At 42.7% G+C, this 143,846-nt stretch overlaps 3 protein-coding genes and 1 pseudogene across 45 annotated transcripts; 3 read left to right on the top strand and 1 right to left on the bottom strand.

The window, feature by feature from the left end:
* Nucleotides 1-7,099: 7,099 nt before the first annotated feature.
* Nucleotides 7,100-7,208, top strand: LOC131518550 (U2 spliceosomal RNA; annotated as a pseudogene).
* Nucleotides 7,209-58,508: 51,300 nt separating this feature from the next.
* CPSF2 (cleavage and polyadenylation specific factor 2) lies at nucleotides 58,509-91,554 on the bottom strand. 3 transcript variants are annotated; one of them, XM_058740059.1, is made up of 16 exons: nucleotides 91,392-91,554; nucleotides 87,624-87,685; nucleotides 83,471-83,650; nucleotides 82,094-82,253; nucleotides 81,909-82,014; nucleotides 80,478-80,607; nucleotides 78,631-78,746; nucleotides 76,519-76,706; nucleotides 75,559-75,849; nucleotides 69,816-69,916; nucleotides 68,159-68,359; nucleotides 65,855-66,007; nucleotides 64,229-64,454; nucleotides 62,789-63,088; nucleotides 61,233-61,367; nucleotides 58,509-60,840 (listed from the first exon to the last, which is right to left on the bottom strand). In XM_058740059.1, exons 3-16 carry the CDS (start codon nucleotides 83,617-83,619, stop codon nucleotides 60,748-60,750), a joined length of 2,349 nt encoding a protein of 782 aa, XP_058596042.1. In that variant the 5' UTR covers nucleotides 83,620-83,650; nucleotides 87,624-87,685; nucleotides 91,392-91,554; the 3' UTR covers nucleotides 58,509-60,747. The 3 variants fall into 3 exon arrangements, with proteins under 3 accessions (XP_058596042.1, XP_058596043.1, XP_058596044.1); XM_058740060.1 differs by lacking the exon at nucleotides 91,392-91,554 and having other exon boundaries at nucleotides 87,620-87,667; XM_058740061.1 differs by lacking the exons at nucleotides 87,624-87,685; nucleotides 91,392-91,554 and adding an exon at nucleotides 84,321-84,341.
* A 153-nt stretch (nucleotides 91,555-91,707) lies between these two features.
* NDUFB1 (NADH:ubiquinone oxidoreductase subunit B1) lies at nucleotides 91,708-98,081 on the top strand. 3 transcript variants are annotated; one of them, XM_058740102.1, is made up of 3 exons: nucleotides 91,708-91,879; nucleotides 96,890-97,034; nucleotides 97,974-98,081. In XM_058740102.1, exons 1-3 carry the CDS (start codon nucleotides 91,723-91,725, stop codon nucleotides 98,008-98,010), a joined length of 339 nt encoding a protein of 112 aa, XP_058596085.1. In that variant the 5' UTR covers nucleotides 91,708-91,722; the 3' UTR covers nucleotides 98,011-98,081. The 3 variants fall into 3 exon arrangements, with proteins under 3 accessions (XP_058596085.1, XP_058596084.1, XP_058596086.1); XM_058740101.1 differs by having other exon boundaries at nucleotides 91,807-91,960; XM_058740103.1 differs by lacking the exon at nucleotides 91,708-91,879 and adding an exon at nucleotides 94,428-94,477.
* Nucleotides 98,082-104,305: 6,224 nt separating this feature from the next.
* On the top strand, nucleotides 104,306-143,098 carry ATXN3 (ataxin 3). 39 transcript variants are annotated; one of them, XM_058740075.1, is made up of 13 exons: nucleotides 104,326-104,387; nucleotides 109,710-109,802; nucleotides 111,306-111,470; nucleotides 111,700-111,744; nucleotides 112,327-112,455; nucleotides 113,435-113,520; nucleotides 113,994-114,060; nucleotides 118,948-119,035; nucleotides 124,894-125,026; nucleotides 125,653-125,819; nucleotides 127,379-127,475; nucleotides 133,770-133,858; nucleotides 138,779-143,098. In XM_058740075.1, the coding sequence occupies exons 3-13, from the start codon at nucleotides 111,417-111,419 to the stop codon at nucleotides 138,874-138,876; spliced, it is 1,053 nt and encodes a 350-aa protein (XP_058596058.1). In that variant the 5' UTR covers nucleotides 104,326-104,387; nucleotides 109,710-109,802; nucleotides 111,306-111,416; the 3' UTR covers nucleotides 138,877-143,098. The 39 variants fall into 39 exon arrangements, 36 of the variants coding, with proteins under 36 accessions (XP_058596050.1, XP_058596049.1, XP_058596048.1 ...); XM_058740074.1 differs by lacking the exon at nucleotides 104,326-104,387 and adding an exon at nucleotides 104,996-105,235; XR_009264733.1 differs by lacking the exons at nucleotides 109,710-109,802; nucleotides 138,779-143,098 and adding an exon at nucleotides 130,982-131,072 and having other exon boundaries at nucleotides 104,306-104,387; nucleotides 127,383-127,475; nucleotides 133,770-133,852.
* The last annotated feature ends 748 nt before the right edge of the window (nucleotides 143,099-143,846 follow it).

Here is a 143,846-nt window from a genome sequence, read left to right as displayed (position 1 = left end):
AAACCAGTTTTTTTGAAGATACAGGAAGTTTTGCTCTAAAACGTTTCAATATTTTGAGAGGCCTTTGCATTTGCAAATCTCTATAATTCCCAGAGTGCTTTTGGACCCAGTGGGTCACCCGGACTCCCAGTGATCAGCGGGCCTACCCCAGCGAACTCCATCTTGTTCTGTGTCCTTCTCCTAGACCACGCCTCCTCCCTTTGAGTAACCTCCCGCTAACCCGTTCAAACTTCCTGATCAAAACACGCCCAGCGACCTGCGTAACAGGACTCCGGACCCTTCCCCAGCCAATCGGCCGAGGCCACGACCCTTCCCCAGCCAATCGGCTGAGGCCACAGCCATTACCTCACCAACTGTCCCTAGACCCCTATAAAACCTTTGTGCTTTTGAAACTCGCTCTCTCTCCCTGGTATCTCACCGCTGCGTCAGTGCAGGTAGGGGATTGAGCTCGGGCTAGCTCGAATAAAGGCTCTTTTGCTTTTGCATTGGACTCGGCTCCCTGGCGGTATTTGGGGATCACGAATTCTGGGCATAACAAGGACAGTATTATTTTTCCCGGATTACAGATGAGCAGATTTTGAGTTCAAAAGAATGAACGCGACAGGAAATGATTTGCCCCGCTTCCTTCCAGTTAGAAGGAACTGGGACACAGCTATACTTGTCTTTATATCTCCATGAAATGGGGCAGGGACTGCGATGTGATGTTGACACCTTCCACTGTTTGGGCTACAGCTAAAATTTAAAAGGCAAAAGAGCGACTAAAGCTTTCACGCTTCGGTTTGCCCAAGGATCACCTGAGGAAATTGCAGGGTAAGTCTGGGCCGGATCAACGAAAATGCAAGTTCAATTGCTTGAGCATCCTTGCCACTCCAAGTGTGGGCCTGAGCCCAGCAACATCAGCATCACCTGGGAGCTTGTTAGAAATGCAAATTCTCAAGTCCCTTCCCAGATCTTCTGTATAAAAATCTGTATTTGAACAACCCCCCCCCCCCCCACCCCGCAAGCGCTTTTTAGGCACATTCAAGTTTATTTAGCCCTGCCCTGGGTGTTTCAGATGCAGATCTTCCAGAGCTTACTTTCCTGAATATACTGGGGGGGGGGGGGGGGGGGGATGCTCTAATCATTGGGTTCATTTCCTCGGTTCCATGAAAACGGTAAGTCGAGCAACTGAAATAGCCGACCCATTGACTGAAAATGTTTTAACTGGTGTGACCGCAGCACGCAGGCTCTCGATGGCGGAAGGGAAATCTTTCTTTAGGACAAACATGTGTGAAGGTACTTGCAAACATTCTCTTTCACCTGCTCGGCGACGCTGCACAGTGAGACGCATTGTCGCCGTTTTGTGGATGGGAAACCCGCATTTCAGGGAATAGGAGTGACTTGACTACCATTACACTGCAGGGGGCAGAATCAGATTGAAACCCAAGGCCAGCTGACGCACTGTGGTAGGGCCCTTCTGGTATCCCGGGCTCAGTTACTCTGCGGCCGTGGGTTCAAAGTCTGCTCCCCAGACCTGCAGCATCCGCATCACCCGGAAACTTATTAGAAGTGCAAATTCTCGGGCCCCACCCCAGACCTAGTGAATCAGAAAGTCTGAGAACGGAGCCCAGCTGGCAGTGTTTCAAGCTTTCCGGGTGATTCTAATGCGTGCGCAAGCTTGGGAACCTCTGTGCTACAGATCGAAAGCTGATGAGGAGCAGGGGAGGAGGGGGTGGTGGCCACCAGCTATGACTAGAAGCCCATGACACTCAAAAATATTCCAGCCTTCCTTCCATGCGACCTGAAACTCCAGCACAGATGTCCCTCCCTTAACATGATGCTCTAGGACCTTGATTCTCAAAGGGCAGGAACTAAGAACAGCATCCACATCACCTGGGAGCTCGTTAGAAATACAGAATTCAAGGCCACACATCAGAGTCTACTAAAGACCTCCTACATCAGCACCTGCACGTTGAGAAGATTGAGATGTATGTTAAAGCCTGAGAAGTACTATCGTATAGTGAGGGCTAGGTGGAGAATTCCTGAGTATACATTCCCACCTCACCACTTTCTTAGGCCTCCCAGCCCGTGTCGTGAGTTCCCAACTCAACAGCTAAAACCTTCGGAGCCTCTGGGCTATGTGCCAGAGTTCCCAACGGGAAGCCGATATAGGTGTCTCAGCCAGCCTCTAACTCATGTTGGGATCCTGTCCTTCACCTTGAGAGACATTCTTGGACTGTGACATTACTCTGAGAGTGTTCTATGAGCAGACAAAGCCAAGAAAGAGCAACGAAAGATTATGTAGCATGAAACAGAGAGACTGGATGGGGTGGGCGGGGGCTAGGTGAGGACAGGAAGAGGGGGCTGGAATCTGAGAAAACAGAACAAAGGGTGAGGGGCAGAAAGGAGGATGTCAGTGACTCAGAAGCTTAAGTCTGCACACACCTTCTATGTTGGGCATATTGGGCAAATTCTACGGTGTCCAGCCCGTTCCTACCATTTGATCAGGGTTCTGCCTCAGCTTCCCATTTGGCCTTCCAGCCCCCGGCCCAAAGCCCGTCCTTAAGCCTGACGACTAGCCTGCGCCCCACCCCACCAATGGCCATCCATAACTGCTCTTAGCTTCCTCCTCTTCCCATTGGCCCTTGTTCACTAGATCCTGTTTGCCTTACAGCCAAGACCGTCTGAAGTATGACTAGATCTCACAGAAATAAGAGGCCTGGAGAGGGATCTAGCAGTTAATCTGGTGGACAGGGAGGGAAAGGTTGACAAGGATATCAGAAGTAGCTGAGAAAAACCTTCCAAACCAGGGATCACAGACAAGAAAATGGAAGAAGAGAAGTTCAACACTGGGGGTAAAGCCATATGTACCTTGAGGAAAGTCTAATATGTACATGTCTGGGACTTTGAAATCATCAGCACACTTTTTGGTGACAGCCAATGGATATCCAGGAAGCCTTTGGTTATATTTTAGTAGGCTTTGGTAAGCCTTCTATTTTCAACATCAGGAAATTGTGTCCTTCCGGGAAGAGATTACTTAGACATCATGTTGAAGCCTAGAAGAGTCCAGAAAAATTTTAGCGTGACCCAAGCTATCGTGGGACCCACCTGTACCCACCCTGGCTCTTCTCTCTGGGTTCTTCTCCATCTGCTTACTTTCTGAATCCAAGTGGATTAGTCAGATCAGGCTGCCATAATGCCAGGATACCACAGACTGGGTGGCTTAAATAGCAGAAATTTGTTAAGTCACAGTCCTAGAGGCTGAAAGTCCAAGATCAAGGTACTGGCGGGGTTGGTTTCTGGTGAGTTCTTGCTTCCTGGCAGCCACCTTCTTGCTGTGTCTTTATGTAGCCTTTCCTCTGTGTGTGCACCGAGAGAAAAATAGAGCTCTGGTGTTTCTTCCTATTACTGAGGACATCAGTCTTACTGAATTAGGGCCCACCCATATCACCTTCCTTTACCTTGATTACCTCCATAAAGGCCCTGTCTCCAAACACAGTCACACTGGAAGTTAGGGCCTCATCCTATGGAGCTGGGGAAGGGAGACACAATTCAGTCCATACACTAGGGTTAAGAAGCTAGGCTCCGATCACTCCATAAGATGCAGCGAATAAGGCACGGCTATTGGGGGGTTGGCCCCTTAAGGCTACAGCCCCAAATAGCAAAAAATGAGGGTCCTTGCCTCTGGACCTCAGTAAGAAAGGAAGTGAGACAAAGCCCTGTTGTAATAGTAGGACCCTAAATACTGATTCTGACTCTGTGACCCATTTTTTCCATATATAAGAGGTATCAACTCAGAAACAGAAGCCAAAGCTTATTTTTGTTAATTTTTTTTTAATGTTTATTTTTGAGGGAGATAGAGCATGAGCGGGGGGGGTGGGGCAGAGAGAGAGGGAGACACAGGATCTGAAGCAGGCTCCAGCCTCCGGGCTGTCAGCACAGAGCCCAATGCGGGGTTTGAACTCACGAACGGGTGAGATCATGACCTGAGCCAAAGTCAGACACTCAACTGACTACCACTCAGGCGCCCCCCAAAACAACCCAATTTTAAAAAGAGCAAAGGACTTAAACAGATCTTTCTCCAAAGAAGGCATACAGGTGGCCAATAAATACATGAAAAGATGCTCAATATCATTAATCATTAGGAAAATGCAAATCAAAACCACAATGAGATACCACATCATGCCCATTAGGGGGGCTATTATCAAAAAACAGAAGGGGCACCTGGGTGGCTCAGTCGGTTAAGCGGCCGACTTCGGCTCAGGTCACGATCTCACGGTTTGTGAGTCTGAGCCAAGTTTGAGCCCCGCACTGGGTTCTCTGCTGTCAGCACAGAGCCTGCTTTGGATCCTCTGTCCCCTTCTCTCACTGCCCCTCTCCCACTTGTGCCCTTATGCTCTCTCTCTCTCTCTCTCTCTCTCTCAAAAATTAAAATAAACCTTTAAAATATATAAAATACTTTTTTAAAAAATCCGGGTTCTGGGGTGCCTGGGCGGTTCAGTCAGTTAAACGTCCGGCTTCGGCTCAGGTCACGATCTCACAGTTCATGGGTTTGAGCCCTGATTCAGTCTCTGTGCTGACAGCTCGGAGCCTGGAGCCTGCTTCAGACTCTGTGTCTCCCTCTCTCTGCCCCTCCTCTGCTCATGGTCTGTCTGTCTCTCTCTCTCTCAAAAACAAATAAACATTAAAAATAAATACAAAAAAATAAATAAAAAATCAGGGTTCTTCCATTTTTGGATGAGCCCTGCTGATTGCATTTTTGAGCTGGGCAAGGCCATTGATGCATAGATTCAGGAAAACCCAACTTGGAACCCATCTGGTCAATATATGAAGCAAAATCACGGGAATTACTCAGGCTGAAAATTGGTTTGGGTTTTTTGTGCTTGTCTAAAAAAAAAAAAAAAAAAAAAATCCTTCAGCCACCATGCAGATGAGTGTAGTATCTTAAAACACTCTGCCCTGTGAAAACACACCAAATATCATCTTTTGCTTTCCTGATCTTTGGGCATTCTAATTTCAGATGTCTGCCCTTCAAATGTGATGAGTGGCTATCAGTTTAAATATCAGACTCTTGATTCAGGATATCCTTAAAGGACCGGAGGGCTCTATAGGAATTCAAAAAAGAATGGTTTCAAACCTGGGTGCCCACCTCTGCTGGTGGTAATTTCATGGAAATCCCTCCCAGAATGCATCTGAGGCGGGTTGGGTGTGATGTCTGCGGGTTTCGGGTCCCCCGTGCACCCCCCCCCACACACACACACAACCTGCCGTTTCCTTCAAAGCCCAGGGCAAAGGCTGGGGCCGATCTCCAAAAGCCTATGTGCCGCCCAAGGGTGAGGATACCTGTCTTGTTTGTTCACCACAGTATTCCCAGCTTGGGAGCAAAACAGAAGCTCAGTAAATATCTACTGAGTTGAATTGAATGTCATCGTGGGTGGTAGAGAATAGAGCATAGAGATCAAAATGTTAATTCCAAATAAGCCAATGTAAACACAAATCTTTGTCTTCCCAGCTAAGTAAACAAAGAAGAAACACTCAGAGTTTGTTCCTTGCGCTAATTAATACCCAAATTTTAAACTCTAAAATCAACGTATTATTTTTATGACCTAGGATCTATTAATCCTGAAAAACAAAGGAAGTTATAATGAGTTGGTGATTCATTTTTCTCATTTGGGCTTACGCCTTTCAGCCAGTTTCCTCTTTCTAATAAATGACAAATTCGGAACAGGGGATCTCTGTGCAGTCCAAACAGACCCGCCAACCCCGCGTGAGACAGTAAAACCTGGCTGCGGGTTTGCCCACTGGCCCACTTCATCCCTAAATATGGAAAGCCCTAGGTCTCACGCTAGGTGTATCTCTGAGCAAGCTCCTTTGTCAATCAACGCGGGTAAAATCCTTGCATTTTGTATCACATCTTGTACTTTTCAAAGCATTTTGATATGAATCCGTAACATTTTATTCTCACAACCACCTAGTGAAATCAAAAGGATCTTCAGATGACAAAGAAGACAGAGGCTTGGAAAGGTCATGTGATCTGCTCACTTGAATTAAGAGCATGGTTTGGATTCTCATTCCTTCCCTACTTCTCTGAATTAATCATTTCTTATTTTAATGCACATTTGTAAGCTTAAAACTTAGCAGCACCCTGCCAGGTTTTTCAATAATTTGCCCACCGTGCCCTGGGCACACAACAGCCAGTGCAGATGTCCCGGATGCCTGCCAGCTGCGATTACTTTTCCTCTGGGGTCAGAGCCTTTTTCTTTTCTTTTCTGTTTTTAGTATTTATTTTTGAGAGAGACAGAGCATGAGCAGGAGGGGCAGAGAGAGAGGGAGACACAGAATCCGAGGCAGGCTCCAGGCTCTGAGCTGTCAGCACAGAACTCGATGAGGGGCTCGAACTCACGAGCCGTGAGATCATGACCCGAGCCGAAGCCAGCCGTTTAACCGACTGAGCCACCCGGGAGCCCCTGAACCTTTTTCTGAGTGAGCAAGCTTCAGAGACTCTACATCGTCCACCTCTTTGGTTGTGAAGTGCAGAATCCATTTCGGGAACTGGGAGACTTATGTCAGAATTCACAGAAAGGGGAACTCAGAACACGACAACGAGCTGGACCTCAAGAACACCAGGAATTGATGGGTGCTACTGGGTCCAAAGTGGCCCAGGGTCTGCAGCAGCAGAAGGCTGTAGACCTTCGACCCGGTCTAGAACTTTCCTACTAAGGAGACTCAGCCAGGGAGACATCTCGGGTGTTGCTTCCTGTCTTGCCCTCACCTGTGTAATGCTTCAGTGCTGCTCAGAGTGTGTGGAGCTAATGAAGTCAACACATTAAATGAAATTCCAAGAGCGTCAAAACGTCCTCCTGAAAATTCTTGAAACCTCCCAGAGAGTATGGTTTATGCGTGATGCACAAAGCCCCATTTAGTAATATGTGTTATATGCAGAATGTATGGGGTAAGCCTTGCTGAAATTTTATTTTTCTCTGGCATTGTCCTTTAAGCCTTCCCAGTAGAGGGCATCCTTTTCCTGTCCCTTGATGGACACTTGATTTTTTTTTTTTTTCATTAAGGTAAAATTCACATTACCTAAAATTACTCAATAACCATTTAAAATGTACAATTCATCACTTCTCGGTCTTTTGGCTAAGATCAAGTGTAGTATCTGTTCTTAGAAATTAACACCTCAGGCAACAACAGATGTTGGCGAGGATGCGGAGAAAGAGGAACCCTTTCGTGCCGCTCGTAGGAATGCAAGCTGGTGCAGCCACTCTGGAAACCAGGATGGAGGTTCCTTAAAAAACTAAAAATAGAACTACCCTACGACCCAGCAATTGCACTACTAGGCATTTATCCATGGGATACGGGTGTGCTGTTTTGAAGGGACACACGCACCCCCATGTTTATAGCAGCCCTATCGACAATAGCCAAAGTATGAAAAGAGCCCAAATGTCCATTGACGGATGAATGGATAAAGAAAATGTGGTGTCTGGGGCGCCTGGGTGGCGCAGTCGGTTAAGCGTCCGACTTCAGCCAGGTCACGATCTCGCGCGGTCCGTGAGTTCGAGCCCCGCGTCAGGCTCTGGGCTGATGGCTCGGAGCCTGGAGCCTGTTTCCGATTCTGTGTCTCCCTCTCTCTCTGCCCCTCCCCCGTTCATGCTCTGTCTCTCTCTGTCCCAAAAATAAAAAAAAAAAAAAAAAAACATTAAAAAAAAAAAAAAATTTTTAAGAAAATGTGGTGTGTGTGTGTATATATATATATATACATACATACACAGTGGAGTGTTACTCAGCAATCAAAAAGAATGAAATATGCCCCATCGCAACAACGTGGATGGAACTAGAGGGTATCATGCTAAGTGAGATAAGTCAGAGAAAGACAAATATACAACTTCACTCATATGTGGAATTTAAGATACAAAACATAAAGGAAGGGAAGCAAAATAATATAAAAACAGGGAGGGAGACAAACCACAAAAGACTCTTAAATACAGAGAACAAACTGAGGGTTGCTGGAGGGGTTCTGGTTGGGGGGGATGGGCTAAACGGGCAAGGAGCATTACAGAAGACGCTTGGTGGGATGAGTGCTGGGTGTTATACCTAGGGGATGAGTCACTGGAATCTACTCCTGAAATCATTATTGCACAATATGCTAACAAACTTGGATGTAAATTAAAAAATAATAAAGCATCTGGAATAATGTCAAGAGTATAGGAGATAGTCAGATACATAAATAAATAAATAAATAAATAAATAATAAAGTGTACAATTCAGTGTCATTCAGTACTTTCACACTGTTGTGCCACCAACCCCTCTTATCTAGTCCTAAGGCATTTTCATGCTCCCCCAAAAGGAAACCCCATACCCATCAGCAGTCACTCCCCATTCTGCCCCCCTCATCCCAGTCCCTGGCAACCACTTTATGTCCCTGTAGGTTTCCCTATTCGGAGTGTTTCATTTAAATGGAATCCTGCAAGGGGACCCTGGGTGGCTCAGTCAGTCAGTTAAGCATCCGACTCTTGATTTCGGCTAGGGTCACGATTCCAGGGTTGTGGGATCGAGCCCCACGTCAGGCTCTGCACTGGCATCGTGGTGCCTTCTTGGGATTCTCTCTCACTCCCTCTGTGCCCCTCTGCTTGCTTGCTTTCTCTCTCAAAATGTTCAAGTGGAATCTTACAAAATGTGATCTTTGTGTCTGGCTTCTTTCGCTTAGGATAATATTTTCAAGGTTCATCAGCCCCTCAAGTTTTGCTTATTCTTTGGTATCAAAAAGTCCTACAGTGATATTGAGACATGGTCTCAATTCAGAAATTCAACTCTCCCAATCAACACTTAAGTCTTCTTAAGGTAAGACTTCTGTGCCACCTCCTGCCACTGTCCCTCCTGCTCCAGGGCCACCACCTCTCTAGGGGAAGCAGGCTGTGGTGCACCTTCTCTCCCTCCCTCCTCCTGCCCCGTTCGCTAACTCCAGCTCCTGGTGTCTGGACTCTGTGGGTTGGAGAACGTGGAGGGAGAGCAGGGACAGGGCTACTTGACGGGCACTGCACCCAACCAGCCTTGAGCGCTCTGAGTCTGACTCGCCTTTCGTGAATGGCATTCCTCTGGGTCCTTCAGAACCCCTGCTGGAGCTCTGCAATTGCAGACATCTTGATGTGGGCAATACATTCTATTCTTTTCCTGTGTTCCACTCACTCCACACCGTCCCCGTGGTGTCCCTGGCCTTTTCAAACAGTCCTCTGAGCAGGACTGAAAACTCTCAGACTGGTCTCTCGCCCATGAGGTTAGGAGATAATAAAAATAATTGAAATTACATAGAAATCTACAAATTGGTTTGATGACATTCATGGGCCTATAAAACTATAGAACTATAAACCAGTTCTATTCAAAAGCATATTTAAAAATAAAATTCTCAAGATAAAAATAATAGATCTGCAATTGCATATGTCTGAGCAAAATTTTATTCAGTTTTTTCAAGTTTATTTATTTGGGGCACCTGGGTGGCCCAGTCACTTAAGCGGCCGACTTCAGCTCAGGTCACGATCTCATGGTTCATGGGCTCGAGCCCCACGTCGGGTTCTGTGCTGACAGCTCGGAGCCTGGAGCCTGCTTCCGATTCTGGGTCTCCCTGTCTCTCTCCCCCTGCCCCGCTTGTGCTCTGTCTCTCTTAAAAATAAACATTGAAAAAAATAAAAATAATAAAAATAAATTTATGTATTTGGAGAGAAAGAGACAGAGAGAGAGAGCAGAAGTGGAGGAGGGGCAGAGAAAGAGGGAGAGAGAGAGAGAATCCCAACCAGGCCCTGCACTGTCAGTGTGGAGCCCAGTGTGGGGTTCGAACTCACAAACTGTGAGATCATGACCTGAGCTGAAACCAAGAGTCAGATGCTTAACTGACTGAGCCACCTGAGTGGGGCACCTGAATAAAATTTTCAAAGTACTTATACTAATTATGTGAGCATTTAAAAACCATTAGAAAAGTAGTTATTTTGGGTACACAATCAAGTACTTGAATCCATTTTGTAGCTATATCTAATAGCGTATCACAAATATTCTTCTAAAGAATATATTTTATTTTTTCAATTTGGGCTCATTTTCATAACATAGCCTGAAATTGTCTCCAAAGTTGCATTTGCTTGTTAATAAATTTGAAATTTCTGATACTTCAAAAGACTCCTCTATAGACCATGATATTTTTAATTGAGAATATATTCTTTGCAGGTGCTGAGTTGCCTGGTGAGCCCAAAAGAAATTATGCTAGATGAAGATAGCCTCATTTCTAACGTATTTCATATCAAATATATAATATTTCAGCCCAAATATTTTCACAGGCACTGTCTTTTTGCCACCTTTCAGATTACTTTGGTGAGTACTTAGACAAGATTTAAAAAGGCAGGAAATAAGAGATCTCTGTTTATGACTCTTTTGAATGTTTCGCCAAGCTTAGATTGTAGGTCCTTCCTTATTCCATTGTGGTACGGAATATATATTTATACAATTAAAAAGAGAAGCTAGGGGCACCTGGGGGCTCAGTCGGTTGAGCATCCAGCTCTTGATTTCAGCTCAGGTCATGATCTCCCGGTTCTCTTTATGATCTCACGGTTGGTGGGATCGAGCCCCGCATTGGGCTCTGTGCTGACAGCATGGAGCTTGCTTGGGATTCTCTCTGCCTGTCTCTCTGCCCCTCCCCACCCCCAAAATAAATAAACTTTACAACAAATAAAAATTAAAAGAGAAGCTCCATCCAAAGGATTGGGCCTCAAGCTGAGCTTCCCCCAGCCCCAGGTGGAGGTTATGCGATGGGTGCTCCCATCCTTGAGTTTTTCTGGCTCCTTCCTTCCTTTCTCAGGGCTAAGTTTCCACGCCTTCCCATCTGCAAGCTTGGTTTTCAATCACCACAGTTTTCTAGAAAATTTTAAAAGCTGAAGTTCATTGTAGTGTCTCATGCCTTGAGTATTTTGGTTAATATTTCCAACTTGTTGAATCTACTCCTGAAATCATTGTTGTACTATCTGCTAACTAATTTGGATGTAAATTTTTTTTTAAATTAAAAGAAAAGAAGAAACATCCCAAACTAGCACATAGAAGAGGTGGGCGAGGAAGAGAAAGTTGCCTGTAATACAACAGACCTTATAAATAATAGGTGAAAAGCTAATGTATTCAAGTATATAGTTCACTAAAATCTTAAGTAAAAATTAAAAAATATATATCTCCAACTCATTTTTGGCAAAAATATAGAGGACTCCCTCAAAAAAAGGAAGAAAAAAACCCAACTTGGTGCCATCATATGACTCAGGCTGATGTACACAGTAGTTCTGCAAAAGTCCAAGCATTTTCACATCTGATGATTCACCACAATGGAAGCATGAACTATTATGCCAAAGTGTTTTTCCTTCCTTCCTTCCTTCCTTCCTTCCTTCCTTCCTTCCTTCCTTCCTTCCTTCCTTCCTTCCTTTTCCTTCCTTCCTTCCTCCCTCCCTTTCTTTCTTTCTTTTTTTCTTTATTTCCTGTTTTTTGTTTGCTTGTTTTCTTAGAGAGAGAGTGTGTGAGCAGGAGAGAGAGAGAGGGAGAATCTTAAGCAGGGTCCACACTCATCACGTAGCCTGACACGGAGCTCGATCCCATAACCCTGGGATCGTGACCTAAGCCAAAACCCAGGGACAGACACTCAACAAACTGAGTCACCCAGGTGTCCCTGTGCCAAGCTATTTTTTAATACTACATGAGCTTTATACAGTTACTCTGAGGTTGCATGCAAATATTTACAATTTTTAACAGCCGCAGTTTCTATTTCAGCTGGTAGAATATCACAGCTGGTCTAAATGAATTGGGAAGTACATGTGCATAACAAGCAATTCTCAGGTCACTGCTATTTGAAAGTTTAGTAAAAACATCATTTTGTTCATGAAGCTGTGTTTCACCAAAATATATTTGTATTGAGACCACAAAAATAATTTCATCCTCAATGCCAGATATTTTAACGAAATTTCCAGTAGCGTTTACACTCATTTTGGATGTTTCACCTTTGGCAGGATTCTGTGAGTTGGTTGAAAGAAATCAAATCTCCATCGGATCCACTTAAAACATCGGATGACACTGATACCAAGTTGGCATCATATAACTGTTTGCAAAGTCATTCTTCTGCCAGTGGAGCCCACACATTAACAGTTATCACTTCTCTTTGTACATGTACAAGAAAATGTGGCATCCAAAGTGAACAAAATTAATTGTTTATTGCGGTAAAATATACATAACATAAAAATTACCATTTTGACCACTTTTAAGGGTATAGTTCAGTACATTCACATTGTTTGCAGCTCTCCAGAACTTTTTCATCATCCCAGACTGACTCCCATCTCTCTCCCTCCAGCCTCTGGTAATGCCCAGTCTACTTTCCTTCTCTATGAATTCAACTATTCTAGGCACTGCATATAAATAGAACCAGGCAATAGTTGTCTTTCTATGTCTGGCTAATTTCACTCAGCATGATGTCCACAAGGTTCATCCGTGTGGTAGCCTTTTATTAGAATTTCACTCTTCTTTAAGCTGAATGATTCTATTGTATGTATAGATCCCATTTTGCTTATCCAGCCATCCATTGATAGACGTTGGGTTGTTGCAACCTTTGGGTATTGTGAATGACATGACCATGACTGTGAATGTCCAAATATCCGTTCAAGACCCTGATTTCTACTCTTTTGGGTTGATACCTAGAAGTGCAATTGCCGGATCATATGGTAATTCTGTTTAACTTTCTTGAGGAATCGCCATAATGTTTTGCAGAGAGGCTGTATGACTTTATATTCCCATCAACAATCCACAAGGGCTCCAATTTCTCCAAACCCAATTTCAAATATTTTCTGTTTTGATAATAGCCATTCTAGTGGGTATAGACTGATAACTCACTGTGGTTTTGATTTGCATTTCCCTAATGATCAGTGCCATTACATATCTTTCATGTGCCTTTTGGCCATTTGTAGATCTTTGAAGAAACGTCTGTTCAAGGACTTTACTCAAAAAATGAGCAAGATTAATTTTAAAGGACAATCATTTAATATGAACAAGAAGCCGTGGTTCACAGAGCGGTGTGTAAACGTACTTTTCTGTAGCTGCTCATGTAAATCACCCTCTTTGGGCATCATCTCCTAAAAGTCATAATCACTACCTTTTGCAGTGGACGTTGATGCTTCTTCGGCAGATTTGTGCCTTCTGGTCTTCATGTGGGCGATCACTGCAGCCCGTGGTGTTCTTGGTAAACAACAGTTTGTGCTAGGTAAATGTTCATCATCATCTGTCTTGAGAAACGTAAATGTGCTGCTTCAGTTTCCATGAAATATGCACACAGATTTTGGAGCTCATTACGGCTGGACGGGTAGAGTTACACTATGTGGTCACAGCCACAGCCACTGTGGCAGGAGACTCTGACTTTTCCCAATATGCTCCAGGGTAGGGCTGCTCAGCTTCTATTTCCCACACCTATTTTCCTCTACTTCATACACCTGACCTGCAACTTCCCATATTTCCAGTCGATACCATCAACTGGCAGCCTGATGGCTCCGGGCATATGGCGGGGCGCAGCAGAGACCGTGGGCACAGTCCATTGGCACACCTGGCCGGCACGCCAAACAGCCACATCAAATCCCTTCTCCTAGCCCCAGACGAGACTGGCAGTGGTTGGCTTTCCCCCAGTCACTTTATGTTGTCATTTTTCACTTTATTTCTCTCCAGGGCCCTGCATACTTGTCCTTGAAAGAAAGGTATGAGTTATGTGGTGCGAGAGGAAAAGGGGGATGTCGCCAGGAAACTTCTGGGCCAAAGCACATGTGTCACACGCTACCAGATGGGGCCGTGGTGGAAGCTGGAAGTGCCAGGTGGAGGTCCACCGAACCCGCGGTCTGTTTGAGTGGAACTATCAATAGAATATACTGTGTTTACAAATGACATGCCGAACAGGACGAGACCCCTGATCTAAACTGACAACACGTCTAAAGACAACAGATCAAAACTGGAACTGTCCCCAGCAAACGAGGGCCGCTGATCGTTCATCAGTGACCCACAAGGGGTCCGTGGGAAAAGCCACACACCCCTGCTCAGACAAGCTGGGTTCCCCGTGCAGCAGCCACCCACCTGTGCTCCTCCACCAAGGGAGCTCCCAAGTCTATTGCCTTAAAGATGGGGCAGGCAGGAATAAAATGCCAATCCACGTGCTCCCCAGCCACTTGGCCACAGAAAATAAACGAGAGGGAACTCGCTCTTTTGAGATACACTGCACTTCACTGTCGGGTGATACGAGACCAGTCCAGGCTCTACTAAGAGGGCAAGCTGGGCAAGAGTTCAACTCCCTGGGTCACAGCCCACCCCCCACCCCTCCACTTGGCAGCTGTGTGACCCTCGCTAAGTCACTTAACTGCTCTGGTTCCTCGCCTAAAAAGGATGATAAGAATACTTGCCTTCTAGTATCCAGGGTTGCCAAAACAAATTTTTAGTTACAGTGTGCCCCAAATTTAACCAGACATCCTGGATTTTACTGCTCAATCTGGCAACTCTATTGGTGTTACAGTTAGCACAGTGCCTGGCATATCGTAGGTTATGTAAAGTTAGCTTTGTTGTTGGTGCTCCTGGGCTTTGGCTATGAGGAACAGGAACCTTACCGCACAGGCAAAGGGGACCGTGGTGGTGGGACAGAGCTGTTCCCTCTCTTTTACAGGTGCCTTGTGACTCCTACTCCCTGTCTCTCAGCGGCCACATGGACCCTCACAGTCAGACTCTCTCGGACCCATCTTTCCGTTGGATTGGCTTCACGCTAATGTCTGACCTGATACATCCTCCAGCCTCAAACCTACATGACCTAGTAGATCCAATTCTGTCTTTATTTGGGTTGTCGCAGGAGCAGACCCTGAAAAAAAGAATTCCAGGAAAGTAGCTTATTCAGGGGGTGTCCCACAAACGCAGGCAGCAGGTGGGGGGAGGTAGTGAGACAGAGAAGAAAGAAGTCAATAAAGAAAGAAGTCACGGGGCGCCTGGGTGGCTCAGTTGGTTAAGCACCTGACTCTTGGTTTCCACTCAGGTCATGATCTCATGAGCCCCACGTCAGGCTGTGTGCTGACAGTGCAGAGTCTGCTTGGAATTCTCTCTGTCTTAAAATAAGTAAGTAAGCTTGAAACAAAGAAAGAAAGAAATCACTATGGAGCAAGTTACCACCATGGGTAACTGAACCTCAACCTTTCTGGGAAAACCTAGAAAACAGACTTATCCCAACTGAGGGCCGGGCAAGCCTAGCATTTATCCCCTGACTCCATTCATCACGTTCAGGGCTGCTTCCGGGGGCATTAACTCTCTGGCATTTCGGGCTTGCCTTGTGCACAGGCTGAGCATGCTCCCACTGCCAGACAAAAGTTCTCAGATGCAGAGCAGAGGCGTGCACAAGAAGCCACCTTGGGCGTGTGGAGATGGGGGTGGAGGGGCTATGTGAGGGACACGGGCAGCATCTCCTGCAAGCACCCACCCCAGCTGAGGAATCTGTGTCCCTCAGTTCAGATTCTCAAGGGAGAGCGCCTGACTGGTTGCTATCCAGCCAATGGGCTGGTTGGTGTGGGTCAGGTGACGACCCTGACCCGGTCATCCAGCGCCCGGTGGTCAGAGCCCCGGAAAGCATCATGACCTGCTTGGTCAGCAGAGGTATGGGCTGGGTAGCTGTTCCAGAAATGGGCCGGGGGTGAGGAAAGCTCTCCATGCACAGCCCCCTCGCTCTGATAGTCATGTCTGTGTTTACGAATAAAGGTAAACCTGTCTCTTGAACCTGCTCCCTCTGGGTCAGGAGCCTCTCGGGCCAGGCCCAGTCCATCTACAAAGCTCCTTCCCCACCTCTGGGTTGCACTCAGCAGCTTCCTGTCTTCTCCTTTCTAGGCTAAATCAACATCCTCACTTTCTTTCTTTTTTTTTTTTTTAATGTTTATTTATTTTTGAGAGAGAGAGAGAGAGAGAGAGCACAAGTGGGGGGAGGAGCAGAGAGAGAGGAAGACACAGAATCCAAAGCAGCTCCAGGCTCCAAGATGTCAGCACAGCTGACACAGGGCTCGAACCCATGAGCTGTGAGACCATGACCCACGCTGAAGGTCACCCAACTGAGCCACCCAGGCGCCCCAGCATCCTCACTTTCTTCAGCTCTTCTTTGTAGCATGCTCGGGTCAGAAGAACCATCAGTCCAGAAAAGCAGCTGTGGGTGAGGAAGGCAGAGGAGGGAAGCTCGCCCCTCAGGTTCTGACTTGGGCTGTGAGTGTGCGGGATGGCCGGGCAAGGCCAGCTGGAAGGGAGCCGTGGGGCAGAACGCCTGGCCTTGGTCTGAGCCGTCTGCTTCCAAACGTCTCAGCAGCCAGATGGTGTTTCACTCTGCTGTCTCCAGGAGGAGTTGCTTGGCAGAGCAGTGAGGAACCTGCTCTCGGCCACCCACGCCAAGCCAGATGTCCAGGAAAATGAAGTAAACCATCCTCCTGGTGGCCGGGCGGGCTGTGCCATTGCCAACAGGAAGCCAGGAGGGCAAAGGAACTGTCTTTGTGAAGAGAACGTCCCCCCGAGATAGGCCCATAACTAGGCCATTCCTCTCAACAGGGACCTCTTCATCAGAGAGAGAAAGTCTTCCTGAAGGACGCTAACTAGTATTGGGCAAATAACCAGATAGGAAAAACAAATGAGAACCAGGCCAAAAGGAACACACACACCCAGCCTTGGCTAGTGAACTTTCTCTGACATGAGTTCTGTCTCTGGGTTCAGTAGATCCAATCCGCCCCGGCCCTTCTTAGAACTGAGTCCCGCCAACGACTCAATGCCACTCAGAGGCTTTCTTTGGTCATTACTGGCTTCCGTCATCAACGGAGTTGGCTTTTCCTTTGGTTAAGGTTACCAGTTCTATTCATTTCCTGGGACTGCTGAAACAAAGGACCAGAAGCTGAGTGGCCTAGAGCAGTGGGAATTTATTCCCTCCCAGGTCTGGAGTCCGGAAATCCAAAATCAAGATGTCGGCAAGGTCGCGCTCCCTCCAGCAGCTCTAAAGAAGCATGGCTCTTCCCTCTTCCAGCTTCAGGGGGATATTGGCCTTCCCTGGCCTCACTGGCCATGGTCATGCCCCTCTGATCTCTGCCTCCATTGTCACATGGTCTTCTCTCATCTCTTCTGGGGACACTTGCCATCAGATTTAGGGCTCGACTTCTTAGTGCAGGATAAGGTCATCTCAGGACCCTTAACTAAATCTATAAAGGCGTTTTCCCCAAGTAATGTCACGTTCACAGGCTCCCAGGATTTGTATAAACACATGTCTTTTTGGAGGCCAACATTCAGCCCACCACACCACCTAATTTGAAAGTCCCGGAAATCGGGGTGCCTGGATGGCTCAGTCGATTAAGCACTCAACTGCAGCTGAGGTCATGATCTCAGTGTTCATGGGTTCAAGTCCTGCATCAGGCTCAGTGCTGACAGCTCAGAGCCTGGAACCTGCTTCAGATTCCATGTCTCCCTCTTTCTCTACCCCTCCTTCACTCACTCTCTGTCTCTCTTTCTCTCAAAAACAAATAAACATGAAAAAATAAAATACAAAATAAAATAAAAGTCCCAGAAATCTTGTTTGTGAAGTATGTATTGAATGCCGACCCTACGCCAGGCTCGTGAGGGCTGGGTCTGCTTCGCAACAACCCCCACCTGAGGCCTAGTGGAGGTTCAGGAAAGTACTCCAGTACAACACCCGGCCAATCTGCAGTTCTTGTCCCCAACAAGCCAGGGAGGGCCAGGGCTTGCCAGGAAAAGACCCCCAAGCAGAAAGCCAGTGCAATGCAGCCTGCCCAGCAGGGTAGGCCAGAAACACCCACTCAGGAATTGAACTGAGAAGGTGAGGGCATTCGTTTGCTGGGGCTGCCATAACAACCACAGATGGATGACTTCAAACAAGGAAGGTGCACTCCCTCACAGTTCTGGGGAGCCAGAGTCTGAAATCAGGGGGTCTGTAGGCCACGTCCTCTCTGAGGCTCTGGGTAGACTCCTTCCTGCCTCTTCCCGGTCTCTGGTGGTGGCCCTCCTTCCTTCCTTTCCTCCTTCCTTTTTTCCTTTCCTCCATCCTACCCTCCTTCCTTCCTTTCTTCCCGCATTCCCTTCTTCCTTCCTTCCTTTTCTCTCCCTTCTTCGTTCCTTCCTTTCTTCCTCCCTTCCTTCCTTCCTTCCCTCCTTCCTTTCCTTCCTTCCTTCCTTCCTCCCATCCTACTCTCCTTCCTTCCTTCCTTCCTTCCTTCCTTCCTTCCTTCCCTCCTTCCTTTTTTCCTTTCCTCCATCCTACCCTCCTTCCTTCCTTTCTTCCCGCATTCCCTTCTTCCTTCCTTCCTTTTCTCTCCCTTCTTCCTTCCTTCCTTTCTTCCTCCCTTCCTTCCTTCCTTCCCTCCTTCCTTTCCTTCCTTCCTTCCTTCCTCCCATCCTACTCTCCTTCCTTCCTTCCTTCCTTCCTTCCTTCCTTCCTTCCTTCCCTCCTTCCTTTCCTTCCTTCCTTCCTTCCTCCCATCCTACTCTCCTTCCTTCCTTCCTTCCTTCCTTCCTTCCTTCCTTCCTTCCTACATCAAATACCTACCACATGTATACAGTGGGTCAGGCACTGCCTAGACCTGCAGCACAGTCTGTCCTCAGTCCCTGCCTTTATTTTCTCTCCTTACCTGCCCCTGCTGCCCAAACCCTCTGGCCTCCCTTCACGCTGTGCTGCCATCCCAGAGTGCCAGCCTTCCAGACCCCAGCGGGAGCTCTGCCTATAATGTGCTGCTTCCCAGGGCTGGACTGACAGAGAAAGCGAGCGAACCCCTTCTGTGGGGCATGATCACAGGCGAGCCTCTCCTGACTGCCTCCCGCTGCTGTTTGAGGCTGAGCTGTTGGAAGCCAAAGTTTCTGGGTTGGCTCATTTTTAAACAATGATACGGTTTACACATTCAGCACTTCTGCACAGAGCCCTTGGCAACCGCTCAGGCTGGCTTCCTTCCAGCTCTCTGATAAATCAGCTTCTGAGTCAACCTCTTTTACTTCAGGATGAGCTTAGCAGAATCTCACCTTCAAAACTCGCTTAATCAGAATGTGACAAGACCATGTCTGCGGAGGTGCAAGGGAGTTTCTCTGCATTTATCTCTCAGGCATCATGTGTATGGAGTTGACCAAAGATTCTCTTGCAACTTTTTCTTGGGGTTCTGGAAATGTAGCTAAACACATGCCAAAAAAAAAAAAAAAAAAAAAACTATGCCTGCAAAATAAACTTGTCTTAGCAGACGCGTCATTTCTGCCATTTTGTAAACATCAGAGGGCTGTCGATGGAGATCAGGGTCTGTATTTGCTGAAGCCCTGAAGGCAGCAAATGTTCCCAAAGGGGGTTGAAGTGATGGGTTCAGGGACTTACCTGAAACTTCACTGAAGTGAGTTGGAAATTTGGTGGGTCAGTACAGCTCAGGTGTCAAATATGGCCGGTGGTGGGTATTTTTGGTGCCTTCCGCAGGTGGGATAGAGCACCCAAATTATGACTTCCTCACTCTTCCATGGTTCCAAGAAACAGAGGGAAGAAGGATAACTGTATTCCGAGGGGTTCCATTGGGTCTACTGCCAAAAGACATTGCTTCAGTTGGCACGTGGAGATTTTGTGTTCTCTTTGGTTGAGGTAAGAAGACAAGAGGAAAGGAGTGACCGGAAGGAACTGAAAGAAGGAAAACATGAGGGCCCCCAGGGTGGAAGTGGAGAGCCCTCACCCGCCCTGTCCCTAAAACCCGGGGGGTATGGTGCGCTGCTCACTGTCCTCATGGTACAGAGAGCATGAGACACCCCAGTGCTGCTGATGTACCCCATAGGACCTTGGAGAGCACAAAAGAGAGCCCAGGGGCACTTCTGGAACACAACCCCCAATGTTGGATGCAAGGCAACTATTTTGATCTTTTAGACAGAATTCTCCCCCAATGCCTCCCCAACTCTAAAGACCACAGCAACTTTGCAGAAGGACCCTTGACCGACTGAGGTTTGCCTTGTAGGGGTGCTCATTTCCTTAGGAAAGATGCAGACTCCAGGTTTGACATCATCCACGCCAGAGATTTCCTCAGCCAATCAGCACCGTGTGAGGCTCCCAGCCACCACCTTATACCATCCCCCGGCATGACCCCCACAGCAGCTCGGGGAGCCCCAGAGGTGGCTCCTGCACACTCAGGAGTGGTCCCTTTGGGGCCGCCTGCCTGCGAAGCCATTCATGCCCACACACTCAGAGAAGGTAAGGATGGGCCTGCCAGGCATGAGGCCCCACAGTGCCCCCTGGCTGTGAGTCACAGGAAGTGCGGTGTGCTGCCCCCTGGGACATCTTCACTGAGCAAAGTCCCCCTGAGATCCGCCAGCAGGGGGCTGCGTGCTGCCCCTCACCCTGCCTCACACTGGCATCCAAGTAGGGTGGCCTATTCCCTTCTGCTCTGCCGGTTCCTCCAACGGTTCTCAGCTGTGCGGGGCCAGGCCGAGGGGGAGCCAAGAGAGACTCCAACCCTGTATCCTTATCCCCCTCAGGGGCCCGTGCAGAACTCCTCCAGCCCCAAAGCCTCCCATTAGTCACACTGGGTCCTGCCCATTGGTTCATCACACTTGCTAGGGGTAGCTAAATCGCAGCCCCAGGCACAGATTTTCAGCTTCTGTTTGTCTCTTGGTTTCTTAAGCTGATGTTTTGACACAGGATTAGAAGTGCCTGCAAGGTGTGGGGAGCAGGGAGGGAAGCAAGGTGGCCCCAAGCTCTCAGGCTGTTTATTGCCTTGGCCTTGGCCCTGTCCACCCACCCTGGAACCCCCCTGTGTCCTACTCTTGACCTTCCTGGCTAAGGCCCTGTGGTTTGGGCCCTGGGTTCCTATCCTCTCTGCCTCTTGTACTTGGCACTTTCTTCTGGCCTTGACCTTGGCTTCCACTCAACAATTTTCTGGCTTACACCCCGCACCCCCTGGATATGCTGTCTTTAGCAGATGCTCCTCCAAGCTCAACATGGTCCTGACAGCCTCTTATTCCAGAAATGTCCCTCATCTCCGCCCTACACCCTGCTATGGATGATGCTCAGGCTGGGGACTGCAAGTAGGAACAGAAAGTGGTCTTCAGCTTAGCAACTTGGGCTCTAACAGAAGGGGAAACTGAGGCAGGTGTTATCTAAATCTTAGCCATACCTCCTGGGGTTGAAGAGTATGGGGGGAATATGAATGGATGTGTGGTGTCTCTGGATGTCATCTTAATGTGATCTAAAATGCCAACATTTCAAGAGAGATGTTCGTGGCTCAGTTTAATTGGATGAATGGACGAAGGAGGGGGTGGGGGCTGATTCTAGACCTGCCTACGGTGGTTAGGTCAGGGGAAGGAATAAATAGTGGAGTACCGGAAAAAAGCCCTCTGAGACTCAGCAAAACCCACAGCACCTGAAGGGTACAGGTGCAACCAATAGTCCAGGCTAAGAAAGGGCATAGGGATCATTGTGGTAGTAGTAAAGAATCCAGGTCATGGGGCGCCTGGATGGCTCAGTCGGTTGAGCGTCCGACTTCGGCTCAGGTCATGATCTCACGGTTTGTGAGTTCGAGCCCCACATCGGGCTCTGTGCTGATGGCTCAGAGCCTGGAGCCTGCTTCAGATTCTATGTCTCCCTCTCTCTCTGCTCCTCTGCCGCTCACACTCTCTCTCTCTCAAAAATAAATAAACATTAAAAAGAAAAAAAAAAGAATCCAGGTCACATCACAAGGAACAAAAGTCTAGAGATTATACCTAAGGATTGAGATTGAGTCTTTAAATGGTGAGTTTCATAGAGTTGGGACAGAATGCTTTAAGTTCTCCTGCTCAATGGTCAGCCCACATCAATGTTTTTGGAACAGGCTGCTGACAGAAATGTAATAGGGAGAGGTGTGACCCATGCCAGCTGCAGAGGGCATATCTGTGGTTGCCATTTGTGCTATTCCCCATCAGTGCTGATCCCGCTTTCCAGGCACTTGGTAGGCTCTCCCATCCCTACCTCCTCTGAAATTAGGAAAGTTAAAGGAGTTGCTCTGGCCAGTGAAACCCAAAAGGGCATGTGTCCTTCTGGGAGGAAGCTTTAAGAACCAGTGAGCTGTTCACCTTCTTCACTCCTACAGGGGTCTTGTAAGCACCTGTCAAGATGGTGCCTCCACCTGCCTGAGCCCCTGGGTGGACACACAAGCAGAACCCTCTGCTGACGCATCCTTGGGCATGTAGCATGGACAACAAATAAAGTCTACTTGTGGTAAGCCACTAAGTCTGGGGGGGTTGTTACTACCGCAGCTTAGCCATTGGACCCTCACTCTGTGCATGAGTCTCTGTGACCATAATCAAAGAGTTTTCCCTCATCAAGAACTCAGAGTTTCTGAGTCCTTTGTCAGCATTATGGGGTTCAAAGAAAACCACTAGGGGGACTTGGGTGATTCAGTCGGCTAGAGTGGCTGACTCTCGATTTCAGCTCAGGTCATGATCTCACGGCTCGTGAGTTTGAGTCCTTCGTTGGTTAGCGATGTGACCACAGAGCCCACTTTGGATCCTCTGTCTGTCTCACTGTGCCCCTCCCCCCACCTCTCAAAGATAGATAAATGTTAAAAAAAAATTTTACAAAGAAAAGAAAACCACCAAAAGGCAACACCCCCTGCTTGAGTTTTCTCATTTTGTTGAGAAATCATACAATCATCACCAACCTCATCAAGAGGGCAGTCAGCGGTGGCCACCTCATTACTCATGGCCCCAGAAGCAGAAATCAGCCTGGTCCAGGCAGAAGCAGGGGTGATAAAGAGCACTGGCTGTGTGACTGCTCCACAGGGATAAACATAGCCCAGTACACAAGCCCTTAAAGGGGAAAATGACACTGGGCTTGATTCTAACTGGTGTCACCCTCCCAGGAGACAGCTCATCCCAATGGATCTGTCAGGCTAGGAGGGAGCACTGAGGTTTACGGGGATCGAGCAGCAGACTGAGAGGCCACGTCCTAGTGACTCTGTTTCCTCATCTGTAAAATGGCACAATCCTGATCCACCAAGTGCCCCTCTGCACTAGACACTATGCCAGGCCCTGGGGATACAGAGATGAACATCTCCCAGGGTCTGTCCTCAAGGATCACACGGTCCAGCACAGGGCTACTCAACGCGCTGGGCTGTAAATTGTTTGTTACTGGTCTGAGGAAAACAAGAAGCTTGCACCAGAATGAAAACCAATTCCCATCACTAGGGACACCATCTAGATCAACTGACTTGTCGTATAGCAAGACTTTCTCAATGAAGAAAGTGACGAGTTGATTTACAAATTCTTTGCTGTGAATCGCAAGTTTGGGCCACATATCTATTGACCACGGGTGTGTCATTGATTTTTTTTTTTAATTTTTTTTTAACGTTTATTTATTTTTGAGACAGAGAGAGACAGAGCATGAACGGGGGAGGGTCACAGAGAGAGGGAGACACAGAATCTGAAACAGGCTCCAGGCTCTGAGCTGTCCGCACAGAGCCCGACGCGGGGCTCGAACTCACGGACCGCGAGATCGTGACCTGAGCCGAAGTCGGACGCTTAACCGACCAAGCCACCCAGGCGCCCCGGGTGTGTCATTGATTTAATGAATATCGTCAAAGAGTATTGTCTAGTATTTTTGAGACTTACTCTAAAGGGCTTAGAAGAAGTGAAATATTTTGGTGGCAGAGCAATGGCAGAAGCCGTGGGTGCCCCTTCTCTGCGTCCCGTTAGCACTCACCAGTCCGGGCACACGGACAGTTTCCTCCAGCCAGCACCTGCGATGTTGCACCTGAGGGCTGCCTTTGAGCACCAGCGTGAGCGCAAAGCAGAAGTGTGGAGAGCAGATGGCCCTGGGAGCTCCCCCTCAGTCCATGAGAAGGATGTGGAGGATAAATCGCCCAACTTTTGTCCCTCGGTGGGACAATTCTGAATGTATGTTCTCTGCTCTCTCTCAGAGGTCCCTGGCAAAACTACACCCCCCCCCCCCCGTGACCCACAGTGGTGACCTGCTCTCTAGGAAACCCTATCTTGGCCCCTTCCCCTCCTTCCTCTGCTTTCTGAGATCACCTCCCAATAAAACCATGTGGACTCACATTCTTGTCTCCGGACCTGCTTCTGGGGAGGCCCTATCTAAGACACTGCTATCTAATGACCCCAGGAATCAAATAGTGGAACTCGTGCTGGATAAGCACTTTGGGGGTGATCATAAAATGCCTTCTTAGAGCTGTGGCTACATTCGGGAATCTTTTCGTGCTTCCGGTTACCACCTTGCTGCTCAGATTGGCCCACGGGGCGGTAATGACTCCCAGTGTAAGGTTTTGTATTATATTCACTTGAGGGAAGCAAGGCAGTAGAATGGAAAGAGAACTCTGACCCCGGACTCCAGAACAGAACTCTTGATTTTTGCCCCAAACCTCTTTATCTCACGAGGCATCCCTGTCCGCCCAGCTGCCCAAGCCCTAACCCTGAGTCAACCCTGAATCTTCCTTTCTCTGTACCCTGCACATACAATCCATGGGTAAGTCCTACCACGTATGCCTTGGGAACCTGGTCATTCGACCCTCTCCAGGCCACCCCTTCATTCCAAGCCACCATTACCTCTCTCTAGGGCCACACCAACAGCTTCCCTACCGGCCCTTCTCCCTCCATCCTACTCCTTATGATCTGATTTCCACAAAACATCCAGAGAGACCTGAGAATGCTGTAAATCAGATCATGCCATCCCTTGCTTAAAACCTTTCAGTGACTCATCATCTCAATTGGAAAAATACCCAGACCCACTTAGCATGGCCTGCAAGGCCCTACGGGAGGCAGCTCCTGCCTTCCTCCAACCTGGCTTCCTCCCTTCCTCACTGAGCTCCAACCAACGGCCTCCGACCAGCTCCTCCGGTTTCCCCAGCTCTTTGCTGCCCCAGGGACTGTGCACTTTTTGCTCTGTCTGCCTGGAAGCCCCTTCCTTGGTCTGTCCTTTGCGTCTGTCAGGCTCAGTTCAAATATCACTCAACAAGGCCTTCCGCAGTCACTCTAACTAAAATGTTCCCTCCCCCCAGCACATGCACCAGAAACCCAATTGCTCACCACCACATCACCCTATTTATTACCTTTTTAGCAATTACTACTAATCTAAACTCACCTTGCTTGCTTGTTCGTTTTGTTCCTGCCGGCCTCCTCTCCTGGAATGGAACCTCCATGAAACCCCCAATTTCTGTCTCCTTTGCACCACATCCCCAGCCCTTGGAGAGTGCCTAACATATAGGTCGTGCTCAGTACATTTTTTTTAGGTCACAAAGGCTTAGAGCCCTGCCTCTGGCACTTAATAGGTGACCCTGTGTGCATAAGCCTCAGCTTCCTCAAATGTAAAATGGGGGTGATGTAGTAATTACCTTATAAAACTCCTAACACGGTCTCACACACAGGGGAAATCTGGCAAATGCTGGTTTATTTCCATGCTCATCATAATACTTTCAGCTGTATGGAGAAACACACCTGACTTCAACAAGAGGATGAAACAACAATGGCCTAGGGGCACCTGGGTGGCCCAGTCGGTCGAGCGTCCGACTTCGGCTCAGGTCATGATCTCACGGTTCGTGGGTTCGAGCCCCGCGTCGGGCTCTGTGCTGACGGCTCAGAGCCTGGAGCCTGCAGCCTGCTTCGGATTCTGTGTCTCCCTCTCTCTCTGCCCCTCCCCCCTCATGCTCTGTGTCTCAAAAATAAATAAAGGTTAAAAAAAATAAAACAACAACAACCATAAGGGCCTCATTATCTCACATAATTAGAACACCTGCATGAGGGATGGCCTCAGTGGTGCCATAAGGGACCCAGACTCTTCATCTTTCTGTGCAGCCTTCCTTGGCATAATAGCTTGGTCCCAGGCTAGACCATCCTGTGGTCACAAGACGGCTGCCACAGTCCCCACATCACATGTGACAACCCATGAAAACATCAGGCTGGAGAAGAAGAACATTTCCACCCAAGTGTCTCCTTTTACTGGGGAGGAAGAGGTTTCCCAGAAGACACCAGCAAACTCCTCTTCTCTTCGGTCCCATTGGCCAGGATTGGAACAAAGGAGGATGGGAGTCTCCTGTCTGGCCATCCCAGCCTCTTTGTGGCAGGACGGGAGGCAGAGATGGAGAACAGCTGGGGGGGGGGGGGGGTGCATCCAGAAGGTTCCCTGAATCTTTCCTCCCTTTCCTCCCTGCTTTTCTTGCGTTTCCTTTTCCCGATGTGCCCTCTCAGGCTTGGCTGGTTTTGAATTAGCGAGTCCACACAGCTCTCAGCTGTGTGCTTCCCTGTTTGAAAAGAAAGGCCTGCAGGTGTTGTTGCGTGGGTGCGTGGGTGTCTCGAGGCTGAGACCGAGGATGTGCTGAGGGTCAGTAAGAAGTGGGTAGAAAGAGATCCAGATATCGCCGCCGGGGGAAGAAGACAGGGCTGAGCAGCCTGGAGGAGTCAACAGAGGCTGAGCCCAGAGGCAAGTGAGAGCCTGGGAGGCCGTCAGCAAAACCTTTTCCGGGAACAGGGTAAGTGGAACAGAGGGAAAGAGAAGGCTTTTGTTTCCAAACCTCAAACCGACCTCTGCTTTCCTTCCTCAAGCCGCCCTGACTCTGCTCTCCTCTGTCCTGTTTCTTCAGGACACTGATGCCTCTCAAAGGTCCAGGCTCCTGGCGCTCCAGCCTCAGGGGCCCAGGGAGGGGCCGCCCCTCCTGCTCCTCCTCCTCTGGGACCCTGTCTGCTCCCAAGCCCGGAAAAGACATTCCTGACTACAGACACGGTGCCAAAGGGCTCAGACAGGATCTCAGGGCGGGCAGGGCTGAGAGGAACAGCTGAGCTGCGGGGAAGCCCAGAGATCTCCACCCTCATGATGGGAGAAGGTGTGTGCACAGCACGTGGCTGTGGGTCACCATTCGAACCCATTCCACACGGAGTGGTTCTGGATTCTGGGAGCAGCGTTTAGGCACCACCTCAAGACCTGCTGTGAAATTATTAAGAGATGGGCCCTGGTTAGTGAGGGTTGGAAACCCCCTTTCATATTTATTTTTTTTTTTAATTTTTTTTTTTCAACATTTTTTATTTATTTTTGGGACAGAGAGAGACAGAGCATGAGCGGGGGAGGGGCAGAGAGAGAGGGAGACACAGAATCGGAAACAGGCTCCAGGCTCCGAGCCATCAGCCCAGAGCCTGACGCGGGGCTCGGACTCACGGACCGCGAGATCGTGACCTGGCTGAAGTCGGACGCTTAACCGACTGCGCCACCCAGGCGCCCCAACCCCCTTTCATATTTACTAGCTCAAGTGGACATTTGTCGTTTCTTATGGCCTCGAGAATCCAAATCCCTTTATTTTATGGTGAATCCTCCACCTGGAAGTGAGGAACCTGCCTCCCACGGTAGAAGTGGAAAATGCCAGATGCTCCCATTCCCTAAAAGCCTTGCTGCCAAGGCACAGGACCCCACATATTCCATCAATTCAGTCCACAGATTAAGTCCCTCTTAGAAAATGGAAACCTGGGTGCTTTCTGTTTTCCTGACTGGACACTCAGCGAACACTGGCTAAGTCCGGTGTCCAGTACGACTCTGAACACTTTTAACGGCCACCTCGTTTCAAAAACCAGGTTCTCTGGTCCTCCCAGTGACATGTTTCCCCTCTAGATTTATTGAGCTATTTCCTTTTCAGCTTTATTGAGATCATGGACGTAGAACATTACGTAAAGGTAAGGTGTACAATGCGATGACCTGAAACTTGCCTAATTGTGAAATGTTTACCACAGTGAGGCCAGTTAACCACCATTCTCTGTTTCTGCGAGTTGGATGTTTTTAGATTCCACATATACATGAGGCCACACGATATTTGTCTTTTTCTGACTTATTTCACTTAGTGTGATGCTTTGAAGCTCTACCCACATTGTCACAAATAGCAGGACTTCCTTCTTTCTATGTGTGTGTAATATGCCATCGTGTGTATGTGTGTGATATATACATCACGTCTTCTTTATACATTCATCTGTGAACGGGCACTTGGATTGTTTCCACGTCTTTGCTGTTGTGAATAATGCCGCAGCGAACCCGGGAGTGCAGACACCCCTTTGAGATAATGTCGTCTTCTTCAGATATATATCTAGAAGTGAAATTGCTGGAGCGTATGGTAGTTTTATTTTTTAATTTATTTATTTTGAGAGAGTGCAAGCGGGGGAGGGGCAGAGAGAGAGAGAGAGAGAGGGAGACGGAATCCAAAGCAGGCTCCACGCTGCCCGCACAGAGCCCAATGAGGGGCTTGAACTCGTGAAACTGAGAGATCATGACCTGAGCCAAAATCAAGAGTCAGATGCTGACCTGACTGAGCCACCCAGGTGTCCCTATTTTTAAATTTTTAAGGAAACTCCGTCGTTTTTGTTGTGGCCCCACCAATTTACATTCCCACCAACTAACTGCACACAAGGGTTCCCTTTCCTCCACACCTTGGCCAGCACTTTTTATTTGTCTTTTTGATGCTAACCATCCTGACGCGTGTGAAGTGATATCTTCACAGATCGTGGCTTTGATCTGCATTTCCCCGCCGATGAAGAGTGATGCGGAAGACCTATTCATGTACCCCTTGGCCATTTGTATCAGGGTATATATTACATGCAGTGATACTTGCCCTTTTTAAGAGTGCGGTTCTGTAAATTTTGGCAAAATTATACAGTTGAATAACCATTCCTACAATCAAGATATGGAACATTTCCTTCACACCCAAAAGTTCCCCTGTGCCCCTTTGTGATCAGTTAATTTCCTCCTCCTACCTCCACACCCTGGCAAGAATTTCCTTCTCTTTGGCCTTTTCTAGAATGCCATATAAATGGAATCATGCAGTGTGCTGCCTTCTTTCTTAAGTTTCTTTATTTATTTTGGGAGCGTGCATGCATGAGCAAGGAAGGGGCAGAGGGAAAGGGGGACAGAGAATCCCAAGTAGGCTCCACACTCAGCATGGAGACTGAACGGGGCTGAATCCCATGAGGTCACAACCTGAGCTGATATCAAGAGTTGGCCGCTTAACCCATAAGCCACCCAGGCGCCCCAAAGCAGTATGCTGGCTTCTTTTACTCAACATGATGCTTTTGAGAGGCATCCACACTGCTGCATGTATAAATAGTTTGTTCCTTATTACTGTGGAGTCATATTCTACCTTTTGAATGCATCAGAATTTAACTCACCAGTTGATGGACATGTGGGTTGTTTTCTCTTTGAGATGATTATGAATGAAGCTCCTATAAACACTAACATTTGGGTTTTGGTGTGGACATATGTCTTCATTTGTTATGGATAAATACCAAGGAGTTGAATCACTGAGTCATATGGTAAATATATGTATCCATTTATCAGAGATCATCAAACCATTTTCCAAAGCAGCGGTACCAGTTGGCTTTTCCACCAACAACATATGAGAGTTCCAGTTGCTCCGTATCTTCATCAGCATTTGATATTGTCAGGTTTTTAAAACAGAAGCCATTTCAATACGTGTATGGTAGTATCTCATCATGGTTTTAATTTCCATCTGCCTAATTATAAATGCTTTTGAGCATCTTTTTTGTGTGATTCTTGACCATTCATACACCTTGTTCAGTGAAGTGTCTCCTCAAATATTTTGCTAATTTTTTATTGGGTTATTATTGAGCTTTGAGAATATGTTATGGCTACCAGTCCTTTATCAGGCTTCTGTTTTGCCAATATTTCTCCCAGTCTGTTGCTTACCTTTTTATTTTCCTAAGTGTCTTTCAAAGAGCAGAAGTTTTTAATTTTGATGAAGTTCATTTTATAGTTTTGGTTTTTTATGATTCATGTTTTTTTATGGCCAAACCCAAAGAATCAAAGTTTCTCCTGTTTTCTTCTAGAAGTATTATAATTTTAGCTTTGCCATTTAGGCCTAGACCCATTTCAAATTAATTTTTGTATATAGTGTGATTGAGAGGTTTGAGGTTTGGGTGTGTTTTTGCTTTTTTTTTTTTTTTTTGGTTCTTTGTTTTTTGCATGTAGATATCTAATAGCGCCATTCGTTGGAGGAAAGACTATCCTTTCTCCATTGGATTGCTGTGACACCCATGCGAAAAATCAGTTTCTGTATAGGTCTAGATCTGGGTTCTGGTTTCTGTTCTATTGATCTATGTGCTCATTCTTTCACCAATACCACACTGTATTTGATTGCTCTAGCTACAAAGTAAATCTTGAAAACCAATAGTATGAATCCTACAATATTGTTCTTCTTTATCAAAATTATTTTGGCTAATTGAGGTCCTTTGCTTTTCTATATAAATATATTTTTTTGTTGTTTTAATATTTATTTTTGAGAAAGAGGGAGGGAGGGGCAGACAGAGAAGGAGACACAGAATCTGAAGCAGACTCCAGGCTCTGAGCTGTCAGCACAGAGCCCAACGTGGGTGGGGTTCAAACTCATGAACTATGAGATTATGACCTGAGCCAAAGTTGGATTCTCAACTGACTGAGCCACCCAGGTGACCCCCCCCTTTTTTTATATTTAAAAAAAATTTTTAAGTGTATTTATTTTTGAGGGGGGCCTCCTATGTAAATATTAAAACCAGCTTTTAAAAGAAGCCTACTGGGATTTTGATTAGGATTATGTTGAATCTGGGGATCAATTAAGGGAGAATTGGCATCATGACAATATTGAGTGTTTTGTTTCGTGAACCCAGTATGCCATTTCTTTAACTCTTCTTCGATTTCTCTCAAAAATATTTTTGTAGTTTTTAGCTTACACATCTTGCACATTAATCATCCCAAAGAACTTCATGATTGTGGTGCTTCTGTGATTAGTACCTTTTTAAAAGTTTCCATTTCCATTTGTATATAGCCAGCATATAAAGACACAATTAAACGAACGAATTTTATTTAGTTCATTGACCCTGTAACCTCCATTTCTGCTAACGTCACTTGCTAGATAATGGCATCTTTGTAAATTCTTTGAACTTTTCTCTGTAGACAAGCATGTTGTCTACAATTTTATTTCTTCCTTATCGTTATGACTCTTAATGCTTTTTCTGGCTTTATTGCACTGACTAGAACATTGAGTAGGAGTGGTGAGAGCAGACATCCCTGCCTTTCTCCCAGTCTTTGGGGAAAGGTGTGGAGTGTGTCGCCATTAAATATGATGGTAGCTATAAGCTTTTGTGGCTGCTTTTTTGTTTTGGTGAGGAAGTTCCCATTTATCTCTAGTTCACAGAGTGGTGTTCTGTTTTTTTTGAATCATGAATAGACGCTCAATGACTTTTTATTTTTTTTTTATTTTTTTGGTTTTGTGGTTGGTTGTTTATTTTTGGGAGAGAGAGAGAGAAAGAGAGAGCACACAAGCAGGGGAGGGGCAGAGAGAGAGAGGGACAAAAGATCTGAAGCAGGCTCTGTGCTAACAGCAGAGAGCCCAAAATGGGGCTCGCACTCACAAACCACGAGATCATGACCCAAGCTGAAGTTGGACACTTAACTGACTGAGCCACCCAGGCATCCCAATGTCCAATGACCTTTTAATAAATTTATTTTCTGTTTAAGTCACCTAGAGTTGGTTTCTGTTGCAAATAGGAGCCCTGACTGATATGCTAGCCTTGCAACGTTAAGCAAGTTCCTTAACGTCACCTGAGCCAGGATCTAAATAGTAGCCTGGTGATGAAAAAATTTTTTTAATTGTGTCAAAATAGGAATTTATTAAAAATGTTCTGTGTTGTACAGGTAGAGTTACATAACAAAATATATCTCATTTGACCAAAGCTCCCTTGCCTCTTTTTTTTTATTGTTTTGTTTTTTATTTTTTTTTAATTTACATCCAAATTAGTTAGCATATAGTGCAACAATGATTTCAGGAGTAGATTCCTTAGTGCCCCTTCCCCATTTAGCTCATCCCCCCTCCCACAACCCCTCTAGTAACCCTCAATTTGTTTTCCATATTTATGAGTCTCTTCTGTTTTGTCCCCCTCCCTGTTTTTATATTATTTTTGTTTCCCTTACCTTATGTTCATCTGTTTTGTCTCTTAAAGTCCTCAGATGAGTGAAGTCATATGATATTTGTCTTTCCCTGACTAATTTCGCTCAGCATAATACCCTCCAGTTCCATCCATGTAGATGCAAATGGCAAGACTTCATTCTTTTTGATTGCCGAGTAATACTCCATTGTATGGATATACCACATCTTCTTTATCCATTCATCCATCGATGGACATTTGGGCTCTTTCCATACTTTGGCTATTGTCGATGGTGCTGCTATAAACATGGGGGTGCATGTGTCCCTTCGAAACAGCATACCGGTATCCCTTGGATAAATACCTCATAGTGCAATTGCTGGGTCATAGGGTAGTTCTATTTTTCATTTTGTGAGGAACCTCCATACTGTTTTCCAGAGTGGCTGCACCAGCTTGCATTCCCACCAACAATGCAAAAGAGATTGTCTTTCTCCACATCCTTGCCAACATCTGTTGTTGCCTGAGTTGTTAATGTTAGCCATTCTGACAGGGGTGAGGTGGTATCTCATTATGGTTTTGATTTGTATTTCCCTGAGGATAAGTGATTTTTAGCCTTTTTTTCATGTGTCAGTTGGCCATCTGGATGTCGTCTTTGGAGAAGTGTCTATTCATGTCCTTTGCCCATTTCTTCACTGGATTATTTGTTTTTTGGGTGTTGAGTTTGATAAGTTCTTTATAGATGTTGGATACTAACCCTTTATCTGATATGTCATTTGCAGATATCTTCTCCCATTCTGTCGGTTGCCTTTTAGTTTTTCTGATTGTTTCCTTCGTTGTGCAGAAGCTTTTTATTTTGATGAGGTCCCAGTAGTTCATTTTTGCTTTTGTTTCCCTTGCCTCCAGAGACGTGTTGAGTAAGAAGTTGCTGAGGCCAAGGTCAAAGAGGTTTTTGCCTGCCTTCTCCTCAAGGATTTTGATGGCTTCCTGTCTTACATTTAGGTTTTTCATCCATTTTGAGTTTATTTTTGTGTATGGGGTAAGAAAGTGGTCCAGGTTCATTCTTCTGCATGTCCAGTTTTCCCAGCACCACTTGCTGAAGAGACTGTCTTTATTCCACTGGATATTCTTTCCTGCTTTGTCAGAGATTAGTTGGCCATATGTTTGTGGGTCCATTTCTGGGTTCTCTATTCTGTTCCATTGATCTGAGTGTCTGTTCTTGTGCCATGGTGATGAAAATTTTTAAGCCCTTTTAATCCCCCCACCTTAAGAGAATTGCCACAATAGCCTTCAAAGCCACCCACTGTGTTGTAGATGAACCTTGAGTTTATTATTTTTCTCCCATCCCACCCTCAATACCTTGCTTATTATATGTAATTATATAAATAATAGATATTGTACAGAATTGGAACAATTCATTAAAATGTAAACAGAGTAAAGGTCACCCAGATGTCACTGTCCTGAGACAACTGCCGTTAACAATTCCCCTCCCACGTCACATCAGAACCTCCTCCCACATTCTCCTGGTTCACAGGATTGACTGGGCTCAGCTGGGTGGTTCTCACATGGGGTCTCTCCTGCATTTGCAACCATATATTGCCTAGATCTGTGGTCATCAGAATGCTCATCTGGGCCGGAAGTCCGAATTGGCTCTCTGTCCTGGCTAGAGGTTGCTTAGCTGGGGGTGTTGGTTGGAACACCTTGGGCTCCTCAAAGCAAGAAACCGAGGTTCTGAGAAGGAGCCAGCTAGGAGTAGAAGCTCCAAATGACTGAGCTTCAGAGGTCTCAGGAGCCACCCTGCCACATTCTGTTGGTGGGTCCAGCAAGTCCATAAGGCAAACCTGGATTTGGAGTGTGGGCCGTTACACTCCCCTTTCAGTGGGATAATTAGCAAAGGATTCGCGGCCATCTTTAACTTCCCACAATCATTATACGATAAATACGTGTTGAGCACCTGTTACATTCTAGGTGCTATTGTAAATGCCGGGGACACAGGGGCACCTGGGGGCTCAGTCGGTTAAGCTTCTGACTCTTGATTGCAGCTCACATGATCCCAGGGTCATGAGATCAAGCCTGCTGTCGGGCTCCAGGCTGACAGTGAAGAGCCTGCTTGGGATTCATTCATTCTCCCATTCTCTCTCTCTCTCTCTCTCTCTCTCTCTCTCCCCCTCCCTCACACTCTCTAAATAAATAAATAAACTTAAAAAAATTTAAAATAGGTGCTGGGGATACAGTGGTGACAAAACAAAGTTCCTGCTCATATGGAAATTATTTTTTTAAGTTTATTTTATTTTGAGAGAGAACACATGCACATGAGCGGGGGAGGGGGAGTGTTGTGCTGACAGCACAGAGCCTGGAGCCTGCTTTGGATTCTGTGTCTTTCTCTCTCTCTCTCTCTCTCTCTCTCTCTCTCTCTCTCTGCCCTTCCCCCATTCGTGCTCTGTCTCTCAAAAATAACACGAAAAAAAAGAACATGAGGGTGTTGAAGACGTCATATGGGTTCAAGTCCCTGCCCTGCCAACCCGCTCCCTGTGTGACCTTGGCCAGTAACTTCATTTCTCTGTGCCTCAGTTTTCCCATCTGTAAACTGAGGAACTGAGGCCAATAATAGAACCTACTTCCTAGTGCCGTGAGAACTAGCCCTCGTGAGCCTCTTGCTACAGTGCCCGGCACACAGTAGGTGCTTTATCCGTGTTTGTTGAACGAATGGATGTCTCCTCGAGCCCCTGCCGCAAGGAGTCAGCTCTTCTGCTGCAGGCGGTCCAGCCACCAGGTGCAGCCCTGGGGCACCCCCACCGCCCCAGGCTGGCCTGAACCAGTTTGCGTGGGAGCCAAGCTGAAGCGGTTCCACGGGCTGGTTCGCAAGCCAGGCTTCATGGTGGTGAAAAGCAGGCCCGTGCCGCCTGTCTTCTGGGGAAATAAATGGACCTTCCCCTCGGGGGCCACAGCGATGCCTGCTCGTTCAGGAGCTCGGCCCCATGAAGGCAGGCTCAGAAATAATTAACGTCTCACAGCCTGGGCCTGAGCTTCCCACAGTCAGAGCTTCATGGTGACGTGTCAGCACCCACCCCCCAGGGCCGTGCAGCTTGGGCCTTGCTGGCCCGTGAAACAGGACCACCAGCCCCCACCCTTCCAGGCGGTTTGTGCTGGTGACAGCCCCTGGCCACTGCACTGTTAAGCCAAGTGGCTTCCCTCCTGTGCCGTCCAGCCCCGGGGAAGTAGGCCAAGGCCGGCCTGGGAAGATTATTTGCAGGGAATTAGAGCAGGAGGGAGCAGGCTTCCGGCAGCCTTCCAACCAGTGGCTCATCTGTAATGGCCATCTGCAAAGGACGGGGGCCACCTTTAGCTGAGAGTGAGCACTGACTGTGGGAAGAGGCTGTGAGGGCAGCCACTGTCACAGCCTCCCCCTGTGCCTCCCCCAGGACGGCTGACCAGTTCTGGGAGTGAGGAGATCTGAGTACTCCTGTCATCGCTCCCCGTGTGGCCTGGGGGAGCCACCTCCCCTTTCTGGGCCTCCTTTCCCTCACCCGTGAGAAGAGCGTGCTGGACCCGCCTACCTCTCCTCCTTGGGACCTCACCATTCAAATGGCAGGGGGTGGGTGTGGGAGCAAAGACCCGTTTGGGATTCCTGCCGGGTTGGAAGGCAACAGCACGGAAAGAGACCAAACTGTCACCGGTGGGGTGACAGGATTCAATGTGGAAGGAAGGCACGAACGAAACGTAGACGTAGATGACCTACGTGACTGTTACAGGACAATAGTTTCCTCCCAGAGATGCAGAACGGGTGTAACTAAACTGACTTCTAAGCGTAAATTATATAATCCCATAAAACAGATAAAATCAGAATTAATTAGATGCTTTGAATAATATGTATAGCTAGCATTTACTGAACACTTATTCACCAGACATTGTTCTTTGTGTTTTACAATTATAAATTCACTGAATCCTCACAATGATACAAAGGCGGTAATGTCATAAGCCCCAATTTACAGATGGAGAAACTGAGGGGTGGAAAAGGTCCCAGGCTGACCTCGTAGTGGGGCTTCGGGGCCCACGGGCTAATATGCCCCACTAACGCCTCGGAGTAGCCAGAGTGGCTCTTAGGCCAGAGCAAGCCTTGGCCACGGCGTCACTGAGGCTGGAACGGCTGAGCTGGTGCCCGCCTCTGTCACCCCTTCAGGGGGAAGAGTCGTCCACACCGAGGAGGGCAGGAAGTCCGAGCTTCAGACTGCCTAGCCTGTCTAGTTAGAAACGAGGGTTCTCCGGTGTCCCGTGCCAGCCCTGCCTGACTGACAACTCAGCTGTTGGCTGCTGGAGCCTGGAACCCAGGCCACAGCGCTTCCTCCCCGGTACCCGTGGGGTCGGGCTGTGGGGGCTCCCCCAAGCCCTCTGTCCCCATGTCACACGCAGACCTGGTCCGACTCCAGGATCCTCACCCCACCTCCAACAGCACGTTTCCTCAAGACCCAGTAACCAGGGGCCGGTACCGGGCCGGCCGCGGGATGATCCCATTGGTGAGACGTCAACTCCTGCACGATGCAGGGGCCTCGAAGTTTGGGGGAGAGACTGTGGTGGGCGCAGGTACTTAGGTTGGTTCCACGACTCAAAACTGACTTCAGGGGTGCCCGGGTGGCTCGGTGGGCTGGGCGTCCAACTCTCGATCTCGGTTCAGGTCACGATCTCACAGTTCGAGGGATCGAGCCCCGCATCAGGCTCTGCACTGACAGTGCTTGGGATTCTCTCTCGCTCCCTCTCTCTCTCTGCCCCTCCCCTGCTTGCACACCCTCTCTCTCAAAATAAATACATAAGAAACTTTTAAAAAAACTGACTTCAAGGAGGTCATGGCCTTTACCTGATTACCAAGACAGAGAGGACTGAACAACAGATGAATCGTTTCTCTGCCTCACACATGTGATTGCCAGTCCACACAGTAGTCTAGAACCTAAACACACTACCATTTGCATCAACTCTAAGGCTCTCTATTCTGCTAAGAAAGTGGCGGGGGGTGGGGGGGGAGGGGCGGGGAATAGTACCCGTGGAACTTTGACATGCGAACCGTTTTAAGACTCATCCTGATTTAGGCACGTGTATCCCAATGTTTATAGCAGCGCTTTTGACAACAGCCAAATTATGGAAAGAGCCTAAATGCCCATCAACTGGTGAATGGATGAAGAAGATGTGATTTATATATAGAATGGAATACTACTTGGCAACGAGAAAGAATGAGATCATGCCATTTGCAACAATGTGGATGGAACTGGAAGGTATTATGTGAGTGAAATAAGCCAGTCAGAGAAAGACAGATACCATATGTGTTCACTCTTACGTGGATCCTGAGAAACTTAACAGAAGACCATGGGGGAGAGAAAGGGGGAAAAAATAGTTACAAACAGAGAGGGAGGGAGGCAAACCGTAAGAGACTCTTAAATATAGAGAACAAATTGAGGGTAGATGCGGGGGTCGGGGAGAGGGGAAAATGGGTGATGGGCATCACGGAAGGCACTTGTTGGGATGAGCCCTGGGTGTTGTATGGAAGCCAATTAGACAATATATTATATTAATAAAAAAGACTCATCCTGATTTGCATGTGGGCTTCTTGGAATGGATGAAACATATAACCCCATTTTACAGATTAGGAAATCATGACCTTGTTGTAGGTTATGCACTCAAGGTCACATGGAAAATGAGGACAAGGGATTTCAGACACATGTCCTGACAGCAAACCCTGCGTGTCTTCTACTCTGTGCCCCGCCTCCCTGGAAGGGTGTAAGGAGAGGAAGTGGAAGGGCCAGGCTTGCAGACGGAGCTGCACAGAGATCAAGACCAGTGGCAGTTAAGGGTGCAGCAGACATTTGCTGGCACCCCTTAGGAACCTCCCACCACAGTGACCTCAGATGGCCGACAGGAGGGGTGGTCACTGTGCGGCAGGCATGGTAAGGAAGGAATGCTCGAAAGGCAGGGCTGGAGGGCAGGAAGAGGAGGGTGGACAACCCCCTCATCTTAACCTTCGTACTTACCGGCTGAGCGGTCCCTGCCCTGAGCCCCATTAATGACTGAGGAAGCCACCTCTGGGGCAGATCGTCAAGGAGATGCTGAAAAACAACGCACCTGAAATATCGTGAGGCACTCTACGAATTCAGGTTTCTTAATATTACAGGTACAAACACACAAACCCGGGCTTCTGTGCAGGGGCCATCTAGGCACGCAATCACGTTCAAAAGAAACCCCAGAACCAACTGGAGAGCTGTTTAAATCTTTATTCTCTTGAAAAATCCCAAAAAGATTCACTGTCTCCCTTACTCGTCCTGAATGATGCAAGTTGTATCTATCACTCTTTTCCTTTTGTTTCCATGAATTCCCAAAACTTGAAAGAAAGGAAAGGGTGGGGCGCATGGATGGCTCAGTCAGTTGAGCGTCCGACTTCAGCTTCAGTCATGATCTCCCGTTCCTGGGTTTGAGCCCCGGGTCGGGCTCTGTGTTGACAGCTCAGAGCCTGGAGCCTGCTTTGGATTCAATATCTCCCTCTCGCTCTGTCTCTCGAATGAATGAATGAATGAATGAATGAATGAATGAAAGAAAAAGAAGAAGAAAGGGAAAGAAAACCTACCCAGCCCAATGGCTTTTCTCCTTTGTCTCAATTCCTCCCATTTCAGGATCCTACCTTTTTTTCTTGCATGCAGAATGCATGCATTCTCTGCCCTTGCAAATAACTGAGTCTTTGTTTTCTTTACCCTTGAAAAGTATGCAGTTCTATGGGGCTCCTGGGTGGCTCAGTCGGTTGAGCATCCAACTTCGGCTCAGGTCATGATCTTGCAGCTGTGTCCATGGGTTTGAGCCCCATGTCAGGCTCTGTGCTGACCGCTCAGAGCCTGGAGCCTGCTTCAGTTTCTGTGTCTCCCCCTCTCTCTGCCCCTCCCCTGCTCGCTCTCTCTCTCTCTCTCAAAAATAAACAGTAAAAAAATCTGCAGTTCTATCCCCATCAAAATTGGCACACAACTCCTAGGCCTGGAAGTCAAAGGATCCTTTCTTGTGGGGGAGTGGGGAGCATGTTAATACTTTTTGTTGTGGACATATAAATCATCATCCATGATCTCTTGACCTATCACATAATAACTGTGGGACTCGTGTTTGTAGAGTAAATATGATGGAAAGTATAAGTTCCTCTGGTGACTGAGGTATATTATATACATACAATCATATATGACGGGATTCCCTCCAAACTCTCCCTCACTTTTGTAACCAGGACTTTACAAAATGTAGCGTGTTATAGGAAAATGTATTCTAGCTGTTGTTATTCCGAATGCTAAAATACCGTTTTGAGAAGATACATTAGCCTGAAAAAATAATCAGTTGATGCTAATTTGGGATGCTTATAAAGATCACCTGACAGAAACAAAAGAGGAGTGAAAGAGATTTAAATTTTTTTAATGTTTATTTTTGAGAGAAAGAGACACAGCGTGCGCAGGGGACGGACAGAGAGAGGAGACACAGCATCGGACGCAGGCTCTAGGCTCTGAGCGGTCAGCACAGAGCCCGAGGTGGGCTCAAACCCACGAACCGTGAGATCGTGACCTGAGCCAAAATCAGACGCTTAACCAACTGAGCCACCCAGGTGCCCTGGAGCCAAAGACATTTAACACAGATTTAATAGCCTTTAAGGGGAAGGGTCTTACAATTGTGTGAGATGTTGCTTTAAAAAGAAAACAAAACACACAACTTTAAAGGCCACTGAGAAGTAATGCATGTCACTTAACAGGGCTGGGCACCTGCCCAGTCTCCACGAAGCTGTGGCAATTGGAACACTTGTCTCCACCCACCTTGGGCCTTCAGACCCACTTCAACATCACGCTGGGGAATGAGCTCAACCAGAGAGCCTCTGCTGAGGTACCGCAGCCCCTACACTCCGTCTCTGTCATGAGAACAACGGTCCCCCAAGATGTCCCTGTCCTGTTCCCCAGAGCCAGTGAACATGGGACCTTACGTGGCAAAAGGGATGTCACAGGGGTGATGGAGGATTCCGAGTAGGGGAGATGATCCTGGATCGTCCAGGTGGACCCAGGTCATCACAAGGGTCCTCATAAGAGGGAGGTCGGAGGTCAGGGGAGAGGTGACAACAGAAGCAGAGACCAGTGACGCAGCGTAGCCGGGGACCACGGGCCCGGGAAGGCAGCAGCCTCTGGAAGGAAAGCAGACTTGCCGACACTTGGATTTTAAGCCAGTGACAGCTTGTGGAGCCTCTGACCTCCAGAACTCTAACAAGCGTGTGTTCTTTTAAGCCCCAAAAGAGTAATGCAGCCAGTACTTACCATGTGGACGTCATGAATATGTATCCACAAGAGGAATTGCTCCCCGAGTCTCCAATGACCGTGTCATGCACAGTCTCAAAAGAGCCTGTGTCTCTTACCGGTGCCGGCTGAGGCAGTGAGCTGCCAGAAGATTCAGAGGAAAGAGAACAGAGACACCGATGTCAAGGGACTCCCAGCAGAACCTGAATAAAATGGCTCCATGAAACCTGAGTGGAAAAAGAGCAAATTTCTAAATCAGTATCACCTTTTTCATAATATGCTACTTTAGATATAGGTGTGAACATTTAAAAAATATTACAAACCGGGGCTCCTGGGTGGCTCAGTCGGTTAAGTGTCCAACTTCAGCTCAGATCATGATCTCACAGTTCGTGAGTTCGAGCCTCATGTCGGGCTCTGTGTTGACAGCTCAGAGCCTGGAGCCTGCTTCAGATTCTGTGACTCCCTCTCTCTCTGCCCTTCCCCAGGTTGCTCGCTCTCTCTCTCTCTCTCTCAAAAACAAATAAACATTAAAAAAATAAAAATAAAAAATACTACAAACCTTTGACTATTTCTCTACAAATTTATATATTCAAGTTGGCCAAAAACATTGGCTTTTGGCTGGTTAGTTGCTTGGTTTTGTTTGAGGGAGTATTTTCACTCCTTTCACTGGAAAAATGGGAAATTGCTTTCCATGTAGAGTTGCATATACGAACTGGGGCACCTACGGGCATAGCAGGAGCAGAATTGAAAGCCTAGAGTTTATGTGTTAGTGTGAAGGGAACTCAAACCTGTACCCGTCTGCCATTTCAGGACGATGAACCCATCAGGCTTCTAGTGTTAGAGGCCTTCCCCATACCCAGGCCAGCCTCTCTGCATGTTTGTTCTTTTCGTGACTTGGAAGGCAGTAGTCGGAACATTCGAGATGGACCAGGGTGAGGTAAGCCCCTTAACAGTGTCATGAGAAGCATGAGGTTGTGAATTCCTTCTCTAGATCTTTAGAAGATTGTGTTGATTTTAAGAGGTGGGAGGGGTGAAAGGGGCCAGTTCAACTAGCATTGTCCTTTTCCTTCGGAGATTGAACCTAGAGAGAAAATGTCCTAGCTTGACATAAAAGCCCAGCTTCCCCCAATGTCCTTCAGAGACGAAACCAGAAGAGCAGGGTGGGGCGGGGGACCAGGGAAGACAGGCCTAACCCAGGTCCCCATGTCCTGCATGGCCCCTGCCTTCACGGGAGTAACCAATGACGTTCTCTCTCTTGGGATTCAGCGTCCGAAGAATTTTCCAGATCAAGCGTCAGCAAACCCTAATCTAACTTAAAGCCTACCTCCATCCCATGATTCATTTTCTCTAACAGTCGGAAACCTTTAGGAACCCAAACTCCATTTGCTGTGCTCCCCACGGGGCCAGCTTAGTGTTTCTCTTATAGGAAAAGAAAAAAATTTTAAAGGAATTTCGTATTGTATTCTGAAAAACTAAAAAAGGAAAAAGGAAAACCTCTGATTTGGCAACATTTCTGGCAACAATTCCCCAGAGAGGGGCCCCTGGGTAGCTCAGTCAGTTGTGACCAACTTTGGCTCAGGTCATGAACTCACTGTTGGTGACTTTGAGCCCCATATCGGGCTCTCTGCTGTCAGCACGGAGCCTGCTTCGGATCCTCTTGTCTCCCTCTCTCTCTCCCTGCCCTCCCCCCACTGTGTTCTCTCTCTCTCTCTCTCTTTCTCTCTGTTTCTCTCAAAAATAAATAAGCATTTAAAAAAAGTCTTTAAAGAATTCCCCAGACAGTCTAGATTTGCCAGCACAGTTGACTAAGAATCATTTGGTTAAAAAAAAAAAAAAAATCCTTTGGTTGGTACAGGTGCGTGGCCTTTTGATTTTCAAGGGGCTTGTCCATCTGTCCTATTCGATCCCACCCAACAGCACGGCCAGGTAGGCCTGTGGAGCCATTGGCAGGCCTTCGAGTGGTGGCACTGATAACGGTCCACCTCCCGTTTGGCTCTAAATCATGCTGTCTGTCGCGAATGCCAGCTTGTCCTCACCTCACTGTGCCTCACAACGCTAGCTCCTCTCCCTCCCTCCCTGCAAAGCAGCACCTTTCATTTAGAAGAATGTTCTTGGGGACACCGTCAGTCAACGGTCGGCCTCCTCGTGTCTTTCCTTCAGATCTCCTGGGGCGGGGGGGGGTGGGGGCGAAGGAAAGCCGTCTGGGCCCCAGGCTCCGTTTCTCCTTCCAGGGTTGGCCCTGCCCTGGTCACCTGGCCGGTAGGAGGTGCTCAGTGGTGCTCCCTCATGTCCCTCTTTCCATCCACCCCCCCTGCTCCTGGGCATCTGTCTATTCAACGCTGTTCTGATTTAAGAGACTGCCGTGTCTATGTTCTTAAACATATATGATGTTCTTTGTATGTTTATTTTTGAGAGAGAGAGTGCAGGTAGGGGAGGGGCACAGAGAGAAGGAGACAGAGAATCTGAAGCTGGGGGGCTCGAAATCACTAACCCTGAGATCATGACCTGAGCCAAAGTCGGAGGCTCAACCGACTGAGCCACCCAGCTGCTCCAGACGCATATGACGTTCTTAAATGAATAATGCTAGGGACTGGGCTTTCTTTCTTTTCTCCCCCAGAGTGACCAATCCAGCCCTGCATATAGTCAGCCTTCAGTAAAAGAATGATTTGCTAGTGATTTACACTAGACCCATTTTTGGGGGGACTGGAGGGTTAATATTTAGTAGACTAAGAGAAGACACAGTGTATGTTATAGGCTTTACTCATTTGCATTTCTAAGTTTTCTGATCACAGATTATTCCAGAAGCCACAGATTGTTCCAGAGTGGATAGGAGCAATTCCATAACATTACATAAGGTATGAATTGGTCTTAGGGTTATTTTTCTTTTTCTTTTTTTTTTAAATTTTTTAATGTTTATTTATTTTTGAGAGAGAGACAGAGCATGATTGAGGGAGGGGCAGAGAGAGAGGGAGACCCAGAATCCGAAGCAGGCTCCAGGCTGTGAGCTGTCCGCACAGAGCCCGATGCGGGGCTCAAACTCACAAACAGGGAGATCATGACCTGAGTCTAAGTCGGATGCTCAACCGACAGAGCCACCCAGGCACCCCATTAGGGTTATTTTTCTAATCAAAGCGTCTTTCACTTGCTTTAGAAAGTAATTTCTCCCAATGGTGTCCTTTCTTGTTCCTCACAATTAAAAAAAAAAAAATCTGCTCTTTTACATTCCTCTTTTCATTCTTTGGGACACTCACTTTTCTATAGATAGTTATAGATGAATTAATATATTTCATTTCCCTCAAATTTTAATGTGTCTTCTTTAGATTCTATCCCCTACTTGAGGCTGAGAATAGGGAGTTAGATTACTCAGAGCATTAAAGATTTATCACCTCCATCACTCTTTATAGGACTTTTCTTATTTCTAAGGAATAACTCATTTGCTTAGGTTATTTTGCAGAAGAAAAGGGAATTATGGTTTTCTGAAGCCCTGCATGAATTTTCAAAACTCTGTAGGATGGTGAGTTTTTAATAACTCCAACTAATTACCCATTTAAAGATTAGAGGTTAGGTTGAAGCCTTAGAGCTTACCACCATTGAAAATGACTAATAAAACCAACTTATTATGAACAAAATGTGGTTTCAATATGAAGTGGGGGGGTGGGGGGACAGCCATTTGTACAAGCAAGATTTTCCCCAGTTCAGGTTTGAGATCTATAGTAAATCCACCTAACTAAGGGATGTTGGTTGCAAATGCTAAAATTACGTGAGTTTTCCCCTTTGCTGAGAGCAGTGAGCTGAACTGATATAATATTTGTTTTCTACCCACTGGGTTCTAATGGTAATGAGGAAGGGGAGGGCCGTGTGGAGGACGAGAGCTATAGGGACCCAGAAAGGCATTCATTTGCCAGGTCTTGTTTTTATTACCTATCCCCCACAGTGTTTTGGATCTAAAAAAAAATGGAATGTCATACCCTAAGTGCCACAAAATATTTGACATGGATGATAGAATCATAACGTAGAACAGGGTCTCATAACCCCACCCCAGGACCATTTTACAGATAAATGAGGATCAGGGAGGACTAGAGACTTGGCCAAGGTCCCATAGAAACTGGCAGTTTCAAGCCTTCCAAATCTCCAGTGTTCCTTCTACACTGAGACACTCCTCGTTCTCACTCATCATACCTGTCATTCGTCTTGGGGCAGCCAAAGGGGGGATAAGACCCAAATGGTTGTGCTGAACCAGGTGTACATGTTCTTAAACATCTCAGTCAACGCCATATTTAACATCAGAACTTGTCCAGACTTTATTATTTTTTTTAATGTTTATTTATTTTTGAGAGAGTGCGAGCAAGGGAGAATCGGGCGGGGGGGGGGGGGGAGGGGGTGGAAACAGAGGATCTGAAGCCAGCTCTGCGGTGACAGCTGAGAACCATGATCGTGACCTGAGCCGAAGTCGGATGCTCAACAGACTGAGCCAACCAGGCGCCACCAGACTTTATAGTTTTTTAAAGGGTGATGGATCCTATGTCGGAAATGAGATGGACAGTGACTACACTGTGAAGCCTTCAAAGACAGGGGTGCAGTTGTGGCGAGGGTAGGCAGTGGGGGAGCAATGAAAGCCAAGGGCGCTGATGTTCTGGAGGTGGATGCTCTGCGGTGGATGCTTCCACGCAGCTTTCTCTGCCTCCCTGCTCCTTCTCCCTCCTGCCACAACCTGTCTCGCCCCTCTGAAGCTCTGTTGCACACTGCACCAAGGGTTGCTGAGAAAAGAGGAGGTGAGACTTTACAGGTAACATCCATCATGGTTTCCCACCTGATTTATTAAAGATTTTATTTTTAGTTAATCTCGACACCCAAAGTGGGGCTCGAACTTACAACCCCGAGATGGAGAGTCATGCACTCCACTGACAGAGCCAGCCAGGTGCCCCCCACCCCCCTTCAGACTAATTACTCGTTGAGGCAGAAATAAAAGCCTTAGTAAAATTCATTAACTGAACACTGGGAAAAATTTCATCTTTAATGCAAACCTGAGTTAGAATCTTCCTTTAGCCATTTGCATATACAGCTTCACCAAAATGGCACCATACCTTCTATATTACGCTGAAATTTATTTTTTGTCATTTTAGTATAACACAAACATCTTTCCAGGTCAGTATGTATCAACCTATCAATCAAAAAAAAATTTTTTTTAACAGGTGTTTAACTAGGGGTGCCTGGGTGGCTCCGTCGGCTAAGCATCCGACTTCAGCTCGGGTCATGATCTCACAGTTTGTGGGTTCTAGCCCCACATTGAGCTCTCTGCTGGCAGCTCGAAGCCTGGAGCCTGCTTTGGATTCTGTATCTCCCTCTCTCTCTGCCCCTCCCCTGCTCATGCTTGCTCTCTCTCTCTCTCTCTCTCAAAAATAATCAAACATTAAAAAGAAAATAGGTGTTACCTATTCTAGTGTGTCTACACTGTGATCAGCTACTACTCCCTACCCACGAATGTTCAATGTCAACCAGGTTTACAATGCAAAAAATGTCCTAATAAAGTGCCTAGCCCAGTCCTGTGGTACAGTGAGTCCGTGTGTTGGGGTCCCTATCTTCCTTTGCTATTGGTGCCTTCACAGTCAGAAAGAGAGTTAGAATGGAAGTTAGGGTTAGCAATTCCAAAGACCTGTTTATCATTTTGTGCATCTCAGCTTACTGAGGTTGTAGGTTTTCCTTAGTTTCTGAATTTGCATTCAGAATGCAAGACACTAGTCCTTTCCCTACTTTATCTCAAAGGTGGAGATCTCAAAATGTCGAATCTGTCTGGAGAGGCTCTATCAACAGCAGAAACGTGCTCCCGAAGTGGGACAGGTGAAGCAGCATGTTGCTGTGAAAGCATTTACAACAGGGAAAACATCACGTGAATCCCGATTACGCACTGAGATGACCACTGTTTCTATTTTGAAGTGGTGGGGAGGAGGGCAAGTTGAAGCCCTGGGAATATACAGATCCTGGAGTTTCAACAACAGACAGAGAAGCATGGAGATTTCCTTCTCTGAAAGATAGGAAATAACACTTGTTTCATGAACATCTTGACATCCGTGAATGTTCTCTATTCAATCCACGCAGCTGGTTCCTTCCTCTTTCCCGAACACCTATTTGTGTCTGCCTCAGGATAGGTCTACGATGGTAGTCACTCTTGTTGAAGTCTCAAATCTGTCCAAGAGGGAATACTTTGGATACTCCAATCTGGATGCATATCCTGGATACGGTTCTTATTTACTAGCAATTGACACCCGGAGAGACTTAGGGGAGGCTTCACTTTCTCACCTACACAGCGGGGATGACTTACTTGTTAGGTCGGCATAGTCGGCTGTGAGGATTCAATACAAGTAACTCAAGGCACGTAAGTGTGTGAGACACAGGAAGTGTTCGCTACAAATCCTCTTTAGTCTGGGTCAGCAACTAAACAGAAACACAGGTCCTCTCTCCCTAGTGTGCTAAGCAGTGCATAGCATACTCTTATCACTACAGTTTGTTTCTGTTGCCCTTCATCAACTTCCATAGGATTGCCAATAGAAATTAATCCTTTCGGAGCACATGAGGGCTAAATATGCTGGTATTGGTCTCACTTTTTAGGAAGCTGAGGTCATAGAATGAAGAACTCACCTTGGGATGGCTGCTGGAGGATGATGTCCGTGGGTGAGTTCTGTACAGTTGCCACAATGGTTGTTTTTACCCACTGTGAAACGTATTTTAATAATTACTAGTAATGAGGTCATGAGGAGAATGATGGCTCTAACGAACCTTTTTTAAAAATTTGTTCTGGCTCCCTTGGGTTGGTCAGGGTCAAATGTGATGTCGCAAGATGGGAGAGAGAAAATTTAAAAAGAAAAAAAGTATTGTGCTAAGCGAAATAAGTCAGAGAAAGACAAATACTATTTGAGTGAAATACTATGATTTCACTCATATGTGGAATTTAAGAAACAAAACAGATGAACGTGGGGGGGGGGGGGAAGAGAGGCAAACCAGAAAACAGACTCTTAACTGTAGAGAACACACTAAGGGTTGATGGAGGGCAGGTGGGCAGAGAGATGGGCTAAGCGGGTGATGGGCATTAAGGAGGGCTCTTGTGATGAGCACTGGGTATTTTATGTAAGTAGCGAATCACTAAATTCTACTCCTGAAACCAATATTGCACTGTATGTTAAAAAAAAAAAAAAAAAAAAAACAGCAAGACAAAAATATACATACAATTCATCCAAAATTCTCATATAAGATGTGAGCACTGGAAACAACTTGGATCCGTTCTGTTTAGGGGTTGGTAGTGGGTACTGACGCTCTCATTTAGTGGTTGAATGTTGAAGACTTAACTCCTCTTTTCCAAAGAGGCTTTACTGCACGTCGAGTACATAAAGCTGGGTCACTTTTGGGAACCTGAAGAGTGGCATCTTACCTGACGGTCAGCTTCTTGGATGCTTGTTGCTTTGTATTTTCCCAGTAATAAAGCACTATTGCAGGTTCCAACCTATACCCTTAGTTCCTATTTGCTATGGTTCCCAGGCTATTCAACAAGCTGATTACTCTACTAGGGTCCTAACTCAAGAGATTACTGTCCTTAAAAAGTCATATTTTGTAATCGTAGCTCTTTGCCACTATATGCTAGTGTTAATATCACCATGATGCACGGCTTTATGAATTAATCTGTCTGCACTCCAGATTACAGAGAAAAACTGGAAACCATCCAACAGTTGGGAAGCTAAACAAATAATGATACAGCCATATGACAGACTATCTATAGCCATTAAAAAGATATTTATAAAAGGGGAAGTTTTCTCTAAAGGCACAGTGAAAACTTGTATACATATCAATTACATAAACATTTCATCTTTAAAAAGATGGAAAGAGGCCAAAATAATAAAAGTACTATATTTTGTAAAAGATTTTTTTCCCTCTGTGCTTTTCTATACCCTCTAAGCTTTCTATAATATGCATTTATTCCTTATTACGGAAGAGAGTTAAAAGTGTAGTGGGGGGTGCTGAATGAAGGCCTCTAAGCAAGCTCTTACCAGTAGAATGTAGCAGGACATCACCATCTTTATTTTGAACAGTCTATTAGCAACTGGAGAGTCCATTAGTCTATTAGTAATATGGCCCTAAGCCATTACCCTTTTTGGCAGCCATCTTTATACTCAATTTAGACTCTAATAAAATGCCTTTTATTTTTTTAACCTAGATTCTAGGCTTTTTCTCTCCCTTATATATTTATGCACCTGGTTTACAAACACAGGTGAAAGTCCATTTTGTTAGATTTTGCCCATGGTCCAAATTGTCAAGATCCCCGCTGGTACCTATTCTCTGTTTTCTCATACAAGAGCTAGTACTTCAGGCAGCAGGTCATTTGCAAAGTTTCTTAACCTGCTGCCAACCAGAAAATTTACAAAACCAGAATTTTCTCAACCAGAACATTTACAAAACGTCAAGGTAAGGTGAGGACAGAGTCTGCTAATTTGGACTGGCACATATCCATCAATGACCCTTTGCAAATAGCTTTGGAAGGGTTAGAAACCCACTTGACGAAATCCCAACCCAACCCCCATATCTCCCCCTTATTAAGTATTAGGTGACTTTTCGGAATCAATATAAGCATTCCTGGATAAATATGTTCCAAGATTCTCACGCTCATTTTTGACCAAGGGATGCCTGTTTTCTGTAATTCCATGGGGAATAGCATAAAGTTGGCAATAAAGACAAGAAAAGATTCAGTATCTCTAGATTAATGCATTATCACTTTGACCAAACCAGAAAGGCTGCCGTATTTAAATTAACCTTAGTAAATGTCTAAAAATGTCTTAGCTCTACATTAGGTCCTATGGTATAAACCACACTGTTGTTTACAGGAAACTGTAAAACATCAGAGTTATTTTTGTTGCTGTTGATTTATTGAGAGAGAGAAAGAGAATCCCAAACAGGCTTCACACTGTGAGGGCAGAGCCCAATGTAGGGCTCAGTCTCACAAACCGTGAGATCATGACCTGAGCCGGAATTAAGAGTTGGAAGGTTACCTGAGCCACCCAAGCACTCCAACATTAGAAGTTACTTTAAAGGATTCTCATCTAGAAGCCGAAAGGATAAATATTAGAGAACCTTTTTGTAGTTCAAGTGACATGGTAAAAGAACCCAATTCCCTACTGATCAGGTAGGTGGCTTTGAATAAGCCATTTAGGAACCCCTCCCCCAGAGCCGGTTTCTGTATTTGTAAAAACAGAGGTGATGCGAACATTTAGGGTTGTAATAAAAGAGTAAACAAGGCAATATATGTGAAAGCAACATTAAAAATTGTTAAAACATATTAAGGTGCTTACTATGTGCCAGGCACTCTGAGTGCTTTGCCTGGTTCATATCACTTAATCCTCCTACAACCCTTAGAAACAGGATCATTCCCATTTGGGCTCAGAGATACTGAAGGTTTGCATGTAGACAACTACAATAAAGCGAATATTGCAACAGAGCAAGTCAGATGAATATTTTGGTTTCCCAGTGCACATAAAAGTTACGTTTACACCATACTGTAGTCTATTAAGTGTGCAAGAGCATTATGTCTAAAAAAACAACGTACATACCTTAATTAAAAAGCACGTTATTGCTGAAAAAAATACTAACCATCATCTGAGCTTTCAGCAAGCTGTCATCTTTTTGCTGGTGCAAGGTCTTGCCTCAGTGTTGCTGGCTGCTGACTGATCGGGGTTGGGGGATGCTAAAGGTGGCTGTGGCAATTTCTTACAAAAAGACAACAATGAAGTTTGGCACATCAATGGACTCTTCCTTTCCCTGGAACACTTAGAGGCCACTGTAGGGTTATTAACTGGCCTAATTTCAAAATTGTTGTCTCTCAGAGAATAAGGAAGCCCAAGCACACAGAAAGAGATGGGGGAATGGCCAACTGGTGAGGCGGTCAAAACACACAAAACATATAACATATATTACATGTCCACTCCTATATGGATGCCATTCATGGTGCCCCAAAAGAATCACAATGGTAACATCCAAGATCACTGATCACAGATGACCATAACAAACTGAACAGAAAAGTTAGAAATCTTGCTAGGATTACTGACATGTGACACAGACACAAAGTGAGCAGATTCTATTGGGAAAATGGCCCCGAGAGACTAGCTTGATGTAGGGATGCCACAAACCTTTAATTTGTAAAAACACAGTTAACGGCAAAGTGCAATTAAGTGAAGCACGATAAAACGGAGTATGCCTGTATAGTTTGTTACAATATAAACTGGCTCAATCCACACAGGAAGTTGTGCCATAGGCATTTGAAGCCCTTGACTTTGGAGCCTGTGCGCTTAACTACCCCTTCCACAGGGCGGGGATTTGTTGTGTTTTGCCTACCACTATCCATTCTTCTACCTTGTGGTTAACAGCCCTTAGACTCTTACGGAGAAGTCTCCCCCTGTGTCTCACTTGGTTAAGACTGACAACCAGGGTGCCCCTGTCTAGCCATAGAGTCTGAATGTAACCAAAGCCAGGCCAACGATGGATTTCCCTCATGACTTTGTGTGGTGAGGGGCCCAAATTGTAGCTGACTCATTCCCTCAGTGGTGCCTTGAAAGACTGTTGGGTCTGTTGCCTGGACCCTAGAGCTATCTGGGATTTTTGTCCCAACAAACTGTTTTCCTAAGGTAGCCAGAGAGTTTCTTTTGCTCAGAACCAAGAACTCTGATAACAGATCAAAACCAGCACATACTATAATGCCTGTTATGTGTGAGACTGGAGGACTAAGGCTTCAGTTTCCTTATCTGTAAAATGGGGTCGTAACAGGGCCACAGCACCCATAATCATCATGATTAAATGGGACAATGCATGTAAGGTACTCACTCGGCAAGGTATCTGGTACATAGAAAATAGTGTCAGCTAGCTACTATTGCTTGTTTTTTTTGTAAAACAAAAGCAAAACAAAAAAACCTCTTGAGCAATTATTCCCATTAGGGGAACTAGATCTCTAAAATGGAAATAATTATGGCCATAGACTCCATCTTCCCACAGGTAGGAATAAGTTCTAATAATTATTATACAGGCTCCCACGTTTGTTACATAACTGGACTCCATCCTGAGCTTACTAAGGAATCATTTGTCCAGGGGCACAATATTATTCCTCCTACTACGGATTGTGAAGATTGAAAAATAACTGACTTTAATAAAAGAACACCTCAGCACTCAGTATAGTGAACTTGGTCCTGACGCTCCTAAAGCTTAAGAGTTAAGGGGGTGGATGATCCAAATGACGAACTGACAGGCAGGGTTTTTTTGCAAGGACAGGTATAAATATGAACACAGAAATGAAGATCTTTAACTGCTAACGTGTTTTAGCTCTGAGGGCATTTGGATTCGCTACCGTGTGGTACCCTCCCCGCCACATCCATTGTCCCCCTCAAGACTGCGGCCCGACTTTCTTCTTCCTCACTCTCCTCCACTGACCCCACGCCACAGCAGTCATCACTCTGACTTAACCAGCGTAGAAAGTAATGCGGAAAATATTGTAGCAGAACAACAAAGACAAAACAGCCAAACTAAACAGTGCTATTCAAAGTGGAAAACTTTATCTGTGTTTCTTTCCCTGTCACTAGACCACCGTGGGAACTGGAGGGCAAGATCTGCAGTGGCAGTGCCATCTGGGCCAAAGGTGCCTTCTTTAAAATCCCTACTATGGGGTTCAATCAGCAGGAGCCACCACAGACTTGGAAGGGAGGAAACTCAAGGCGCAGCAGCCCTGTGCACGGGAGCAGGGGGTGGGGTGGCTCGGAGGAAGGCAGCCAGCCCTGTGGTCAGGAGATTGGCTAATCCCAGGGGGCAGTGAATCTAGTGAGGATTATGGGATCCCCATTTTTTACTACAGGGTAAAGGAGGTATAAATATGGAAAGGGGGAAACCAGAACAGACCTCGTGGAAGAGCAGAATACATACAGACGGGCGGATGGGGAACAAACATAGATGTATATTTTCCCTACTCTCTGCTCAGGGGACCTAGTAGCAATGACGGCACAGTGAGTGGCAATGAGCACAAGTTAGCACCCAGCCTTGTTCCTAAATACGATTCTCCACTAAACTAAAACAGGACTCTGGAGAAACAGCCGATCACAGGATGGGGTAGGAATAATACAAGATAGGAAGTACTTCAAAGAACCACAGGGAAAACAATTATGGAGCCATTATGGAAAACAATTGGAAGTTCCTCAAAAACTTAAAAATAGAATCACCATATGGCCCAGCAATCCCACTGGACATGTTATCAGAAAGAACCGAAAGCAGGATCTCGAAGCGATATTTGCACGCCCATGCTCATCACAGCCATGAGTCACAGCAGCAAAGTGGCAGGAGCAACCCAAATGTCCGCTGACGGATGAGGGGATGGAGAAAATGTGGTATATCCATACAATGAAGTGTGCAGCCTTAAAAAGGAAAAGGGAGGGAGGGAGGGAGGGAATCCTGTCACATGCTATAGCATGGATGAACCCTGATGACACTATGTTCACTATGCTAAGTGAAATTAGCTAGTACCAAAAAAGACAAATATTTTATGATTCCACTCACACTCTAAAGCAGTCAAAATCACAAAAACAAAGTAGAAAGGTGGTTATCAAGGGCTGGGGGAGGGGTGGAGTTAGTGCTTAGGGGGAACGGAGATTCAGTGCTGCAAGATGAAAAAGTTCTAGAGATCTGTTGCACAACAATGTGAATATACTCAACACTACTGAACGGTACACTGAAAAGTGGTTACGATGGCAAATTTAATGTTTTCTCTCTCACTCTCTCTCTCTCTCTCTCTCACACACACACACACACACACACAAAACCTGAGACTGTGTCAAAGAACACAAGAGCCAGCTTGAAAGTGCTCCCACCAGCCAAATCTAGGGCAACTAGAGGATCAGAATAAATCAAGATAGTTTGTAAATTACAAACCAGAATCCATGTTCCATACTAATATAATAAAGAGACGAATGAATGGATGCTAAGTAAATACATAAACAGGGGAGAAGATCAGGTGCTTATACCAGAATGCCAATTTCATGAAGAGGCAGGAGTCTGATTAGAAAGCCGCCATTTGGCAAGGCCTGATTCAGCCAAGAGGCATCAATGGATGCTAAAACCAGAGGACAAAAATTTATACAAAACAGGTATTGATATAGTCTCAAAGTGTCTCCCCACAAGACACCAATTCCTCATTAATTAAGTACAAATACTTATTAACTTCACAGTGAAAAAACCTTGCACACATAACCAACTATTAAAAACTAACATCCCATGCATGGCACAAAAACAGACACAGAGACCAATGGAATAGAATAGAAACCCCGGAACTAGACCCACAAACGTATGGCCGACTCATCTTTGACAAAGCAGGAAAGAACATCCAATGGAAAAAAGACAGTCTCTTTAACAAATGGTGCTGGGAGAACTGGACAGCAACATGCAGAAGGTTGAAACTAGACCACTTTTTCACACCATTCACAAAAATGAACTCAAAATGGATAAGGGACCTGAATGTGAGACAAGAAACCATCAAAACCCTAGAGGAGAAAGCAGGAAAAGACCTCTCTGACCTCAGCCGTAGCCATCTCTTACTTGACACATCCCCAAAGGCAAGGGAATTAAAAGCAAAAATGAATTACTGGGACCTTAGGAAGATAAAAAGCTTCTGCACAGCAAAGGAAACAACCAACAAAACTAAAAGGCAACCAACGGAATGGGAAAAGATATTCGCAAATGACATATCGGACAAAGGGCTAGTATCCAAAATCTATAAAGAGCTCACCAAACTCCACACCCGAAAAACAAATAACCCAGTGAAGAAATGGGCAGAAAACATGAATAGACACTCCTCTAAAGAAGACATCCGGATGGCCAACGGGCACATGAAAAGATGCTCAACGTCGCTCCTCATCAGGGAAATACAAATCAAAACCACACTCAGATATCACCTCACGCCAGTCAGAGTGGCCAAAATGAACAAATCAGGAGACTATAGATGCTGGAGAGGATGTGGAGAAACGGGAACCCTCTTGCACTGTTGGCGGGAATGGAAACTGGTGCAGCCACTCTGGAAAGCAGTGTGGAGGTTCCTCAGAAAATTAAAAATAGACCTACCCTATGACCCAGCAATAGCACTGCTAGGAATTTACCCAAGGGATACAGGAGTACTGATGCATAGGGGCACTTGTACCCCAATGTTTATAGCAGCACTCTCAACAATCGCCAAATTATGGAAAGAGTCTAAATGTCCATCAACTGATGAATGGATAAAGAAATTGTGGTTTATATACACAATGGAGTACTACGTGGCAATGAGAAAGAACGAAATATGGCCCTTTGTAGCAACGTGGATGGAACTGGAGAGTGTGATGCTAAGTGAAATAAGCCATACAGAGAAAGACAGATACCATATGTTTTCACTCTTATGTGGATCCTGAGAAACTTAACAAAAACCCATGGGGGAGGGGACGGAAAAAAAAAAAAAAAAGAGGTTAGAGTGGGAGAGAGCCAAAGCATAAGAGACTCTTAAAAACTGAGAACAAACTGAGGGTTGATGGGAGGTGGGAGGGAGGGGAGGGTGGGTGATGGGTATTGAGGAGGGCACCTTTTGGGATGAGCACTGGGTGTTATATGGAAACCAATTTGACAATAAATTTCATATATTAAAAAAAAAATGAATGGGGTTTGTGGATTAAATGGTAGAACTTTATCAATATTGCTGTCCTGGTGCTGACAGAAGTACTGTAGTTACGGCTAATGAGACATCGTAACTGCAACTTAGTATAATAACAAAAAATTAATATGTATATATAAATAGAATAAGGTAAATACGGCAAAATGTTAACGGGAGAATCTAGAAGAGGGATATGTGGGATCTTTTAAATCATTCTTGTAACTTTTCCATCAGTTTAAAATTATTCCAAAATAAGTGAAATAAAATATATACAAGTGATCCTTCAGCTATTAGATGTATTAGATGTATCAGATGTATTACACTGGTTTTTATACTACTAGAGATATCTCTGTTTAATGCTTTCATTATCTCAGGTAAAAACTACTTTAAAAAAATGGCTGAAATAAATGTGAAAGAAGCTTTTTTTAATGGGCAATAATGTAGAAATGAAATTCTACTCGACAGTTAAAAACTCAGAATACTCTGAATCCCCTTTCCTCATTAAACATGCTTCTTTCTTCCTGTAATAGTTTATCTCCTTGAAAAAAAAAATCACATATATGAGATACTGAAAAACCTTGAGAATTTGAATCCTGTACATTTAGGATAAGTAATTTTTTCTCATAACTGATAAAGGATTTACACAGTCTCATTAAAGACTTATGTCCTTTGATATTTAAATATGAAATTTAACCTGAACCATGACTTACATTGGAAATTAGAGTATCTTTATGATTTCTGATATATTCTACTAGTTTTAGAGTTTGGGGTTAAATGACTGTTTAATATAAAAAAAATCTCCTATGGTAGCAAATGTCTGTCTATACAAGGCATTTTTTTAATCTTTTTTTTTTTTTTTTCCATCATTTAGAGTCACATGGTAATGTCATTTGGGCCAAGACTGCAAGTTGTTTCTAAAATAATTTACATTTCTCATAAGCTTGGTAAATGAATCCAAAGAGAAATGAGAGCTCCCAAAATATTAAACATAAGACCAGCAGCAGCACCCTTGGAATACGAACAGCTTCCCACGGAGATCTGTTCAAAGGGCTTCACTAGTGGCGAACGCACAATTTAGCAGTGCCTTAAAAAAACTGTTAGAGGGAGAAAAGGAAATATGATGGATTGGATATTGGACATTACCATCAACAAAACCTCAGAAAATGATGTAGTTAGGTCTTCATGAATCCTTCATATATTCTCCACTGGAGATTATCAGGCAGAAATCAAACATTTGAGCAGGACCCATGGAATCCATGAACAATTTCACGAAAAAAGCATATATACTTTTGGTTCTATTCAACTACAATGAAGAGAAAGTTAAAACCCTCCAAACTTCTATTTTGCTCCTTGACAACATATTTTGACTTCAAGAATTAAAATGAAATAGTCTTGAGCAATAAACGAAAAGCACCAAGAAAGAGAGAGGTTGGGGAGGGGGGAGGAGGAGGAAAAGGACAAAAGCAAAGCTACCCTCGCTTCCAGCAAAGTCCTAGGTTTATTTATTTTGGTCATTTTGGTATTTTCTCATAGGCACAACTGAGGTGGTCAAAAGTGAGAGACAATCAAAAGAAGAAGAAACACACCCTCCTCCATCCACGCTCAGGGAGGCAGATCTGAACGTTCCTTCTCGCTCCCACCCCATCTGCACTTACACATTCATTCTGTAGTTCCCTAATGGCTAAAAGAGGGGGCTTGGGGGTGGCCAGGAACAACCACCACCAAGACAATTAACCTCTCAATCACTGGATTGCTAGCCATAAGTGGTCATTGGTTCATCAATATTTGAAGGACGATAACCCTGAGATAAACCACCAGAAACTTACAACCAAAGAAGAGTATAGAAGGTAACACCCCCCTCCCCTTTACTGGCCATCATATAGAATGAAAATGAAGCTCTCCCTCAGCATGCTATTGTCCTAAGTTAACAGGTGCTGGGCGCTGTTCTTAGAGCAGATCAACTGAACATATTAACCCAAAGCAAAGTGAACGTACACAAAGAAACTGAAACACAGCAATGCAGAAGAAAAAAAGTAGTTGAAATTTACAGCTTGACATCTCATAGTGTTATGGTTGGGACTGTGGAATTCGTCTAGTTCAACACACTTATTTTAGTGTTGAATGGGTTCTAGATCCATTCATTTAGTACTGAATGAATAGACTCTGTAAGGCTGGGTCCCACTCCCTCTCTGGCCTGCTCTGAGGCTCTCAAGCAAATCCCTTCCCTTCCCGAGGCCCATTCATTCAATACTAAAATAAGTGAATTGAACTAGATGAATTCCACAGTCTCTCTCAGCCATAACAGTTAAGATTTTAAGTTATAAATTTCAACTACTTTTTCTTTCCCTATGGCTTTTCTGCAGACATTGATAAGCTGATTCTAAATTCACACTGACATGCAAGAGCACCAGAAAAGCCAAAACAATCTTGAAAGAGAACGAAGTTGGAGGACTCACACTTGCCAATCTCAAAACTTAATACAAAGCTATAGAAATTCAGACAATGTGGTACCAGTATAAGGATATATACAGATCAGTGAGATAGAATTCAGAGTCCCAGAACAAACTCATACATTTACAAGCAACTGATTTTCCACAATGGTGATAACTTGATGAGGAATTGGTCTTTTCAACAACTGATGCTGGGACAACTGGATAGCCATGTGCAAAAGAATGAAATTGAACCCCTACCTCACACAACATATAAAAATTAGCTGAAAATGAATCAAAGATGTCAATTTAAGAGTTTAAACTATGAAATGCTTAGGAAAATAATAAGTATCAATCTTCGTGACCTTGGATGAAACGACAGTTTCTAAGATATGACACCAACAGTACATGGAACCAAAGGAAAAAAACAAAAACAAAAACATAAATCACAATTCATCAAAATTAAATAAGAAATTTTGTGCTTCAAAAGGACACAATCAAGAAAGTGAAAAAGAGAATAGGAGCAAATGTTTGCAAATCACAAATCCGATAAGGATTTCGTATCCAAACTATATTTAAAAACTTATAACTCGACAATAAAAAAGAAATAACTAAAAACTAGACAAAGAATCTGAACAGACCTTTCTCTAGAGAAGACATACAAGTGGCCAATAAGTACAGAAAAGATAGTCAACATCATTAGTCATTAAAGAAATGCAAATCGAAACCACAATGAGATACCTCTTCACACACCTTAGAATCATTAAAACAAAAAATAAGGTGAGTAAGAAGTGTTGCTGAGGATGTAGAATTGGAATCCTCACACCCTGCTGGTAGGAATGTTAAATAGTACAGGCACTTTGGAAAATCGTTTGGAAATACAGTTTGGAAAACTGACAGTTTCTCAAGAGTTACCTATCATTTACCTAGCAATTCTACTTTTAGGTATCTACCCCCCAAAACTGAAAACACATCTCCACACAAAAAACTTGTATAGGAATGCTTAGAGCAGCATTATTTATAATAGCCAAAAAGCAGAAACCACCCAAATGTCCACCAATTCATGAATGGATCAACAAAATGTGGTGTACCCACACAATGGAATACTATTCAACCATATAAAAAATGCTGATACATGCTACAGTATCAATGAATCTTGAAAATACACTAAGTGAAAGAAGTCAGACACAAAAGGCCACATTTTGTAAGATACCATTTTTATGAAATATTCAGAATAGGCAAACCATAGAGGCAGGAAAGAGATTGATGGTTGCCTAGGACTAGGGCGAAGGAAAAAATGGGAAGTGACTGCTAAGGAATGGGTATAGAGTTTCTTTTGAGGGAGAGGAGAATGTTCTGGAATGAGCCAGTGGTAATGGTTGTACAACACTAAATATACTAAATGCCAATGAATTATATACTTTAAAAGAGTATATTTTACGGTACGTGAACTAGATTTCAATTTTTTTTTAAAGGCCCTCGTTAGAAAATTGACCTCTGCACTTCTGTTTCAGAACACCTACTGGTTCATGAAAACAAAACAAAAAAACTGTAATGAAACTTGACATTTATAATCTCATTGTAACAAATGCTACAATAAAATTTCTTTTAACCAAATTATCTATACATATAAGCTGATGGTCCACTTGTATTTATTTTGCCTTTAAACAAAGATCTGAAAAAGTTCTCTGCGTTCATGATTTATCTATAGTCCTTTTTAAAATTTATACTTTTCTTAAGTAACCAAGGCTGAACAAATGTCTTCATTTTAGAAAGTTTAGTAATACTGTCATCTAGAAACAGGTCAAAGTCTTGCTCTTGCAATGACATTAGTTAGCACAGCCATCTTCAAGCAGTACTTTAAAATTTAATTCCTTTTCAAAGGACAATAAAAAGGCTAAAGCAAGAAACAGTTTTTCAATATCGGGAATGCAATGTAATATGTATAACCAGATGCTTCAAGCCATGTAACGAATGCAGACTTTTTTTCCCCTGGAATATAACTAGGATTCTAGGCTTACTCTCTTCAGTAACAAGAACTTAAGTGAAAAATTTTCAAAGCTCTACAAAGAAAACATACTCTTCACCATCATCTTCTGTAATGTTGTTCCGCATATCTGGTTTTCAGGATCAGAAAACTATAACTTTGCGTTAGCACTATAATCCACAGTAAATTCTTTGTAAGCTTTGAATGAAATTTTAATTCTAGTCTGATATCACTGGGTGGTACTATACATAGATCCATATAAGTTAAACAAGAATGATCCTTCTAAAAACGCTAAGTATGAAGAGGAGGGCTTAAATACTTAGGAAGTAAAGATCAAGAACTGCCATGATCAAGTTATGCACTGAAAAAGCATCAACACATTACAATCGGGCAACACGATTTTCATTTTTAAGTTCAATGAGAATTGCATATATTCAGCTTTTACTCTTAAACACAAGTGGTTTATACTACGCGAGGGCTGCTAGCCCAAAGAAAGACAGGAACACAAGAAAGGATGACCTTATCCAACTTCAGTATTATTTTTGTAGCAAGGTTATAAAATCCAGCCACTGCTTCAGCAACCCTAGGAAGGAGCAAGCCTAAGAGATGAAAACATTTACACCTTTCGATTAAATTATACTATTACCTTATAAAAATAGGTGGTTCAGCATTTGTTTCCTTAAAAACAGAGCACTCAACAGTTTCCGATAAAGTAACCTAGCTGAGAGCTAAGATGTATCTAAATGCATACATCAAGGATTTCTTTTGCATTATATATATTCAAATGATGCTGTTATAATTCATACCGAACAACAAAATCTTGATAAAACAGGAAATGGGAGAAATAAAAATTGATTCCTGACCCAAATGTGTACCAGCTCAGACTAGAGTGAATACCCAGGAACTATAGGCAGGGATAAGGAGATATGCCCCAACTGCATATCAGAATTCCAAAGAAAAGTCTGAGCGTACACTCTTTGTTTTTTGTTTTTTAAACACATAGGCCTCAAAAAACCGTTTCATCAGTTTTTTTATATAGCACACATCTTTTCTAAATAATTCTCACTTTTCATTCCAGAAAACGTAAGAAACTGTTTGCAAGAGCTCATGCAAACATGTTTCTCTAAGGCCATGAGCTGGTTTGCTAAGTTGCATTGTTTTATTCAAGTAAAAAGCCCTTCTAGAATAAGGGGTCTATAGAGGAAACCAATCATCTTCAACTCTCCGGCCTGCACGCTTGTTAGAATCTCTATCATTCTGAAAGTCAAAAGGTAGAATGCTCATTTGACTATTAGCAAAACGAACTCTATTTACATTTTTAAAAAATCTAATGCATGTTAAATTTTTCTGGCATTTCTTTTTTGTATGTTACAAAACAAAAAAGCAAAAGCTTAGAATAAGAACCCTTTTCTCTTAGAAAGGTCAAACAGACACTTCTTGACATCACGTTCTTTACACAATGGCATACTGTTCATATAAAAGGTCTCTTATCCTATAAAAATCTTGACAAAGGCAGCCTTCTAATCCAATGCGGCCAGTTTCCGTCTAGAAAGTTAAAAAAAAAAAAAAAAAAACCTTTAGTACATTTCCTATTCATTAATATGCAGATATAATAACCAAAATATATTAATTAGATTATTTGATGATTGGTCTGGAAATTGGTTGCTCTGATTCACAGAATATGGATCTAACATTCAAGTCATGAATTTTACATAGACATGTAAATGTCAGAGGATTCAAATAAAAATTTACAATGAAACTATATATCATTTCTTTGAGAGCCACTTTTATAAGCCTTCAAGGTCATCATTCATAATGAATATAAATTATGGATCTCCAGTTTGTGAAATCACCAATCAAGAATAACAGAATTCAAAAGGGCAACACATCAGAAGGCAGCATTTCTTCAATTCATCCCTTATTAAAAACACACTTACCCTGCGGACTGCTACTTGATTGTTGCAAACAAGTACGCCCCCTACAAATTCAGCTTGAATCCCCTCCCGTAAAAGAACTTGTTTGAAGTCTGACAGTCTTGGTTCGTTCATAAAAACTGACTGGTGTCCAGGAACCTTAGATAAGGTTAAAGGGGAAAGAATAACCTCAAATAAAACACCACAGTGTTACCACCACAGTGGTACCGAATAAAGTGAGATTTAACACATGATCTCTAAGATATTTTCTATTTTTCCCTGAAGACCTTTGACAGATCGTATCAAGGCTGTAAGTCCCATTCCAAGATGTTATTCTGAATTTTCCCTCATTATTTTACTTAACATCACAAAGCCCTTCACATTTTCTGAATGTTTCCCAATCGATTTTATTAGTCATGCCTCACAGTAAGAGAGAGACATCTGGTAAAGTTATGTTCGTCACTCACCCACTTGCCTGAGGGGGTCAAGGAGAGTGCCAGGAGGCAGAACTGAACCAAAAAATTCATTTGCCAGATCCTCCTCCTTCATTTAGTGCAGAGGAGAGTTCTCCCCTGACCCCAGTCTCACCTTCCCTTCTCCCTTGAGGCGAATGCAGTGTATGCCAGGGGCTCTGGACTCAGAAAAACAAGCGGTTCAACCTAACACTGCTACTTGGAAATTGCCTTGATGAGCACTAGCGTTAGCACAGTAAAAAGATTCGAGTTCTTGCCCCAATCTCAAGAGCATTACTAGAAGGGAGTCCAACAACAGAGGCTATGTTCTATTCTTTATTGCACAGAAAGGATAAAGAGGCCTCTGCAGGAACACGGGCCTCTTACTACACAGTTTTCACACCGCTGTAAGTTAATTACCTGAGATCTCTGCTAACTGGATTATCTCTTGAGAACACGTAAACACTAGATTAAAATTATAGCCATACTTAATAAAAGATTTCTAACTACATCGAACCCAAAAGAGATTTCAGCGGAATTGACAACACACGAAAATAGGAGTACAGGAGTTCCACCGTCTTAGAAAACTACAGCTCTCCTGACCGGAAGCAGGTATGTGACGTAATCCTCACAACCAAAATTTAAATACTGAGGGGCGCCTGTGTGGCCCAGCTGGTGAAGCGTCAGGTTCAGGTTGAGGTCTCACGGTCATGGGATCGAGCCCCACGTCTGGCTCTGCACTGAGCATAGAGCCTGCTTGGGATTCTCTCTCCCTCTCTCTCAAAATAAAAAATAAATGTTTAAAAAAAAAAACAAAACAAAATTTAAATACTGAAAAAAATGAGTCACGAAGCGATCATGGATCTTACAGTATTAGTTAAACATTTCCTTTAAATTGTTATCAAGCCCTTGCCGTCTAGGACACACACACACACACACACACACACACACACACACACACACACGTGCTCAGGCGTGCAAACACATAACCATATCGTGAGTCATCTTATTTTTAAAATTCCAAAATCAGCCTACATTGGACACATATCGTAAAGAGTTAAAAACATAAAAGCGCAATCCAAAGGGAGACAAATCAAGGAAGAGGCCGAAGCGGGACATGCTTGTTACCTCATGGGGGGGTAAGGGCTCCAAAGTTGGAATGATCTCACTTTCTTCACCCGTTTCTTTTTCATCATCCCCAAACAGGCTCTTCATGGCCTTCTGTTGTGCCAGAACACTGGAGTCCGAAGGAGCGTCCACCTGCATTTCCGAGTCTTCTCCATCATCCTTCAGTTCTCCTTCTTCTAAGATAACTCCTGTGTCCACTTTGGAAACTCTCATGTCTAAGACTCCATCTATCCAAGCTAATTCAGCATCTTTTGCCTTACAAAATTGAAGGGAGCTGACAAGTGAGTCTTTCAATCTCACCTACACATCATGCAAAGGGGAGGGAGACACATAAAATCCTCAGAGTATAAATTAACAACAAAATATAACCTGTTATAATTATTTCCTGACTCTGGTAATGTGTGTTAAGATTCAAAAATCTTTCACTCACCTGATCTTCACCGTGACTGGTAAGGACCTAGTGAGCCATGAGATCATTAAGACCCCTGTCCACTTTCCAAAGTAGACACACTAGGCCCTTGACTGCACACTAGGACGACATGGCAATTTCTTAAAATACGTGTTAATGCCAGGGTCCCACCTCCAGTGATTCTAACATAACTGATGAGACTAAAACCAGAGCACTGAGTCCCCCTAACACCCCCAAAGCTCCCTAGATGGTTCTCATGTGTGGCCAAGGTTGAGAACCACTGACAAGTCTCACCCATCAGCCCTTGCTGCTGCTTCAAGAACACTGAATTACTTCTGTTTCCTCCATTACCATGAACCTCACACCTCCATATTCTTGGACTGCTGCTTCCTCTTGTTTTGTCCAGAGTAACTTTTCTGCCTGGTGAATTCCAAGCCATTTTTTCCAACTAAATCTAGACATCATCCCTGCTTTAACTGACACCAACTCGTGCTACCAGAAAAAAGCTAATCTCTCCTCTGTGCTAGTCTCGTTTTTTTGTTTTTTTGTTTTTGTATCTGCTTCCATTTTTTTCAAGTACGAATAGAACCTTGACATCAGTGAATTTTTATAAAACTTTCAAATTCTTGAATACTCCCCATTCCCGTCACCTCTATACTTTTGCAAATGTTCCCTCTGCCTGGAATACCCTTTCTCTCTCTTTCCCTTCTCTATATTACCCTGACAATCCATCAAAACATGTTAGGATTCAGCTTAGTTATCACTTCCTCTGGAAAATCTTTTCTAAACCTCCAAATCTGGGGCAGTGTCTCCCTCTTTATTCACAACATCCTGTACTTTCTCTATCAGAGGCATAACAATGTGATAAATGCCCTTCCCTTGTTATAAGCCCCTAACACCTTAAAGACTAGAAGACCTCCTAAAACAGGGGACCACGTCTATCTCACTCACCCCTGTACTCCTAATGTACCTGTCCTAATCTGCAACAATAATGTATTTATTTCACATGGCTCGGGTGCCAGCACACTTACCTGGTAGATGTGAGTTTCACTAGTGGCATCAACTGTTTCGTGTAGCTTTGGCATGTACACCTTAATATCTTTCCCACCAAATGCACGGCAGCACTCAGCAAGATCTTGACTGGCCTCTGGTGGTCCGTGGACAATGATCAACTGTCGTGGTTTCATCTGATTAATGATCTTTTTAATGGAATCTCCATCAGAGCGTCCTTCATAGTCTATGTAAGTAACCCTAGCTCTGTAATTAGACAGAATTATCCAAGCTTGTTTTTCTGATAATTTTAAAACCAAGTTATTAATGGCTTTTGTAATCAGGAAAGAAATGTATACAATACATAAAATGAGGATTTGAGGAATACACATGTTACAGTGTTAATATGTATGTGAGGGGAAAGGGTTATGGATTTTTCAGTAGGTATTATTAGAAAAAGTGGCTCACTATATAAAGAAAAATAAAACTGACCTAATGCCACAAACAACAGCAGGTGAGTTGAAGTCATAAAAGAAAAATGTGAAGATTTAAATTCAATAGAATAAAATGTAAGAATTAGGTTTACGACCAGGGACAGGGAGGGACTTCATCATATACAATTCCGAACACCATAATGAAAATATTTTATTTTATTATTTCATTACATCAAAATTAAAGATTTTTTTTTAAACAAGGTAGACCCTGGACCACTCATATAAACAGATAACAGAATGGGAGAGGCTATCTGCATTGTCTGAAACCAAGCAGGGGTAACATCCAAAATGTACAACGAACCCCTGCACATCAGTAACATAAGGGCAACAACCCCTAGAGAAAAAGACATGAAGGCCATAGACATGGGACTTCATAGACAAGAAAACAAAAAAGGTCCCAAGCATTTGAAGAAGATAATCAAACTAATTCACTGTAAGACAAACTTAAACAGTAGTGATACGTTATTACTCTATACCTATTGGGCTGGAAAATGTTAAAGAGTTCAATAATGCCCAATGTTGGTAAGGAAACGGGGTTGAAAGAAGCCTTCTGCTCTGCTAGTGAAAGTATAAACTGATATACAGCCATTCTGCAGAGAATTTTGTGACACTGTTAACATGCATTATGTAGATAACAACCATAGCCCATAATATATGCTAAATATCACTGGACAGATAAACTGCTTTGCTATCTAAAGACTTAAAGAAAAATCCAAAATGATGAATTACTGGTGTTACTAACTGTACCAAATAGAAAAGGAAAAAGGTATATTAACCACTTCAGATTATAACAACATTTTTCAGACATTATGGCACTAGAAATGTTTAAGTCAAGGAGTATATTTTACGAAACAAACACTTAGAAAAATTAAACATGTGCTACTAGACTTACTAAAAAGTCCAGAATGTTTCTTCATATAAATGTACAGTTTAATGTTAAACCCCTACCTCAATACCAATTCAATTGCATTGGCTTTCAAATACCATTAATGAAAACAAAATGCCACCATGCTTCACAGACCTTTGCAGGGAAAAAGAAATTAAATTTTAAAAGCAACAACTTACTAGAGGATATTCAGAAATTTCACATTTGAAACAATGTAAATTATATAATTCAAGTTCTTGAAATTTTATCTTGTAACCTAGTTTCAAAACACGACAAAAAGCACTTACTTTATTTCAATAGACTCTGTTGTAGAAATACACTTAGTGGGAACATCAGATAGATCCTGATCCATGGGTTCATCTCCATTTGTCAAGCCAGATTCCAATTTGCTTTTCTCTTCTTCAGTTGCTTGAAGTTCTGGCACTAAGAAATCCTCTGGTCTAAATTATATAAGTCTCTAATTAGAGCACTAACAAGCAAGCTAATATTAGATAATATATGTACTTAGTAAATGGCATTGAGTTTTAGGCTCCTCACATATCTCAAGATTTCAATACACAAGTGATCCAAAGCTAATGCAACTTTGTAGTATCGATTACCAAATGACTGCATCTATTGTGTTTTTCCTGACCACTGAGGAATGATCTTCAGAGCGTGCTGTTGGGCTAGTAAAGAGTCCTAGATAGACGATTAGGAGAGCTTCATGGTTATCAAAAGTACTATTACAACCTGGCCTTGCATTTATTTCGCTCATTCTTTTTCTGTGTCTGTGGTTTCTCTTCCCAAGTCCCACTTCTTATAAATCTCAGGCCTCTTTTGATTTCCTTTAGAGCCCCAGTTATTCTATCCCTGCCCAAAGATGACTCCCCACTGGCACATTACCAAGAAGACTGAGATACAAAATCATGAGCTCCCCCAAAAGCTTTTGCCTTTATTTCAACAAAGCACGAATGCATCTATCTTCCCATGTTTACTTCCCGTATCAGAGAGAGTTGTATGTTAAAATTTAAAAACAAACTTAAAAATGTTCTCTCTAACCCCCTGAAATTGTCTACGCCCCACCCCCCAAATCTGCTCCCACTCCTGAGAATCCAGGCCTCTGTTGCCTAACACCTAGACTGCTATAGGAGCTTCTCAGACCCTGGAGTCCAACTTCTCCACCTATAATCCACATAATAACAATAGCAGCAGCAACCACTTAGAGCACGCTCACTAGGAGTCATGAGTCACAAGTCAGATTCTATGCTAGCTGCCTTAAAAACACAATCTCATTTCATTCTTATCCCCACTTTTCAGATAAGGAAATTGAAAACTGAATATTGGACACTAATTAAGTAGAATAAGTAGAATGGTAAACAAACTCACCAATGTTATTTAGATTGTTATTTTTCCTCTCCACTATTTTAGAGGACCAAGTAGACAGGGGGATTTTCCTAAGTAAGTCCAAGAATGACCTAGAATCCACTATATGCTTAAGAGAGCATTACGGGAAGTACAAAGAAGGCACCAGGGAGGGACCTAGACTGTACTGGGGTGGCAAGGAAGAAACAGGAAAGGCTTCCAGAAATTTGTAAGGCCAGATTCAACCGCCTGGAGACCTGGGACGGGAAGATGGAACAAAGCTGAGGGAGGAGCATGTGCAAGAGCACGACGTGGAGAAGCCGAGCAGAAGGAAACGGAGAAGGCTGGTACCACGACAGCAGAGAATGCTCAACGGCATGACAGAAATATACAGAAACATAACAGAAAAGTCGGGAGAAACCAGATTATGAAAGACACCATGCGTCATGCTAAGGCATTTGACATTTGCCTGCAGAGCAATGGGAACCATGAGGGACCTTTACACAGGATAGCAGTGTTTTCAAACCTGGATTTGAACACGTAATTTCAGTTGTCTTCCAGTAGTGGCTGTAAATTTGGTAGACTTCCCATGATCCCACCCATGCTATCTCACATCCCTCTTGGAACTAAAATGTGTACAACACTGCTTGAGATGTAACCCATTTCCCAAACTTCACACGTCACAATCTATCAAAAATTCTCCCTATCCTATGTCTTTCTCCAATGCGTGTCCCTTACCCTTTCTTTTTAAGGGGCGGGGGAGGGCTTTTGGTCACCTTTTTGAACCTTTCACACACCTAAGTAATAAACCTGACGGTTTGCCTTTAATATTAATTCTCTAGGGGCAACTGGGTAGCTCAGTTGGTTAAGCACCTGACTCTTGATTTCGGCTCAGGTCAGGTCATGATCTCACAGTTCATGAGTTCAAGCCCCCTGTCGGGCTCTGTGCTGAGATCCCTCGGGATTCTCTCTCTCTCTGTCCCTCCCCCACTTGCATGCACTCTCATGCTCACGTGTGCATGCTCTCTTTCACTCTCTCAAACTTTAAAATACACATATATTTATTCTCTAGATGTTCCTCATCCTTTCTATTTTTATGTTTCAAACTATACAAATCCTCTGTGGGGTACTCAGAAACTATCAAAGCACATGATATGACCAGAAAGGCCAAATTTATCGAGTTCTAATGATACAGAGAGTTATACACCAAACAGTCTAATCTAGAAGAAAAAAGAAACTTATTCACGTACTTGATAATTTCTCCATATTCGTCCCATTTAATTCTTTCTTCTGGGGCAGGAAACATAGGATAAGACTTTTTAGCCTGTTTGAAGAAACTTCCTTTACGACTACCTTCACCTTTCATCATCAGGTCATGCTTGGTTTTATGAGCTGAGGGCTGGTCAATATCTTCCTCAACGTCACTCTCATCACTAGAATCTATGTCTGCCCTAAGAGGATTGTGGAACAGAGAAAGGTCATAAAGTCCCCAAAAGATTTTGAATGAATGTTTAGAAAATTATTATTTAATTAATTCAATGATAATATTATTGGATTGATAGTTTGTAAAACATTAACTGCCAGTTAATAAATACTCATTAATACTAGCACTGAAAGCATCAACTACATGCAATTAAAAAAAATTTTTTAAATAACATAGTCACACTAAGGTAGATAGATCATAATCAACGGAGAAAAACACACATACGCAATACAGAGGAACAAAGGGAACAATGACAGTATTGTCTGAAACTGCCTGCCAGAAACAATGGAATGAAGTCTGTAAATTGCTAATTCACATTCCCAGTAAAAGTATCATTCCAATATAAATATAAAATAAAAAGAAATTTGACAGACCAAAAAAAAAAAAAAAAAAAAACCAACCCAGAAAAATCTGATCTGATGGAACTTATTGCCTGCAGATATGCAGCAGTCCATGAAACAAAAATCAGGGAGAAGGAAAGATGTACGTTGGGGTAATATGTCTATACAAGGGAGGAACAAGAACATTAGAAATATGTGAGCAATATGGGGCGCCTGCGTGGCTCAGTCGGTTGAGCATCTGACTTCAGCTCAGATCATGATCTCACGGTTCATGAGTTCGGGCCCCGCGTCGGGCTCTGTGCTGATGGCTCGGAGCCTGGAGCCTGCTTCTGATTCTGTGTCTCCCTCTCTCTCTGTCCCTCTCCCCCTCACGCTCTCTTTCTCTCAAAAATAAAAGAAACATTAAAAAAAAATTTTTAAAAAGAGAAATATGTGAGCAATGTAAGTCATTTAAAAAATCTCTTTAGGGGTACCTGGGTAGCTCAGCTGGTTGAGTATCCGACTCTTGAGTTTGGCGCAGGTCATGATCCCAGGGTCATGAGACTGAGCCTTGAATTGGGCTCCAGGCTGAGTGTGGAGCACTGCTTAAGATTCTCTCTCTTCCTCTGCCCCTCCCCTGCTCATGCTTGCTCTCTTTCTCAAATTTACAAAAAAAAAAAAAAAAAAAAAAAAGTTCTTTAAAAACTAAAACTGATTTTTTCTTTTTTAACTGTGTTTTTTTGAGACAGCGGGTGCGAGCATGGGGCGGGGGGGGGAGGGGGGGGGTGAGGGAGGGAAAGAGAGAGAATCCCAAGCAGGCTCGGTGGGGTCAGCGTGGAGCCTGACACGGGGCTCCAACTCACAACCATGAGATCATGACCTGAGGTGAAATCAAGAGCCACCCCGGTGCCTCGATTTTTTTAAAAACAAAACAAAAAATTAGCACTGAAAGCACCTGGCATTCTAGCACCATTTAAAGATGTAACAAAAGTAACAAAGTCGACATAAAATTTAAATATTTTCAATTAAAATTTATCTTAGAAATAAGTTCTTAAGTTATATACAATTAACCATAAGCTTTTAATCTGTTTGAAAACAACTCACTCTTTGGACTGCTCAAGTTTTTTCGCAGCTTCTTTCTTCAGTTTCTCTTTTTCCAAGTATTCTTCAAGTTCTTTCCCTTCAAGCTTCACACGCTTCCTTAACTGAAGAAAAATAGCAAACAAAAGGAAATACCGTTACAAGGGGGTTCAGGCAGTGGGGTGTGAGACACAGTGTATCTGTAAATTTATCATCTTGCATTTGAAACCATTCAAGTTTCCATTACATGCGATGACAGATCCTATTCAGATTAGTAGTAAAATTGAGCTGTTACATTTCTAGGATGGGTTTAATTTAAACTAGTTAAAAATCACCAATCGGGGGGACGCCTGGGTGGCTCAGTCGGTTGAGTGCCTGACTTCAGCTCAGGTCATGATCTTGCGGTTTGTGGGTTCAAGCCCCGCGTCGGGCTCTGTGCTGACAGCTCGGAGCCTGGAGCCTGCTTCGGATTCTGTGTCTCCTTCTCTCTCTGCCCCCCCCTCACTTGTGCTCTGTCTATCTCTGTCTCTCAAAAATAAATGTAAAAAAAAAAAAAAAATTTTTTTTAAATCACCAATTGGAAAAAAATATAGATAATATTTTTATAATTTTGCTATAGGCCTACACAAGACATAAAACCCAATAGCCATAAAGGAAAAAATAAATACAGCAACATGAAAAAAAAAAAAAAACCTCACTGACATTTAAAATCTCATAAAATTATAAGAAACTGAGAAAATTATTTGCAGCACTACATGACTATCAGAAGTTCTTTTTCCTAACAGCTCTTCCAAATCAGTTAAGATGATGGGGCGCCTGGGTGGCGCAGTCGGTTAAGCGTCCGACTTCAGCCAGGTCACGATCTCGCGGTCCGTGAGTTCGAGCCCCGCGTCAGGCTCTGGGCTGATGGCTCAGAGCCTGGAGCCTGTTTCCGCTTCTGTGCCTCCCTCTCTCTCTGTCCCTCCCCCGTTCATGCTCTGTCTCTCTCTGTCCCAAAAATAAATAAAAAACGTTGAAAAAAAAAAAAAATTTTTTTTCAAATCAGTTAAGATGATCAACATGTCAAAAAAAGGACAAATCCATATATAAGCCATTGACAAAATAAGAAAAATAGCTATGAAAAGATGTCTAATTTCACTAATGATTTCTGAAAATTGCAAAATTTTAAGAAATGTACACACTACCATTTTTAAACCTATTAGACCTTAAATCTATTAGTGCTAATTACTATGTGGGAAAAGGGCACCTTCACCCACTATTACAGGAAAAGTTAGATAAACTATGTTAGAAGGCAATCTGCCAATGTCTAAACATAAAAATGTGTTTGTCATTTGACATAACACTTCTAGGAATTTATCTTACTGAAACAATCACAAGCGTGAGAAAAAAAGCACATTGCAGCAATGTTTGGAATGGTAAAAAACCAGACTCAACTTTAAAATCCATCAGCATAGGATGATTACATACGTAGGTCTCTCAAACTTTTTGATCTCAGGATTTGCCTCAGACTCTTAAAAATTACTGAGAACCCCAAAGATATTTTGCTGTTGTTTTTTGGTTTTTGGTAGATTACATTTATTAATGTCTACCAAATTAGAAATTAAAAGTGAGAAAATTTTAAAATATTCATCTTTTCACTAAAAAGTAATAAAATCATTACACATTAACAGCATATTTTTACAAGAGATAATTACACTTTCCAAAGACCCCCCACCCACCCCCGGCCGCACAAAAAAATTAGTAAAAAGCATGGCATTATTTTACATTTTTACAAGTCTCTTTATTTTGTAGCCCAATATAAGACAGCTGGATGCTCACATCTGCTGAATTCATTCTCTTGCAATATGTTGTTTTGGTTAAAGCATATGAAGAAAATGCAGCCTCACACAGATGTATAGTTGGAAAAGGGAAATATATTTAAATAGTGTTTCCATGAATATTCTTTGATGTTACGTTAAAACTCTAACACTGCATCTGGGTGGCTCAGTCGGTTAGCATCCGCCTCTTGATTTCGGCTCAGGTCACAATCTCCTGGTTCATGGGATCAAACCCCATGTTGGGCTCTGCACTGACAGCATGGAGCCTGCCTGGGACTCTCTCTCTCCCTCTCTCTCTCTGTCCCTCCTCAACTCGTGCATGCACCCTCTATCTCTCTCTCAAAAATAAATAAACATTTTTTTAAAAAAAAAAAGTTTTCCAAAAATTTTTATTATTATTATTATTATTATTATTATTATTATTAATGTTTATTTTTGAGAGAAAAAGACACAGCACGAATGCGGGAGGGGCAGAGACAGAGGGAGACACAGAATCCGAAGCAGGCTCCAGGCTCTGAGCTGTCAGCACAAAGCCCGAATCGGGGCTGGAACTCACAAACCACGAGATCATGACCTGAGCTGAAGTAAGATGCTTAACCAACTGAACCACCCAGGCACCCCAAAACGCTGGTTGTTTCTTAAAAATTAGGCGTAATGTGGAATCTGAAAGATACCGATAACTTTTTATAGTGTTACATATTAAAAGTGATTGATTTATCTTGCACTTTGAATGGATCTTTTATTTGTGTGCTATTTTGTACCTACAAGCTTTAGTTATTTGCAAAATACGGTTCACCAAGTTACAGGAATCTTATAAACCTTGACAATATTTTAAACCTCACGTTTGCAAATATCACTACCAACCCCATCAGCAAAGCCTTCTAAGTTTACGTTGTCCATCTCCTGGTGATGAGCACAGCTTTCCAAAATTCTAATTTTCACTTGAAAGTTTGAATTTTATTGGATTTAGGCAACAAACGCTGTCAATTATTTTCCTCAGAGTGACAAGCTCACCTCGCTCATCTCTGCCAGGATACCCAAGTCTGAAGAGCTGTGTCATTATTTCAAGGAAAAAATGGCGTTCCAAGAAGAAAGCGGCCAGTGTAACTCACAACTCAGTTCCCCAACTGGCTTTCTTCGAGACAAACATCACGTATCAGCGTGCGGCATACCTGCTTTAGGCACACTTCCCAGCCTGCCACCCAGAGCTTTAAAAACCTTTTACTGAAAGGATTTAATAAAATTCATAACTTTTACTGCTTCATCGAGGCCATTCTTAGGTGAAACGGACTCTTCTTTGGAACTTCGGGAGTGTGGCAATGCGAAATGCGGTGACTGCTGTCGTCTGGCGCCACTGCCTGAGTTTATGCTACGGCACCAGCACCTTTCCCGCCACCGTTTTCACTCGGCAACATTAAATGTAGGCACAATGAAAAGGCAAATAGCATCTTACCATTACTATGAGAAGTGGCTTTGACCCTGGGGACTCCCTGAAAGGATCTCAGGCCCCCCTCCCAGGAGTCCTCACACCATACTTTTGAGAACCGCCGGATTCAACAATCACAGTACATATATACGCCTGCATTATTATGGAGTTATTAAAAGGAATTAAATTATTCAAAAACATCTGAATGTTTACAATATACCCATCTATGCATCAGAAGTCAAGATAGTGGTTACCCTGGGGAGGGGACAGGAAGGATCGGGAAGGGAACGTCTAGGGTACTGGTGATATTTCTTGGTCTGGGTACAGGCGAGAGAACACGCACACCCTTAACATTATGTTGTACACCAGTGGACATTTAAAAAATCTGTACTTTTCTGGCAAGAGTCAATATGTGGAAAGTGCTGCTATTATGCTGAGATGGGAAAGACTCAGAAAAGAGTAAGTGTGGGACTGGGGGCAGGAAGAACAGTAAGTGTTTCGGATATGCCCAAGCAGAGGGGAAAACTAACAGGAAACAGAGAGAGAAGAAGCAGTCCTACAAGGGGAGAAAGGAAAGAAGCCTGAGCATTAGTACCACTTACTAAAAAGTCAAAAACCTAACATTTCACGTTACAGCTCCAAATGTCCCCTTCTACGTTTTCCAAACTCAAACCGCTTTTAATATTTTTATTAACTCCTCAAATGGCATATCAGCCTTAATTGAATTTCTAGTAATTATTATTTTCAGATTCAGTGTTTCTTATCTGAAGAAACTATTTCAAGTATTTCTGAGCCCTTTTAAACTTTTTTTTAAAAACCTTTGTGTTTCTAAGCTATTCAATAACCCAAAGGACAGTGTGTACTTTGATTTGCTTGTTCTGACTCCTTCCTCACCGATTCCGTATTGATAGTGAATGTATATGAGATTTTCGTTACTATTTTCGTACTTTCTTAAGTAGAGTTAAAGACTAAGGTACCCTTATCACTCAGCTTTTATCAAACTAAACATTCCTTAAAACGGTTCCTAGGAAGGAAAAATAAAGTGTCATCTAAAACACTGCACAGCTTTGGCAGTTATCAACCCATTCAGTACCAACTGCTATAAACTTTATAGCTAATGATACTAGTTTTGGAAAACTGATAGATTTGATGAGTTGGTTATGAAGCAAAATAGCCTTTGGTCATTCGGCCAATTGTCTTGCTCCCATAACAGGAGATAAAGCAGCAAGTGCAGATACAGAAACAAGTTAGGCTATTTAGTGGGGAGAAGATAAGGGACTCTTGTCTGCTTCTACTTCTTAGCTAAGTTTGAAACAAGTTCCTATGCTATGAGTGAGGGCTGAGAGGGGCTGTGGGATATTTGGGGAGAAAGAAGGTGCGAAGCTATCTTACTGGAGTAGGACAAGGAATATCCTACAACATGCTGGGCTGGTGGTTAAGTGTCGGTCTGAGATGTGAGGTCATGAATGTGAAGGGAAACCTATCCACCCAGTGGTGCATTAACACTAGTAACAAACATAAGGTTGCCTGGGTAGAGGCATGGCCAAGCAAAGGGTTTAACCAGAGTCACAGCTTTGCCAGGTGGTTACAATAAACAGGAGGCTAACAGAGTTAAAGGTGTTTCTAAAGTAACAATGGACCATTAACTAGAAGCTGGAGCAATGGATAGTCAAAGTGGCAAGGTTCACAAACTGAAAGTCCCAGTGGGACCACAAAATTGCTGGCATGGAGTATTAGAGCAAGTCAGCTGTAAGATCAGAGTGGGATGCTTGAGGTAGAGATCTTTAAAGATAACCCATAACAAGGTAAAGGGTATGACCACAAGAGTAGACAGCATGGTTGTGGGAAGGGATGGCTAAGGTGGATTGGAGGAAAAGATCATTAAGAAACAAGGTGTCAAGGAACTGAGAGGGCCAAGGACTTGGACAGATCACACATACGGAAGCTAGAGTCATCAAGAAGGCAGTCCTGAGTGAGTGGAGAGGAAGACTGTGGCCCAGGTTAAAGCCACCAATGAGTAACAGAGAATGACCAAGAGATCAGGAAATGTCAGAAGGGGTCAGTATACTGTCAAGCCTGATGGCATAACCCAGAGGGAAGACAAATGGCTTGAAAGCTGCGATACGGAAAAAGGACACCTACCCCACCCAAAGCGCATTAAGGCGTGAAAGAGAAACAAAGAGCACCTACTTGGGAGGCCCACAGGCAAAGGAGAATGTTAGGAAACGGCCAGATTTCAATTTCAATTAGGGAAAGGATGCGGACGGAACTTTTTTCACAGAGAGCCTAAAAACACAGCCTATGTGCTACCTTCTGGTCACGGTTCCAGAGGATACCACGGAAGGGTTAAAGAATGACAATGTCCAATTAAGGAGCTCTGAAATTTGTGCTGGGAAAGGCTCTCAACTCATAAAAATCTGGAAACAACTTCAAGCTTAATTTCTGGTCACTGATTTTTATAAGCATCGTGCATAACGTGTCCCCCAAACGGTTTTATGACAAAAGTTCACATACAAGCGCTTACCTCTATTTCTGTAATTTTTTCGGAAGGATTATCAATTAGGAAACGTGCTAAAGTCCCAGGAGTAGTTCTGTAGGTTAGAATGATTGAGTTTTTAGGGTCCTGACACCACTGAATAAAGAGATCCCTTGAAAATCCACATTCCAGGTCGGGCTGGCTGGCAAGCACCACTTTAGGGCTCGGTACCCGGGCCAGGTCAGAAAGACCGTGGCACAGAGAGAGGTGGCGGAACTGAAATGGATTATTTCTTTTGTCTTCAAAACATCTCATCAATTTGTCACTCATCCATTCTACCTGGTATGGGGGGAAAGGATGACAAGAAGTAGAGAATACTAGACTGTAACTTCAGTGTCTTCTACAAAGCCGAAGAGTTCACGTAATGCCTTTTTTTAAGTCTTTCCCACCAGTGATTGCTTACACTTGAACCGTTTTGATGAGCAGCTTATTTTCTGCTCTGTCCCCCACGACGACATCCTCCCACCCCACAGTTCATCCCTAAAAATCCAATTCTGCATTATATCTCCGTTACACGTCACCTTAAATCTTACTGAGAAAGCAGAGTACAAGTTCTAAATAAATCTCTTACCCAAAATTTCTACTTCAAGGGAAAGAGTTCATTCAGAAAGGGAAAAATGGATTCTACCATTTATATCCTAGGAGGTATGTGTCCCCATTTTACAGAATGTGATACCACGCATTAGAGGAGAAACAACTTACCCAATCGGTAAGATGGGGACAAAAACAGAAGCTACTTCACAGGGTACATGAGGATTACATGAAATATGCCACATGAACACACAGTACAAGTGGTTCTTTTTTAGCTTTTAGTACCATTATCACCACCATCATCATCAACCTCTTTCACAGAAAAATAAAATCCAAAGGACAACTAAAACATTGCTTTCCATAAGCCCAATTTCTGTAGCAACTTTCTTTATTACGAAGGACAAGATGGAAACAAACCTGGGACTTCGAAAACTCCACCACATTGTAGCTGACATTATTCAGGAGTGCCAGTGAGTAGACACCTAGCCCTGCATCTTTAGTTCTCCAGATCTGATCAAGGAGTTGAGCAAGTTCCAAAACTCTGCCCGCGGTGTCCACTGCTATTAACACATTTCCATCACCTCGAAGCGTTTCCAGGACATTTGCTAGAAAACAAGAACATACATTCTGTAGCAAGCATAACAATACCTTGCTACAAAATTGAAGATGACTTCATCTCCACGTTTTTAGTATAAAGACTATAAGTTATAAATGAGTACTCAGGCCAAGTGCAAAATTAAAATTCCATTCACGTTATTACAACTACTTTTTTGTACATCCTGTGACTGTATCCTCATAGGAGTGAAGGACATTGCCATTAACTCTACTTTTTTTCACTGAAAAAACTATAAATCAGTGGTCCCCAACCCTCTCCACCGAGAGTACACATGAACAATGACATTCAAGGGGTGCCTGAGTGGCTCAGTCAGTTAACAGTCAGACTTTGGGGGCGCATGGGTGGCTCAGTTGGTTAAGCATCCGACTTAGGTCATGATCTCGCTGTCCGTGAGTTCGAGCCCTGCATCGGGCTCTGTGCTGACAGCTCAGAGCCTGGAACCTGTTTCAAATTCTGTGTCTCCCTCTCTCTCTGACCCTCCCCCCATTCATGCTCTGTCTCTCTCTGTCTCAAAACTAAATAAACGTTTGGGGCGCCTGGGTGGCTCAGTCGGTTGAGCATCCGACTTCGGCTCAGGTCACGATCTCGTGGTCCGTGGGTTCGAGCCCCGCATCGGGCTCTGTGCTGACTGCTCAGAGACTGGAGCCTGCTTCCGATTCTGTGTCTCCCTCTCTCTCTGCCCCTCCCCTGTTCATGCTGTGTCTCTCTCTGTCTCAAAAATAAACGTTAAAAAAAAAATTTTTTTTTAATAAATAAATAAAAATTAAAAAAAAACTAAATAAACATTTAAAAAAAGAATTAAAAAAAAAAAGAGTCAGACTTTGCCTCAGGTCACGATCTCACGGTTCGTGAGTTCGAGCCCCATGTCAGGCTCTGCACTGGTGGTGCAGATCCTGCTTGGGATTCTCTCTCTCTGCCTCTCCCCTGCTCGTGTGCTCTCTCTCTCTCTCTCTCTCTAAATAAATAAACTTAAAAAAAATTTTTTTAAAAGAATTAAAATGACATTTGTGCACTACACTGGGGTCAATTATTTATAATTTTGTTATAAATGATTCCCAAATATATACACACACATGTACACATTTATACTTTATGTTTAGACTTTAATCTAGAGCATGGAAATCCACTTTGAAATATTTGGTAAAAACAAACTCTCGCAAAAACAAACAAAAGACATAAGAATTGAATAGGTGACTAAAACATAGGACACAGATTATGTGTTTAAGTAGGGCATGGAGCCCAACACGGGGCCTGAACTCACAACCCTGAGATCAAGACCTGAGCAGAGGTCAAGAGTCAGATGCCCAATCGACTGAGCCACCCAGGTGCCCCCACAAGTTACGCTTTTTAAATAGAGAGATGAAAGCAGTGGTTTCAAACGTGTAAAAGCAGAATCCATTTTTCTTGTTGAAATCTCATGCAGCTTATAAAAAAAGAATAAAAGGTAAAGCAGCTAGAGCCAAATCAGAAGCAACCAGGGATGGTCCGGAGGCTCCTCTTTAGAACCAAGACTACTAGAATGTAAGACACCCAACACCAAAATCAGTGGACTATTTCCACCCTCGTGTATCTCCTGGGTTCATTTTTTTAGAGTGTAAATGTTTTTCTAAATGATTTCTGTGAGCTCTTTATACATTCTGGCATTCCCCAGACACACACCAGTGAGTGCCAAATAGAGCTAGCTATGTGCTGAAGGGCAGGGAGAGGTCAATCTTTATAACTATCTCACAAAAGCTAAATTCAAAGGAACTAAAGCATCTTTTTGTACAAAATAATGATAACATCACATAATATTTTTTCAAAAATACTAGAATTAACCAAGCTCATATGACAAGAAAAGTGTTAAACAAAATAGAAAAAACAGTATTTCACACTACCATGCACTTCCACAGAGGACATCAGGTAATACATACTCAGAAGTTGTTCATCTCTCTGTTTCCTCCGAGGCTGCACATACGTAGCATTAAATGAATCTGTGATAAGCAGGGAGGGTCTGCTTAGCATTTCCAGGGAACATCCATTTAAATGGCTATAACAAAGTTGAAGAAGAGAAATATTTTATATCACCTCAAATAAACAGTAGCTTATCTCACCTAAAATACAAGCAACTTTCTTTTATAAGATTTTCCTCTAACTATAAAAGTACACATGCTCATTGATAAGAAATCTAATATATTAAAAAAAAATTTTTAAAAAGGAAAATTAAGATCTTCCAGCACACCACCACTCAGAGAAATCGATACATTATTCTGGCATATATCCTTCTAAGCATATAAACACAGTTTTCTATGCATATACGTGTGAACGTATTTTTTAAAAGTGACATCCATGTCTATATATTCAGTTCTATACCCTGGTTTTCTCCCATGACCTTAAAATTGGTTTCTAAATCTATTTTTCTAACAACTGTAAGAACTTCCTACTGTGTTTTATTTGATCACTTCCCTTTATTATTTAGGTTACTTTTCTTTTCATTATAAATAATCTCAAAGAACATTTTGGCAAAAAGTTTCAATTGCATTTCTGATGGTTTCTTTAGGACACATTCCTAGAGATGTATTTACTACAATATACAATTTTGCTAACTGGCTTGCAGAAAGATTTAACCTTTTCTAGAAAGCTCTCCCTTTTCCAGAAAAGTTCAACCAGAAAGAATAAGCAACTCACACAATATTTCCTGGAAGAATATTACCATTTAAGAGTCATTTTAATGGTATGTAATTTTAAAAAGAATTCTCATTTTAATTTTACATTATAACTTTTGTCCATTTTGTCACCGGCATCTTTTTGATTGGTTAATATCTGGTCTTCTACATATAAATGTCTTTAGCCAACTTGCTGCAAATATTTTCTCTATTTTATTGGTCTTAATTATTTCAGACATTTTGAATCTGTAGATAACCAAATCTATCAAAGTTTTCTGTTGTAACCTGGTCCGGTAGCTTTACACTTACAAACTCTTTTCCAAATCAGAGATTAGACTCATGAATGTTGTTTCATTTTCTATTTGATTTTAATCCATCTAAAATATATTTGATAAGCAGTAAAAAAAAAAAAAAAAAAAAAAAAGACACAAACTTTCCCCCAAAATGTCTGAATACCATTACTCAAAAATCCATCCTTTACTCATTAATCTGTGACTATAAAAGCCTAAAATTCATTACTTATATATCTCTAAATAGAAGATCCAGAAAATCTTGAGGCTTTTGTAATCTAATACAAAATAACTATAAACTTAATGTACAGAAATTACAAAAGAAGCCTCTGCAAAACAATTTTATTGTAATGTTGTGAATACAAAATGAAATATTTAAACTTACAATTACTATGTTCCCTTTTAAAGGGAGTCCGACTTCATTTTTTTTTTTAAGGGAGTCTGACTTCAAATGTAGTTATATGATAATTACTAACTTTATTAAAAAAAAAAAAACCCATCCACAAAGTTCCTTTAAATAGCAGGTGAAGTAGCATATAAGATATAATTTTATGTACAAAAATTAATCTCCTTTCCAACATCTCCAGGGAGATACCTGTTTTATAGAGTGGATACTAACGTGTAAATTTGTAAAATATATTTTATCTCTTATATCAAAGTTTTCCCTTACAGTGAAAATAATTAAGTTTGAGAACGTTCACTACTTGAGGCTTTTACAAAGTTCTAGCTTTCTGGTTAAAAAAAATAATAACTTTTTAAGTTTCCCCCCAAAGAATGAAACACCACCAACTGCATCTCCGTTAGCTTTTGTCTTGATATACCTACATCTCCCTCTTGTGGTTAAAGTCAACTGCGTAGACAATTTCTTCTTCTCCATCTTTGACTATTTTCCATATTGTTCCACCTATCATATGACCAGCTGGCAGAGGTGTGATAGACAAGCCATGTCCTTTACCTGTGTCAAAAACATAATGACAATACTCAGATTTCTTTTACAATCCTAAAGAAAGCTTATTTACTTGTAAACTATTTTTAATAGCTAATATATACAGTGATACAACATTCCAAAGTAACGAGGCATACGATGAAAATGCAAGTCTCGCTCTCCTGTCCCCCAGCTACTCCACTCCTTCACTACAGACAAACACTCTTGTCATATTGTTAGGAATTTTTGCAGACCTATTGGTGCTTATAAAAAGTAGTATATAGAAATCAAGTTTAAAAGCCAATACACTATTAATTACTTAGTATGAATGAATACATTTGAATATTTTTTGTTTTTACTTGTTTATTTTGAGAGAGAGAGAGCAAGTCAAGAGTGGGGAAGAGGCAGAGGGGGTGGGGGGAGAGGGAGGGAAAAAGAGGGAGGGTGGAGAGAGAGACAGAGACAGAGACAGACTCCCACGCAGGTTCTGCAGTGTCAGTGCAGAACCCAATGAGGGGCTCGATCTCACGAACTGTGAGATCATGACCTGAGCCGAAATCAAGATTCAGACACTTAACCAAGTAAGTCATCCAGGCACTCCAGATACATTTGAATATTTACACTGTACATACAATCATCAAATGTTTCTCCTTCTGCTAACCTCTAAACTCACAGAGTAACCATTCAAATCTCATTATGGTAAAAAATCTATCCTACAGAAAAATTAAGCGCAAGCAAAACTGTTGTGACCATTGTTATTTCTTGACTAAATCACCAGAGTCCACTGTTATGCCATTTTTTCAATTTCATTGCCAGGCTTCATATTTATGACAACCTTTAATACCTATCTCTCCACAGAGGAGAAATGTATACTTAAGAGAGGACTTCCTGACCTAATTACATAATAAACTTCTTAATATCCGATTCTAGAATTCAGTTATCTGCTACTATGCCGCCAAGGCACTGCATCTCCTTCAGGCCTGAACACCACCTCCAGTCACCAGAGCGGCTCTAGCCCCTCAACCCCACTGTGAAGTCCTAGGAGGAGGATGCGGCCACATCACCTTTGTGCACCATACACAGGAAACAGTAAGTTTTCCCCGGCTGCATGTGAAAAGGCTTGAGCTATTAACGTTTTGTTGCTATTTAGCCTGGACTATTTTAAAATCCAAACGACTTGGGAGAAGTTCAGCGTCCATATCAGAACTAATCAGATGCTAATCTTTGCTTTTTCAGACCACAGGCCCTAGGATATTTACTACAAATTCTCCCTGGACTTGTCAGCAGCTTAAACCCTGTTAGTCCAATTACTACTGCAGACATTCTTTTACCTTTCAAATTCACAATCTGAGAGAATTTTAACTGCTGTATCTTATCAAAGGCTGCATCCACATCGTCTAATGTAAAGAGCGTAAAGTCCTCTGTGTTGTGTCGAGACTAAAAGAAAAACACAAATAAAAGGTTAAAAATGATCACTGCAGGAGTACAAAAAGCTTTTTTTGACCGCTTCACTTACCTGGTAAAGATCATACATGAACATCTGTCCCATTTTATAAACAGGAATGGTCGCATAGATCGCACAATTCAGCCCCAGCTTCCCGACAGCAGACGGGAGGGCACCAAGATGAAGAGGATCAGGATGGGACAAGAGCACTGCATCAATCTGGTGAACATGCCTACAAGAACAGGATCAAAACGCTCTCTCCGTTTCTCCAGACTTGTTTTGAAGAGTAAAGACTATGCTGGGGTCAAAGAGGAAAACTAAGAGCTAAAGTTACGACACCAATCAATTTCAGTTATTACTACCCCCATGTTGCATAGATATCACAAGTATGGAATATGTTGCACAGAAACAGGTGATGTCTATACACAACTTTTTCAAAAAAAGGAAAAAGAGGGGCGCCTGGGTGGCTCAGTCGGTTAAGTGTCCGACTTCAGCTCAGGTTACGATCTCACGGTTCCTGAGTTCGAGCCCTGCATCAGGCTCTGTGCTGACAGCTCGGAGCCTGGAGCCTGGAGCCTGCTTGGGATTCTGTGTCTCCCTCCCTCCCTCTCCCCCTCCCCCATTCACACTCTGTTTCTCTGTCTCTCAAAAAATAATAAATAAACATTAAAAAAAATTAAAAAAGGAAAAAGAGAACCAGTAGACACACCACACAGAGTCTGATTTTGATTGGTTATCTTATATGCCATTAATTTAGGTTGAAGAACTCAACTTGAAATTTCAGAAATTGTTCATTCAGAAATGGCCACACGTTTATTATGGATTTTTGCCTCTGCTTTTTAGCATGGTGCCTGATAGCACATTCTCTACAGTGAAACTTCAATCAATCAATAAAGCACACACTCTCAGTGACAGAGAAAATTAGGAAAAAAAATGTTTTGCTACAAGTTCTAGTTTCCAAACATTTCAGTCCCCTTTCCTTCCATAATTAATATAACTGAAAACATAAGTGAATTTTTCTTTGATGGATCAGTATTGTTTTATATCACATGGTCAGTATTCTGGGCACCAATTCTCAGCGTAGAGCCTCAACACATAGAAAGTAAGCAAATGTGATCTGACGGCAGACCTTCCACAGGGAAGGTTTTCTCCTCTTCAAATTCTTCTAAACCTAATCTTCTCTAAAATTAGGGTGCAAAGATCTCCACTGGGACCCATTAGCCAAGTAACAATTAACATTTTACTGAATCTCAATAAACATAGCTCATAATACAATCAAAACTTTAAAAATGAAAACAGTCGCTTTTTGGCTCTTTGGCATGCAAAATCAGGTCTTTTACTATAAATCAGAGCAAAGAGAACATACACTGGGTCACATCAAAATGGTATCATGGTGTAGAAAAGAGAAGTTGATTTAACTGAAGTCTAAAAATAGGAGAAGTAACTTACTTCCTCAGGGAGTCTATAATATCCATAGAAAAGTGCTCATCCCAGCCACAGTCCAGGAGAAACCTAAACTCGTCAACTTGCAGAAGATAGCAAAGAGCAGACTCTTCCTGAACCCCCGAGAGGGTAGTTAATTTGATAATAGATGTCATTTTTGGTCCAAAAACAGCAATCCAAAAAGTTCTTTTAAAAGAAATAAAAATATAATTAAACACACATCATAGTCTAACACACGTAATAGACAAATTAACATTGTATCAAGTTTCTAAGTGATTAAAAATTCCATAAAGAGAGAAAGCAAACACATTAAAGACCTACTCCCATCACTGCTAAATTTGAAAACACAAAAATGACGTTACACACTCTTGTTGACAACGAGTCCTTCAGCGGCTCCTCAGTGTGGCTTAATGAAAAGCAGTGAACTTTAGAACGAGTTTCAGATCTGAAGCTACTACTATGTGGGTCTAAGCAATTAATTAACCTCTCCTCACTTATGTATGCCAGTCTATAAACATGAGTATTAATAATTCACATAAAAACGATGTTGAAAGATTTCAAATAATGTGTAAATTACACAGACTAGAGAACACCAAGTTCCCCGATAAATAAATGTATAATGAATTAACAAACTCATCCTCCAAGGTGACCTTGTGCTTCCTTTATTTTGCTCTGTGATGGCAATGATTTCACTGCATTACAATTAGTTTCGATGTCTTTCTCTCCTATTAGACCAGTGGTCCTTAAATAAACAGGCATGCTTGAGGATCTGATAAAAGTTTTGCACTCTTTCTTCTCCCCTCAGTCGTCAGGGAACAAACAAAAAAGGCACACATACTCAAAGAAATCCACGTACTTTTTAGGGAGTTTAATGTTAAGAACACTTGCACTGGAGAGTAAGCAACTACAAAAGACAGATGTAGAATCTTAAGCTTGCAATTCCTGAGAGAACCTGACACACAGTAAGTGCTCAACATATATTCGATGGAATTTACGTCGAGATGCCTACCGTATGAATTTCGAGAAGGTGTAACATGAACACATCTATTGGGATTTCAGACCTAGAACTGCGTGCTATTAAACACATGTGACAGAAACACTGATTAGCAGAGTACAGCTCCACAGCAACATTTCAGATCTTAGCTCCTCACACTACATTAGTCTTCCCTGGCCAACTGTGCAAGTTAGGAGAGGTCACGCATACCTGATGGCCTCTTACCAGCTGCCCAAGGTCCTATCAACACACTAAGGTAAACTGACTGTCACCTTTCATGACAGACTGTCAGGAGGCTAATCCCACCTCATGTCATCTTTCCTCTCGTCAGTCTCAGCCAAAGATCCAAGACTCCTGGGTTATCCATGATCACTGACGTGCACATCTGCCTGTCGGATCCAATCCCCTACTTTCTATCCCTCCCGGGTCCTTCCAGTACGTTCTCTGGGACGATGCCGCTCACACTCATCTGTAACCGCACCTCTTCTCTGAAGGTCCTCTTCACCTGGTAATCTTCACAGAAACTGGTTCTCCTGCCACCTCCTCACACGGTTTTCTTCTTCTTCTCGCACCCCCTGTGCCTCGAAAGCAGGAAGTATGCGTTCCTTGCTCCTCGCTGCAGCTCAAACCAGGTCTCCTCCTTCCTCCTTCAAATACTCCAGTCCCACGGAGCCTCACGCCTCCCAGCGGGCTATGAGCCTTCCCTCTCTCCTCCTCCCTGCTGACATCCGTTAACCTGACCTCATTCACGGACGACTTTCATTCCTGACTTGGTCTTCTTATTAACTTCACTACTGACTCTGGTGCCTGCCTTTCTCCACTCCCATAACCCTGTTTCACGTCAGCCACCCACCACTACAGGTATGCCCTAGACTTCTTCACCCGTGAGCTGCACCATTTCCAAAATCTGACCTTCCAGCATCTCACTCTCTCACTACTGCTTCGCTCACTCAGCAATCCCACTCCAGAAATCCTTCGGCCTCACCGAATCCCTCATCATCCACCAACCATGGTTTCACCCCCTCCAGTCTCCATTCACATCCTTACCATCAATCCACGACCCATCATGAGTATCTTGCAAATACCATCACGTGTCTCATTGCTCTAGTCCTTCTTGGTACCAACGTGGCAAAACCCCAACCCCGACTGACTCCAATCATTTGCTCTGCCTATTCCAGGAACTATATGTTGCCGGGGGGGGAGGGGAGGGGATGGGGGTCAATCCCACAACTGTGCGACCTGCTCTTTCAATTCATGGTCAAAGGTCCCGAGGAGGCACTAAGCACTACCCACCAACCTGAGTTTTCTTAGCTGGCTGACCACCTCTGAGACTGCTACTTGACATCATCTCTTCTCTGCTCTAGCATCATGCACTGCCCCCTCCGCCCTACTATCAGTTCATAATCCCACTTCATTCTTCAATCAGAAAATAGAAGTCATCAGACAAGAATTCCTTTTCCAATACCAAATCTATTAATGTATCTGCACGTACACTGTTGTCTCTCCCATTACATGAACTCAATAGCCCTGCTCCCTATGAGTAGTCTGGCTGCCATTCTCGTTTACCTTCTAGAGGACCGAACTTCTTCAGCCATGCCCTCTCTTCCCCACATCAAACCATGTATCACTGATGTGCCACTCCTATTAGCACACACAGATCCTCTAGAATTTCCCGATTTAAAAGAGCCCTCTCTTAATCCTGCTATCCCCGCAAGTCGTCCATCATTTCTATGTTCCCCTTTCATCGCAAAAGTTCTCAGAGGATTTGTCCACATGTGTCTCCACTTTCTTGCCTCCCATTCAGACTATCAAACCTGGCATCTTTGTCTACCAGCCCACTACTAGTGTGTTCATCAAGGTCACTGGCAAACCTCTACGCAATTTAAGCCAATGGCATTTCTCGGGCTTCCACTGACAGAAACTGTAGCAGCATTCGATAAAAGTGCTCCAGCCTCCCTGAAATGCTCTCCTCCTCCTCCCTCTGCTTCTGTGTCACCTCCATCCTAGTTTTCCTTGTATGTAACTGGCCACTCCCCAATCTCCTTTGCTATTTATTTTCTTCCACCTCAAATGTGGCAGTGTGCTTCAGCAGGACTTTTTTTTTTCCAGGTAATCTCACCAGTTCCACAGCCATAAATATCACCTGATCTCTGATGGCCTCATCCTTGAGTCCCTCCTTTACTTTGTATCCCACATCCGATCTATCACTAAGTGCTGCATTTTTACCTCCATTCTATTTCTCAAACTTCCCTTCTGTCTCCACTGTCACTAAGACCTCTAACTAGTTTGTACGTTTTCCCAGTCTCAAATTTATTCTGAGATGGTTTTTTAACAACCCGAAAGTCCTTCCCCAACTCAGTTATACCCTGTGACATCACTCTACTTCCCTCAAAATGCTTACTGCTCTCTATGCCTGCTAGTTACTTATTTCCTTGCTTTGCCCATCCCTGTCTTTCCTCCTCATCCCCGCACTAGACTATGAATTCCATGAAAAAACAGACCTGGTCAGTTCTGGTCACAGTTATCCTCCAATGTGTCCACAGTGCCTAACACATAGTGGGGAGGGGAGGGGAGTCAACAAAAGCTTAAATAAATGAAGTATGGCTAGTGTTAAATGAGCTTAGCGAACTGGCTACACCATCAACAGTTATCTAATCTTATGCATTTCCCGTTACTTGGGAGAGCTCTTTGAGGCTCGATCCTTTTTTGTGTCCTTACTATATATTATTAGCACATGTCTTAAACACATAGTGGTTGTTCCATAAAGAACTGATGAAACAAATAAGTTAAAATTAAAAATATGTGGACTTGGCATATTCCTATTTGTAAGGCATGAGAAGTACAAAGACATTTATTCTCCATTTGATGAAAAACATTTATAAATACAATTTTGGGAAGGAAATAAAAAAGTTCTCCCTGCCAAAAAGCTTCCTGTACCACAAGTATATTAGTGGCCTAAGAGAAACTCTTTTTCTACTCAAATCCACCTTCACTTCCACTTTATTTAGATTACAAGGTGGAAATAAAGTAGCTTGCAGACAGAAGTGAATGAGTTCATGTGAAAGCTTTTTGCAGATAGACCCAGGTTTCAACAGGTGAAAAGGTATTTTTAATACAATTGCTTATACTGTGGCTATATCTTTACTAGAGACATTCATCACTTACTGATATCTCAGTCGTATATAGGATGAAACACCATGAATTCACGGGAAGAGTTCTTCATAAATCTAAAAAATAAAGAGAGTCCGCTAAATGTGGTATAACAGATTTACTTCTGTTTTTAATTATGGTGTTTACCTTCTATGTCATGCCCTAAGGTGAACACATGAGCAGCAGCAAGTAGCATAAGAAATGATCCTGTTTTTAAAAAGAAAATCTGTCCTAATTTTTGGAAGCTGAACTTACATAAAACAAACAGAGATAATAACAGTCAAAAATATTGTACCAAATAGGTCACAATCAGGGGCTAAAATATGCAGTTTAGGAAATAAGATTTTAAAAACTGACATTAGCTTATGTTAATGAGAATCATAAAAGAGGTGAGATCTTAAATTACTCGTTAAGGATGGGCAGGACCCGAGAGACAAAAAGAAAAGGTATTTCAAACAGGGGAATAACATGACCAACGGCACAAAAAATGTACAGAGTGTTAGTGGAAAAAGCAGCTGGGCACACTTTCATATAAGCAAAAAAATGAAAGAAAAATTCTAATGAACAGAAAAGGGCCAGATAAAGGCCTTGGACTCTGGATCTAGTTCTTCAGGCAACAGAGAAACATTTTAAGATCCATTATCAAGTAAGATGACATAATACAGGAAATTCTGTATTTTAGGAAAATCAGTTGGTATGGATGATTGGTTTGGTAAGATACAGAGAGCAAGGAGATGAAAAGGAAGAGTATTTAGCAAACTACTTCCTCCTTTAGACTTTGCTGGTTCTATTTTGAGACTAAATGCCTTTGGTCTCAAATGTACTTTGTAACTATATGACATGAATTCATTAGTTCTTATCTAAGTAACCAAGGCTTGAAATTCTACATGTTTGATTCCTTCCTTTACTTTTTTTGAACAGTCTGTTACCAACTCCTGATTATTTTTCTTAGCCTCAAAATGCTTTCAAATGTATTATTCCCTTTCCATTCCTACCACCAGTACCTTAAAGCAGGACCTCATTACCTTACATTTGGGTTTCTCTGTTTCTCTGCCTCCAGCCTTTCCTCCCTTTCATCTCAACCTAAACATTACTGCCAGGTTAATGATCCTTTGCTCAGAAATCTTGGAAGGCTTCTTACTGCTTGAAAAAACAAAAACCTGAATGCTTTAACCGGCAGTGGAGGGCGCCAGCTCACCACTGTGTCAAGACCCAGTTCAAATCCCACCTCCTTACAAATTCCTCTATCATTAGTCTAGACTGCATCGGCTCTGCCCAACAAAAATATAATGCAAGCCATAAATGTAATTAAAAATTTTATTCACAGCCACGTTGAAAAGTTTTGGGTGAAATTACTTTTAATGTATTTTATTTAACCCAATATATTCAAAATATTATCATTTCAGCAGGTAATCATTATTAATAAATTGAGATATTCTACATCGTTTTTCTTACCAAGTCTTTGAAATTCAGTATGTATTTTATATTTACAGCATATTTCAAATCAATCTAACCACAATTTCAAGTGCTCAACAGCCACATGTAGCTCACGGCTGCAGTAACAGCACTAGGTCTAGACTCTAAAACCCATGCTTTCGTCTGTAGAGCACTGTGCTCTGCCACTCCTTAAGGTGCAGGCTGGCACCATTCTATTCTGATGTACATGTCTTAGGCTTGTTTTTTTTTTTTTTTTTTAAATGTTTATTTATTTTTGAGAGAGAGACAGAAAGCGCACAAGCAGGGGAGGGGCAGAAAGAGGGAGACAGAGAATCTGAAGCAGACTCCAGGCTCTGAGCCGTCAGCACAGAGCCTGATGCAGGACTCAAACTCACCAACTGCAAGATCATGACCTAAGCTGAAGTTGGAGGCTTAACCCACCTAGCCACCCAGGCGCCCCATCTTAGGCTTGACTTTAATGGTATCACCAACCATTTAGTCCCTTGGCCCAAAACCTCTGGAGTCACCCTCCCTCCACCAAATTGCTGCCACCAGTTCGAATCCTATTCAGAAAGGTCTCTCCAGGCACCTAGGTGGCTCAGTCGGTGAAGCGTCCAACTCTTGATTTTGGGTCAGGTCACCATCTCACAATTAGTGAGATCAAGCCCCATATTGGGCTCTGAGTAAATAGCATGGAGCCTACTTGGGATTCTATCTCCCTCTGCCCCCGCCCCCCACGAGCTCTCTCCCTCTCTCAAAATAAATAAACTTTTAAAAAAATTGTTTCTTTCACACCCATTACTATCCTACTTCAACTGAGGCACACATTACCTTACCTGAATGACTGCAATTTCCTCTTATCTAGTTTTCCTATTCCAAATTGATTCTCTGTACAGCTGTCAGAGACCACCCTGTGTGTGTGTGTGTGTATACACACACACACACACACACACACTCACGCCCTTTCCTTGTGCAAAGTATGTGCATGGCTCCCCTCTAACTACTGGATAAAGCCTGAACTCCTTAGCTGGAAATCAAGGTCCTTCACAAGTGGCTCTCAATCTCGCTCTTCCTTCGCCAACCACCCTTGCACTGCATGTTCCGGCACATTTATCTTCCCACTCTCCCTCAGCGCGCCAAAACTTCTCAAATCTCTGCAGCCAGGAATGATCTCCTCCCGAGCCTAGTAAATTCCTTGTGACCCTTCATGACCCAGCTCAAATAGTTATTCCTTTGTGAAGCCTTTTTGGTGGCCTCGGGCGGTTTATTTTCATTTAGCACAAACAGCACTAAGAATGTTTGCTGAATGGACGTTGAATGTATAGGCGAAGAGCAAAACTGATCATCTTTGTATCGCCAGTATCAAGCACAGCACTCAAAATCCTAACCTAACCACAGTACCCTAACCAGGTCATAAATTGCTTCCTTGAGTCTGACGGACTCATTCATCCCAATTACCAATTACAGTTACTTGCTCTCTCAATAACGACCTTGCATGTTGATGACAACCAAAAGGAACTACACAAAATCCAAGGGAAAACGAAGGAATCTGGGTTGGCCTTTGAACTCACGTGGTACAAAAAAGCCTCTTCCTGGTTAGTTCAGAAAGAGAAGCGGCTTCTTAAAAAAAAAAAAAAAAAAAAATCACAAGGGTTGCAAAATTAAAAAAGTGGGGATGGGTAATTGATAACTCAGGTTCGGCAGGTGGCAGGAGGCCACACTTGCCAGTGTTAAGGCTGGTGTGACCTCCAGTTTACTTAAGAGCTAGTAAAACAGTGACGGTGGAAGCGCTCGAGGGCAAAGCGAGGGCTGGGAGGGTGGGGAGGCTGGGGGGCGCGAGGCGCGGAAGGCCAAGACAATTTTAATAAAGCGTGGTTAACATCTTAAAAGGTCCCCGGAGTCGATTAACTAAAAAGGACGCCTACTTCGTGCCCAGTGCTTAGCAGTCTCGTGGCCTTTGAACCCGAGGCCACGGGAAGACCCCCAGCGAGGAGTCCAAGAACACGGTAACCACGAGGCCAAAGCTGGAGTCAGATTAACTCCTCCAACGCCGAGAAACAGGGCAGAGGAAAACAGCAAAAAAAAAAAAAAAAGGGGGGGGGAGCACATAGGAGTGAACCGTACGGACTGCCACAAAGACCGGGAGCTCTAGACCCCCGGAGAAATCACTTCTCTTTCCCTCGCTGAGCACTTCTGCCAGGTCCGGCCAGGACAGTCGCAACCGAAACCCCAGAAGCACGTCCCCAGCAGAGACCCGGCCGGAGTTGGAGCCAGGGTCTCCCCGGAGGGCCGAGGGCGCCCCCTCCCCCACCAAAGGGCTCACTCCTTTCCTCCGCCCTCACTTGCCTCGTCAGTCCTCCCCCAACGCCGTCCACTGCCCTTCCCAACCCCTAGTTGAATCCAGGTTCAAGAGCGAGAAAAGCTGATGCTCGCTCAGCAGCACCCGTGACGATCAGCCAGCAGAAGGCCCCCCGATGGCGGCCGCCATTTTGAAACTGGAGGCGAGCCGCTGAGGCGGGGAAGGCCCAGGGCGATACCATCTTCGAGGGGTAGAGACGAAGCTGTGGGAAGGAGATGGCGCTTTACCCCAACAAGTCCCGTCATCTTGCACCGAAGGTGTAGTTTTAGAAAATTTATAATGTGTGAAAAGCTAAAATAAATACGAGGAGAGTCAAACATGAAAAGGAAGAAGGGGTTCGGTTTCCCACCGCCACCCCTCTCTTCGAGCGGGCGTGGCGAATGGCAGGTCCCAAGGCCGCAGCTTCCGCCGGCGCCGGTGGCTAGGCTCGCCTTTGCCCTGGGTCGTGGGGTCCTTTTTGGTACCAAGGCCGCAGGTGGGTCCCGGGTCCAGGAGCGCCGAGGCGCCCCGTTGTGTAGGCAGGGAGGGTCCACCTCTAGGAAAGCCCTCGGCGGCGGTACGTGTAAGCGGGGGGGGGGGAGGGGGGGGTGGCCCGGGGCTTGCGAGCGGTGGAGACGGGGAAGGGAAATGGGGGTTTCTTCCCGGGGACGGCTGGGCTCCCGTTTTGCGCCTGGCGGCTTTTGGAAAGGGTGGTGGGAGGCTGTCATTATTGGAAAACGTCTTTAAGGGATAACCCGGTGACCGCCCTTGGCCGGGCCGCAGAGGTTACAGGCCGGGGTCGCACTCCAGGCTCAAGGAGGGAAGCCGCTGCTTCTCTGCCAGCATCACATATTCGTCCAGGTTTCAGCGTTCTGTCTCCTCGTTGCTCTAGATTGGAAACCTCGTTCTCTTCCAAATCGCAAACCTTCTTGAGCCGGCCATTGCGCGCGCGTAAACACAAACACACACACATATCACTTTAAAAATGTAATACTGCATTTGTGCTTGGTTTCCAGGGTGGATATGTCATTAAGACGTTTCCAGATCTCAAGCAGTTCAGTTTCTCCACGCATCCCGCACTGCTTTTCATCGATCATATATATGGTTCAAAAAAATGTCGATCTAAAGTGCTGTGGGGACCTATTAGAGATTAGGATTTAATTTTTGAAATATCTATTCATTTATGTTTTTACAACGTAAATTGGCTTACAAAAATGCATACCAGATTCAGTTTTCTTTTTAGAAGTTACGCGAGAAAAATTGGGTTGAAGGAAAAGTAATGTTAAGAAAAATAAGATAATCCTGAGTGAGGTCGGTCTAAATGTTTACCTCTAGAGTTACCTTAACGGACAATAAAGCACAAGTAGCTTGAACCAAGGAGCCACCCTGCCTGAGTATTAATCCCAGCTCTACCACTTAACTGCATTTGTCACAATATGCAAGTTGATTGTCCCTGGATTTCCTCATGAAAAAAATGTGCCTCCTACATCGGGGACATTAGTGCAGACACGCATAGTGTTGTGAAGATTACATGAGGTTAGTGATGGTGAAAAGCAGTAAGAACCGTACCTGACAGTGCTATATGAGTCTGCTCTTTCTAGAGGTAGGGCAAAAAATTTGGAACATTGGTAACAGAGGACAGGTGATAAGTTAATGATTCCTTGAGTCTGTAAGAGAAAAAACAATTCGTTTTTCTTAGGAATACCATAGCAAGTCCCAGTTCTAAAGTAAAAGCAGAATTTTTCATGAGTCTTCCGTGGAAAGAAGACAGTACTAAGTGCAGTCTTCTCTTGGTCACCCATGTGGATGTCACTCTTCATCCAAACCTAGGCTTGTTTCATTGGAGTCTGTCCCAGGACCTCACTGCTGTTTGTCCATCACTGGAAGCCCTCTGTGGTCTTGGGCCCATGACCAGAGCCTGTCTATACTCCACCTTCTAGCCATTCTTCCGGGAATCATTCTAGCTCACTCTTAGGTCCATAAATCTTTGTCCTCCCTGGTCATCCACTCACAGTGAAATACAGGGGACAAATTATGTTCAGTGCCACTGCTCCCAAAGTCCATTAGATAGATGATACAAGTGTAATATGAAATGCTTGTGGGACTAAGATTTGTCATTTACCTCCAAGCAATAGAATCATGGTGGCTGGACCCAGTTCTGTATTTTGAACATACAGAATCCTTCCATCGACCAGTCTTCACCTGTGGAATATATGTGAGAGCCTATATGGAGCCAGGGCATCAGAGGCTTGTCTCAGAATCTTCTCAGAATCTCAGAGTAGAGCCAGACAAAATACCTACTTGCCCTGTTGGAAGAATGCCAACAATAATGGCTTATAGCCCACGGGTGGCCATGGGCTTATTTAAAACAGTCTCGGACTGAGTCACCAGGCATTTTTTAAAATGCAAACACTATCTCGGGATGCCTGGGTGGCTCAGTGGGTTGAGTGTCTGACTTCAACGCAGGTCATGATCTCGCGGTTGACGAGTTCGAGCCCCACGTTGGGCTCTGTGCTGACAGCTCAGAGCCTGGAGCCTGCTTCAGATGCTGTGTCTCCCTCTGTATTCCCCCCCCCCCCCCCCCGCACTCATGCTCTGTCTCTCTCTGTCTCAAAAATAAAATAAGCATTAAAAAAAAAATGCAAACACTATCTGACTCTGCTGTGCTGTTAGGCTTGACCCCTATTAAGAAATTTGAGGAATCTGTAGCAACAGGTGACAATACATGAGAGCTTGATTTCTACAGAGGCCTATCTTGTCTAGTATTCTGCATTTTCCTGCTTTCAAAGTTACATTGTTTGATTAAGGCATGTATTATTCCCATATTTGACTGGCTCAAGTTTATAAAACAAGGGGCTATAATTTGGTGGGCACTTGGTCAGATTCACAAAAAGTGCTTTGTATCTAAAATGCAAATAATGTTACTTAAGGCACAATGCTAAGAGAGCCACCATCTTCTAGAAAATAAGATGAGGTTACCCAAGAACTATTTGCATCAAATTAGCTAACTAAATCAATTCTTTGAGTTACAGGTTTTTCCAACCCCACCCAGAAGGAGGACCAAGGAGTCTCTATTTTTGATAAAGACTGCCAGGTGCTTTTTAATTTTTTTTTTAATATTTGTTTATTTTTGAGAGAGCACGAGCTGGGGAGAGGCAGAGAGAGAGAGAGGGAGACACAGAATCCGAAGCAGGCTCCAGGCTCCGAGCTGTCAGCACAGACCCCGACGCAGGGCTCGAACCCAAAAACCGTGAGATCATGGTTGGAACCAAAGTCGGACACTTAACCGACTGAACCACCCAGGAGCCCCAGGGCTCCCCAGGTGCTTTTGATGTGCAGGCAAGTTTGAGAATAACAGCTGTAGACAATAGACTAAAACTTTAATGCCGGAACTATAAGTTATATATTTTAAATACCTCATTTACTTTTCATAATTTTCCAGATTGGTGATATTCAGACTGGAACCTGCTATATGTAATATTACACCTTGTTAAATAGAGTACATAGTAATTGTGCAGCTTTTCACTTCATGGCCATTTTCTAGCCCAGTGCCTTTAGATAGTGATTAAGTTTGAGAAATATAGTAATAGAATGTGTAAGTATGAGAAATGGTATCGTAGGAGGAGAGGCAGGATCCAGTCTACCTAATCCTAGCAGTTTCGTGCTAAGCACTTTTGTTGGCAGTAACGTGTTCTCTTACTAGGGTATTGTCCTGTGCCTTCTCAGCCATTGTATATTATTTATTCATTTTAGATTCATATATAGGCAGATGTATTTTGAGTTCATCTTTAGGTACACATTTTTACAGAAAACTGACAATGCAACTATGTTTTTATGGAATTAGTGCAAATTTATTTTCCATTTGGTAGCTTCTAGTTCTAGTCTTCCTCTTCTACCTTTTAGGAACTCTTAGAACTTAAAATCCCTTAAGTCCCATGAATTCAGGAAGAGATCAGGAATATCAATTCAGGAAGAGAGGCATTGTGATCTAATAGAATACAGAGCTTTGGAGCAAACCTGAGTTTGAATTCCAGCTCTGTACTCAATTTTAGGTTAAGGTGTTTTCTAATCTGTAAAATTAGGATAATAATAGTTATTTCATGTTACATATAAGACTGTATGATGGCTCCGGTACCTAGTAGTTGTTCTCCGAAAGTAAATTCCCTCCTGCCCATATCTTTTGTAAAATCACTGATTGATATTGAGATCTACCATGACATTTTTTTTAATGTTTATTTATGTTAGAGAGAGTGGGGGAGCGGCAGAGACAGAGGGAGACAGAATCCAAAGCAGGCTCCAGGCTCTGAGCTGTCAGCATAGAGCCCGATGCAGGGCTCGAATTTAGAAACGGCAAGATCATGATCCAAGCCGCAGTTGGACACAACCAGCTGAGCCACCCAGGCGCCCCTAGCATGACATTGTTGAATGTGGTTATTTTTTTTAATTTCTCTCATATCTTCATTTACTTTCAAAAATTAGTTTCAGCTTTGTGCTGTAGCGGTATCATAGCTAATGGGGTTTATCCGAGTCACAATTACTGCTAAGTCAAAAATTAGTCTTCAATATTTATAGCTTTATCTAAAGAATTTGGTTTTTGGCATAATAGTATAATTGTATTTTAGTATTGTAAGAGGTCCTAAAAGATTTTTTTTTGGTCTTAAAAAGATTTTACATGTGTAAAAGTTTTAAGTTAACAGTAGGAGGATGCAAATACTCAGCTTTTGCAAGTGGAATTTTTTATACTCCATTTCTCTGCACTGTACCATATCAGATCACTAGTGGAACTAGAAAAAAAGTTAATAAGCTGATTTTAGTGCAATGCAATTTTTAAACTTTTTTTTTTTAAGTTTATTTATTTTTGAGAGAGAGAGACAGAGTGTGAGCGGGCAAGGGGTAGAGAGAGAGAGGGAGACAGAGAATCCGAAGCAGGTTCCAGGCTCTGAGCTGTCCCCACAGACCCCAACTCAGGACTTGAATTCATGAACTGTGAGATTATGACCTGAACCGAAGTCGGACGTTTAACCGACTGAGCCACCCAGGCACCGCATAGTGCAATGCAATTTTTCTATTACCATTGTCACCTATATAATCGTCGAGTAGATTTTAAGTTGTATACTGCATTCTGATGCTGAGCAAATTTGAAGAGGCTTATTATGCTTTTAACATTTACTAAATTCAGGATTAGCTCTCTGTTTCAGATGCAATTAAAAAAATTTTTTTAATGTATTTATTTTGGGAGAGAGACAGAGGGTGTGTGCACGAGTGGGAGAGGGGCAGAGAGAGAGGATGCAAGCAGGCCCTGAGCTGTCCGCACAGAGCCCAAAGTGGGGCTCGACCACACCAACAGTGAGATCATGACCTGAGCTGAAATGGAGTCAGAAGCTTAACCGGCTGAGCCACCCATGTGCCCCAAAATGCAATTTTTCAAGATATTTCAAAGGCAGTTATATTTCTGCTCATTCTTCTTTTTTGTTGTTGTTTTTGTGTTTTGTTTTTTTTTTTTTAGCATTCATGATGAACGTAATTCAGATTGTTCGTGACCACTGGGTACATATACTTGTGCCTGTGGGATTTGTCCTTGGATGTTATCTAGACAAAAAGAGCGATGAAAAGCTAACTGCCTTCCGGAACAAGAGTTTGTTGTTTAAAAGGTTAGTTTGTACGTTTGTTTTAAACCAACAATTGGCCAGCTTTTGGTAATACTCTTTAATACCATGTGTGCCAAAAATAAGCAGAAAGGGTAAATTTTCCCCCAACTACTTATATTCAAGTGCTATCATTTTGTAGTATTATTTGTCGTTTAATCTTTGGATAAAACCGAGTGGTTACCTTTCGAATAACAGGTCTTCAGTTTATGAACAGGGTATTTCCGATGTTTGAATTTTTTTTTTTTTTTTTTTTTTTTTTGGCATTCAGGGTACATTTGTAATACAGAAACGAAGTTTTAAACTAGCTCACCAAAGCCTACTTTAATGTGGCTTTCACACACATTATCAGACAGCATTTTACATAAACCAGAATGTAGCTGAAATATATGATACCAATAGTGGCTCGGTGCTACGTTTGCAGCCACACTGCTGGAGAGCTCTAGACACGGTGGCCAAGTGATCAGAAGGCAGCTGACCGCTGCCTGGTCCCGTTGTGTCTGGAGATGGCTTTTTTGGCAGCAGAGAGGTAGTTAGCAAGGCAGGGTGCCTGCCACTGGGTGTCACCTAGGTGGGAAGAAGCTCCGGGGACCAGAGGCTTGAGCAGCATTCACAGTCCCTATGTAGAGGAGGTCTATGGTTAGGGATTTCAAGAACGATCACACACATGAATTAGAAAGGGTTTAGAAAACCTCAAGTGAACAGAGGATAAAAGCTTTCATACAGACTGAGAAATTACGGTTCCTAAATCTAGAAAAATGAAATTGAAGGGCTGGTAAAAGTTTAAAATCATGAGAGAATAGAATGGCTCTGTTGAGTCTATATAAAAACTTTAATGGGTCAGTTTAATAGAATATAAAATATTGAACTCATGCTCTTCTTTTTCTCCCCCATGAAAGTTTAATTTATACCTTTTCCTTTCCTTCCTTTCTAATTTCCACACAGGGAATTGAGACCCAATGAAGAAGTCACCTGGAAGTAAAGGCTGTGACTGAAATACAGAATGTTCACATTTTAAAAATTGGGAGAGAAATAAAAACACATTCATTATTTCATTTAAAGTGTGACTCTTTTTATGTTGGAGTAATCTTCCACGTTTCAAGTGATAGGCACCCATAGCTTAAAAATAATTATTGAGCACTTGATTATGCACATTGATGTTAAATTTACAATCAGCATTTCGTTTTCTTTTCCCCATTTTAGACCATAGCACTATTAAATCATATAGCAATTTTTTCCTCAGGTAGTTTTCAGAAAAGTGTTTTCAAATTATGTGCTTTAGAAGGATGACACTAGCTGAAAATTTTGGTGACCTTGAGTTTGGCAAAGACTTCTTAAATACAACACCTAAAGCATGAACTAGTTTTAAAAACTTTTGCTCTTCAAAAAATACTGTTCCAAAAATGAAAATGCAGCCATAAATTGGGAGAAACGTAATGTACAACAACTTATTATCTAGAATATGTAAAGAACCCTTCTACCTTAATAATAAGACAACCCAGTTTTTTAAAACAATTCACTTATTTTTTTAAGTAATCTCTACACCCAGTGTGAAGCTCAAACTCAACGACCCCCAGATCAAGAGTTGCACGCCCCACTAACTGAGCCAGCCAGACACTCCCAGCCCAATTTTTTTAAATGAGCAAAAGATTTTAATAGACACTTTACCAAAAAAGATAAGATGGCAAATAAAGTACATGAAAAGACTCCCAACATCAGCAGTCATTAGGGAAATGCAAGTTTAAGCCACAATGGTACCGCGACACACCTATTCGAATGGTTCAAGTTAAAAGATTGATGTATTTACCAGTGTTGGCAAGGAACTGGACCTCACACACTGCTGGCAGGAGCGTGACCTGGAGTTGGCAGTTGTGGCACTTTGGAAATCCAGTTTAGTGGTTTCAAATGGGAATAACACCTACCATATGCCCCAGCCATTCCGCTCTGAGATACTCCTCCATAACGGAGAGCCTCCTTTCACACAAAGACTTCCATGAATATGCATAGTCCAATATTAAAGATAACCCAAATGTCAATCAAGTCAATACACTGTGTTAAACCCGTACAATGGAATACTACTTGGCATTAAAGGAATGATCTAGAGTGCCCGGGTGGCTTAAGTTGGTTGGGCCACTGACTTCGGCTCAGGTCCTGAACTCACGGCTCATGAGTTCAAGCCCCATGTTGGGCTCTGTCCTGACAGCTCAGACCCTGGAGCCTGCTTCGGATTCTGTGTCTCCCTCTCTGCCTCTGCCCCACTCCCTCCTCCACTCATGCTCTAAGGTAAATATTAATAAATAAATAATTTTTAAAAAGGAATGATCTAATGCTTCAACATTAATGAATTTCAAATTAATTATCCAGGATGAAAGAAGCCAGACAAAAAGCATACGCTTTACGGTTCCACTTACATGAAATGTTAGAAACTGTAAACTGTAGTAACAAAGCAGATCACTGGTTGCCTGGAGGCGCAAAGTCCAGAAAAGGGTTAGAGGTAAGAATGACCAGGGAGGGGCAGCACCTGAGTGGCTCGGTCCATTGAGTGTCTGACTCGGTTTTGGCTCAGGTCATGGTCTCACAATTCGTGAGTTCAAGCCGTGTGTCGGGCTCTGTGCTGATGATATGAAGCCTGCTTGGGATTCTCTGTCTCCTCTCTCTCTGCCCTTGCCCTGCTCTCTCCATCTCTCTCAAAAAATAAATAAACATTAAAAAAAAATAATATGAATTACAAGGGGGCACAAGGAAACTTTGCTTCGGATGGTTCCATGGATGTATACATGTCATCTGTTGTATTCAACTACCTCTTCTCAGAAAACATTTTGTTTTAGATAATACTGGATTTAGGAGAAGTAATATTACAATGAAATGATACTCCCCAATTATCAATGATTCTTGTCAGGACTCTGGACACTGAATCTGACACACCTTCCATTTTAAAATGTGAAATGGTTAAAATTCCGTTAAGCTATTTGGTCTTCAGTAACAACAAAATGAACACCAGATTAAACTTAGAATATACGGTGTTCAAGAAAACAGAAATATCTGTGCAATCTCACTTGTTGACATAAAACTCCAATGAAGTAGATTAGAGAAAATCTGAGTGGCCCGAGGTGGCATAAGAAGTCTACTAGTAGTGGGTCTGTTTGGTCTGCTGTCTCACCAGCAACTCTCCTGATTAGCTCAGTAACTTCTCTCTCCCACTGAATTATCGTAATACTTTCCTGTGCCAATCAGTCAAAAAGAATTCATGCATTTATTCACTGCTCTGTACCAACCCTTGATACAAAGACTAAGACTCCTCTGCCCCTCAAAAGCTAATAGTTCAGTAGCATATAAAGTAATAGGTCCAGTATGGTGTAATGAGTGCATTCCTATAGGCACGTGCAAGGTATAGTGGCACAAAGGACTTCGTTAGAAGACTCTGGAAATCAAGGGAAGCAGCTAGTGTGATGAGCAGGGGGAATTCTGGGAGATAGAGCTGGACAGGTAGTTGGTCCAGGTCACTAAGTGCTTTTTAAGCTAGCAGTGGGAAGCCACTGAAGGATTTTAGAGTAAGATTTGTGTAATTAGTATTTAAAGATCCCTCCCAATATAAGCTCCATGAAGATGGGACTGTTTGTTTCATGGTTACGGTCCCAGTGCCTGACACATAGTAGTATTCCATTTGTTAAAAGGAAGAAAAACTGATGAGATTTGCATGTTTGAGAGGTCATTGACAGTACTATGAATCTTACATATTGAGACTGGAATTAGAAGACCAATTCAGAAATCCTCAAACCAGGCTGGCTACACAACAGACCAAGAGGGCTTGAACTACCAGCAGCAATGAAGAAAGAGGGGAGACAGTGAATACACAACATTTGAGGACTGACCAATGCAAGGAGTGAGGGGGAAGAGTTAGGGAATCACGAATCATTCCCAGACACTTGGCTTCATTAATTCATTTGAAAGACATCAACTACCAAATGGTCATAAGACATGGGCCCTGCCATCATGACATTTATAGGATGTTGGGGAAGATGTATGGTTAAACCAACTATTATGATACTGTGTAAAAGTGACTATGTATGATAGAGGCACATACAGGAGCTCAGAAGGGGGAGAGGGACTTCTAAATTCAGTGGAAAGCAGGGAACATTTTCTATAGGGTATAGTCATTGAGTTTTGAAGGATGATATGAGTTATCTTACAAAGTTAAAAGTTTAGGATGTGCTGAATAACAAGTGGAATTATAAGAATAGGAAATGCAACACATTTAATATGCAGATCATACACTGTTTCAATGGCAAAGCCAAAACCAGAACTTTCATTCTGACTCCCAGGCATCAGTCTTTTCACTTTACAATGTTCCCTATCAATCACATGCTCAACAGGTGGGGGAAGCCCTAATGAAATGATTAGTATTAATTCAACATCACTGAATATTGCCGGGAGGATTTAAGAGGGAACGAAACAATGAGTCCTTCAGCATATTGTTCATCCTAGTAAGCAGTTACTCACTAGAGAGAGTTAAAGCATGTCCTTCCAAAACTCAAGTCCACCCAGAACCAAAGACCTTGTTTGGAAGTAGGTTCTTTGCCAATGAAATTAGTTAAAGATCGCAGCGTGAATTAAGGTAAGACCTAAATCCAATCATTGGTATCTTATGAGAGGACAGAGACACACAGAAGGAAGATGGCCATGTAAAGACCAAAGCCAAGGTTGGAATTCTGCAACCGCAAGCCAACTAACTAATAATGCTAGGAGCCTTTAGAAGCTGGAAGAAGGAAGGATTTCTCCCTGTGGCTTTGGAGCATGGGCCTGCTGACACCTTTGTTTCAGACATCTGGCCTCAAGAACAACAAGAGAATACATTTCTGTTTTTAGCCACCAAGTTTGTGATGATTTGCTGTGGTAGCCATATAAAATGAATATAATCACATTTTTTTCTGAATAAGTAATACAATATAGTTCAAAAATCAAGAATAAAATTGTATACTGTGAAAAGTCTCCCTCCCACCCCTGCCTATTTGCCTAGTTCCCTTCCCATCTCAAACATGTAGGTAACCTCTGGGTCTCCTATATAGTCTTCCAGAGATTTGTAATGTATATAAGCAAAAAAAGTAAACACATGTTTCTGTACATAGACACAAACTTTCTTTTAAAAAAATCAGGAAAAAAAGTGGTTTGCATATTTTTTCACTTCGTGAGATCATGATTTGTTTCCCCAGTCAGTCCACAGTTCCTTAAGAACATGCATGGACTGTTTCCCCAATATGGGATTGTGGACTGTGCACACAGCATCATCTGATAAATGGTAACTAAATCCTATCCCAGAGCACCCGGTCCTCACTGGACTCTCCATTTCCTTACCTCCTGCTGCCCCTTGTGTTCCTCTGAACCTGCACTCACCAAAGTCAACAATAGTCTCCATAGCAACACAATTTAGTGGAGTCCTGATGTTGCTGGACCTCTTGGCAGCAACTGATACTGACTGCTCCTTGAAACGTTCCCTTCTCAGGGCTTTGATAACTTTACACTCCCCTGCTTTTTCCTCCCTTCTCTTCCACTACTCCTTCTCTACCCTCAAGATTCTGCTTTAGATCCTCTTCTCAAGCTCTTCCTTTTCTTCTAGATGATTTTATTCACTCCTGTGAATAACTCCCTGCTCTATAGCAAAACCAAACCCCTGAACTCCAGACTATCTATCTTTTAAAAAATATTTATTTATTGGAAGAGTGCAAGCGGGGGAGGAGCAGAGAGAGGGGACAGAGGATCCAAAGCAGGTTCTGCACTTACAGGCTGACATCAGCAAGCCCAAAGAGGGGCTCCAACAAGATCATGACCTGAGCTCAACCAACGGAGCCACCCAGGTGCCTCTATCTATCTATCTATCTATCTATCTATCTATCTATCTATCTATCTATCATCTATGTGCCCACCCATTACTTTTCTCATGGATCATAGGTTTGTCAAATTCAACATCTCTAAGAGGTAACCTCTATCTTCTCTTTCCCAAACCTTGCCCTTCCTCCTGCTCCTGCCACAGTGGCTGCCTAGGGCAGAAACCCAGACATCATCCCTAATGTTTCTATGTCCCTCACTTCCCACGGTCACCAAGTTCTGTTGAGTCTCCACGATTCCTCATTCTCTCTCAAAACGGTCTCCTCTCGACTGCAGGTCAATACTCTAGTCCAAACACCATCAGCTCTCCTAAGACTCCCTCGACAGCGTCAGCTCTTTTCTGTAGCTAGTGATCTTTATAAAATGCAAATCTGAGCATGTCTCTTCTCCTTTAAAAACTGTATATAACTCCCTAACTGCCTTTAAAAGGCATACCTTCCTGGGAGCACCTGGGTGGCCCACATTGGGTTCTCTGTTGTCAGTACGGAGTCAGCTTCAGATCCTCTGTCCCCCTCTCTCTGCCCCTTGCCCACTCTCTCTCTCTCAAAAATAAATAAACATTAAAAAAAAATTTTTAAAGCATACCTTTCTTAATTTCAAGGTGCAAAATCTGCTTCTTCCCTACTCCTTCAGTTTCCTCAAATACCTTCCCCCCATTTTACTGGATTTTTCAGTTTCTCCAACTCATGCTTCCTCTTCAGGGCCAGAACACAGACACTAATAACAAGGTGTATGGATTTGGACCCCAGCGCAGCAACTTACCAGTTGACTTTGTTCACCCTTCTTTTCTTAATCTCCCTGTGCATCAGTGTCCTCATAGGTAAAATAGGGATCATAACAACACCTACATCAAAGGTTGTATTAAATTCGTTAATATATGCAAAGTAGTTTAAGAAGAATAATGCCTACCTTACAGTAAGCTCTGTATAAGTATTAACTACATTTTTACACAAGTGCTAGGTGTTGGGGGATGCAATGATGTCTTTTTCTTAATCCGGCTTTCAGTGGGGGAGGAGGAGAAAGATATTAAATAATTAAATGCAAATATGATAAGCATAAAATACAAAGTGGAAAACATAAAAGAACATAGAACCCAGGTGTTCCTTGTCCAGACCCTTAATAGCCTAAAAATCCATAGCAATGGGTGGGAAGCGGAGATCCTCCAGACCCTAGGTGGCGCTGCAACACCCCCACCCGCCCCAAGCTGGCCAGATAAAGGGAGATCGCAGGACGCGCTACACAGGTCACGTGCCCTCGCATTTACTGCCCCGGCGTTCACTAGCTCTTCGCTCCACGTGACTCACTTCCTCGGAGATGATTGGTCTGTGCGAGGCACGTGGGCAGGGGCGGCTCGAGGCGGGGCGGGGCAGGGTGGGCGGAGGGGTGGGGCCGAGGGGCGGGGCTGGAGGGGGGTGGCTCGGCGCGGGGGCCGTTGGCTCCAGACAAATAAACATGGAGTCCATCTTCCACGAGAAAGTGAGTGTCCGCGTTCGGTGGGTAGCTGTCTGTTGTGCCGTGGCTGCGGTAGGGCGCGGTACAGCCTCCTCCCGCAGAGCTGGCGGGGGCCCGATCGCCCCCATCCCAGCCTCGCCGGGCGGGGGAACTTCGTAGGGAGGGCAGCTTCACCGACGCCCCCACCGCACCCTCTGCCAAAGAGGCCGGTGCCCGAGGTGTCCGGGGCTCGGGACGCCCGGGCAGCTGGGAGGGAGTGAGGGCAGGGCCGGGGACACCACGGGGGCACGGGAGTGCGGTGGCACCGAATGGGTTGGCTTCCGCGCTTCCCTTCCACTTTCCGTGGTCTTCACTCTCCATTCCCTTCTCCCCCAGTCTCTCTAGGTTCTAGTTAGTCACCTCTTGGACCCTTCCCTCGACCCTCCCCAACTCCACCCCACTCCCTCAGTCCCACTTCTGGCAGAATTAACTTTTCCTCCTCTGGGCTCCTCTGTTCTATATTGGAACCTCCCATACACTTAGATCTCCGGGGTTGTGTTCTTGTCCTCCTGCACCGGGTCCCTGAGCCTCCCTAGGGCGGGGACCTTGGCTCGTCCCACGTAGGGCCTGACACTTGGGGAAGTGAGGTAGGAAATCCTGAGCGCCCCTGAACAGGGAAGTCGTCACAGGAGTTTTTGTTACGGGATGTGTAGGTTTCGTTTCTTTTGGTAGTTGCATCTTTCCGGATCAGGAGGCCAGCTTCCTTATTAGTTATCAGGACTAGACTGGAATAATTTTGTTGTCGTTCACCTAGCCTGTTTTGCTTTTATTCTTTAACGACCACGCACTTGAAGATACGATTGGTGGCATGTGGAGAAACAAGCTATTTGGGTGTGAGTGAAACCTTGCTCAGGACAACTTTGGCACATGATAGATACATTGTTTCATAATAGTTTCGTGTTTGGAAAGGATTGTCGGGGAGGCTTTTGTTTAGTAGGAGCAGCAGGGTTTGGTTTTGTTAAATACTTGTAAACGATCATTTATCCATTCACACAAAGCCATCAAAGACAAAAGAGACAGGATGGATCTAAACAAGTTGTTCAATGGAATGCTTTTCTTTATAGAAAACATTTTAGAACGTTTTGGCACTGGAGTAGACCAGTTTTTATGTTGGGGTGGGGAGGAAGGACTCCTATAGTTACCACTAATCTTTTGACTTGATTGACGTGATTGATGAATCTTGGACAAGAGAAATTTAGTTGCCTGGCTAAGGAGATTGAATGAAGAGAACCCTCCATATACATATTTTTATTCCTAATTTTCAAAAGCTTTGGTATAGGACCAGATGTTTCAAATGGAAGACTTTAAACTTTTTCCACACCACCTCTTGAGAGTTACTATTTTTACAGATATTGATTGACAGCCATTGGCACTGTTGGGATAGATTTCAGTGAAGGTAACTACTAAACCTGGGTGGTTTAGTAGCTGGGTGCCAGCCTCATAAAAGTCTGCTTTTCCTGAAAGAAGTCACTCTCGATTATCAACATCTGTGTAGGCTTAAAGGTACTTACGGAATACATTTATCCTTATCAACTTATATGTACTTAACAGATGAGGGCTTTTGAAGTGTTTTAGGCATATTTCAAGAGTATGGAAAATACCTATAACCACAGGGCCCGTCGTGAATCTCATACACAGTCCATTCTGGGAATGTTTGAGCTTAATATGCCGTTTTTCAGCACCCTCCTTTCCCCGTCTGCCGCATACATATGACCTTTGTCAGAGAACCAGCGTTGGCCGTAAGGAAGCTGTGTATATAGAGATGCCTGCCTTGCAACTACTTGCTCTGGGAATGTTGGTTTCCCCATTTTCACAGTGGCGCCACCTTGAGTGCCCTTTGTCAAGTTAGGATGTAAACTTAACAGTTGTTCTGTGGTATATCCCCAGTGCCCAAGATGGTGCCTAGCACATAGTTGCTCAATAAATATTTGAGTGAATTAAGAGAGTTTCTTGATCTGAGATGTGTATGGTGGTAGTTATCTAAAAGAAACCATTTTTCTGTAAATATTTTAGGCTTTGCAGGTCACATACTGCCTCTCACATGTTCTTGTTTGTGTGTGGGTGTGTTACCCAGCCATCTCAAGTCATAAAAACCACTCTTAGCCACCGGAGCAGGTTGTATTTGGCCTATTGGCTAGAGTTTGCCAAGCCCTAACAAACCCTTGTACTAAATGGCCACTAACTGCCCGGTGTTTTGGTGTTTGTTTTAGTTCTGATGTCTGCTTTCTGTCATTTCTGTTACCATTTCTATTGCTAACTGCTCTTGGTGTGGGCACAGTGCCATCCAAATTGGTACTTTTAATGTAAATTGAGAGTGTAGCCACACTTGTGGGGATTGTGTTTAAAATTAATGAAAATGCCAGAAGATGCTGAGCTTTGACTTGATGCTATTCATTTGGCCTTTTTGTGATTGTTGGGTTCTAGCTGTCTTTAGGATAGTGGAGGTCTAGGGACAACCCAATTCCAAACGAGTGGCTCGAGGAAGTAATAATAGCACAGACTTCACTTCTGCCCGAGTTTGAATCCCGGCTCTGCTATTTACAATCCATACGATCCTGAGCAAGTTACTCATTATCTCTCTGTGCTCCAGTTTCCTCCTCTGTGGTGTGAGGATAATGAAGTGTCTACCTCAGTTATAAACACTTGGAATGCTTCCTGGCACATGTACTATGGAAGTGCCGGCCATTGTTGTTACTCAGATACTTGTGTTTGCTGGACCTCGCCGTAGGGGGTGAGAGCTTAGCGTCACTGAGATGAGATGAAGAAGTACTCATAGGTTGATTGCGTGGCACTTTAGGCCGATCCTGAGTGCACCTGAAGGTTTATGCCTGGTTTCCGTTGTAATCAGTAGTGTCTGTGGGAATTTGAACTCGTTGCAGGTTGGTCCTGAAGACTTTAAGGACGGTGAGAGAATGATTTGGTTACATTTACCCTCTGTGTAAGTGTATTTTATAAATCCCTCTGTGGTTTTGTAAAATACCTCGGTAAAGCTGAACATACAGATTGTTCATCCTCTGATCCCAATACAAGAAGTCTGGGCCTAAAATCATGGCATTTCAATGCTATTGAACTTTGACCATAGCACATATAAACTTCTATCCAACTTTGGTTAAAGCTCCATGAGGAAGAGGTGGGTGGGGATAAATTGGTGGGCTGGGAATGCATAATATTAGGTGGGGCCCTTGTACAATTTTTTTTTTTTTTTTTTGGTTCATGTAGAATTTGATTCACCTTGTTTAAAAAGTGATTTTAAATTTGGACTGAACAATTTGTTCTTTTCTTCTATTAAATCATATTAGAAGTACAGAACTTGCTATTTCCTGTGACAGTACAGTTTTACTTAGACAAAGTTTGATATCAAGTGCTTATTTTTTTGTACTTCAAAGCTAGGTTTTTAAATTATTTTACAGAGATCGAGCGGAGAATCGAGGCAGAGGGAGAGAGAGTTTTCCAAGCATGGGACTCAATCCCACAACCCAAGCCAAAACCAAGAGTCACCTGCCCAATTGACTGAGCTACCCAGTCCCCAAAGCGAGTTTTTTAGAGAGAGAATTTTTTATTAAATAGTTGGCTTCACTATTTCAATATATGTATTAAATGTGACGACCACAGTTTGAGAGCACCAAACTGAGGCATGTAACCTGACAGCCAGACAGAAAATTTGCATTAGGACTGTTCCCAGAAAATCCGGTGTCTGGTGACCATAGTAGGAAGTTCTTGGGGCTCCTGGGTGGCTCAGTCGGTTAAGCGTCTGACTTCAGCTCAGGTCATGATCTGACGGTTGGTAAGTTCTAGCCCCCACATCAGACTCTCTCTGTGCTGGTAGCATGGAGCCCCCTTTGGAACCTCTGTCTCCTCTCTGCCCCTCTCCTGCTTGCATGAACTCTCTCTCTCTCTCTCTCTCTCTCTCTCTCTCTCAAAAATAAATAAACATGGGGTGCTCGGGTGGCTCAGTCATTTAAGGGACCAACTCTTAGTTTCAGCTCAGGTCATGATCTCACAGTTCATGAGTTTGAGCCCCACATCAGGCTCTGTACTGACAGTGCAGAGCCTACTTGGGATTCATTCTCTCTCTCTCTCTCTCTCTCTCTGCTCCTCCCCGACTCATGCGTGTATGGCCTCTCTCTCTCTCTCTCAAAATAAATAAACTTTTAAAAAGTTAAGTACATAAATAAACGTAAAAAAAGGAAGCTCTCGATATGTGAAATACCTGTATCTTAGCAGAGTTGTTGTGGTTATTATTTGAACTTTTTTAACTGTAACAAACACACGTTAAGGGTACACACACCATAAGAGTACAGCTCAGTGAGGTCTCACAAAGTGAACACATGTGTAAATAATTCTTAGATCAGGTAACAGAATATTTATTTGCTCCGCTTAGGCCTTCCTCCAGATACTGTCCCTCCACCCCACCTTCACCCTTGTGAGGGTGATCACTGTCCTGAATTCTAACGTCATAGATGAGTTTGGCCTGGTTTTGAGCTTTTATAAATGGCATCATCCAGCGGCTGCTCTTTGAATCTGTCTTCTTTAACACTGATTCGTCTGTGTTGTTGCAGGTCGTTGTAGTGGATTCATTCTCATCGTCATATAGTTTTCCCTTGTGAAAAGAGCACAGTTTACCCATTCTGTGATGGGCATCTGGATGGTTCAGGGTGGGGCATTACCAGTAGTAGTGTTAGGAACATTTTTATACGTGTTTGGTGAATGTACGTTTACATTTCTGTTGTTGGCATTATGTACCTAAGAGTGGAATTGCTAGACCACAGGGTTCGTATATGTTAAGCTTTAGTAGATACTCCAAATAGTTTTCCAGAGTGGTTGTGCTAACTTACATGTCCACAAGTGGTATTTTGATGTCTCTAATCTCCAACATTTTAGCCATTTTGGAGAGCGTATAGTAGTAACATACTGCAGTTTTAATATATCATTCCCTGATGGTTGATGACGTTGAGCATCTTTTTGTCTGTTTGTGAATACTTGTTTGTCTTGCCCGTTTCTCAGTAGAATATAAGTAGGATGGCTGTGTATTCCTTCAGTTCACGTTGTATTGTTCAGAGGATGTTTCTTTCTAGAGGTGGGAATACAGTAGAAGGAAAAAGAGGTGGAGACACTTTCTCTTGCACTATGTGGCTGTGACTTCAGGGATACTGTCTTCAGCTTCAAGATACTTCTATACCAAAATATGAAGATAAGCTTATCTTGGCCCCCTCCCTATCTTGCGCTCAGACTCTCTCAATGCTGCCTTCCTATTCCATTGCATACATATACCCTGTATCATTTTCTGAAGCTGAATTTTGTTCCTAGAACCAGGAGAAATATGTGTCTCACCAGGTGTTGCTCTTTGGAGTCACCAAAGAGTTCTGTGTCACTCTTGAGTGACAGAGCAAATCATACAAGGTAAGACAGGCTGGGTTAAGGCATAGACTTTAGTGGAGGAAAGGAGAACTTAGAGGGTCAGGGTTAGTGGGAGAAGAAAGTATTCTCATCTGCTGCCATCATTCCACAGAGGGGTCTGTGTTCACAGGAAGGGATCTCCTTCACCAGTGAGTTTCCCTTCTTCCAGGGCAAGCATGGGAAAGTGACATTGTTGTGGGGAGCAGGGTGATAAGCAGACTGCTCAGGGCCAGGCAGCCGGGATTTATTCATTTTTTTAATTTTTTTTTTAATGTTTATTTATTATTGAGAGACAGAGAGACAGAGCATGAGCGGAGAGGGGCAGAAACAGAGGGAGACACAGAATCCCAAGCAGGCTCCAGGTGCTGAGCTGTCCGCACAGAGCCCGACACGGGGCTCGAACTCACAAACTGTGAGATCATGACCTGAGCCAAAGTCGGACGCTTAACCGACTGAGCCGCCCAGGCACCCGAGGCAGCTCGGATTTACATTTGGGGTGCCAACTGTGTGAGGGCCAGCTGCCCAGCAGCTGAAGACCCTGGGGCCCATGGGAAGTTGTACTCCCTCCACCCCCCCCCCCCCCCCAACGATGCGAAGCCAGTGATGCCTCCTTGGATGCAGCCCTCCTTGCTGGCTTGTTCAGAAACGAGCTCCAGGTGTGGTTTGGGGAAGTTTTGCTTGTTGTACATACTGCGTAGACATTTTGTGCAGAGCTCCCCGAAGAGAACCTTGGTTCGGTTGGCTACAGGTCTTCATTAACGTCGAGCAGGATCTTTCCTACCTGTATCAATTCTTGAGACACTTTTGTTCATTGATTTGAAACTCCTTGAATAAGCATTTAGATTGATAGATTATCTTCAAAAAAATTTTTTTTTAATGGTTATTTATTTTTGAAGGAGAGAGAGACAGAGCGTGAGCGGGGCACCGGCAGGGAGAGGGGGAGACACAGAATCCGAAGCAGGCTCCAGGCCTTGAGCTGTCAGCGCAGAGCCTGACATGGGGCTCGGACTCAAGCTGTGAGATCATGACCTGAGCCGAAGTCAGAGGCTTAATCGACTGAGCCACTCAGGCCTCTTGATCGAGTAGATTATCTTGTTAAAAGAACACACATGTTCTAGGGATTAAAATTTCGCTTTCAGTGTTAGTAATTTTCCATGGAACCTCCAAAGAGATATATTTTAGGTACTGAAAATGAGAGGTGCTAATGTTTTTATAGAGTAGTTTCTAGTGAAATGTGAAATTTGGCATATTTGTAGAGAATGCTGTTTGTTTATATAAGTCATTCTCAAGTTTTTGATCATAGAGCTAAATAATGGTAGTTTCCTTAATGGTAAAATTATAAGACAAGTGCTACATGAAAATTCAGGTACTTCCGTAAATCATTGCTGTTGAAAGCCAAAAAGGCTCGGTTTGGCTGCGTTAGCGATTAAATTCCGCTTGAGAGGAAGATACCGTACAAATCTGTTCAGCAAATCACATTTGAATTTTTTCTTTTGAAACTATTAGCAAGAAGGCTCACTTTGTGCTCAGCATTGCTTGAATAACCTATTGCAAGGAGAATATTTCAGCCCTGTGGAGCTGTCTTCCATTGCCCATCAGCTGGACGAAGAGGAGAGAATGAGAATGGCAGAAGGAGGAGTCACCAGTGAGGACTATCGCACTTTTTTACAGGTACTGACTTTCAACTCACCGAATCAGGTTCTGAAAAATTGTGGGTACCCTTTAGAAAAGGATGAAGCCTTCTTCCTATGGGGATCTGACTTGTCGATTATAACTATGCTCTTGACCTCGTAAACGGGACCGCGCAAGATGTTATTTTAAATATGCACACCAATGACGGTTTCTATCCTTCTCTCCCCACCCTCCACCCCCGCCTCAACGACCCATCCGAAATAAACAGCAGCCCTCGGGAAATATGGACGACAGTGGTTTTTTCTCTATTCAGGTAAGTGGTTAGAAGCATGTACTAAGGGCTGTTGATGTCCGGGCACTCATAGCGCTGAGGATGTGGTCGATACGCATCTCTTCTCACAGCCTTTCACGGTCACTGTAATGATGTGACCTTCAGCGGTCCTTCTAGTAGATTGTGTCTAAGAGTGTAAGATTATTAAAAAATAAAAATAAAGCCATAAAACACAAGGAAAAAACTGGGGGAAAAAAGTGTAAGATCATACTCTAGAGCACTAGATTTTTATAGAGATAAACATGAAAATTAAGATTGTAGAACCTTCATTTTAGAGTAGGGCGTTTTGAAAGAAGACTATGTAATTTACATTTGGATGCCGTTAACCGTAGTTCCCATAAGAGTATTTCAAACTTGCTACATCTTGGGTAAATGTGAGAAAATGCAGCACCTCACTACCTTCCATTGAAATCCACGTACCAGGACTGGATTCCTTTATTAATGGTCTGTGGCTTTTGCTTTCTTTCTTTTTTTAAACTTTCGGCTCCCCTTGAATTCTGTGGGTGAATGTGTATGTACTTGATAGATTCTTTTGCCTTATCCATGGATCTTTCATTCTAACAGCCGGGAGGTATATCCAGAGTTCTTCCAGAAGCTCTCTCGAGGAGCCTGTTCCGTTCCCCTGTATTGTCCTCCTGGACCCCTCATTCAGTAGCCTCTCCGTCCAGCACTGCTCCACATGGGCGGTACCTGGTGAGAGCTGCCACAGCGCTAGAGGAGGCTCGAGCGGGCCCTGCGCTTGCTGTTGCCTGTTTGTGCGACACTGGGACACTGGTCTTGGTGCCTATTCACGTCTGCCCCTTGCGTTGTGTTCACTGTTTATCTGTGCTAGCTGGCACCTGGTTCACTTGCTGCTCTGTTGGCTGCCTCGGAGGGCGGAGAGTGAATTTTCAGAAATGTCCTTTTTTTCCCCCAGACAGTTGGAAGTAATCAGGCTTATTTATTTATTTTTTTCCTACGAATTACAAACCCATGATGGTAGTTCAGAGTCTGAAAGCTTCAGTTTAAATTCCCAGGAAGAATCCATTTTTAATAGACAAAATTTTTATCACTACTGACATACCAGGTAGTGAGTTGAATATAACTTTTCTAAAGCAGGACCCGGAGCAGCCAGATTATTGTGTGTATATAGTGGACTACTTTTAAGAATAATACTTAGGGGCGCCTGGGTGGCTCAGTCACTTAGGCGTCCGACTTCGGCTCAGGTCATGATCTCACAGCTCGTGGGTTCGAGCCCCACGTCGGGCTCTGTGTTGACAGCTCAGAGCCTGGAGCCTGCTTCGGATTCTGTGTCTCCCTCTCTCTCTCTCTCTGCTCCTCCCCCGCTCATGCTTTGTCTCTCTCTCTCTGTCAAAAATAAATAAACATTGAAAAAGAAAAAGAAGAATACTGAGTAGAATATACATCTGGATTTTTGAGACAGTTTTATCTCGGAATTATGTGGTTCTCTGGAATGTTCCAGAAACCTAGTGTAAAAAGGACTCTTTCATAGGTACTTTTTTCTTTTATGGATTCAGTGATGTATTTATACACATACTTTTTAAAAAGCATAGCCTTCTAGGGAAAAGTACAGTTGTTTATGCAACTAACATGGCTGCACTACTTAATTTGGAATTGAATGGTTTAGCTCATGAAAAGTTGCTTTTTTTTTTTTTTTTTTTTTTTTAAACAGGTTATAAGCAATGCCTTGAAGGTTTGGGGTTTAGAACTAATTCTCTTCAACAGTCCAGAGTATCAGAGGCTCAGGATCGATCCCATGTAAGATTTTATTTTGCTCTTCCACATTGCTTTTTCTAAACTTGATTTTTAAAGTTCTAATTTCTTAAAGAAGCAAAGCGTATTTTGAATGCTTTTGTCTTGCTTGATGTTCCCTGTTTCATTCCCTCAGAGTTCGCTGTGACACCTTTTGGGGATGTCCGTGAACATCTGCCCATTAACTCCCCTCCTCCCTTCGGTGTCTGACAGCACAGAACTGATCCTTAAAGGGTGTGTGGTGCCATCATTCTTGCATGTGGCATCACTAACCTGCAGAGAGATTTCTACTGTTTGGGTTTTGGTTTTGGTTTTGGTTTTCATGCTATTTTGTAATTTCTCAAAATCTGTGATGCTTCACTGTAAGCACAATCCTAAACTATCATGTTTTATATAATACTTGCTAGTAGATAAACTCAATGAATGTGAACTCTGTTATTTCAACTTAATATTGTGTATGCATTTTTTTCTTTTTCTAGAAATGAAAGATCATTCATATGCAATTACAAAGAACACTGGTTTACAGTTCGAAAATTAGGAAAACAGGTAATGTTTCTCCTTTTGTCTTTTTTCTCATTTTGCCCTCCATTTGCAACTAAAATGTAAAGGATCGATACCTCACGGATGAAGAAATTTACCAGTAACGTGTGTGTATGGTACGGTTTTAATCTTAATGGAAATTTTCTATTTTCAAAGACAGTATCAGTTTCCCTTATAGGTTTATTTGTAACAACCATGCACAGTTGATGCTTGAACGACATGGGTTTGAACTACATGGGTCCACTTACATGTGGATTGTTTTTTACAGTACAGTACTATAAATATATTTTCCTTCTGATCTTCCTTTTGTTTTTATGGTTTTCTTAGTAACATTTTCTTTCCTCTAGCTTTATTGTGAAAGTAAGTATATCATAGGTGCCTGATTGGTCGATAGAACATGCAACTCTTTTTTTTTTTTTTTTTTTTTTTCAACGTTTTATTTTTTTTATTTTTTTTATTTTTGGGACAGAGAGAGACAGAGCATGAACGGGGGAGGGGCAGAGAGAGAGGGAGACACAGAATCGGAAACAGGCTCCAGGCTCCGAGCTGTCAGCACAGAGCCCGACGCGGGGCTCGAACTCATGGACCGCGAGATCGTGACCTGGCTGAAGTCGGACGCTTAACCGACTGTGCCACCCAGGCGCCCCTGTAGAACATGCAACTCTTAATTTCAGGGTTGTGAGTTCAAGCCCCACTTTGGGCATGGAGCCTACTTAAAAAAAAAAGTATACAGTACATATGCGAAATGTGTGTTAACTGTTTTACATTAGCAGTAAAGCTTCCAATCAACGGTAGGCTATTAGTACTGACTTTTTTGAAGAGTCAAGCTATACGTGGATTTTCAGCTGTGCCAGGGGTCAGCACCCTTAACCCCCCACGTTGTTCAAGGGTCAACTGTACAATTTACATAAGAAAAGCTTTCTATTTAATACAGTACAGAAGGGGTCACTTTTAGTGAGTTTTTATGGGATAAAAATGTTCTTCCAGTTAACCATGACTTTATAGATTTGTTCTCGGCATACAGTAGTGTCATGAAGCCTGAAATAGCATCCAGCATGAATAAAAAGTTTTCAGTCATGTTTGCTTTAGCATATCAAGATTATCCACATTCCAAAATGTCATGTAATACATAAGGCTTCATAAAATCTATGCGGATATAATACGTACGTCTACATAAAACTCTATTTTTTTAAAAGAACACGGAATGTGTCTTGAACAAGCCTTTCTTAAGATCAAGAAACGTACCTAAGGTGTTATTTTTTAAGATAATTACCAAAGATCTTTGGATACATGACACTATTTTGAAACAATTATGTAAAGTCCTTTTTAGGGGCGGCTGGGTGGCTCAGTTGGTTAAACATCTGACTCTCTATTTTGGCTCAGGTCATGGTCTCGCTTGTGTGGGTCTGAACCCCACATCGGGCTCTCCACTGACAGTGTGGAATCTGTTTGGGATTCTCTCTCTCTGCGCCTCCTCCCCATACACTCTTTCTGTCTCTCAAAAATAAATAAACTTAAGAAAAAAGCCCTTTTTATTAGAATTTTGAATCTTGGGGCGCCTGGGAGGCTCAGTCGGTTAAAGGGCCTACTCTTGGTTTCAGCTCAGGTCATGATCTCTCGGTTTTGTGAGTTGGAGCCCCTCGTCAGGCTCTGTACTGACAGTGCGGAGCCTGCTTGGGATTCTCGCTCTCTCCCTCTCCCTCTCTCTCTGCCCCTCCCCCATTCGCACCGTCTGTGTCTCTCTCAAAATAAATAAACTTAAAAAAAAAATGTTTTGAATCTTGGAAAGAGGAATATTAGAAATGGTCCAATATAAAAAGAAATGAACTTATTGATACGTTCAGCAACGTGGGTGAACCTAAAAATAATTATGCTGAGTGAAAGAAGCCAGATACAAAATACTATGTACTGTAAGTTTCCATTTGTATACAAGTCTAGAAATTGCAGACTAATCTGTAATGACAGCAGATTAACCAGCTGTTGCCTGGGGATGAGGAAGGTGAGGAGCAGTGAGAGAGGAGGACCACAAGGGCCCTGGAAACTCTCGGTGGTGGTGATGGTTTCTTGGGTGTACACATATGTTAAAGCTTCAAATTGAACATTTTTAAATATGTGCAGTTTCTCGCATGTCAGTTATAGCTCCACGAAACTTTTGGAAAATAAAATAATACGAAGCAAAAAGGAAAATGAAATCAAGAATGAGTGCACTGATTAAATCAATAAAAGATAATTCAAAAATAGAAACCCTGCTATTATGTTTTAAGTCCTTTTAAGTCCTGTGACCCGATTATTTCTAAAGGTCCCTCCTGAGTTGTACAAAGAGCAAGTAAGGAGGTGCGTTGCAGTAGAGGCTGACCTGAGTGGGGGTCAGCTCCAAGGAGAAAGCAGAGAGGACACTGCCGAGATTATTTAACCTTCAGCTTTTATTTATATCTTTAAAAAATTATGATCAAGTATTCTTTACCTTTCCTGTATAATCATTGGATTTTTTTTTTTAAGATCTGAAGACTTAGGTTCCAGAAGTTCCTTTGGTGATTTGCATGTAAACTTGCATCGTTATTCTGAGAGATTTTACAAATTTTAGTTTGAAATTGAATTTTCACATTTTAAATTACATAATCTTTTATAAATACAAGAAATGTCCAATTTTAACTTATTATATTTGGCTCTAATTTATATTTTTGTTTACAGTTATGTTTTTCACTGTACACTGTTTTGTTAGAGGTCCTTGTATTATGAAAAAAGATGCCTGGAAACGTTTTTTTTCCTATATATATTTTTTAAAATTCCAGTATAGTTAACATACAATGCTATATTAGTTTCAGATGTACATGTAAGTGATTCAGCAGCTCTGTACATGACTCAGTGCTCATTACAGTGAGAGTGCACTCTTGGTCCCCTTCACCCATATAACCTGTCCTCTACCCACCTTCCTCTGATAACCACCGGTTTGTCTTCCGTCGTTAAGAGTCTGTTTTTTGGGGCGCCTGGGTGGCTCAGTCGGTTAAGCATCCAACTTCGGTTCAGGTCCTGAGCTCACAGTTCGTGAGTTCGAGCTCCATGTCAGGCTCTACGCTGACAGCTCAGAGCCTGGTGCCTGCTTTGGATTCTGTGTCTGTCTCTCTCTCTATCCCTTGCCTGCTCACACTCTGTCTCTCTCTCCCTCAAAAATAAATAAACATTAAAAAAAAATTTTTTTTAAAAAGAGTCTGTTTTTTGGTTTGTCTCTTTTCCCTTTGTTCCTTAAATTCCACATATGAGTGAAATCCTATGGTATCTGTCTTTCTCTGAGTTACTTCACTTAGCCTTATACTCTCTAGATCCATCCGTGTTGTTGCAAATGGCAAAATTTTAATTCTTTTTTATGGTTGAATAATATTCCGTTGAGAAAGAGAGAGAGTGAGAGCGTGTGTGTGTATCTCCTATCTTCTTTATCCGTTCATCTATTGGTGGACACTTGAGCTGCTTCCATAATTTGGCTGTTGTAAATAATGCTGCAGTAAACGTAGAGGTGCATATGTCTTTTCGAATTAGTGCTTTTATTCTTTGGGAAAATACCCAAGTAGTGGAGTTACTGGATCGAAATGTAGTTTTATTTTTAATTTTTTTGAGGAAACCCCATACTGTTTCCATACTCCATACTGTTTGCATTCCCACCCACGGTGCAGGAAGGTTTCTCTTTCTCCACATCCTTGTCAACACCTGAGTCTTGTGTTTTTGATGTCAGCCATTCTGACAGGTGCGAGGTGATACCTCATGGTGGTTTTGATTTGCATTTCCCTGATGGTGAGTGATGGTGAGCATCTTTTCATGTGTCTATTGGCCATCTGGGATGTCTTCTTTGGAGAAATGGGTGACTGGAAAAGTATTATAATCTCTGTCAAAATCCAGGAAAAGTAGTTGGTCATGATGCTGACAGTAACTTTGGAAACTTTTGTATCTTATGGGTTACATTAGGAATCCTATAAAATAGTGACTAAGTGATTTTAATTACATGTGACAGTGGCTCAGTGATCCTTGTAAAATCATTTGGCGGTTTTGAATTCCCTTCCTGGAATGTCTACTTTTCTCACAATTGGAATCTTTTGGCCAAAATTACCAGCAGTGGGAAGACTTTGTGTTGGTTTCATTTTTCTTCAGTATAATGTGATTAGGGTTTTGTTGGGCTGATACTTTGAAAAAAGATTTGATTATACCTATCAATAAAGATACTTTAAAGTAGTATCAATTTCTGTACTCTTTTTTGGGGTGGGAGATACAAAGTTTATGAATGTTTTATTTATGAGACAGAGAAACAGAGCATGAGCAGGGGAGGGGTAGAGGGAGAGGGAGACACAGAATCTGAAGCAGGCTCTAGGCTCTGAGCTATCAGCACAGAGCCCGACGCGGGACTCGAACTCACAAACCGTGAGATCAGGACCTGAGCTGAAGTCAGCCACCCAACCAACTGAGCCACTCAGGCACCCCAAGCAAAATTTTATTTTTAATTAAAAAAAAATTTTTTTATGTTTATTTATTTTTTGAAAGAGAGACACACAGTATCCGAAGCAGGCTCCAGGCTCTAAGCTGTCAGCGCAGAGCCCAAAGCAGGGCTCAAACCCACGAACCATGAGATTAGGACCTGAGCCGAAGTCGGATGCTTAACTGACTGGGCCACCCAGGCACCCTGCAAAATTTTATTTTTAAAACATTTAATACTGGTAAATCTGCAACATTTATTTCAGTTTTTAAAAATCATATTATTAAATTACTTTTTAAAAATCTTGGTTTGACATGTTTTCAGTGTTTAGATAGCCTTAGTAAGTTTAGATGGGTTGTATTTATTCTTAACATATGGAACTTCCCTATTACTTATAATGTACATTAACTTAAATACTTAAAATTTTTTTCCAGTGGTTCAACTTGAATTCTCTCTTGACGGGTCCAGAATTGATATCAGACACATACCTTGCACTTTTCTTGGCTCAATTACAACAGGAAGGTAAATAAAGACTGAAATTTTTATAATATTGTCTTTCAAAGTAGCTTAATAAAACCAGCTCTATTAGATGTAAGTATAATAATACTGTTTTTATGGCAGGGGCAGTGCAATCATCTTTATGTTTTTCTTGGTGAATTTTAATCTGTGATTTGGATGATACTATCCATCCAGTTAGAGTTTTCACTGACACTTGGCCCTCCCCTGAGGTTGCTCCTGCCTTAGCAACCCCACAAAGTAATGGCTCTTGTTCCTTCCAGACCCCACGGACTCCATGGCCAGGCATGGTGGGTGGGGGTATTCTTCTTGCTTCTTGCTTCTTCAGGCCACTGTTCTTACCTAAAGACTCCAGCTTCTCTAAAACACCTGGCACAAGAGTAAACTCTACCTCCTGCTCTTTTCCATTCACCTGTGATCCTCTTTTTCCATGGAATATTTTAGGGTCTGATTCACTGTTTTCTCTCAACTTGAACTCTTCATCATTGTTAGTGATTTCTGCATCAGAAATCCATCCGGTTCCATACCGTTTTATTTTCAAAGGCCAGTTTTTTCATCTTGCCTTTGCCATTACCAACAACAGTATCACCTTCAAATCCCAATTACAAGCATTTTAGTCTTTGACAATTGCCTATCTTTATACCATATCTTCTCTGTTTTCTGCATCCAACAAGTCTTTAAACCCTACCCAAACATTCCCCTTATATCCTTACTTCCTGTCTGACCCTGCTTATTTCTGTAACCCATCATTATAATCAATCTGATGCGTTTCTCCACTCCTCTTTCCTTCCCTCTATTATACTTTCATGATGAAATGCCAGCCCTGGTTAAAACTAGATCTTGGGCTTGTCCATTCCTGCATCAGAGCAGTTGAACATAGCTACATAAAATGGGGTGACTGATTTTGCTTTAAATTTATGATGACAAATTTCAAATGATCCTTTAGGGCTACTTGACCTTGCTACTGTGTTTTCATAGTAAGGTCACTTGCCACTCTCCAAGATGGTTATTTTCCAGTTCCTCTCTTCAAATCTCTAACCACTCACCTCTTCCTGACCCCTAGCTATGACCTTCCTTTGTATTCTGACAAAACAGAAACAATGAAAAGAGGGGCACCTGTGTGGCTCAGTTGGTTGAGCATCCAACTTCAGCTCAGGTCATGATCTCAAGGTCTGTGAGTTCAAGCCACGCGTCGGGCTCTGTGCTGACAGCTCGGAGCCTGGAGCCTGCTTTGGATTCTGTGCCTTCCCCTCTCTCTGCCCCAACCCACTCGCATTCTGTCTCTGTCTCTCGCAAAAATAAATAAACATTAAAAAAAATTTTTTTTAAATAAGCAACAAAAAGAGAACTCCATCTTTATGCCAGTCTATCAACGTGCCTGTATCCCAGCCTGTGCATTGAGCCTATTAAAATAGATGAATTGTCCCCTGCTCCTGACCAAGACCAGCCTGTCCACTTTGGGGCTATATCCCAGTTCCTCTCACCTATTCAGGATCTTTGCTCTTGCTTTTGTCTTTTCTACTTGCCTGCATGGTCACTGTCCCCCCTCTTTCTGTATTACTCCTATCAGCAGAGAAATAAGAAAAAGCTTCTCTTTACTCCAGGAAAGGCCAGCTGCCTCCCATTTTTATTTTCTCCTTAGAGTCCCCTCTAGTGTGTTGTCTCCTGTTCTTGAACTCATTCCAGTTACATTGTCATAGCCAACATTTCACCTAAAAGTTGCCTTCTCAATTCATCAGTGACCTCCACATTTGTATTCGGTTCTCAGTCTTCTTTTTATTTGACCTCATCTTGAGAGTGGAGTGGAGTATACCCTCATGTAGAATAGAATAAAACTTTTTCATTGAAAATTTCAAACAAATAAAAAGTAGAGAAAATAACGTGATGAATTCTCATGTCCCCTTTACCCAGCTTGAACAGTTATCTCATGGTCAATCTTATTATACACATTTCCTTCCCCTGCTAATTTTGAGCATCTTATTTTCTCTGCAAATTTTTTAAAATTAAAATTTTTTAAAGCAAACACTCTTAAATATATATGTGTGTGTGTATATATGTGTGTGTGTGTGTATGTATATCAATATATGTATGTCCACAGTACTATAAGCACCCAAAAAATTGAGCCACAGTGCTTTAATAACATCAAATACCCAGTCTGTTCAAATCTCCAGTCTCCTGGGTTGTGTCTTAGGATTTTTACTGTTTAACTAGGTTGAAATGAGTTTCACTAATTGCATTCATTGCTTGATATGTTTTCCAAGTCTAACTGTAGGTTTCCTTACATCTTTTTCCCCCTTGATTTTATTTATTTATTTATTTATTTATTCATTTATTTATTTTGAAGAAAATGGGTTGGGGTGCCTGAGTGGCTTGGTCAGTTGAGCGTCCAACCCTTGTTTTGGCTCAGGTCATGATATCATGGTTAGTGGGTTCGAGCCCTGCGTTGGGCTCTGCACTGATGATATGAAGCCTGTCTGGGATCTTCTCTCTCCCTCTCTCTCTCTCAAAATTAATAAACTTATAAAAGAAAAAAAAAAAAGAAACTGGGTCATTTGTTCTTCCCCACACTCTGAATTTTGCTGATTACATCTTTATTTTGCTCTGAGCCCTGAATACCCAACAATCTGGTCTTTAGAACTGAGGCTTAATCAGATTCAGGTTGATTTGGGGGCAGGGTGGGGAGACCATGGAAAACTTCACAGATGGGGTGACACTTGACATCTGGTTGGCTCTCTTTTTGTGTTTTGAGCAACCACTGATGATCAGTGCCTGGATCGATGATTTCATTCAGGGTTGCAAAATGGTGGTGTTAGTTGGGGCGCCTGGGTGGCGCAGTCGGTTAAGCGTCCGACTTCAGCCAGGTCACGATCTCGCGGTCTGTGAGTTCGAGCCCCGCGTCAGGCTCTGGGCTGATGGCTCGGAGCCTGGAGCCTGTTTCCAATTCTGTGTGTCTCCCTCTCTCTCTGCCCCTTCCCCGTTCATGCTCTGTCTCTCTCTGTCCCAAAAATAAATAAAAAACGTTGAAAAAAAAAATTAAAAAAAAAAAAAATGGTGGTGTTAGATTCCCATGATGTCTTCACATATTCGCTGCATACTTTTATACAAATAAACTTTCATCAGTTATTTGATTCTCCTGCAGTATAGTTCATATAGGAAAAGCAGAATAAATATTCTTCCATTTTATAGGTTTTTAAGATGAGTTGGTTTCATAGTGCGCTTCCTCCAAAGATAACCAGTTAGCAAAATAAAAAAGGGGGAGGCGCGTGCGTGGCCCAGTCAGTTGAGTGTCCGACTTCCGTTCAGGTCATGGTCTCGCAGTTGGTGGGTTGCAGTCAGTGGGTCCGAGCCCCACATCAGGCTCACTGCTGTCTGCACAGAGCCCGCTTTGGATCCTCTGTCCCCATCTCTTTACCCCTCGCCCATGCACGTGCGCTCGCGCTCTCTCAAAAAAAAGTTAAAAAACATTCAGAGATAACCTGTTAGTTTGGAGGTTTTGATTTGTGATGGTAAACTAATCCATCAAAACGTAGCTCGTGTGTTTCAGTCCATTGTGATTATTCATATCGATACTCAAATTGTGCCACTTGCATGAGGGGGTACCTTTTGAAATTGACTCCTCAGTTTCTGAAATGACCACTGTAGCTTTTTGAAGGCTTTTTCTCTCATAAGACAAGATGTTTCAGGCTTACCTTGTATGTTGCTTGCCTTAACTTTTAATAATGATGTGTAAAGCTCAGTCTGGGTACTGGCGTGCTTATTGCTGCTGGGTTGGTTGTCTGTCATGTTGTTCTTTCCAATTCACATTCAGGGTTATAGTAGTTTTACTTCTTTGATATCATATTCTAGTATGTTTTTTCTTTCATGCCTAAACTTCTGTTCCTAAGTATATCCTTCCTTTTCGAAACACTATCCACACTTGGCTTCCAGACCACTATGCTCTGGTTTTCCTCCTATCTCATTGGCTTCTTCTTTCAGATTTCCTTTTGTGGATCTTACTCTTGCCAATTTCTTATGGTTGGAAGTGACCTAGAGACAATCCTTGGACAATTTCTTGATTATGGGCTGTCCCATTATTATTTTTATTTTGCTATCCTGTTATTTTAAATATCATCTCTAGGGGCGCCTGGGTGGCTCTGTCAGTTGAGCGTCCGACTTCGGCTCAGGTCATGATCTAGCGGTCCGTGGGTTCGAGCCCCATGTCAGGCTCTATGCTGACAGCTCGGAGCCCGGAGCCTGCTTCAGATTCTGTGTCTCCCTCTCTCTCTGATCCTCCCCCGTTCATGCTCTGTCTCTCTCTGTCTCAAAAATAAATAAACATTAAAAAAAAAATTTTAATATCATCTCCAAATAAAATCTATATGCCCATAATTCCTAAACTTTTATCCTCTGCCTACACATCTACCCTGAACAGCCAGACTCCTAGCTTTGATGTCTCCACTTGGGAAGCATTTCAAACTGAACATGTCTGGAAAAAATTTATGTCTCTTTTCCCTATATATGTTGTCCCTCAGGTTTTCTGTTTTGGTAAGGTTCTGTCTTCTTGCACTCTGGTTCTTATACGTTATATTGATAAAGCAGCCCAGAGTGCTTTTTAAAAAGTGTAACGCATATTACAGCACACCCTCTTACCACCCTTTGGTGTCTTCACCGGCATATGTCTTAAATAAAACCAGAGGTATTTACTGTGCCACCTAACCAAGGCTGAGTGTCTGTTCTTCTTGTGCTCCTCACGGACTGCCATGGTGCTGACACATTTACTTTAGGGTCTAGAAACAATTTTACTGGCATACAACGTTCTAGACCATCTGAACTCTGAGCACATTTGTTCTTGTTTAAATAAAGTATATTAATCGTATTATGTCTTGTTGAAAAAATAAATATTAATGTGCTGTTTTGTATTTTTTCCATTAATAGTTCTTCAGTTCTTTGTTTCATTATCTTTTAATACTCACAAAAGATATCCAGTAATAAGTACCAAAGCTTAAGAAAAATTTATGGTAGAAAAGCTTAAATTGGTCACAATGACTTAGGTATAGTCTACCCATGTTCATTTTTTGTGTAGAAGATTTAGCTGGGAAAACTCTGGCTTTCTAGGATGACATTTATAAAAAATTCACTGAATCAGTATAATTCTTTGAAAATATGAACCACATCATCAATACTTTGGCTAGATTTTGAGCATTGGTTTTCCAGCTCCTATATTCAGCAAGGAGGGGTGTGTGTGTGTGTGTGTGTGTGTGAGAGAGAGAGAGAGAGAGAGAGAGAGAGAGGGAGAGAGAATGTGTCGGGGGGGGTAGCTATTTCTATAGATTGTTCGTTTTACCCGTATTTCACATTATTACACACATCTGAGCGTGTCCTCACCACAGCCCTCTGAGGAAGGTACCGTTATCATCAGTTTAATGGTTGTATACACCAAGACATAGCTGGGTAAAGTAATTTACCAGAGACCATGCTTGGTCTTGGAATTGGAAGAGCTAGGACCAAAACCCTGACAATCTGATTCCGAATTCCTTGCTCTTCCCCACTCCTTCACCCGCCTCTCCAATACCATTTAGTGAGCAGACTATGTGGTCACACACTGTTTTGGTAGGGGCCCTTTGTGGACATTATGCCATTTATTTCTCACAGTCACTCTGTGAGATGGCTGTTCCCATCTTACAGACGAAGGAAGTGGCCCAGAGGCTTTCAGTAGTTTGTCTGAGATCAGCGAGAGTCGGGATTTGAACCCAGGTCTTCCTCACTCTTGAACTTGTGTTCTTCCCACTAGACTGTGCTGCCTTTCTATCTGCTATCATTTTAAATCTATTTTTAATCTCTTACTGGCTGTTTTCGTTTATTTTTGCCTTTTTTTTTCTTTTTAGGTTATTCTATATTTGTTGTGAAGGGTGATCTGCCAGATTGTGAAGCTGACCAACTTCTACAGATGATCAGGGTCCAACAGATGCACAGACCAAAACTCATTGGAGAAGAGTTAGCACAGCTGAAAGAACAGAGGTGAGATGAACCCTGCAGTAGGGAGTATATGATAGTAATTCATATTTCATTATAAGAATTACATGTCCTCCCTTCCTTCCTTCCTTCCTTCCTTCCTTTTCTTCAAGACTTTATTTTTTTAAGCAATCTCCATACCCAGCATGGGGCTCGAACTCACAACCCCAAAATCAAGATCATGCTCTACTGACTGAGCCAGCCAAGTGCCCCAAGAATAACGTTTTCCTGCTTACACTGAATGTGTGGTCCTTTTATTGTTGGTGATTTTTTTAGACCTTTTATATTTTTAGTGAAGTCTATTGGTCCAAACTTGAATTGACTATTTGAATTACTTTATTTACTTAGATGCACAGCACAGCACAGTCATTAGGTTGTTAGATTATCTGCCAGAAAATGTGTAATTTTTGACTTCTATAAAATCTTTGGGGACCCCTTTGGCTCAGTTGGTGCAGCATGCGATTCTTGATTTTGGGGTTGTAAGTTCAAGCCCCACGTTGGATATAGAGGTTACTTAAAAATAAAATCTTTTTAAAAAAATTATTTAAGAAATGTTTTGGTTTATAAATATTTCTGTTTTATCTAAAATAGAAGACTGGTCTGCAGTTACCATCAGTGTTATTGTTCTTTAGAGTTCAGAAAACAGATCTGGAACGAGTCTTAGAAGCAAATGATGGGTCAGGCATGTTAGACGAAGATGAGGAAGATTTGCAGAGGGCTCTGGCACTGAGTCGCCAGGAAATCGACATGGAAGATGAAGAAGCAGATCTCCGCAGGGCTATTCAGCTCAGTATGCAAGGTACAGACATTAGGCCGCACCTTCATTTGTTGTTGAAGGATTGAGTCAGATCATCTTTAGTTCCCCTGGAAGTCAGTGTACTGTTGGTAGAAGTTCTTTGACAATTACTCTAGAAGCAGTGACTATGGACATACGACAATCAGCTGTTTGTTTAGTTTTCTTGTAATGTAAATACCTTTTAACAACCTAAGTTATATTAGGATTGGATATATTTTTAGTCTGGTTTTTCCGTTTGGTCAAAAAACTGTAGTAACAGTACAATAATAACCTGAGGTTAATCTTTGTGGGCAAAAGTGGGGGGGGGGTTTGGGGGGAGCTGGGGGGGGCTGGGGGGGGCTGGGGGGGGCTCTTACCCAGACTTGCTATTTTGTAAATGTATGCTGTTGGATACAAAAGGCCTGGGCAGAAAATATTTCAAAAGTGTAACACTTAGTGGCCATGTACCTTACAGCATAAGCCCACTTCATGGACCCACCGTGATAGTGACATAAACTCACTAGCAGAGGAGAGTGAAGATGTCTCCCCTCGGGAATCCAGGCAGCGGGAGTTGTCTGGCAGGTAGCTCAAAGAGCTTACTGAAAAGTATGTGTGGTTTTTTGGCAGTTTTGTTTTCATCTAATTAATGTGGAAATTTGCCTTCTCTTTTCTTTCTTTTTTTTTTAACCTTTATTTAATTTTTGAGAGAGTGAGAGAGAGACAGAGTGAGCGCAGGGGAGGAACAGAGAGAGGGAGACACAGAATCTGAAATAGGTTCCGGGCTCTGAGCTGTCAGCACAGAGCCCAGTGCGGGGCTTGAACCCACGAACTGTGAGATCATGACCTGAGCCAAAGTCAGACACTTAACCGACTGAGCCACCCAGGCGCCCCAAGCCTTCTATTTTCTTAATGAGATGATTCAATGGGATTTCTTAAATACCTAAATAAAATTGAGGTTCCATTACTGTGAAGATTATCCTTTTTATCCTGTGTGTTGTCCTGAACTTCTCACACCTCCTGGCACAGCTCGGAGTGCTTCATCTGTGCGGTCCCATTTTTGATTAGTAGAGTCCTGCTGGATTAGCCCAGTAATGGACAGACAACAGCTCTTTATAATTTTAGATATTTTTGTGTCGTTTGCTTTTCTTCCCACCTTATTTCACAATCTTGGCAGGATCTCTTGGACACACACTTGAGCTGTTACAGCATGCAAATATCGTAGGAGATCGGAATATAGAGAATGGGTTTACAGTCACCCACTTCTCGTTGCTTCTCGTTGAAAGTGCTGGGGCATTTCTAGTAAGTTAAAGAGGGCAACACAAGTGTGGTGTTGATGGCTCTCCCTAATGGGTTGGCTGTTGGACTCACATCCTTACGTCCACTATGTCACAGATGGGTGTGGACACAGGTTATATTTGAACTGCCTTATTCAGATTTGTCCATGAGACTTGCTTCTAGTTACAACATAGCACAATATTTTTAAGAAAAAAACTTTTTTGAAAGCTTGCTCAAAAAGCATAAACACAGCATCGCTTGAATTGGTAAATAAAATGGTTGCTTTTCTTGTTCTGTTTTCTTTTCAGGTAGTTCCAGAAATGTGTCCCAAGATATTCCACAGACATCAGGTACACATCTTACTTCAGAAGAGCTACGGAAGAGAAGAGAAGCCTACTTTGAAAAGTAAAGTAGTTGGTACCATATTAAAATTGCATATTTAACGTGTACTTTGTCTGTTTTGTCTGCAATATCTACATACAGAGCTTTGGCTTAAACTATTTTACTTAAGATTCTCTCCTTTTAAAAGATTGGTTACTACCTGAACCCTGTGAACATCTGAGTTTTGTTTTGTTTTTAATTTATAGCTAATAAACTGAAATGATACGTAGTTTTAGGGAAAGTCTTTGCCTCAATACCAATTATAGGGTTTATATGAAATAGGGTGAAGGAAACCCAGTCAAATGTAAGTCATCAAACGAAAATGGAATTGGACCAAAGCAAGAACAATGCCTTTGGATGTGCTTCTTGGTGACCTGAGCAACCTTGCAAAGTTCTGCTGTCAGTTAACAGGGAAAACAGCACTGTGGTCGGGGAGCACACGCCCAGATACAGACGGTGGTTAATTGTTGTTCTTACTGCCACTTCAGGGGTTACTGCGGGCCTGTCCGCATCAGGGACATGGGGCAAACCATAAATCCTAAAACCTAAATCTGTCAGTGCTCTCAAACCAGAAAATAAAAATTATCATCCTTTCCAGTAACTACCATTCACAACTCGTCTTCCCTTTTTCTTTTTTTAATGGGGGAAAAAAAAAAGAGGTTACAAGGTAGTATTTAGAGAGACTGTGCAGATCCTCGGATCCCAGGTCAGAAACCAAAAGTCCAGCAGCTGAATCTCGCCTGTTCACTGTATTTCATCAATTCTGAGATGTATGTATTTTCACAGTTCAACATCTCTATAATCGAGAAGCGTCTCACAATCCTAATTGGCAGTATTAGTGGGAGCTGAAATAGTGGAGCATTATGATGGTGTAATGAAGATAATATTTACCTTGTTTTCTGTTTTGTTTTGTTTGTTTAAGTTACAACTCAGAAGTATATGAAGGAAAGTTCTGATCAACTGACATCCTCTTAATGTGAGATATTTCTAGTCTTTATTCAGCGATAGGTTAATGGATTTAATTATATATAAAATTTTAAAATTGTGCTTATTAGTGCTTTTCACTTCCTTTCAAATTTTAAAGTGAACTTTTAAATTCTTTAATTATGATAAACTTCAAATATCTATAAACGTAGAGAAACCAGCATAATGAACCCGTTTACCCATTGCTCGTGTTTAACAAATGCCAGCACGTGGCCAGGCTTGGTTTTCTGTGACCCCATCTCTCATGCATTCCACTCTCCCACCCCCAAGCTGGGATTATTTGGTAACAGATCTAAATTATTGTATCATTTCATCCATTTTTTTTTTAATATTGCCAAATGCTGTCGTCACACTGTTAATAATTATCATATGATAATTATTAATCATTCTGTAATGTCATCAAATGTCTAGTTAGTGTTAAAAAATAACTTAAGGGGTGCCTGGCTGGCTGAGTCAGTGGAGTATGCGACTCCCATGTTTGAGTCCCATGTTGGGTGTACAGATTACTTAAAAATAAAATCTTAAAAAAAAAAAGTGAAACTAATTAGATAAAAACTTACATTTGAGAAAATTTATTTTAAGATATATCAAAATCAAACAATCCTAACTTTTGGTGTGCCTGGGTGGCTCAGTCGGTTGAGCATCTGGCTCTTGGTTTCAGCTCAGGTCATGATCTCACAGTTTGTGGGTTCAAGCCCCTTGTTGGGCTCTGTGCTGAAACAGAAAGGAGCTTGCTTTAAATTCTCTCTCTCCTTCTCTCTCTGCCCCTCCCCCGCTTACATTCTCTCTCTCTCTCTCTCTCTCTCTCTCTCTCTTTCTCTTTCTCTCTCTCTTTCCTCCCCTCTCTTCTCAAAATAAATAAACTTAAAAAATCCTTTATTTTAATAACTAATGTTAGTATTTTGACACATTCTCTTCTACTCACACAGACACGTATATGGTGTTATTAGTTACACCCATTTCCCATAATAGTAAATAGTCTTTGTAATATACTGATTTTTGCTATTGTAATTAATAGTGCAGGGGCGCCTGGGTGGCTCAGTCAGTTAAGAGCCCGACTTCGGCTCAGGTCATGATCTCACGGTTTGTGAGTTCAGGCCCCACATCGGGCTCTGTGCTGACAGCTTAGAGCCTGGAGCCTGTTTCAGCTTCTGTGTCTTCCTCTCTCTCTGCCCCTCCCTCCCCTGCTCGTGTTCTGTCTCTGTCTCTCTCTCAAAAATAAATGTTAAAAAAAATTATATAATAATAGTGCAGTGAGCAATCCTGTACTGATGCCATGCCTCAAATTTCTCACCATTTCTTCCAGTTATTCTGAGGTTTTTGGGTTAAAGGACAGAAATATTTTTTAAGGTCTTGGTATGGATTTCTAAACCGCTTTCCAGAACGGTTCTCAAATGATACTTCTATCATGCTTATTTCACATTCTATTTTTTGCCAGAACAAATTGGTCCAAACAGACGTACCTTATTGACAAACTGCAAGATTCACAAGTAGATCTAAGAAAAGGAAAACATCTTTAAAGTAGAAAAACAAATCCCTTCTTTACTTAAAAAATTATTGGGGCGCCTGGGTGGCGCAGTCGGTTGAGCGTCCGACTTCAGCCAGGTCACGATCTCGCGGTCCGTGAGTTCGAGCCCCGCGTCAGGCTCTGGGCCGATGGCTCGGAGCCTGGAGCCCGTTTCCGATTCTGTGTCTCCCTCTCTCTCTGCCCCTCCCCCGTTCATGCTCTGTCTCTCTCTGTCCCAAAAATAAATAAAAAACGTTGAAAAAAAAATTTAAAAAAAAAAAAAATTACTTTAGGTTGGAGAAGCCTGGGTCACTCAGTCGGTTGAGCATCCAATTCTTAATTTAGGCTCAGGTCGTGATTCCAGGGTCATGGGATCGAGCCGTGCGTGTGGGGCTCTGGGATCGAGCCGTGCGTGTGGGGCTCTGTGCTGAGCGTGGAGCTTACTTAAGATTTTCTGTCTGCCCCTCTCCCCCATCATGTGCGCATGCTCTCTGTGTCTCAAAATTAAAAAAAAAAAAAATTATTTCTTTAAATGTTTGAGCATCAGTGAGGCTCCTTCCTGGTTGGAGGACAGTGGATTGGGAAGGAACATGGGCAGTGATGGTTTCCAGCCCCAGCGGCATCCTCTGAGCCTGGCCTGACCTTCGAAATATCGGTGGGAATTTGAGAACTAGAGAATATCTTCTAGAGTCACAAGTTGCTGAGAAGAGTTCAGAACGAACTTCTTGGTGTTTCTGTCCACCATTGCGTAGCATCCAGAGTCTTGTTAGACTCAGTAGTAAAGGAGCTGAGGAACAGCTGTAGTTTCAAATATTAGGCCTTTCACCGGAATTCCTGATTATTAGGCCTACAGGTTCTCTCTAGCTTCTGTCTCTGGGAACTTGGCTCTAAGGTTATCGCGCTCTTCCGTCTGACCCTCTCCAAACTGACCCTGGTGCTAACTGTTATTCAAACAAATTTTGAATTCAAATTCAGGGTTTTTTTTTATTATTCAAATAGTTTATTTTGTTACACATTCTAATAGTTTTTTTCCTTATAGACTATTTGAAGCTTCATGCCTAATGTAGTAACCACCGTATTCATGCTTGATCAAACATAAAAATACTGTTTAAAAATCTACCTGTTACAAAGTAAGTCATAGTTTATGAATGAGTGTCAGGCAATGTTTTCACAGCCGTATTTTTTTTCCAGTAGTAATCTCTCAATCCATTTTACCTATTATAAAAGCCCAAGTGAAACTCTTACTACACCAGCAGTGTCAGTATAAAACCTACCGCATTCACAAATTGAATTAGTGCGTGTACAACTGTTGTGTAAACCATAAAGTGTTCCACAAATGTGTTAGCATCATCGTCTTCTCTAAGCGTAGCTCTGAAATGATGCAGATTCTCTCCTTCTGTTACTAAAAAAGTGTTACCCAACAAAGAGGCAGTTACTGGGCATTGTTTCCATGGTCGCGGATTGCTATGATTTTTTAATTGTCTGACACCTGAGCCACTGCTTCGGTGGCACGGCGTAATGCGATTCACTTTAAGAAACAAGCTGCTAGAGGTATTTTGAGCAGAAAAGGTTTTAACACAGAGACTCAGGGCTTCCGCAGTCTTAGGAAGAGCAAGCGGGCTGTGCGGGCTGTAGCCAGGCTTCCAGAATTCCACAGACCAGCCTGTTGGAAGAGTGCAACTAACCGCCCCGGTTGGGAGGATGGGAAATCAGGACACGGAGTTCAAGAACACGTTGCCATAGCTCTGATCCTAGGGTCTGGAAGCTTGCCACCACGGTTGCCTAGACGTGGAAACAGGAAGTCAGCCCCCACTGCGGCTGCCGGGAAGCCGCATCCTGGGACCGGCTCCATGACTTGACTTGCCCACAGAGAACAACCAAAGCAGCAGGAAGATGGACGTGCCTCATTTCTGCGAGCGCTCGGTTGATTACCAGCATCCTCGCTGTACAGTGACCTCCAGTGGTGTTTTTAGCTTTCTAGCCTCTGATTCTGAGGGCACATTCGAAGACACAGTGGGAGTGGGTACTGATTTGCTGTTTGAACATGTTGCATCTTACTGTGTCAGCAAATATGAGAGGGGTCAGGACTGTTTCAAGGCTGGCAATTCCTTTACTTCTCACTTTTCATAAATTTTTTTTTTTTTTTTTTTTTTTTTTTTTATTTATTTTTGGGACAGAGAGAGACAGAGCATGAACGGGGGAGGGGCAGAGAGAGAGGGAGACACAGAATCGGAAACAGGCTCCAGGCTCCGGGCCATCAGGCCAGAGCCTGACGCGGGGCTCGAACTCACGGACCGCGAGATCGTGACCTGGCTGAAGTCGGACGCTTAACCGACTGCGCCACCCAGGCGCCCCTCACTTTTCATAAATTTAAAGTAGATGAAGACTGTCCCTCTAAAGCTGCTGTCTCACCCACCACTCTCTTGTGTTCTGACATGTTGGCTTGGCTAGAGGGGGAAAAGGGCGGGCGGAGAGATCTGATGTGCCAAGATTGATTCCTCCTGCCTTGCAGAGGCGGACCCCGTTACCGGGATGGACTGCTTTCTCGTGCACACCCTGTTGTCGGGATGGACTGCTGGGAACCTGCCCTCTTGTGCACTGTTAGCCACGCACGCCTGAGAGTAAACTGAGGCAGACGGCAATATGCTTGGGTTTTCTTTGTTGCTCATATTTAAAACAGGAGACTGAGACTCTGGAAGACATCGTGTGCTATTCTATTTGTAGAGTTGCTGGCAAATTTAAAATTCTGGTTCCTTTAAAAATCCTTCTATGCATTTTTTGAAAGCTATGGCTTCTCACTGCAGTGTCAGCTGTTTATGTTTTTTTTTTTTAATTTTAAACATATTATGTATGTATTATGTGAAATAATTTTGAATTTACTTAAAAGCAGAACTAGTTCCCAGAACTCCTTATACTCACCCAAATTCCCTAATTGTGGACATTTCTGAGGAATTTGAGAATAACTTGCAGACATGACTTGCCATTACATTTCAGTACTTTAGTGTATATTCTTTAAGTATTTACATCATAGCCATCGTGTTTAAATGTTTTCAAACGTGGATTTTTCTGACGTCGTTCTCCCTTCTGCAAAAAATCCAGGGAAAATTTATTTTAATATAATAGATGGTACTGCAACTTGATAACGCATCTTAAAAAGTTATTTTAACTTCTTTCCCTTTATCAAGTATTTGGTGGATGCGTACCATGTGACGGGCAGTGTTTTAGGCACTTGGGAAGTGAGATAAGGTTTGTGCTCTTGTTAGCTTGAAGAGGGAGACATACAGAAGAGTATCAGATGGTGCTAAGATGACGCCGAAATTGAAAGGAAGTGAGGAGATAGTGAGAATGGCTGCTGGCTGCTGTATGTGGGCTGGTCAGCAAAGGTGTCTCTGAGGACATGCTGAAGCTCGGAGCTGGACGGCAAGAAGAAGGCAGCCGTGGGAAGGTCATGTTAACTGGCACGGTAATTTGAGATGCTTAATGTTCTCAAAGGTGCTTATTTCCAGCGATTTCCAACAATACTAAGCATCTGTAAGTCAAAACACCTACCTGCCAGCGAATGCTTTTGCTTATGTGTTATTTCGCGGTGAAAATCTTTACCTATTGATTTGATAATTCAGATTTTATATCTGGGTCTCCTAGGAGCAGCACTGTGCTACTTTTAAGTAATATATATCAGAGTGATTGCTCTGGCCTTCTTTTGTGGAGGTCATGACAGTGACTCTCTTGTTTTGTGGAGCCATTTAGTTTCCATGCGCACTTTTTCTCGTGGCATATTTATTCTTCGGGTTTGGGTTTTAACATACACTCACCTTCACGTGTTTCAGGCAGCAGCAGCAGCAGCATCCACCAGCACAGCTTTCCCACCCACGCGAGAGGCCAACCACAAGTTCAGGTGCACTGGGCAGCGATCCAGGTATGCCTCCCTGACTGTGCTGTGTTTGACACGGGCTCCATGTGGTTTTTGGCTTGACAGGCTTTTTTCTCCCCTCTTGAATTACACTGAAATTCATGTATGAATTTGGAATCTACTAAATTTCCTCAGATTAAGAAGCATTAACAAGCAGACTTAAGATTAAGAAGCAGACTAGAGCATTCAGTGGATATGTTGTTTTAAAATTCTAAACAATACTTGCGACTTCACAGTAATTAATACACCCTCCAAAAGTTCCTCGGAGATAAAGAATATTGGTAGCGGGAAGATACGCTTTACCACCTGGAAAACTGAAAACGCCCAAGTGTAGTCTAAATAATGGGAAATCGAGAGTTAGTGATCAGGCCTTGGTTTAATAGGTCTTAAACTTTGGTCAGTTCCTGGTAGTACCAGTTGAGTGAAAAAGCAACTATGTGACAAAGCCTTGTAAGCAGAACATGTGAAGAACTCTCCAAACTGAAATAAGAAAACTCAAGGGGCAAGGGATTTGAACAGATACTTCACCATGGTTGACAAATAAACATGTGAAAATACGATCAATATTAATAATCGTTAGGGAGATGCAAATTAAAAAATTGTTAATGTTTATTTACTTTTGAGAGAGAGAGTGTGAACAAGCGAGCGGGCATGAGCAGGGGAGGGGCAGAGAGAGAGAGGGAGACACAGAATCCAAAGCAGGCTCCAGGCTCCGAGCCGTCAGCAACACAGCCCAAAGCGGGGCTTGAACTCACAAACCGTGAGATCATGACCTGAGCTGAAGTCGGACACCTGACCGGCTGAGCCCCCCAGGTTTCCCTAGGGAAATGCAAATTAAAGCTACACACCTCATTCTAAGAATGGCTTCATAAAACCATAAAATCGACAACACCAGGTGCTGACTAGGATCAGGGTTGCCATGACACTCCTGTGCTGTTAGTAGCAATGTAAAAGTTTGAAAAATAGTTTAGTATTTTCTTATAAACTTAAATGTGCACTTGACCCTGGGATTCAAAGGTCCCACTTGAGGTATGTAAGCAAAAAAAAGTAAACTTAGGTTTACCCAAAAGTTGTCCTTCGGCCGGTGAATGGATGCATGTCTGTGGTACTTGGAAACCACGGACTACTATTTAACAATAAAAAGGGACGAACTGGTGCTTTTCCCAATTCCACCTGCTATTTACAGCTAACAACCATGGACATTTATATCAAAAGAACATAAGAAAATTCTGAAAGCTAGAGAAGAGACAGACTGCTTAGGGGCCTCAGGACCAGAGGGATCACATAGTGGCATGTGGCCTGGGTGCTCTCTGCTTCACACACCCTGGATTTGGTGAAGAAGCTATGGCACAGACCCAGTAAGCCTGCTCTGTGTAGTCAAAAGGGACTGCGAAGCAAGTAGAATCTTTTATATAATCTTTTATATAATAAATACTCTAGTCCAGCCAAAGAGGGCCATAAACTGGCCTTATCGTCACCCCACCGCATCAGCACGGGCCAGGTGGGAGCATAGACTGGCATCCCCAGCTGGCAGGCACGAGCTGAACGTCCCACTTGCCGGGCCAGGGTGGTGTGGCCAAATGAGGAACTGGGATTTTCATTTCCTCCAGGAGAGAATGAGGGGCCCTTTCCCATGGGGTCTGTGGTCACAGGGAGCCTAGACTTCCACCCAGCCATACGAGGCGTCCCTCTGGTTTCCCGCAGGGTAGTTTCAGAAGAGGCCTAGTGGAGAATCCGGAGGCAGTGATTTGAGGCAGTAACGAGGCCACACCCCCAGCATCGGTGAGAGGCAGTCCGGAGGCATTCCTACCCTTCCAGTCAGGGAGATCTTAATGGAGGACAGTGGGGAGCCAGAAGTCCCACGTGTGCACAGCAGTCACGATCGCACACACGCTCCCCCTCTCTGGCCATAGCAAGGCAGCACCCTCTCCCCCACTGGTACTGTGTCAGAAGAGGCCTGCTGGAAGAGAAGACCCAGGCTTGTAACATGCAACATGGCAGATGTCTAGGATTTGATCGGAAGTATTTATCATACCAAGAGCCAGGAAAGATTCAACTTGAGAAAAGACCATTCATCGACACCACCACCCAGATGACACTGATGTTAGAATTCATTAATCTCACAAGAAGTTTTATTTTATTTTATTTTTTAATTTTACTTATTCTGAGAAAGGAGAGAGCATGAGCGAGAGAGGGGCAGACAGACTGGGAGGGAGAGAATCCCAAGCAGGCTATGTACTGTCAGTGCAGAGCCTGACATGGGGCTAGATCTCACAAACCAGGAGATCATGACCTGAGCTGAAACCAAGAGCTGGACACCTAACCGACTGAGCCACCCAGGCGCCCCTCACAAGGATTTTTAAAGCGGCTATCATAAAAATGTTATACTGAGCAATTGTGAACATGCTTAAAACAAATGAAAAATAGAAAGCTTCAAGAAGGAAGATATAAAGATGAACTAAATGGAAAGTTTAGAACTGAAAAATAACAGTACCTAAAATTTAAAAATGTAATGGGTGGGGCGCCTAGGTGGCTCAGTCGGTTAAGCGTCCGACTTCAGCTCAGGTCATGATCTCGCGGCCCGTGAGTTCGAGCCCCGCATCGGGTTCTGGGCTGATGGCTCAGAGCCTGGAGCCTGCTTCCGATTCTGTGTGTCCCTCTCTCTCTGCCCCTCCCCCATTCATGCTCTGTCTCTCTCTGTCTCAAAAATAGATAAACGTTAAAAAAAAATTTAGGAAAAAAAAAAAGGCTTTATTATAAAAATAAATAAATAAAAATAAAAATGTAATGGGTGGGTCCAAAGGTAAATGGAAGGACAGAGGAGAGAATCCATGAACTTGAAGACGGAACAATAGAAAGTACCCATTCTCAGCAACAGAGAGAATTAGACTGGACAAAACAAACAAAGCCTTGGACACCCGTGGGACCATAGTGGAAAGATCTAAGGTGTGCACCATGGGAATCTCGGGAAATGAGGGTGGGCTGAAAAAGCATTTGAAGAAATGATGGCTAAAAACCCCAGCTTGGGCAAAAGATCTAAAACTCCAGATTTAACTGAGAAAACCTCTAACAGTTAAGCCCAAAGAAATTTATGCCAAAACATGATAATCTAGCTTTTGCAAACTGAAACAAAAGAAAATCTTGAAACCAGCTAGAGACATCTTGCCTGCAGCAGTTTGCGTGACAGCAGATTTCTCATCTGAAATCATGGAGATCAGTAGGAAGTGGCATAACATTTTTCAAGTGCTGAAAAGACACTCTCAACCAAGAATTCCCAGTGAAAATTTCCTTCAGGAATGAAGAGAAAAATTAAGAGAATTTCTCACCAGCAGACCCACCCTAAAATAATGGCTAAAGGAAGCTTTCTAAACAGAAATGATAAGAGAATTCATCTGGGAACCTCAGAAAGGAAAAAAAGAACAGTAGAAAGAGTAAAAATATGGGTAAACAATAGATGTGCCTCTCCTTTTGAGTTTTCTAAATTATGTTTAATGATTGAAGCAAGAATTAGAACATTGATTTGGTGTTTGGTGTATATGTAGAAAATATTGGGAGAGTAAAGGATGTAAAAGGAGGTGAAGTTTCTACATTTCAACTATTACAGCCAGTCTGGAAAATAATTTGTCAATTTCTTTAAAAACTGAACAAGTACTAACCATACAACCTGGCAGTTAGACTCCTGTGCGTTTATCCCAGAGATATGACAACTTAACCGTCCATGTAAAAACCTGTACACAAATGTTCATAGAAGCAGCTTTATTTCTTACAATAAAAAACCGGAAACAATCATACTGTGCTACAGGAAGATGAATGGTCAAACAAACAGTAGTACACCATGGAATACCACTCAGGACTAAAAACAAACCTGCCGTTGGTACATGCACCAACTTGGATGAGTCTCAAGGGCATTATGCTGAGTGCAGAAGAAAATCTCAAAAGATCTCATTACAGTGTGATTCAATTTGTGTAACATTCTAAAAACGACAAATGTGTAGAGGTGGAGAACAAATTAGTTGGCTGCCTGCAGTTAGGGAAGGTCGGGGCAGAGAAGTGGAGAGCAGGAAAGAGATCTTTGTGGCACTTGAACAGTTCTCCATCCTGATAGTGGTGCTGGTGGTGACACAAAATCTTACACGTATGATGAAATAGCACGGCACGACACACAACTTTGTACCGATGGCGTATCCAAGTTTGGGTTTGAGCTGTAGTTACATAGGATTTAATTATTGAGTTTAATTGTTGAGTTAAAAATTGAGCTGAAGTGTACACGGGACCGCTCTGAACTATCTTTGCAACTTCCCGTAAATAAACAATTATTTCAAAACAAAGTTTAACGAACAGATTACGTATATATACAACTAAGTTCAATTTTCTTTCACAGCATAATGCCTTTGTTTTGAAATATAGAATAAATGTATTTTGGGGATTGACCACACAGGGGCAGCATAAGCAAATTTTGGAGGGCAGTGGAACAGTTCTGCACCTGGGTGGTGATGGCGGTTATACAGCTTTGTGTACTTGTCAGAACTCGTAAAACAGTAAATGAATGCATGTGACTTTATGCAACTATTACAAATCAAAATAGGCAGTTGTAGTGGTCAGACCGAAATACATTTTCTAGGAGCTTACCTTTTCTTTTTTTTTTTTTTTTTTAACGTTTATTTATTTTTGAGACAGAGACAGAGCATGGACAGGGGAGGGTCAGAGAGAGAGGGAGACACAGAATCTGAAACAGGCTCCAGGCTCTGAGCTGTCAGCACAGAGCCTGACGCGGGGCTCGAACTCATGGGCCGCGAGATCATGACCCAAGCCAAAGTCGGACACTTAACCGACTGAGCCACCCAGGCACCCCTAGGAGCTTACCTTTTGATGACTTTGAGAATTTTCCCGAAATGTCTAAGAGATAACGCTTGTTTTCTTTCCCAGCAGGAGATGCTATGAGCGAAGAAGACATGCTTCAGGCAGCTGTGACCATGTCTTTAGAAGTTGTTAGAAATAACTTCAAAACGGAAGGGAAAAAATAATAGCTTTTACAAATCATTTAGACCTTCGTACTTTCCAGCATTATCCTGGATGATTACAGCATAGACGGTCCATTTTAGTAATGTGTCCAAGGAACAACGTTCAACAGAGGAAATAAGGCTTTAGGCGGTTTGCAACAAAAAGATGAGCAAATGGAAAAGTGTGTCAGTTGTAGGACTAAATAACGATCCTCCAAACACTAGCCAAAGAGGCATCTAGCAATTAAAGACATTGAAAATGGTTTTCTAGAGGTTCCTTTTCTTTTTGAGTGTGCAATATCCGACATGTCTAAAGTTAGGGCGTTTTTCTTGGATCTTTTTGCAGACCAGCTAATTAGCTCTTGCCACAGAACTTTTTCCGTTCATTTTCTTTTCATCCTTTCTGGTCTGGTCGGTTGGCTCGCTTTTCATCATCTCTTAGTTGCTTTTATTTCTCATTAACCAAGTTAACCTTTTAGGACAGTCTTTTCTATGTTGATAGGAGTAACGGTTCCAGAAGGATTAGCTGCTTTCCCTCCAATCACGTGGCGTGCCCTTGGATGTTTTCTCTGATCACAGTTTCTTTGGGACGTGGTTTTCCTTACTTTTCTACAACTCTTTTGAAAGATGGTAATCTTTCTTGAGGTTTTGCTTCCTAAGCCCTGTAAGATGGGATCATTGTTTCGTGATTCTGATGCATTCCTCAACTCTGAAATCAACTCTGCACAAGTATTTGAGAAGAAATGAGAATTTTTTAAATATGTGAGCACATCCTTTTCCAGATGCTTTATGAATGTCTTCTCAATTATGTCAGACCTTTACAGCTTTGCTGTAACCCTTTCTCTGGCACCTTGATATTTCCTTGTCTTCTCCAATTGAGAAAAATAGGAGAAGCACGGTATGCAAGCAAGTTTCATTCCGTGTATGATTTAACAAATAATACCCACCATGAATGTATGAGGGACAAAGTTTGGCTTTTGATTGACTTGCGGTTTCATTTTCTTCTCTCTTGTGCCTGGAGCTCTCCGTTCTGTTTACAGTGGAGTCACGGAGCGTAGATGTCTGCTTCTGATATACATCTTGTAGCAGGATAGATAGCTTGCCAGAGACGATGGTTGGAACATGAAAATAATCTACTAACAAAAATACATTTAAATTTATACTGTGATTTGACACTTGCATCATGTTTAAGTAGCTAAAGAATTACAGAAGTCACACAGTACTTACTGGGTCTGTAAATACGAAAGTCTTTAGTTTTGATAAACATCTTGATTGGGATGCACAGAGTTTGTTTCTGGGTCAACATAGTGGTATGATTTTGGTGGAAATTAATTGTCTGTCTGAAGTGGACATTTCGGATTCCGTCACTTATTCCCCATCCCTCATTCTCCATCCCCCTTTTGAAGCTCTTTTGAATGTTGAGTTGTTCATAAGCTAAAAGTTAGGAAATTTCAGCCGACGGCTTAGAAAATTAAAGTATGATATGTTGCCATGACTAGTATATGGCTGTACACATTTTATCAGGGAAATTTTTTTGATCTAGGATTTATGGCTGAGTTGAAAAGAGATGAGAAAATGACTTTGTATGATTATGAAGTAGCTTTTTTTTTTTTTTTCGGATAGAGACAGGTTTTCTTTTTAGTCATTATTTTGTGCCAAATAAAGTTTTCTGAAGTTTCCCTTGCAAAATTAGACACTTTTACTTTAAAATCTAAAGTTTTCTTTTGAGAATCGAAACGTTTTCAGAAGAGTTATGAAACTTTAGAACTGTAAGAGACATTGGAGTTTAGTACTGCTCTCTCAAGATTTACAAACCAAAATATTTTAAGAGTGAACATTTCTGCCATTATCCTCAGTATGCTTGTCCTGTTTTCCATGGATATTTGGCTTTTACGTTTTCCCATTGAAAAATTACATTCGACTTTTCATACACTTAAATGGATGAGCTACCTAATATAAAAATGAGTAAAGAAATATGCAGAAAGTTTTAACCTTAGAGTTTATAAAGTTCTTATATTACACACCTTTATTAAAGCACTTAAGGAGATATAGCATGTTGATCTTCATTTAGGGATTTTTTTTCTTTTTTTTTTTTTTTTTTTTAAGCAGAGTGGAGCACACACTGGATACATTTGTGGATGTGTTTATTTAGTTAGTTTCTTATGAATGTAATACTCGGCAGGCAGATCCAGAATGACTAGGGAACTGCCAATTTGTTTGAATTGGCTTAAACTTAATTTAGATTCCGTTTCTTAATCGATTGGCCAGTATGAAAAAGATGCCAATGCCTATAACTACAGTATCAGAAAACTTAGTTATACAAAAGTATAGTTCACACATCAGTAACTGCTATTTACCGGAATCATCCTGCAAGAAAGTCAGAAACAATGAAATTCACAAAAACTGTCCTGCTAAGAACTCTATATAAAGCTTTCCATTCTGTTTTGCCATTTGGGAACACCTTAATGTTTAACATTTAAACTATTGGTATCATTTTTCTAATGTATAAGTCGCATTACCAGGATAAAATACCTGCAGTGGCTATGCTAGTGTTTAAAGTTTAAACAAGTTTTGGAAACACCACTTTCATATTTTGAGATGTTATGGATTTAATAAGTAGTTATTTATGTTTTTTAAATTACAGTAAAAAAAAATTCACAGGTTAACCTCTGATCTAAAACCATCAATAAACACTTTTTACAGTAATTAACATAACAAATATTTCAATAATGTTACATTGTTTGAAAAGATTTCTGCAGGTAAACTCTATTTTAACTTTTAAGATCTTGGTCAAATAATTTACAATTCACAGAATATGTAAGGAGGTGCTTTTTTTTTTTTCTTTAAAACTTGATTTTTCTTAATTAAGACTTTATTCATGCCAAAGTTAATACGGAAAAAAGCTCAAAACTGGTTGAAGATCATTATAGGTAAAACTACCAATAGTCTGTGTTATTTCACTTAAGTTGAATAAAGTAATTTTTATTCCTGTCAGAGCCTAAATTACATTTTTAATGTCTGCATGTTTGATACTCCTTAAATAGTATCATGCGAGTGCCAAGATTTATTAAATGTCTTAAAATTGGCCCATTGGATCCATGCAGATTCAAAAAAGATTGAGTCAGTGCATAAGCAAAGTATAGTGATAGAAATTAAAATGTCTCCAGTTGAAATAAATCTGTGTTTTTAAATTCTCGAGAGGACTCAATAATCAATATTATGATGATTTCCTATTAACTTTATTTGCAACTGGGAAGCCCAGCGGCCACTACTCTAAATTGTTGTATCTGAGCCCTAACAAGAATGGAGATATTGTATATGTGATCTTAATTAAGAAAAACCAGATTGGATCAACTAACCATTTCACCAGTGTCGATCATTTTTTCATATTTTCAAAAAGAAAACTTTATTCCTGGTCTCTTCATAAACCAGTGTTTTTTGCTAAAGAAAGGAACTGGCTTATATTTTAAAGTCTTAACGTTAACAAAAGTATTTTGTTCATTTTGTTTTCATGAATGAAAACATTGATATGGTTGGTTAATTCTTGAATTTTTATTTATTTATTTGTTTTGAAGAAAATCTGTGCTATTTTTGTTTCCCCCCAGTGTTCTGGCATTTTAAGAATTAATGCTAGTAACATCACTTCTAAATTTACAGTTATTTGGCTCGCATGTTTAATTAATAATAGTGTATCAGTAAATATCTTAAGACCGGATTCATAGACAAGGAATGGGAAGCAATAGTGAAATATATGTGGAAATTTCTGATTCATTTAGGAAGCGCTTCACTTGTTTCTTGCATAGTTCAAAGGTGAATGTTTCCAGGAATTTTTAAAAGTTTTTTTTTTTAAAAGAGAAAAACGTACATTTGAATGTGAAAAATAGAATTTCTACAACACTGGACTACTAGAAATAACTTTTTAAAAATTACTGTTGTGTATAAATTATTTGAAATTCAAGTACAAAACACACCCGAAAAAGCATTGTCTTTTGGCCGTGACACAAGTGCACTGAGGCACTGCCGTTTGCTCAGGACCCAACTGTGCGGCCCTCGGGGTGTGTTCCTCCTCCCTCTTGAGCTCTCTTGCGGTTACTAGACACACACAGGCCTTCCTCTCTGGTCCTCGGAAAAGCCGGGCTTCCAAAGCACTGTTGAACACTGACGGTTCTCTTATTAATGTGGATGTTCAATGAGTTGTATTTTAAATATCAAAGATTATTAAATAAAGATAATGTTTGCTTTTTTATTTCTGCTTCCGTTTGTGCTGATTGTTAATTCTTAGTCTCGCTATGCAAAGTGTGGCGGAGGGACCAGCAGCTTCTGTACGCCTGAGGGCTTTTCGGAAATGCAGAGCTTCAGGCGGCAGCTACTGGGTCAGAACCTGCATTTTTAACAAGATCCCCCAGGGAATTCACAGAGATTCAACTTCGAGAGGCGCTGTTTTGTGGGCTGCTTGGCACTGATACTCAGTTCCAGCTAACTGCTGCCGAAGGGCCCGTTATTACGGGATCCTCTGGTCTTTTCCAAGGGACGCTAAGAATTCCAAATGTTTACTTGAAATCTGATTTTTAAGTGGTTTCTCAATTGTTTTTTAACCTTGAGGGCCAAACAAAGCACATTAATAACAGTTTTTAAGAGTACTGTTTTTTCTTCATTTTATCCAATTCTAGACACCAGAATCCAGCTGTAGTGATGGGAATCCACTTGGACCTATGATGAATTCTAGAATCCTCAAATCATAATGAGGGCGGTATATCCATTTTATCCTTAATTACGGTTGGGTGCAAATGTTGAAATATAAGTTTCAAATTGATCACGTACATCTTAGCAAAACTTCATAGCTTAATGCTTAGAAGGACCATTTCATTGAATTTGGATGCCACCAAATGGCTCTGATCTCACCAACACCTACTTGTGGGCTCTAAGAAATACGTTGATTCAAAGCTAAAACTTTATATATCAGCTAAAAACTTTATCTTTTAGGGGTGCCTGGG

Source organism: Neofelis nebulosa, chromosome 7 (genome assembly GCF_028018385.1).
Source record: "Neofelis nebulosa isolate mNeoNeb1 chromosome 7, mNeoNeb1.pri, whole genome shotgun sequence".
In the NCBI taxonomy this organism is placed as follows: Eukaryota; Metazoa; Chordata; class Mammalia; order Carnivora; family Felidae; genus Neofelis; species Neofelis nebulosa.
Note: the sequence above shows the minus strand (reverse complement) of the source record. Positions and strands in the feature narration are given on the sequence as shown.

Bases quoted from the DNA above. Each gene is read 5' to 3' on its own strand.
- NDUFB1 (XM_058740102.1), top strand. From the start codon at position 91,723: ATGAAAAGGAAGAAGGGGTTCGGTTTCCCACCGCCACCCCTCTCTTCG. The intron at 91,880-96,889 runs GTGGGTCCCGGG...TTTTTTTTTTAG, and splicing joins TTTTGGTACCAAGGCCGCAG to CATTCATGATGAACGTAATT. The intron at 97,035-97,973 runs GTTAGTTTGTAC...ATTTCCACACAG, and splicing joins AAGAGTTTGTTGTTTAAAAG to GGAATTGAGACCCAATGAAG.
- CPSF2 (XM_058740059.1), bottom strand. From the start codon at position 83,619: ATGACATCTATTATCAAATTAACTACCCTCTCGGGGGTTCAGGAAGAG. The intron at 82,015-82,093 runs GTAAGTGAAGCG...TTTTTCTTTTAG, and splicing joins TCATGTATGATCTTTACCAG to TCTCGACACAACACAGAGGA. The intron at 76,707-78,630 runs GTATGTATTACC...CTTGTTTTCTAG, and splicing joins GAGAGATGAACAACTTCTGA to CAAATGTCCTGGAAACGCTT.
- ATXN3 (XM_058740062.1), top strand. From the start codon at position 104,364: ATGGAGTCCATCTTCCACGAGAAA. The intron at 125,027-125,652 runs GTGAGATGAACC...ATTGTTCTTTAG, and splicing joins GCACAGCTGAAAGAACAGAG to AGTTCAGAAAACAGATCTGG. The intron at 127,476-133,769 runs GTAAAGTAGTTG...CACGTGTTTCAG, and splicing joins AGAGAAGCCTACTTTGAAAA to GCAGCAGCAGCAGCAGCATC.